Raw genomic sequence first — 110,203 nt, 5'->3', positions numbered from 1 at the left:
CCGCTGACTACAGCTATTGCTACGAAAGACATAAAAATTTGCTTATTTGAAAATCATCACCGAGAAGTAGACTAAGTTATTGATATGTAGCTGTAGCACTGTATTTTCCTAGTAGTCGGTTAAGACTTTAGAAAGTGATATTATACTATCGGCCATGTATACTGATGAATTTCTGTAATTATTTATTTGGAATGAAAACTCGAAACACAGCAACTGTTAGGGTGAAGCACAACAACCCTGATGGAGTAAGTGGTGCACATGATACAAAGTAACTGACTCGCAAACAAACAGAGAACCGTAAGCTCCAGTCATCAATTTGTTTGCGAACAACATTTCTTTTGTTATCAATGAGGTCTTGAGACCAATTCATTCATTAAAATGTGAAGAACTCACATAGTTTTCGAGCCGTACACACACCGCATATGCATTATTATATACAGACAACATTTTATCTATAAATCCATTCCGTTTCGTTTATTTTTACTGAAATGCCATCAAATTCAAACAATTGGTTTCAACTTTGCCATAAATAGACCAATTAATGGAATCAAAGTTAAATATTGTAAATATTACATATCCTATATACCAGCGGCCTCCCCTCAATTGATTTGCGTAAACAGGCCCCCCAAATAGAAAATTGATTCGTCCCGGCACACGCAGAGTTTGCTCGTAATAATACAACAAAACATGGTTTCCCTTGGCTCTATTGCTCCCCTTGCCCAAAACAAAAAAACAACAAAAACTTTGATGTCTTATTATATCGAGAAAGAAAGAAAGAAAAACAACAAACGAAAACAAACGCATACACATCTGATCGGCTATTTGTATCTGCTATAAGACAAGATGATTTTTCGTGAGGTAGGAATAGGTGTAATCGAATTTAATACAGTGATCAGTCAGCGTGTACATTACTATTACGTAATCTACTATTACCTGTCGAAGACGTAGGAGGAAGTGTTTCTCTCATCAACCAAACTAATGTCTAAGTTTGTATCAGCTGTTTCATCAGCTGGTGCACTTCTCCCAACACACTTCTTATATGGGTTTAATAGTCAGTACAATAACGTATAAGAATTTCGATTTTATGAGTGTTCTCAATGGTTTTTGCTCTTTCTATCTTATTCGGAATTTTCTCCAATTTACATGAACTCGTAAATTGGCTTTTAACTTACGCTGCATTTACGTGAGTTTGTTAAATTTTAAATTTGTCTGGATTTGTGTAAACAGTCTCCCAGTTTTTGACACAAAATCTATTACTTCAACATTTTTATCATAAATTTCGCTATAAAAATGAATACTAAGTCCGAGATCACCTCTTATTCTTGTCGTCGTTGTTAATAGCAGATGACTGGTCGTTTTTGAAAGGTAATGTGAATTTAAAACCAAAATAACCATGCGTCAAAAATCGTATTTTTTCACGTTTCAAGCCCTACTTTTGACGCCATCAGCATGTAAAAAATACGACATGACTCGAGATCAAATAAAAAGTAATATTTTCGTGCGAATTTCGTTGATCCGAGGCGAAGCCGATTTTTTATCGCTTGTTAAGAAAATTACTGTTATCTATTGTAATCACAAGAAACATCACTTTAAGGCCTTATAAACATCTTCTCGGACTACAGTCTCGTTTACATTTTATTTCCCGATACACACCGGGAAAATCTACATAGTTTTCAATGTAGTTTCCTTCTGTTGCTCAGAGTATTGTATAATATTGAATGAGAGTCAGAGAGAGAACCGAGTGAATGAGTTTGAATGGGTTTTTGAATTGACGACGTGTGCGCAAATGCATTCCATAATCGAATCGAACAGATGTGTATGTCGATTCTCGTGGATACACATTCAAAAATGGGAAAATGTGTTTTGAGATTGTGTAAGAGCCGAAGTGTATTTTGCGAGGTGTTCACTACTATAATAGTAATTCATGCTGGAGCATTTATTATTATGGTTTGAGAGAAAAGTTGGTGTATATACTATGATGACTGGAAGAGTATTCTATGTTATATACACAAACGTTGCCTAACTTTTGATTGTATATTTTCTCAACCATCAGATCTGTTTGGGCTGTCTGAGAGTGAAGTAATTCCACTTGCTTTTTTTATATTGATAGGGGGTTGAAACCGAATGGTATATAAATACACCAGTGAAATTCCTCTTTTGATGTCAAATATATTATACAAAAGAGTGGAAAATCGGTGCGCGCGGAAGTGGTTTTTTTCTTTCAAGTGAGTTGTCGTAGGTGGTGTGTTTTTCTTGTTGGTACAATCGGGGGAAAAAAAGAAAGAAAACGATCGCTGTATCAAGTCGAAATAAAAAGTGTTTTTTTCGATTCGGTTTACATTTGTTTTTCTGTTGACAATTAAACATTTCGCAATCTGCAATCATAAAAATGGCTACTCGAGTCTAGAGGTCAGAGTTGAGGAAGCAAAAATATTTATACTGAAAGTCGGTTTACATTTTTTGATAGAAATGACAGTGTATAGTGTTACATATAGTAACTGTATATAAATGTAACTGCACTATATATCCTCGTTCATATAGATACACTGAAAGTATACATATATGCTCGTACGCGTAGAGTATTTATATAAATAAAAAAAAATCTTTCGGTGAATTTTTGCTGTTTGAAGAAGGAAAAAAAACCTAGCAATTCAATAAACCAGCGACAAAGCAATTTTTAGACCCAGAGAAATCGTTATAAAAATTTACTTGTTCAAACAAGTAAAACAAGATAAATATTGTTTTTGCTGATACGATATATCGAGCGACACACAACAGCAGAGAAGGAAAGAAAGAAAAAAAAAATTAAGAGGAAAAACAACTTTATTTTTGAACCACAGCGTTTGTTATCGAAACAATATCAACGGAGAGGTGTTAGTAAGCAACAATATAAAAAAACAGCTGGTTCTTGGATCGGTCAAAATAATGTTGAAGTATTTAACTCATAAACTCCGCACACAATCAATCAATGAAGACAACGTACAGGAAAAGGTTCGTATACCGAAAAAAAAATGTTTTTTTTTATTACATTCGAATTCTATCCGCTCTTTCATTTCCTATATTCCCATTGCATATGATGGATTCGTAAATTGATATGAAGACGAAAAAAATTGAACTCTAAAACACTGTGACTGAATAGCTACGGTCACAGTGGTTTTTTCTACCAAAAAGCCGACAAGTAATTTATGCATTGAAATGAAAACCCAGGCAACAAAAAATTATTAACTTTGAAGGTCACAAAAGAAAATGGCTGCTCGTGAATTTGTGTAGTTTTTGTGTGCTACACATTTTGAATGTATTTTTTTTCGCTTGCCTGAAATTTTGTTCCAAAGAGTCAGACGCAAAGAGAACAAAGAAATATCATCTTTGTACGGCTATATAGAAAAGTACAGTGCATATATACATCATGTATATGTGAAAACGATGAGTGAATTGTGTGTAGGCTATACTACACACCAGAAATCATCATGACGTATCCAGATTAAAACATGTTTTTCAACTTGCATAATATTTTTGCTGGTTAAACCACACACTCCCATATTGTATATTTTGTCGGTGAATTTTTTTTTACTTCTTTTTTATCTCGTCTTTGAACTTTTTTTTTTCTTTGTTACGAAAATGGTGAGCCACAGATGAATAAGTGTATGGTTTTGTCGATACTCTAGCCAATTCTTTTGTGGGAAATAGCTACGATCAAAACTCAATCTTCATTTGTTCAGTGGGTGACTCGGGTGTGGGATCTCTAGTTTATCGTATATATTCTGAAATTCCTTTTTTTTCTAACAAAAAAAGTTCGATTCATGGATTCAATAGTGAATTATCTCTCTCTCTCTCTTTTTGCATATAGAAAATTCATGATAGTGTATGTGTTACGAGAAAATGTGCTCGGATTTTTCGTTTCGGCAGAGAGAAGAAGTTATATCATAGAATTTTATGACCATTTTACACACAGCCATACATACCTACCCGCACACACACCTTCACCCATTTTCACATGTTCGACTGACTTAACGAGTTTACTATAATATTTACGTTTTATGAAAGAAATTGATGTAACATCTTTTCCTCGGAACATTTGTATTTTGAACCAAATTTTTTTTTGTTCGTTGATTTTGTCGCTAGCGCAGAGAAGAAGAGGAACACACATTATCAACACTCTCTTTCCGCATTTTGGCACATATGGGGAGCAAGATATAGTGATCGCATTTTAAGCATTTTTATTTCCAACTGGTATATGGTGTGTGGTACATATTGTGTACGTACGTATAAATCGAGACCACTCTGCATAATAATAATATACATTTTCGGATTGTGTGAATTTTTCCTTGTGCAGATGGATAAAAATATTCGAAATTTACTATGAACGCGTGTGGAATGTTACGTTTATTCGTGGAAAGATGTGAAAAAGTTAGAAATATTTTTTTTCCTACTCAATTCGATTTATACTTAGGTGCTTCTTAGTATAATTTAAAGTTTTTTTTTAAATCCATAAAATGTGCAAGAATAGAAATGAATTGTTTATTAATAGAATAGAAAAAGTTACATTTTCTCAGGCACACCGTTTCATTATAATGATTATAAGTATATATACAATCGCTTTAAGAAAAAATGCTCGCCAACGTTAAAATGAAATTGAATTATAACTTGGGTATGGGTTTATTATAGAGTCATTTCTATAATATATAAACAGCCGAGTACACCATTCATTCAAGGTTATACCGATTCTATACTATACCTCTGTGTGTGCGATAGAAAATGTGTATTTATACAGCTAGGAAAAGAAATGTAATATTTTTCGTTAAGGTGGTTCGAATATGGCGAATATAATCGGATACGTGCTGATTGTTTATTTTTCTTATATTCAACCGTTTATTCAGCCTGATCGAACTCACACATGAACCCCGTGATCGGTTCTACCGTTCAATGGATGTCCGTTTCCAAAGCTTTTGTCCCTGAAAAAAAGCGGTGTCGGACCCTTTTTTTTGCTCCTCTCCTGAGTAAATATATATATATTTTATGACGTTTGCTTTTTGATGGGAAATTGAAAATGCATGGGTTATAGCGTGGGTGGATAATATCTGGGTATAGAGACTGCATTGTCGAGGTAACCCATTAACTACATCTGTATATATTATCTATGTAGTGTGGAAACAGTCGTCGATATGTATCTTGCGTGCGTACGATTTTATGGATGAAATATCCTTCGGAATTGGTTTTATGTTCCACCATCAATAACTTGAAAGTTTTTTTTTATATAATTTTTGAAGCGCTCGGGGATTTAATTATTTAGTAATGTGGTCATGTATGACCTTCGAGTGTTGTGTCGTGAATTTTGCTCGTTTACAGTAAAGTATTAGTAACAACTATTTAACTCCCGTAACGCCTACACATAACAGTTATATGCTAAGGACGAAGTAGGTAGTTGTTGGTGGCGTTGAGAAATCAGGGCTTGAATATTGCAGAAAATCATTGAGAAAAAGTCAGGTCACCAAAATTAATTGAATGAAATTGAATGCTTGACAAAATAATGTTAGTCGTATGCAAGTTTCTTCAAGCCGCTAACAATATCCACTTAAAGTACTAGATTTGTTAAATGTCGCGCACAAAATATTTTCCATTTAAATTCCAAATCAAGCACTTCAAAGACGATGAAACATAGGTAAATGTGGGGTGAGCTTGTGGAATTGGTAAAACTGTATAAACGTTCATAGTTTTCGCAGCTGTTTTCATTCTCATGCATTATTTGACGTCACACCGCGGTTATTAAGTACAATTTCAATGTATATCAGCGTTCTCTGTTTTTATTTTCACTGATGCTCCTTTTCTACAAATTCTTACATGCTATTAATTATCAAAATTTACACGTCGGAAAGCTGGGAATTGTTTTCAAATTAGACCATTAGTTAATATGGTGGCACATTTAAGACGAATCGACGTAACGCTAAATTTTAGCCCAAATTTGTGCGAAAAATGATATGTTTTCGATGCTAACTTTGTGACCGTGTCCTTTCTGGAAGAAGTGGGACCATCGTTTAGTATCAAAATGTGTTGCATCTCAATTCTTATCGAATCTATTCAAAGCGACAGATCGAAACAAAATCTATTACTTCAATAGTTTGAACAAATATTTCATTATAAAAGGGACATAACAACATTTTTAGAGAAGTATGGACGCCGCATTGACATCCTGAGAGAATTTATTTTATTTCTTCAGATTTCAAGTGATAGGAACATATAATATTGTGATCAGTAAAAGATTCTTCTTTTAAGCTAGATGCTAGTGGGATGCAAATACTTTAAAATACATTATCAAAACATCCAATTGTACCCATATTTTACCTCTAACATGACACCCAATTGTTGGGCAAATTAGTGCAAGGAACCTTCAAATTTCTGTCGAATTGTTAGGCCATTTTTCCCAGTAAGGTTACCGTTTGTTCTGACGAAACACTCAATTGTTAGGACAATTTGTACGAGAAGTTGTTGTTATATGGGTGCAAATAGTTGTTCATACACTGTTTGCACCCTGATGAATTGTAGACTATTTGCTTCCGGGTGCAAGTTATGTATTTTAGACTTTGCGCACTCGGAGCAAATAGTATATCTTGGACCATTTGCATCCGGGGAAAAATAGTCACTTCGCTAAAATTAGAAGATTTTGTCTTATAATTTATAAAGTTTGTGGGCAACAGTCTCGGGTTCAGGCTTCTTGAAATTATGGGCGTGTTATCCACAATGATATTTTGTTCGGATATAGTTTCACGAACGAGAAACACAAATATTTTTTCGAGCTGAACTTAAATGTATAAATCTAAATAACTGAAAATCATTTATCTGGAATTACGTCAGTACCTGTTCAATTGTTTTCCTAAGCGATAAAAACAAAATTTTCAGAGTGTAATTTTCGACTTACCAATCGTATTGCATGTGATATGTACGAAAGTAATGTGTGAATACCTACAAACGTAAAGTGTCTCATCATTTCAAATATCTATATTCCGATAAGACCGATCCGCTATGTATACACATCCCCATATAACAATATGTTATACTTGGTTCGGGACACGTTTTGTTTAAAATTGCAATCTGTATATTAACAGTAAACGACCAGACGACCATAATACCGTGATTGTCAGACGATTTAAACGGTTTGTTTTTTTCGAAAAATTGTAATAAAAACAAGAAAATCGATAACACTTCAAATTTAAAGTCTTCCGAAAATATATTTTATGGAAAATAAAGTGATAAAGTCATGTTCAATTATCGTAAAATGCGAGGTGTAAAGAAAGTGGCTTTTCGGTCACACATCTTATCGCCTCGCTTTTTTTATCACACAAAACCGTCATTGATGTTTTGTTCAGGTTTTTTTTTGTGAAGAGATCAGGCATTATAGATAATGTGTTGAAAAACAAGTTTCTGTTAGATCTTCACTCTGAGATTAAAAATATCCACTTGAGTGGGCAATGCTTATCATTGTCCGTAATTGTCTGATGTTTTTTTTGTGTGCTGCTTCTCTTCTGTTGATAAAATTTTATTTGAAATGTTGGAGGCGTGTCACTCCAATGAAAACGAAAGCATATGACGCAACATTTTTGCCTCAATTTAATCGATTTTTATCAAATTGAAAGAAAGAGTAAAACGAACCGAGAGACCTTAATAATAAAATAATCCCGTTGTGAGCCATAAAAATGAAGTTCCTGGAAGCCAGTCATCCGATAACTCAGCCAAATTTATCTTTGTTTTCGCCTTACGGACCTTTGAACTGATTTTCATATCAATGGGACTTTCGAATTATACACTTTGATAGGAACACAAAACGAAAAATGATTTACCATCGCGAATACGGATCTTGTATGTTGGATTGATGTTTCTTTTTCTACTTTTTGAATGGTAATATTGATAGTGTCTTATCGGACGAAAATGCCACTCATAATTATATTACATCCTTATCATAATTTGAATTGTTCTGTGAGTAATCCTGTCGTAATACTGAAGATTAATGAACAACCAACGGAGCATCATTTATGTGTAGGAAAATTCCATAACTTTTTTTCTATTGAAAATTTCACCAAAAAAAACTTTTTTCAAAGTATCGTCGAAATGAAGGCACTGGCTACCAAAGAACCCACTGTACAATTTATGCTAATAAAATCTATAAGGTCGAAAATTGAAACTTTATTACAAAAATTAGAAAAAGGCCAACCGGACAGGATGATGCCAGTAAGCCCAATCTGGCCATATCGGTCCTGAATGTAGGATATTGTTTGACACGAAAAAAAAGAGAAAATACCCAGCCACAGCCACACTTTTGGTTTTCGTCCTATTAGTGTTGTAACGAAGGTTGTTGCATTTACTTGAAAACGTTTTCCATGTTTTCCGAATTTAGTTTGTTGATTAAAATGGACAAGTTTGTGGTTGGAAAGGATTATCTTTTTGTCAATATTTCCTATCTACACAAAACCGACTGCCGACATGCAATATAAATTAGCATTTTGGGAATTGAAAATGTGTGCTAGTCAAGCACAATGTTAACGCTACAACTAGAAGTATACAAAAGTCGATGTGATCCATTTTCTTAACTAAATGGCACAGTTACTGAGTCTTCCTGCAAAATTCATATTAACTTCGTATGTAAAGTAACACCGTGCCATGGAAGATGGCAAATTTTAAATATCCAACAACAGCATAGTCACGTCAAAGCTAGCAGGCGGAATAATGTCATTTTCCGATAAGCGGGAGGAGGAGGAAGAAGAAACAACTATAGAGGAAATGGGGTATACAAGTCCACTTTCCATTTGATCAAAGAAGAGGAAATTATATCAAATTGAGAGTAAAATGCCAAAGTAATTGAAAATTTACTTTAGGTTGTTTGTAAATTTACATCGAGGGTAAATTGAAGGAAATGATGATGGAATGAAAAACGTATTGAGCACGATTCGGTGTAGTGTTGTTTGCATCTTGAGAATTTTATAATAACAAAAATGATAAATTAACTGACAACGTTCAATAACATGCAGGGCTGTCGTTTTCCTTTTTCATTAATTGAAAGTAATTAAAAGCAACTCTTGATGATACTTCCTTCTTGTACCATAATTTCAATCAAATTTCAGCCCTTGTAGTTTATATACAGTCTCCGAATTCCTAGGTTCTTCAACGTCTTAATTCAGTGATTGTTCATGTTTTCTACATTTTTAACCTGTCACCTGCAATTATCTGGTCTAGTACTTCTTTCGGTGAAAGAATTTTCAATCGATTGATTTGGAATCTTTTACTTCAATTCGGTGAACATGAATTTTGTTTATATAAGACCGTATCAGTCAAAGATTGTCGTTTATTTTTGTCGTCGTTATCTATAGCAGTTGAATAGCCATCAATTTGTCATGATGACTGTTGGATATTTTTGATCACGTCAATCTTAGTTTCACGGGTATTTTGCAGGTCTGATAAAATTTGAACCAAAAGTATACCACAGAAAAACCCGTTGTCACGATAAAAAATAATCTGCTGGACTTTCATGTTGCCACAACGATTTATACCAAAATTTAGTATCTTTTTCGCCAGGGAAACGTTTTCCGATTTCTACGATTGATACTAAATTTTAATTGTCTCGAATTGTACAGCCTCAATACAGGTGGAATGAAACAGTAAGCAAGAAGAATATGATGTGAAGGGCCGTTTCAAATCTGTTATTCATTTGTTTAGGCCATCGAAAGCCATTTGAAATAAAATCTTTTACTTCATACGTAGTTAACCAATTTGATTACCTATAAGAGAGGAAAAATAGCTCATCGCCTATTGTTATCGTCGTTGTCGATAGCAGATGACTAAATTCGTTGGTTGTGCACTATACAACCGATTTCCAAATGTCAGACTAAACAATTTAAAAATGGATGTGATGTTAATACACTCAAAAATGGGAGGTCCTTGAACAAAACGATTCATGAGTTAGTAGTTCTACCGATTCAATTGATCGGGCAAAACCGAACTTAAAGTTTTTAGTTAAGTGCAAACTTACCGAAGAACATTTTGTTTCATCTTATTATCCTGAGGATAATATCTTCGAAAGTACAAGATACACGTTAAATGATAGGTATTGATTCAGTGGGTTAGGCGCTTAATATACAATAAGACAGGGGTCCCAAAGTGGGTTTTCGCGCTGTAAATTACAGGACGTCTAATGACCTTTATCCGAACAGTGTCGAATGTTCGAATAGCCTTGATCTTGATTTACTGACTAACAATATTGTACCGAAATTAGAATGCAAATCTCTCGGAAAAATCAAAGACAAGCTAAATTTTCTCTTATCTCATTACAGATTGACGGACATGATTCTGGAACCGAAAGCGATGGTGACTTAAATCATAGAGATGACATGCAGGAAGATATGGAATTAAGTAAGTAAAAATGGGAAAAGTTTTTCCACTTTCTTGGCAAAGGAAAACGGTTTTCACCAGTCTGGCCTGTTTATTTAGTAATACCACAATAAATTATCGAAGAAATTTCCGCTCAGCTCTCTTCTCAATATAGAACAATAAATTTTCATTGAACAGTTTTACCTCCCCGATTATTATTATTGCTATTATAAAGTACAAAGAAAGCTATTTTCCTCTATCGAAACTGTACTGAAACTCGTTGCACACAGTTCCTTTCCTACGGGCAAAACTCTGCTAACTGCTAACATAACATTTTTTCTCGAAAAATGTGAAATATTCATTTTCTTTCCATAGAGTTTTCCGAACAATAAATAATATTTATCTCAATTTAATTACGAAAATATATTACAATTATCATGTGGCAGACACTGTGTCGCCTATTTTTTGAAAACCGCGGAGCTGAACAACTGAAAAACTTACTTAGTACAATGGAGATGTGGCCCATAACTTTATATTCGTTTTCCAATGCAATTTCGCTTCTATATATTGCGTTCCGTGAAATACGAAATAATTGCATCAGTTGTATGAGTAATGAGTAGATAAACCGTAAATCCAGCATTATGAGAGTGTTATCGAAAGAATGCAATGGAATTTTCGAAAAATAAAAATAAAATTAGACAACAAAATCGCAGTGTTAATGAGTTATAAGCAAGTGGGCTATAAATAATGCATCATAAAAATGGGAAGAATAGAATTGATTCAAAGCATAAAATAAACATGATGTCGCTGTTGGTGTGGTTATGATTTGGATTTAATGGATGATTTTTATGGTTAATAAAGATTTGTAATGGGCCATCAGACTCGAATTTCGAGTCAGATAAAACTGGTGACAAGAAATTTTCCGGTTGGCAAACTTTTTGGCAGTAAAATCACAAGAATTTCACAACTCATGCAGTAACATGCTCTCGCATTCAGATTTCTTTTTAGTTACATTGTTGTTATGTCTTAGAATTAAAGCGATAATGCAGCTTTGCGAGGCGTTATCTCGTTTCAACTGAATTCCAGTTATAAACTGATTTCAGTAAAACCAATGTATGAGAACATATGTACACATCATTCGAGAGGAAAAATGCTGAATCTGACGCTGAGGTCATTTCAAGATCTTTTTCGTGTTTGATCGAAACTACTGCTTCACCAAAATACGACTCGACAAAAGTGAGACCTCACTAACAGCCTTTTTACGGTCAATAGCAAGTATGTAGTCTAGACCACCGGCTTAGTGTGAGGTATAAGCCACGCATCAAAGTATGCAAATATTATTTGAGGAAATCTAGGTACTTAATTGATATCTCGCCTAAACACAAATTCATTGATCGTGTACTTCCAGATGGAATTGTCTGGTACGGGAATCGAACCCGGATCGTTTTGACCGAGGGCTAGTATGAGATTTTTGAGACCGTGACGATATTGCGGAAATAATATTTCATAGAAAGAAAAGTGACCCATTGCGTACAACAAAGCTTGGACTAGGTTGAATCGAGTGGGGTAAAAAAATTGTTTGCAAACCTGACCTGCTCCGAGCTGTAGACTTAATTAATAGGAGATGACGTTAAGGATTGTAAGTTATTTAGTGAATACAAGAAACACGACTGCCTTTCATAGTATTGTTGGTTGACATATGTTTTACTAAATCAAAGGGCCGAGAACCTAAACGCTTCCTTCACTCATCGGTTCACGATTCCATTTCCGATGTTAATGAATAGCTATCAAGACTGATAAGTCCAAACCCTAAAACTATTATTCTAAGTGAGGCGTTTAATTCACCACCAATGCGGCCCGCGTTAGGGTTCTTCTAGTGCTTAAATACAAAAAGACACAAAACAAACGTTTTTCACTTCGTGACAATATGACTGATACCAATCTATGGACAGATGAGGAACGGAAAGTTATACGAGCTTTTTTGTTGATACAAGCAGAGTGCTTTACACAGAACAACTATCCTGAAGCCCTACGTTTGTCGATAAGAATCTGGCAACTGTTTAACTTTTAAAACATGTCATTCCATTGCGTGTGGTTCATTAATCCACAAAACGAAAATGCAATTTGTCATGCAAAAAAATTGCTGTGGTTCGGATCTTAAAACCACTCGCCCATTCCCACCCATTCTATCGCGTGACGTCACCTCTCCATAAAACATATAGAAGTTACGGATTATATTTTGCTGAAATCCAATCGGCTTCCGTACTACTGGAACCGTATATTTTAGTCAAATTGGAAACGAAATTTGTTTCACGACGTACATTTTAACTGTGCAGTAATGTTATTTGAAAAATCAAAATGTTTCAGTCCTTCAATAATTCCGATGCTGTGTAGCTGATGAAAATTAATTCCGAAATGCTTCACGACTTTACCCATTTTCCCGGCAAAAGTATAACGGAATAAGAGAGTACAAGAGCCAAAAATTATGACAATTTCATTATTGCCATTACGCTGGCTGAAATTGAGTTTGAAATCCATTTCCAGAGAATATTTCATTACAATTTATTCCATTACATTGCACATTGTGTGCATGTAATTGCTATCTTCCTATTTCCTACCCAGCTCTTTCTTTACCCATAGACAGTTTTTTTTTGTCGTATATTTTATATTTTGTGCGAGGGACAACCATAGAAACCGAGCATAGTTTACATTTACAGCATTTCCTAGCTTAACAGAAAAAGTCAATGGAACGAAGTTAGTAAATTCGGAAAATATTTCCAAAATACATTTTCTTTTCAATGGAGGAAAGCGTACATAAAACGAAAATACCATGAGACATCCGAATAAAATATTATTTCGTAAAGTAACTGAAGCATTTCCATCTAAACCACATAAAAAAGTTTAGATTATAGAACTAGTTATAGAATCATTCTATCTATATTCCACTATATACTATACATACACACCAAGCTCCACGCTGTACAAGTAAACAAGTATCAACAAAAAAATTCGAAAAATAAATCTCATTTCAACTTCACCAGTAATATTAATACGTGCAAAGTGTAATAAAGGTTCTTGCAGTTTTGATGGAATATTTGTTGGAATGGAAATATTTTTCTCGGATTGTGCTTGAGCTTTCTTATCCGGAATTTTTCATATTTGATCATCGATATTATCAATTAGTAACTTGCTTCCATATGTACTTTTTATATATTCATGGACACATTTCCTGTGCTTTGACTTACTTAACGACTTGTGCCTAAAACAATCACTTCTCAGCGCTCAAAGAATAAGACTTTTATCAATGGTTAATTCCAGCAACGAACGCTAATATATCAGTGTCAAATAACGGTTTATTCTCTCAAAATAGTGTCAAATGAGTTGTCAATTTCACAAAGCTAACCTCAAACAATGACAGCTCCATATAAATTTTTGTAACATTGTTGTTAGCTTTGTGAAAATGACAGCTCATTTGACATTTCAAACGACATTGACAATGATCTATTCTGATTACAAATGAATATAGTGGTAGGACTCATGAGACACAATGAAGCCTGCTAAGGAGGGACTATTTTTGTTAGAACTTTTTACAATATTTTCCTAAATTTCTCGAAATTTTCCTAAAGTTTTCCATATTTTCGTAGTTTTTCCGACTTTTCTCGATTTTTCCAACAATTTTACCGAACTTTCCTACAATTTTACCGAACTTTTATAAATTTACTTACTATTTACATGAACTTTCCTACGATTTTGCCGGATTTTCTAAGAATTGTGATGAATTTTCCCAAAATTTTCTCGAAATTTCCAACAGTTTTCATGAATTTCCAGAATTTTCCAACAACTTCCCCGAATTTTCAAACTATTTTTCCGAACTATCCAAACATTTTCCTCAACTATCCTGCGATTTTCTTGAATTTTCCCGAATTTTCTTATAATTCATATGGAAAAATGTTTTTCAAAAGAATAGTTTCGGTAGCTAAGTAGACTGTTACAAGAAATATATCACCACCAGTCATGTAACCGTTTGAATAATTAGCTTTGGATGAGACTAAGTGAGAAATAAAAACTGGATAATGTCCTCCATGTTGGCACAACCAAAAACTCTGTTCGGGTATTACCCAGTTGGTGCTGTGATCCAACTAACCAACAAGTTTTTGAATTTTTTTTCCATAATCCATACGCCAGGAGTACGACATGTGACATGAACCGTTCCTTTATCTGAAAATTTGCAGTAATCCAATATATAGCGAACAAAATTTCACTCTTGGATGCTTTCTTTGCGATATGTGTGTACGTACACATACGTTTTATGTGGACAGTTTACACAAAGGAAGCATCAAGAGTTATTCCGATCAAACATTGTAAAATAAAAAGGAAAACCTTAGCGCCAGTAATGCAGTAGCTTTTTACATCTTTTTGCTGAGTTATAGAATAGAAAAATAGCACACACAAAAATCGACTGCACCATGCACCAGTCAAGTGTAGTATACGTTACTACGTCCATTGATAGATAACCGATTAAGTGTTCATACGATGAACATGAAATTGGAATGGAAAAATGAAAAAGGATTTTTCTTCTGTATATGTGTGTGTGTATGTGCTGCCAGCAACGATTACTTTTTCCGACACAAACTCAAATAAAGTAAAAATATTGAAGAAAAATAGATTGGATTTCACGCTCGGTAGCTTAATTTTGAGTCGTTGTTCTTACATTGCTTTTTATATTAACGTAAGGTGCTGGATCTTCACAATCAACTACCCCATTCCCCCACTATAATCTCCATTATTGATCAAATACCTACGGGCAATTTTCCGTACGCCATCTGAAGGATAACGTTAATTGTGTTGATTAGGTGTCCCTTGTGTAATGACTAATGTGGAAATTACTACACATTTGGTTGAATTGAGATACCTAGGGCGCTGACAACAGAAATAAACAAATGTTGGATGTTTCACGACTCAAGAAACAGGCATTTCATATCTTAGTGAATAATAATACAAAACTGCTGTGAAGCACATAGTCTGAGTGAGAAAATACGCTGTGTGAAGCACATCATCATATGTAACCATGAGACGGAAAATTTTAATTTTTTTCTCGTAATTTTGCTGAATAACACAAATTTACAACAGACGATACCTCACTTCGAATGCCATCAACTAAATATCCATCTTAGATTTCATCGATGAAATTGAGGTAAAATTTCAGTGAAGGACTACATGCCCTGCTTTTCCTTGAAGTACACGTCAGCTAACAAAAAAAAACTTGAATGAGAAAAATTCATAATTCATAACGACCAATATTACGCTTTGGTATACACAAGACGAACACAAAAAATCATCTTCATCGAATCCATCTGTCCGGGGTGGGCTTGAGGAGGTTACGGTTACAATTGAAAATACACTTCGACTTGTTACCACAGATAACCCGAAGGAGAGTTCAACGAGTTTTCTTCTCCCATCAACTTCAATTCAATAGTATTTTTCCGATTGCATAGCATTGGGTTAGCATAGGAGAAATGATAATCCCGCTAATAGAACACTTCTATTCAACCGAGTAAAAGTAAAAACTATTTCGATCACTACGGTATGGCTTTGTTATTTGCGAAATGGAGAAGATGGCTTTCGAAACGGTGGTGGTGGCGTATGTATACGATTTGTTAAAGAGTAGCAGTGTACGGATGGTTATAGGTTTGGCGTTTAACAATCAAGTATATCTGTAGACATAAAGTACATTGTAATGTAAGTGGGTAAGATGTTAAAAGTAATAAGTTGATTTCGGTTGATAAGCATTTAATTTCCTGTTTCTCTATACATTGTGTGTTCGGGATGATTTGGTAGCGGGGCGATGTTTACCAGTTACAATAGGAAGGTGGTGTGTAGAGATATATGTGTATAACCATTACGAAAATTGTAGAATGTGATCGCATCCACAATTTCTATCCTACACAAACGTATCCACTAAAGCCTATGATATAGCAGCGCTTTACGTTGGATAAATACAGAAGTGGATTTTGAAACGATGAATGATGAGCCGACGAAGAAACGGTTTTGCTGATTACATAGCAGCAGATTAGAAGCGAACCATAAAATGAAATCGATAGATAATGCGGTGTTTATTCAGTTTTCTCAGTCAATAGATGACAACCGACTCAAGTTCTCTGCTGTATACATAAGTATAGAATGGTGAATGGTTGGATGTGGAAGCATTTTGTTTCTGTAACGAAATTGAATTATAAATTATATCCGAAAATGTTCGCTGGGTGAAGTAATATTTCTCTTGGAATTACTTCATTAATTTGAAATGGCTTTTCAAGTAGTTTTAATGCCAAAAAGTACACAGCATGTGTATTATGGGTGGCGGTATATGTATATGGTAGGAGAATGTTGTTGTGCGGTTATACTAGGATGTTTAACCAAGAAAATAACGTAAAACGATACAAGCAATTTACTACGGATAGTCTAACCATGGGATAAATTTATTCTGCTATTGGATGGTTGGGAGGTGCCAAGTTGTCTTGCAAATTTTCGGATTAAATTACTTAAATAATGCATGTAGGTTATTCAAATTCCAAGTACTTTATCTAGTTGCCTCGTTTCGTTTTATTGTTTTAATCTTATGATCCAATGATAAATGGCATAAACAAATTATCAAGTGCATCTCTTCTGTAATGTTTAACGTTAAATACTTGTCAAGTTATCGCGCTCCATGATGATGATACACATGGAAAATAATAATGGAGCTTAGAGCAGTGTGTAGAAGATTGCAAACATTTTGTTGGGATAACTCTGTTTTGCTCTGGTTGATGACTGTATGTAAATTAAGCTTAAAAATTAAATTGGAACAATCCTGTCGGGTGTGTGTTGATGGGAGCCAAAAACCGACCCGATCTCGAAATTTACATTGTAAAAGGGACACATTAAGTGAGACATACAAACCACTTCATATATGCAGACACGTAACTCAATTATGTCATTCCGTTCCATTGGTTGTGTTAAAGTTGTGAAAGGAGGTAATAACATCGTCTTCAGACAGTTTCGGGCATCAATAAATTTTTGTCGTCAATTAATTTTAAAGTGAAACTTTGGAACTGAAAGACAGTTTAGTCTAGTGACGCTCGCCATATCGATACATTTCTGTGCTTAACCTTTTAATGACGGTAAGCGTATCACGATTAATCCATAAATCTGTTACTTCTTTTGTTCAATTTTGTTTGGCAGGTTTTTGATAGAGAATCTGTTACTTCATTAGGTTTAACATATTTTTAACTATGTCAGACAACATTCACTGAAAGTTATCGCTTCCTTCTTCCGGTAATGTCGATGACGGATGACTATAATGTATAATGTTTCGCAAAGGTCTTGATGTGACAACTGTGACAATCAAATAAAAAAGATTTTTTCGAGAAAAACAAATATCAAAAAAAGTTGAAAAAATTGAAAAAATTTCTCGATAAAACTTTGGAAATTCTAGATAAAATTACTCCATTACTACAAGATGATTTCTTGACTTCATCCAACTAATTTTATTTGTTTTACCATTTTAGGTTCTAGTTCTCGACACGATACATTATCTCCGACAGATACTGTTGGTTCATCAGAGTCACCAGCATTTCTAGGACCACCTCACCTACTCTACGACCAGCACAGTTCCGAAGAAGAGTTGGAAGTGATAAATGGTGTGTCAGTTGAATCTGAAGTCGATTCGCCCAAACGGTCTAATTCAACTTTAATTGTCGAGAATCGAAAAAGATCCCTAGCTCAAAGTTCTGATGATGAAGTAAGTGGCGGCTCGTTCAGTGTCTTTTTTTCGGTTTTCTAATTCTATTCTGTTTGTACCAAAACAGGTACGAAATCTACTGGAACATGGACAGGCTCCGGTCAATTTTCGTACATCACCGCCATTGGAGGCATTAAAACCGAATCGTGGCCATATTCAGCGCGCAACCACACCTTTAGTTCTAAAAACTGACCGTGGAATTGGAAGTATTAGAATTTCATGTGATAGTCCAGCCATTTCGATGGACGTTAGATCTATTAGTCCGCCGGCGAAATTTTTCCATTGTGCAGTTTCGCCGCGTCGACGACCACCTAGGCACACATCGCAACGATTGCAACGACCACATAGGCCATGCTTAGATTTTGATAAAATGCAGCAGGTACGAAACGCTTTCTACGAATCTATTTGGTTGGTTGTGTCGAAGTGATTCGGTAGTTTTGAATAGTTTACACGATGAGCTCCTTTCGCCCCTTAACATTGTTGTTTCTTACAAACCTCGTGATCAGAGATTACGCTAACCCTTTCCTTTTCAACAATCTTCATAAATGTACCGGATTACGTGACGTAATCGAGGAAAACTCAATTACAGAAATTCCTTACAGTACACCACAAGCAACCTTACAAGAAACCATGACGGTTCTGACAAATTTGAACCTTTTCGAGTGGGGCAGGGAATGGGGGTGTGGATTCAAAAATTCAATAAAATAGCATCAGTTGTGTACGGCCACATTGGGTAGTGTAGTACCTTGACCAAAAGCAAGGTTTTATATAATCAAGTTACCCAAATCAATCTTCAGGGCAGAAAAAACAGAAATGATAGTCCCAATGCTGCAACATTTATTGTTGCAGCAATACAGGACCGGCACAGCTTTCATGGTTTGTCCGGTAAGGCCATAAAGTTGACACGCTTTGCCGAAAATTAATTACGTCCAGTCATTGTTGTGGTTTTCTAATCGCGATATGTTTTATCTTACGCTGTTAATCACTTCCTTCTTATCTGCTAAATTTCCAATGACAAATTGCAATACAAAATCGGACATTTTCACAAAAACACACTTTTTATCCTCCATATTTCGATCCACATATCACCAGCCAACATGTTGTCATTAAAGAGGTACAATTTAAGACTTTAAACCACTCGGTACTAAACCGATTTTCACAAACTTTTTTTCTTCTGAACGTTCTCACTCCGTACTGTGAGATCTAAATTACAATAACCACTAAACAGTATGAGGAATCTCAAGCTAAAAATGTTCTTTGTGATTGGAAAGACGTATGACTCTTGGAATGAAACGCTGAGCAGGGCAAATGCATCACCATTTTATGTAAAATCTTCTACTTCATTTGTTTACGACGATCACTAATGGTTTCCATTCTTTTCACCCCATCCAGCTGAAGGCGCGTTCAGTAACAGCATGGCGACATAATAACGAACACGCTGGCGAACTATCCGTGTTTTGTTGGTGATGAACGGCGATCCGATCACGTTTGCAAATGCCATTTAAGGGATACCAATTGCGTGACGGTGAATTCCAAAAAGACTTCTCTAGAAAGATCAATTCAATATTTTATTGTGAAATTTATTACTCTTATTATTACAAGTATAATTGCTGTGTAGTGAAAAGGATGGAGAAAACGAAGGAGAGAGAAAACAAAAACGGAAAGAAAGAAGAGAGAGAGAGAAAAAACAACTTAGGAGAAAGAAAAGACAATGTTAAACCAATGTAAAAGAAATTCATTTTTATCAAACAGAAAAAACAGCAACAGCATTGTGGAAAAGACTTTTATTCAATTAATTGAAAATTGAGCAAAGAAAATAGAGAGAAAGAAGAGAGAAAAACTGACACAAAATTTAGTTTCAGTAAAGTGAATCAAACAAACTGATCAATATGGGCCATTCTAAGACTAATTAGGTAGAGATATCAGACAGCGATGGCAACATCACTTAGTCCAAAGCGCGTAACTACCATGTCTCTGGATCTACTCAACTTTTTTTCCCTGGCTGTTAGTTGTATTTGGTTAAATTTTGTTAATGGTTCTGAAGATATGGTCGAGAAACCAAACAATTTCTCAGAGCAAATTTAAAAGAAAAAATATCAAAATGTCGGACCTCTGTATGTCGGAAAGTGATGGAAAAAAATCTCTACTGGTTTGGACTGGGGAAATGTTTTGATTTGATTTGTTTAGAGACCACACTAACAGCCCCTTTTCAGTCATTAGCAAATGTAGCCGGAACCACTGGCTCAGCGTCACTTCCAAACCACGCCTCGAAGTATGCAAATGCTCACTGAGGAAAACTGATTGCTTAATTTATGTCTCGACTAAATGTAGACTAGACATATGCACATAAATTCGTCGAACGATTCATTCAATGTGTGAATCGTTGCAGAGACGCCAAGCACACCGCAGCTACAAAACAATGAATCTTGAGTGAACTTTAGGACGTTGTTATCGCTAGAAAAAGTCTGTGTGAAAATGTCTGACACTGGAATCGAGCCCGGATCATAGTGGTGAAAGGCTAGTACGTCTACAAAACCAAAGAAGCTGATTTTTATTTTCAAAAACCTTTTTTATGTCGTTTCACCCTCCAGAGCGTAGGTGGTTATCGTTACCATAGGATTTTTCGAGCGTATCTTTCGAACTAACAGTCGAACTGACTTGATACAGGGCTTGAAAATCAGAAATTATTTTGGCCTACAGGGAAAGCTATTTGATAAAAATCAGTTGTGTTGTTATGCAGATTTGGTAGTGACCTTTGGTAATCTTGACCACAATATGTAAAAATGAAATGAAAGAAAAGCCCGACTCGGATTCAATCGATTTATTTTATTTGAAAAGAATTTTCTCTTTCGGCTGTTCGCTTGAAAAATGAATTTTACAAATTTCTTTCAATGATAACAAAGAAATATATTTTACAAAATAAAAATGTAAGTGAAAAAAACAAACAAACAAACCATTTGAATCTTTGGTGTAAAATGATCTTTCTTAAAGCAAAGAAACTTGATTTACAATTTTTCGTATTTTCTCTGCCATGTACAATACTTTTAAAGTGTAAAAAACAAAAACAAATAAAAATGCTAACCAATAATGCATGGAAGCAGCAAAAAATAACAACAAGAAGGAATACAAAAACAAACCAGAAGATAATAAAAAAAATTGCACATTCAAAGCTAATTTAGTGATTTCTATCAATATTTTTATTTGAGTCAAACGTTATTAATAGGAGTCAAACTAAGCAAAACAAGAAAATGTAAAAAATAAAAAAAAAATTCAAAATTTCATTTCGATAATTTAACAGCAAATTATCGAATAGCTAGCCTGTTAAACTCTGATGAATGCCTAAGTAGACATCCAACTTTTACATGTTCCAAAATGAATAAACTATTTCCAGCATTTGTCTTTAGTGGTTCGGAGAGAGAGCGAGACAGACAAGTGTGACGATTAGAGCGATATAAATTGAAAGTGTTTTTACGAGTATAACATCGAACTAAACCGGGTTTTTGAGAAACTGCTCTACGAGGTTTACCCTAGTAGTCAGTTTCGAACCACAGTCTCACTTTTCCAATATATTCTATCTCACTCTTTCATCCATCGAAATTCGTATACAAGACAAGGATGCCACTATGGAATATTTTCGTGGAATCTCTGTCGAAGTATTTTATAGTCTAGTGTTGTACACTTGATGTTTAATGGGTGAAAGAATGATAGAAAATATTGCAAACGTTAGACTGTGGTTCGAAATTGTCCACTAGGACAATTAACTTAAATTTGACTGCGGCGAAAAGCGGAAAATTATCAGCGAATGAATACTACCTCCCCCAAAGATTCAGCAAAATACACTTCAACTTTAATAATTTTTCGAAAACAGCGAAACCTTCAAAGACCTTCATAAAGAAATGAAACGCCCAGCCATTCGTGTTGAAAACTGGAAAAATTTGTGATTTCCGTGAAGTCATTTTTTGCAAAATTAGTTCAGCATAAGCCTTGAGCAAGGATGTAGCCAAAAGGCAGCACTATTTTCCATGTGGATTGGGTTTTAATGAAACCATAATTTTCCAGATAATTTGATTCCAGAATTCTCCTAATGTTTACCACACGTAAATACTTCCACGTTCATGTTAAAGCTGTTGTTGCTGTTCTCCGTTTCACTGGTCTCTCATTTCTTATTTTATTTCAAATGGCAATTTTGAGAGGAATCAGAGAAATTGAGAAAGAGAAAGAACAGCTTAGTTACGAAAGTGGCAGTATTTACGTGTGCGTAGAGATTCTTCGGAAAAATTTATTTAACATCAACCTAGACATCGACTCAAAACACTTTCGATTTTATATACCTATGTGAGACTTTATACCAATTTTTTTTTTTGAACTTTCTTATGCATATAATGTGGAGATGATACATTATTGAAGGAGCTCTAATTGAACCACGTACTTTTTTTACTTTGTTATTGAATACTTTATAGTTTATTGTTAAATATTATTATTGAAAACAAGAAAGAATATTTTTATTATTGCTGGGCAATACATATATGATACGTTTGTATGACAACAGAAAAACAAAAAACAAATTAAGTGAAAATGAGAAGAAAATTTAATTCAAAATCAATTTTAAAAACAAATTATATAAAATGGAATCAGTAGAAATGTGAATTAATTCAACATAAAAAAGAAAGAAGAAAATTAATGTTCATCACACACAAAACACACAAAACCTGCACGATAAACAGACGGCAGTGTATTTTTTATGAGAAAAAAAAATTAAATAAAAAGATAATAGTTTCCTCCCTACCCCTATCCTACCCCCAAAAAACAATAAAACATTTAAAAATGATTTACTTAGATTATAATCCATTTTGTATTATCAATAAAGTGTCCAATAAATGAAATAAATTAAATAAAAAGTAAAAATGAAAATTAAGTCATAAAGTGATGAAAAAGTAAAAAAAAAAAAAAAGAAAAAAAAAAGAAAAACATTTTGTGTGCTGATACTAAATTGCGCGCATAATTTAGATGGATGCAAAATTTATACTGATGATAGGGAGATGAAAAAGTGAAAATAAAATAGAAATTACAAAAAAAACTACGAAAATTTGTTTTTTATCAGAACCTATTGAAAATCTCACATAACTAATCCTTCACAGATAAAAAATGGGATTAAAAATTTTAGGTCCCAATTCTATAATAATTTTAGCTTTAATTTCAGCTGGTATTGAAGTAATCTAATTTCTGTATGGATAAAATTGCAGACTAAACATAATGAAATGATATTATGGTTTCAACGATGTTGCAAAATTAAAAGTGAGCTTTAGACTTTCAGAGGGCACATATATTAAGCAAGAAGTCTTAAATGGTCAGTTTATGACATCGAGCACAAAGACTCTATATATGTAATTATGACATTTTGCTCTTTATGATGCTGGGTTGCATAACAGTTATCTATGTAACAAGAATCGTATGAAGGTATATTATCACTCTAAATGTCAGATTGCCAATTCGACGTGAAGCCGAGGTAGTGTGACGTCAGCAGCACGTGGCTTTTATCGCGCTAGTGCGATAAAGTCCTTTGCAAATCCTTTGTCGCACTAGTGCGATAAAATACATTCATAAAATATTATATACAGGCTGCGTAAGTTGCAAATATCATCACAGCATAAAAAATGTGAAATGAAAGTAATTCCAGAGGGAATCAAGTTTTAATTCCACAAATGTTCGTTCACTTACTGTAATCCCTAAAACACGAAGATCTAGGTCCACATTTCTACCTGTGCCTGTGCTGTCACAGTCGTCAAACATTTCATTTGTTTCCCACATTTCCTTCATTAGATACAGTCGTCCCTAAAAGGGTATTTAACATTGCGTGTATTTTTTTCAAAAACTGGAAATGTTGAATAGAATTTTTAATACTCTAATTTTATATTATCTGTCTCTTAAAATGGGTGATGTTAAGACATGTAGAAATTCAGAAAGACTGCATTTTCTTCTCCCAAGCATAAAACATTACCAAATACTTTTTGTAAACCTGACCTGGACCCAGCAAAATATTTGAAAACACGAAATTTGTCAACCAGGAAGATATTTTTCAGCTTTGTGATGTTTTTGGCTCTTTTTCTCCTTCGATAATCCCACTAATTTCTAAATTTATTATACTAAAAAAAACTGGAAAGTTTAGTGTTAAATGGAAATTCCATTGCGTTGTGATATGGGGAACGGCTAGGTATCTAGAAAGTACAGAAGCTGAAAAATAAGACCAAAAATTTTTGTTTATGAACGCAGGATCCCCGAAAATATTTTCGAAGTTAAGAAAGCCGTAGGACTGTTTTGTGTTTTACTTGTTTTTTGTGAATTTTGCAAGTTTTTTTTATATGAAGAAATCAGAAACTTAAGTAAAATACAGAAACAGAAAATGTGTCGGTTTTTCCGACTTAAAACTTTCAGTTCCTTTAAAAATGCTCTAAATCGAGATCGCACCCATTTCCAATCTTTACTTTGCTTAAAACCATCATAAATCAAATTCGCACCGAGTTACATAATTCTCGCCGAATTCCAACAAGACCAAAAATTCAAAAAATGTATGGGCGCGAGCCACTCTATTTCCATTCTATTTTTCATTATATAAACAAATGAATCCTAGCATTAGCATTCCTAGCAACCAACTGCAAATTTTAACGACCTGCCACATACGTCTATTCATCTGCTATCGATAACAATGACAAACATAATAACAAGCTCTGGGTAATATGGTCCTTTATATAGTAAAATGCATGTTAAAACAATTGAAGTAAAAGATTTGAAATCAACATATTAAAAACACTTTGATCTATGGAAGTAATAAACCCGATAAAAATTTTTATTCAAAATACTAAATAGGTACCTGTAAACCTGTAAGTGTTTCTACATATTAAGATGTCTCTCACAATGTTAACGAAATGTTTCAGCAGCAATATGATTCTTGCATTTACTTAGATTGAAATAGTATATTTCAACATACCCCAATACACACAAGATGTGTGTGCACGCGCGGGCGAAGCCCAAGCGAAAACACACATCGAGTGTGTATTGGGGTATTTTGAAAGATATTTTTCTGTAATAGTGAGAGTGTGTTGGTGCTTTCCTTCCCAACCGTTACTTTCCTTCTCGACCGTTTACTTTCCCTACCGACCGATTCATATCATAGCTCACCAATACACTCTCACGTATACAGAAAATGAAATTAATGACAACAACTCATAATCAAATTAAAGCTTCGAAAAACACTATCATGTTCTTGACCACAACAATATTCTACTTCATTATTGAATCATATGTTTCTTTCGAAATCATGGACAAACTCCCGAATTCTTTCCGAAAATTGTACAATGACAAAGCTTTATATTACGATTGTGTTACTCGGTAGATGTCATCACCCATAACTTTTACCCTCCACAATACAAACCAGTATGAGTGTATGATGTTTAAAGGAAAGAATGGTAAATTGGAACGATTATTATATGACTATAATAGTCATTGACTCATAACGAAATTTTATATAAGCTATTAGCTAAACTAGACATGATTTACGCCATCAACAGCAACTTTATGGAAATAAGCAATGATCTCTAGCTATTGTGGTTTTTATGGTGAAATCAATGTTTAAAAAATGAAGTAGAAGATTTTATTTCAATCTACCGAAAATATTTATAGAACAAATCAAGTAATAGATTCGATAACTAATGATTATGCATTTGGGAAAGCTGAGCAATGATTCCAATGAGCAAACAAACAAAAGCATTTTTTTAGTCTAACCGTCACCTTATTTGACTGAAGAAAAAAAACTCGAACAAAATATTCAGCATTAAGGTCGCTTAGCAGGAGGTGTGACGGTTCAATTTCTGGTTACATATTACCGTGTTGAATATACCATCATGATTGTTTGACTTTTTGTATGAATGAGGAGAATTGAGATGTTGAACAATTTTTTTCTTGCAATTCTTCTTCAGGTTTTTTTCTAAAATTAACTGGTGTTTGTAGAAGTTTTGTCGGTTTATCAGTAGCATGTGCCGACTCAAACCATACAATAGTTTCTGTATAATATCAGCGATGGTAATAATGGATGGAAGGTATTTTTCTTGAAATATATTCAATGTGCTACATACATTGCATTCACTCAAAGTAGAAACGTTTGTCTGCTATTTATCGATTTTCAATAGAACAATATATATGTCCAAGATACCGGTCAACATAATACAGGATCAAGATCTGTATGCTATTGTTGCACAACCGACCTATCTTCCTGTCATGAAGATCGTATTATTGGTTAACTTTAGTAGTTAAACATATCGGTAGTTCCTTTGAAAATATTGCAGACGGTGATATTATTGCGTTCAGAATGCCGTTGAGAATATTGCGAAACTAAATCTTCGAGCAAGGGAAAACTGTGGTAAAGAAGAAGATTTCCGTGAATGTTATGCTAATTCGACGATGTATAATCCGACGTTTTAATAGTAAATTAAGCTTTCACAAATGTCAAGGATATCATAGTGGCAAAATCTGTTATATCTTTCGATGAAAACAGAATACAGAAATTGGATTTAAATCTTTTACTTCTTAGATTTTTCTATATGTAACAGATATCTAGAAAGAAATCAGTGTTCATTGTTGTCGGTAACAGATGTCTGTGGTAGTCGTTAGTGGTTATGTGGATTCTTACTCAATATTCTACGGAAGGAAAGCGAATTGTTACGAATTTCGAAATCTGGGCTTTCTTCACGGTTTCTGGGGAGTATTACCTGACGCAATATCAACTATATTTATATCAATCGAAGGTTTCATCAATAATCGATAATCATCGATGATCAATAAATTATTATATCGATAATCGATCATTTTATCGATGATTATCCATCAATTCGATTATCGATAAAACATTCCATTGATATTATATCGATATTTTGGAATTTTATCATCGACTGATGATATTTCTAAGTGCCTAAATGTGGGAACAATTCCAGACCGCAACAAATCTAAAATCATAAAAAAATTCGGATTTTTCTTTTCCGTGAGTTTGATGAAACAAAATTTTATTGACAATTGCACATTCGTTGTTATAACTACTATTCTTCTCGGAAGATAGTGCCTAAGACCTAACAAGATACACCCAAAGAGACAAATTTCTAAGCAAACATTCCTAAGCAAACATTCCTAACGAGAGTCCTTATAAGTGATTACCGAAATCTACATAGATGTATTAAACACTAGCACAGCTAGTAAAACCAGAGGCAGGTACTCGGTTTTACTTTGTTGTGGCGCTAGGCTTACGTAACACAAATTAAGTAATAGATTCAATGATTTCGTTACTATACGTTTTTTTGATAATTTATAATTATCAATTACAAATGGGTTCTGAGCACGCCTATTTTAAGGGAATTGAACTCCATAAATTACCGAAAATTCGTTAAAATTTCCGAAAATTTCTAAACAATAATTGGCTAGGTTACCAAAGATCGAAAACAATTGAAAATCGACATTGAAAATCTAAATAGCTTTACAAGCGAATATGTAAGAAAAAGTCGAAGAATTTTAGGGCCCTTGGTCCTGGATACTAGATTGCTTTTTAGTATTATACTACTTTTAGCTATGTCATTTTGTAGTATTACGAATTCGGATCCCGGTTAAATATTCGAGGAAATAATGAAGAGAATTGCCGACTGACTAAATTTTGTTTTTTCGGAACAAAGTTCTCGTTTATCTACGAACTGCTGAAGTGAACGAATTGTGTACAAAAAGTGACTGGGGGTTCCTAATATTCAACGGTTTCGTTGCTATTATTAATTTCTGTTTTGTTTTCATACATTCATGTGTACAACACACAGACCACCTTTCGAATTTTGTTTTTAAAGAAATGAAAAAAAAACCCGCAGATTTGTACTTTATTAAACATAAGGGCACCCCAACTAATATCAATCAAACAAAACAAAACTCCTCTAATCAATGACCATATCAATATTGGGCATTACTATTTATTAAAAAAAAAACAATTTTCAACTTGAACTGAGGTTGTAAATGGGACTCGTTAAGGATGCAAAAACTAAAAAAATCAATCAATTGGAAAAACGGTTTTGTTTTCCTTTATTGTGTGTGCTCGATCAGCATCGTTTTTTTTTAAATATTTTTTAAGCGGAAAATAAAGCCGACCATCAATCGATATCCATTTACTACAAACGGAAAACAGTCGTGTGGAAATTTAATTTCAATTGTTTTGTGAGTCGGATATTATGTGAAATGGGTTGATTGTTTTTTGGGATAGATTTTATTTTCGCAATGCCAATAATCACTGAATTATTATAATGGACTGAATGATGCAGACTTTTCAATTTGATGGCTTCAATACCACAACTAAAAAAAATGAAGTATTTATATATGGCATGACGATCGAATGCACGACAATGTAGGAACGGTATCTGATAGAAAATCACAGTAAATTGAGACTCACGGATGGGAAGGCTTAGGCAACGGTTTGAAATACGATTTGAGAAGTCAATTCATCGAAGATTGGGAAAGAATTCATAAAGTTATCAACTTTCAATAGAAATGAGAGCAGAAGGTACGGTAAGACCACAAAATTATTGCGAAAACTAATGAAGTAATAGATTTTCTACATGTTTGTAAGTCGAAAAGCGTTCTTAAGACCTCGGCTTCGCTTTGTATCAATAAAATTCGCACGAAAACTCGATATTTCAACGTTTTATTAGTTGTTATGTAAATGAGTATTGTGTCAATTCTGTTAAAAATATGTCGATAAAATGAAGTAGTAAATTCGTTACTCACATTGGAGATGTGCTAACCGTCTTTGCCAGTTTAATGCATTGCTGGAACCAAAACGCGCTGATCACGACACCTAATGTTTTAATTAGATAGCAACATAGATTGTATGAATTATCATGAAAGTGTGGGTCATTTTCACACAAATGTTTTGCGTTCTGTTGTTTGTGCACCCATAAAAAACACTTAGCATGATATTATTACCGTTCGTGTGCGCCGGAAACAAATCATTCAATGCCTAAATCATGTTCAGGCAATCAAAACTCGATAGATCACGTCTCTTCTCTATGCTCGTTGTTACATTATGCATATAAACAATATACCTTGCTCGTACACAAAGTCTCCCCTTTGCAATATCAAATTGAATGGTCCTCCTGGCAAAATTCACATAATTTGATTGAGAACATCAGTGTTACATTGTTGATGTGTTTATCTATTAAGGTACTTGATTGTTTTACCATTTACAACGTTTAGATGAGAGATTGATATTCATATTCCCTTCCCATTATTGTAATATCGTCGCATCGAGATTATGGTCTATTTGGTTTAAATTTATACGTTCGCACGTACCATTTCTACGCGTATGAATAATATTATACATGGGGTGCAAAATGTTATCGGTATCTCGGAGAGGGTGCACGTGTCATCGGAAAAAAGTGAACTGTAAAAAGTTGGTATGTTTTTCCGAAACAATATAATAATCGTCAGCAATATTGTTTCAATACAACACTAGCGACTAGTTATTTTTAACGATGTGTCCAAAGCACGTGCACGTGTATGTTTTTTGTCGGTATTGTTCGATAATGCGCAAAAAACAGCTACAACACGAACACACCGTTACTATGGATTTAAATGAGAAAATCAGTTAAAACACTTTGACATCGACGGAATCACATTGTCGTTGAATTACGGGATATAAAAAAGGAGGTCATCAAAGAGGGTTTTTTGTTTTCATATTTTTTTTTCTTCTCTTGATGTTATAATATGTTGTCGGTATGGGTGGAACAGAACGGATAAGAGCACGTGTCGTGACGACGTTGTTTGTTTAATCAAGTTGTTAACTTGGTTTTAAGTTAAATATCTGTGTCTAATGTGCTTGTTTATTTGCAGTTTTATTGGTTTTCATGAGAAAAGCGATTGGATCTTCGATATAAAAAAATGTTTTTCTCAGATTGGAAAGTATAATCATCGTTAATGCGATGTCGAATCTGTTACTTCTTTTGATCTTTTGTATCAAATCTTTTACTTCATTAATTTTAACATAAATTTTACTATAACAGAAAACACTAGCTCAGAGCTTATCTCTTATTTTTATCATCGATGCCGTTAACATATGACAGACGTCAAGGATCATATTTGGCTGTTTTGCTGGATTAGATTATTACTGGCCAAGGTGTCCTCGACTCACCAGAATACCTAGTACTAGTTGACACCTCACTACAACGTTATACCATAAAATAAACCCAATCAATCAGGATATATAAGGAAAAGTCTGAAAGATAAGATTTTCGATATTAGGCAATCTCGGCAGGGTCACCTTATGGACCATCGGCATCTTTGGCAGCTACTAAATCATTTTCTCCAAAAATACTCTCAACTTTCCGAGAGATCACCATCAGAGACATAAAGTCAATTGGAGAAATTTCTTTTGCGACAACTCAATCACATGCCTTCGCTGATTTTTCGATTATATACATTTCTCGCAAACAGGCTATTGCGGACCTTACAAGTCTCAAAATCTGATACACCCGAGGATACACCCTGACCTTACCGTTTAATGTTTGTTAGTGAAGACCACTAAATTCTTTACTAAGACATCTCTTTCACGACTAAGATATTTTATAATCGAACCATCGAACGAATTACAAGGAAGCAATTCTTTAATAGTCCATAAAAACTGAAGAGATTATTTTCAACTACCCTTGTGGTGGTTTTGGACAAGTCCGTAATCATGAAATGTGTTGGCGCTCCCTTTTTTTACCTAAAACAAACGAGCCCGGTTCGAGCTGAATTTTTTTTTTCGTCAGCTCATATAGCTGCATGATTTTAACAATAAACTTTTCAAACCGAAAAGACAAATTTCCGTTTTTTTTTTGCTACTGTTTTCCAACAGAAAAACGTGACTTTAAACAAAAGAAGCCACTCTTGAGCCGCCATGTTGAAACACTTCACTGTTTCGATTTATAAAATATTTCAAACCCAGACGAAATAGGTCATCATCATTTTCCATTCATTGTATGTGCTTACAGCAACAACAAGAACAATAATAACAATAAATATAACATCCGAGTATGGCTGGGGTTTGTGTGTGTGTGGGTGGTATGGGGTGGTGGCTTTGAGATGATTTTGTTGTGTAGGGTGACTTGAATAAAATTGTTTTTCAACAAACAATTCTGCATAATATTTTTCCATTGCTCCTCGAGCGAAATATGTTCGAGTATATTATCATGATCACGATGCGATGGCACATATATGACATTATTGAGTGACTCTCTGTAATTGAATTTTTATTGAGATTTTCCGTGTAAGTTTTCAATTTGTCGGTAAATTGAGCTGAACGAAAAGAAGGAAATGAAATATACAAACAACGAGCACATTGTTTGTCAAGTGGTAGTTGCGGCAAGTTCAAAATAACTTGAGGGATTTTTTTCTGTTTTTTTTCTTGTTTTGAGAGGGAAATTTTAATCTTTTTGCTTTTTGCCAAGGAAAACGTTTCGCTCGTTTTTTTTGGGCGGGGTGGTACTTTGTCAGCGTTTTTACATGGACTGCTTCTTATATTGTCGCAATATGAAAATTATCTTTTTCCGGGCTGATATGAAATAGAGATAAATTCTTGACACCAATGTCCAAGTTTCTGGAATATTTTTTGGTCTCAATTCTCTCGGTTGGTTCTCGTCCTCCAATGACGTAACCAACAAATGACAAACTTTTTGTTTGTATGAAAAGAAACTGCAACACAAAGTATCCGTTCAGCCCAATTTTTCCACAATATCGTGGTATTAAAATGCACGTGTTTTACGCCAATTGAATCAATTAATATTGCACACCCTCCCGCATTTAATGTTGTTACATAATATAAATGTGAAATATGACGAACGTTCAAGCGAAATCCATGCTCATGGTGTATTACATAACCGAGGGGGTAAAAGTGATTTTGTTTTGGTATATAAATGGTGGTGAAGCGTACTGTTGTTAGAAAACGAATGGAACGCAGACAAAACATCATTAAAATGATGTTGTCCAGTCAGTGCTCTTAACGCGGGTGAGTGTTGTTGCAAATGTTAAGTTAATGACATTCGAGCTGCAGATGAAATTTAATTTTATTAATTCGAAATGAGGACATGGTTTTGGAAAAGGCTTTTGTCATTGTTGGGAATGGGCACACATTGTCTTTGTGTGGTAAATATAGGCTCTGTCGTTTCGAACTACCAACTAATTTTATGATGTTTTCCTGATTCTCTGATAGATCTTTTCTGATAGATGTGACTGAACTGTTTTAAAGGATTTAGATATTCTAAATAGCATCAAGTTTCCATTCTTTTACCCCTAATTAGAAGTATTAGAAAATTAGGAGTATTTATGATAGGAACAGGGCAGGCAAGCCTGAAACCTGATTTGACCTGCACTGAGAAAAAAGATTACGTCTGACACGTATAAAGTGTGGTAAGGAAGTTATACGCCAGACACGTATGCGTGCTAACGTACGACACGTATTGTTATACATATGTATTGTATAAAATACGAGTGGCATGTTTCTTACCTTAGTCATCGTATATTACACAATGACTCTGTATGGAAATACGTGTCGTGTGTAAGTACGCATACATGACTGGTGTACCTTACCACACTTTATACGTGTCAGACGTAATTTTTTTCCTCAGTGTGAACCTGATTTGACAAGTTTTGCCCTGATCTGAAATGACCTGAAACTTCAATTTTTTAACAGTTTTGTATGAAAATTTCAGAAAATTTCATGTCAACCTGAAACCTGACCTGGCAAGTTTCAAAAATTTAGGTTCAGACAGAGCCCATTTACAATAATTTAAATTCTCAAAATTTTCTCCGTTTTGTCCAAAAATTATCGAAATTTTCAAATTTAATTTTAATTTTTCAGGAATATCGGGAATTTTTTGATAATTTCGAAAATTCGAATAATCAGAAATAGGCCCTGATTTCACGTTAGGATTCCTCATAAAAAAATATCTGACCTGAAATTTCAGGTTATATAAGTCTTTCGACCGCCTATTCCGAGCCCTAATCTTGGTATGAATATTTCCAAGTGAGTCCATCTAACATTTCCGCCAAGCAAAAGTGATCATAGTTGACAGCTGCCACTATTTTGTATAAAATGGTTTTTTACAGTGTTTTACAGCTGTGTGACACACTGTCAAATTGTAGTAACCTATTTAGGGTACCACTCAGGCTTGGAGTGGACTTAGTGCGCTGCTTCCGCTAAGTTTACCATCTTTATAATGCAGTCGTATAAGCAATGTATTCGTTCAAACAATTGAAGTAGAAGATTTTATACCAGTCCCTCCAAAATGATTTTATCAAAATAAATTACAGACAATTATGCTATCTCTGATATGTTTGGTGTGTGTAAAAGAGTAACTACTGTGAGACCACACTGATTTTAAGCATTGAACATTCAGTACCGACAAGCAATTTATTACCACTCTCCGAAAGACACTTATCCATCGATTATATAAATCAACTGCTGTTGTAGCTGATGTGCATCCATACATCGAATACTGAATGCCCAAACACAAAATAGAAATGAAATTAATTACTGCACCGAAATAACGCTGTTCATAAAAAGCCAAAACAGAGAAAGACTTCGGTATAATCATCATATGAAGCTGTTATAAACAATAATAATTTGACAAGGCGGCATTTTTACATGTGTATCAGCTCACTCAACCTTTATATACATTAAATAGCAACATAATGAGCTCCATGCCGCGGTATTCTTCGTCGTAAAATGCCTAAATTTATTAGAAAAAACCGAAATCATAAGCCGTGAAAAATGGTACAACATAATTTTCAACTGTTTCCACCCCGAATCAATTAATTGTCGCAGTGTGAATTAACTCGGTTCGCCTTTGTTCAGCCATTTACCACACCTTTGCATTTTGAACCAAAAAATGAAGAAAAATTATTTATCAACACAACATCAATAGCAATAAATATTAAGAAATTCCAATAACAATGAAAAATAATAATAAAAAATGGGAAAAATGAATAAAAACTCGGTAGAATTGGGAGTAAAAGGTTTGAATATCTTTCCTTCAAAAATGGTTATGTATATGCAAAGCATGACGTATTAGTGGCTGTTATAACTGAAAGCATGTGTGCTTTCAACACAATAGCAAAAAAAAATTATTTTGAAAAGTCAGGCCATCAACATAAAAACATCACAGCCGAACGCAGATGTGTTTCCACAAAAAATTCATTGAAATTGTTGTTACTTGTTGTTACACCTGAGCTCTGAGAACAAGAGAGCGTTACATATATTTCAATTGATACAGCAAACAACATGCGAACCATTGTATTTCTCATGTCGATTTCCAAAAAAAAGAGAAGACGAAATATCCGTAGAATGAAAAGTCGCTAATTTTCAATGAAAGAAAAAAGAAAGAATCGAAGTAGAAGAATCGCTTTAACGACAATATATTCATAATATTCAAAGGTACATAACACATATAACTACCCCCCTGGGGATGTTTGAACTGATTGTGCTACATATTGTAGGTGCGAACACTGTGAATACAATGGAATATTCAATGTGACAATAACTAACCGAATTTATCGTTCATTGTTGGTTCTTTTAATAATATTTTCACAAAACCGAAAATATGTCTCATGAGATTTGAATTTACCCCCAGCTTGTGGTAATTGATGTTTGGTTGTGCCATAGCCCATTATAATAAGGACTGATCTCGTTATACCAAGATTATATCGTTGTGTCAAGACGACGACGAAAACGTTTCTTTTGCATCCATTGTTACATAGCGTAATCTATAATATCCATTTCGAACGTACACACAATCGTCTCGTTAGTTACTTTAACAGAAGAGATTGTCAATTTGTATCAAGGAAATATGAGGCACATGAGGTTACAAAATTGATTGTAAGGTGCGCTATACACAGCCGGTTAATATTTTCAAAGAAAGAAAAACGAACAATCGAGCGGTGATGGTTCAATCCTGCTGTAAAACTAAATCTATCTGTTGACTGAGAAAATAGTGACGCAGGGGTCTGGGGTCCTTAGGAATAACTTCTCTCATGTAGAAATTGTATTGAATTATTAAGTTTCCAGTTCTTAGTTTCGAATTTCACCCGCAACGCTATAATCAAGTCAAGCAGAATTCACCACAATGACAACATCCGATTGAATCGGTTCATTGTTTTGTGGCTGAGACAGTATCTACGAGTCGTTGACGGGGTGTGCTGTCTTAAAAAAAAATTGAAAACCTAACTTCTCAACACTACCTTTGGATGGTCCTTCATTCACGACAAGCAATCACTATTATAATTACCGACTCTAGTACTTCATTTGGTCTAAGTATTTTCAAGACACGTTACCTACTGATTTGAAGATGTTCATTTTGACGAGTTCAGCTGGAACCATTACGTAATTCATTTTACTTATGAAGCCTGCCAAAACGACCTTCACTGATAATGTCAACCATTATTGACGAGTTTTTGAAGGCGTTGTGAGTGAAATCTACTACTTCATCATTTTTACCATACATATTGCTTCACAAGATGATACCCTAAGTCAACGACCAAATTTTCTAGGTTTGCTATTCAATTTTTGATAGATCTATCGATAACGAGGCTAATAAGTTACGAGAAGAAAAATTGTTCTACTGTTGTACTGTAAGAAGAATTGTATTTCTTTCAAAAAAATTCAATTTTACAAACGCACCCCTTCTTCTTTCTCATATATCACGTTACATCCAGCCGAATAAACGGAAAAATTTGTTTTTATTTTCATTTAAAAAAAAGAACCAACAAGACAAACAAAACGATCGATTTCAAATGGAAAAAATACACCAAAAACTTGTATATTTAAGTTAACAAGCTGTCAAGTGTGTATTCATCATCATCATCATCAAACCAAAAATTGTATAACAAACAGAAAGCAAAAATCCTCATCTCCCAATGGTACAGATACAATAAATAAAAAGTACAAAAAAATCGTTTGTTTGAACATTTGGTATGAGAGATCGAGAAAATTGATAAAAACATACAACATTCAGAAAAGGGAAGTCGTTGGCACAGGAAAACGCAGTTTATAAAACAGCAAAACACATGCTGAAGAACAATATTTACTCTAATTTTTTGGGAAATTGATACTTTTCACATTTTACGTTTTGCATCTAATGTAAAACATTCGGTGTGGAAAAAAAAAGAAGTGCGATGTTCTCTCGCTATTAATGTGTCCGATAAGATTTCACTCGCGGCTAGTGATGATGAATTATACTCTCCGATTTAATTAAAACGAATTAAGTACTAAATCACATTGGCGAACAACAAACCAAAGAACATAGTCCCGCCATATAAGTTTTTTTTTTGCAACAAACACTCGAAGTGGCGCAAGTTCCATTTAATTTAATTGCCGTTAGTAATAGTATTTTACATGCTACATGTGTCGAAAACCGTACTTTTCATGTTTCAAGCACTACTTTCGACGCCCTCAGCATGTAAAATCCACTACATAACTCGGAATAAAAATGAAAAGTCTCGTTTTCGTGTGTTTATTGACCTCGGCTTTGCCTCGGATCAACAAAATTCACACGAAAACTATACTTTTCATCTTTTTATCCCTAGTCATGTAAAATACTATTACATGACTAGGGATAAACAGATGAAAAGTAGATTTTTCGTGTGAATTTTGTTGATCCGAGGCAAAGCCGAGGTCAATAAACACACGAAAACGAGACTTTTCATTTTTATTCCGAGTTATGTAATGCATTTTACATGCTGAGGGCTTCGAAAGTAGTTCTTGAAACATGAAAAGTATGTAAAACACCTTTGTATGTTATTTATGTATTCAATTATTCTTGTGGTACGGGCGATGGACAGACAATCGAGTGCAAAAGGATTTTCTAAAAGTAAATCCTCACAGGATTTTCCATTTAGTATTTTAAATGATTTTGTTTGATTTCTTTTGTCAATTTTAAAGGATTTTTAAAGTTTTTGATTGTCAAATATTTTCTTTGATTTTTGAGGATTTTCTTAAGACGTAAAGGAACCTTTGGAGATTTTAAAAGAAAATTGAGGATTTTCTTAACAGAAGATTTTCATTTGAGTACAAACAAATTGTGTATACTTATTTGACCCTCGGGTGCAGTAATGGTGATCGGTGGTTTTCATTCTGTATGAAACGTTCATGGATGGTGAGTTGTAGCAATATGAAACGTCACTCCACAACTCATCATTTTTAGCGTGGGTCATGCTATGAATTTTTTACAGCAACCGTTCCAGGGGAATGGATGCAAAAACACAAGGCAAAATGTAACTTTGTAAGCAATTACTCAAGTTATTTTATTCAAAACATTTGAATTTCACACAAAAAGTACCATTTCCATCGTTTGCCCCATCGGTAAGTAATGTATTAACTTTGATGAAATCTATCGTTTATTGCTGAAAAATACGGTAACTTTTGCGAAAACTTCGATTAATTGAAGTCCAATTAAACCGAGGATTAACCGAGCTACCGTATTTTTTGGATACGTTGGATTTTCCTGACTCAGTTAAAGGAAGCTATTGTCTTCAAACTCTTACATACTAGCAAACCATTTGTTTTACCTCGCCTTCTACTTCTAAATAGTTGATGAGATTTTACCAAGGATTGCGCATTTTTGTAATGTGAGTCACGTAAATTTATTGAATAAATTGAAGATTACACGAAATTCATTTTGTCATTGATTTCTATGTAAGCGCGTTACTATATTCCTTATCGTAATATAATTTAGAGCTCTGATAAGCGATTACACTTGTTGTACATTTTGGGTTGAACTCATTCCCACAGTCTTCTGTCGCCACCATTAGAGTCGATAACACAAATTGTGTCAGTTCAAAAAACTGTGCTCGCAAGCTTCTAATAACTTCTGAAAAAATGTTCAAATTTGTGTTGCCAATTTTCCTGATTTTCCTTTGCGAACAAGGACTAGCTCAGGAACGATTTATAGCTGTTGTGACGGAATATGTGCGTGGCAATTTTAGTGGCGCAGTTGCGAGATGTCCAGGAACCATCATAACAGACAGACATGTTCTCACAACTGCGGCTTGTGCCACTCCCACAAATGATTCCTTTTTACTGGGTATTAGAATTAACTTCGATTTTGGAGGTGGTGCGTACGGTTCTACTGAAACTCCAGCTGAACGAGCCTTTATTCATCCTGACTACAATGGAGACATCTTCACGAATAATGTGGCAGTTGTTCTGGTGAGAACTTGTTCTTTAAGTTTCCTTTCATTTTAGTAACCCAACGAAAATTGTACAGATTGACGGGAAATTTAATGCTACGACACTCCCACCCAGAAGACTCGGCTCAATACCATTTACTTCCACAACATGTACCCTGTTCGGCTTCGGTGGAGCAGCATTATATCCAGATACAGTAGAAGTAGTAGCATACACCCCGGAAAATTGTTATTCGAACCACACACAAGCCTACTGCTCGGAACATGTGCCACTCACACGAGCTTGTTCGGCTTCAGTTGGTTCGCCACTTGTATGTAATCCTCAGTCGGTTGATGGAATTTTACTTCAAACTGGTTGCCAAGAAGAAAGCCCAGGACGGTATTTGCAGCCATATCACTCTGTTGACGAATTTAGAGAGTGGATCGAATCGGTTTCGGGTGCAGTGCTAGTAAATCAAATTTCGACAGTTCTGTTATTATCAGCACTTGTTATCGGTTTGTGGAATTTGGTGTGAACATTGGTCAACGATTGTTGATAAGGTTGTTGTCGGGCACAGAATTTCTATGGAAAAGTTTTTGTTTTGTGTAGAAGAGTTGCTTTTGTCTGGAATATACCGGGGTGGAGAGAAGTCGTGCGGCCGAATGCGCAGCAATTATTTGAAATATATATAATTTTGGTGGAGAACATACCGAAGGTTTTGTTTCGAATTACTTTTGTCCATGAGTCTGAAATGTACAACGGATAACCTTACCGCCAGTCGAACTGATGGTAAAATGGAAAGCTTTTGCTACGGAAGATAGGCTGGTACAAAATGATCTATGGGCTACATGACAGGCGATCACTCTAAAGCGAGAGTTAAAATATTTTGGCCGAAAAAGAGCGAACACCTGATCGCCCACTATGGCCTGACAGATATCAGGTTAAATTTGCGCTCAAAATGTCGTTCAAATCCATTTCATTCATAAAACCATATTTCTTTACGAGCACTCTAACCCAATCAACTGAAAACAAATGTCGTACATTATATCAACGTACACACGCTCACATCTTGCATAAGCCATCTCTGAAAACAATTTGTTCATTTCTACATAGAAAATGATTAAATTTTTTTCTTCTTCTTTTCTACCGACCCAGAGTGTAAGGAGTCATAATATTTAACCTTATCCAGTTAAAAGATCGTTATTTTAACAAACAGGCATAAATTTGATTGTTTTTGCCCTTTTCGTAACCCCTTTCAATTTAATTTAATCGTAACGGACATGGAGCATTGTTTGAAATCAATTTTGATTGTCATCTTTTCTGTGTGATATACATTTATATGCTAACGTTCAAATTGCTGTTGATGATAATTGTGCTACTTGAGAATATATTTTAGTCATCATTTAAAGCGAATCTTTTGAGAATCACCATGCCAAAGTCGGTTTGACCATAAACTATACCAAGGCCCAAGGCAGTATACTTTGGGGAGGTCAGGTCACGCAGATGTATGGAAAAGGCGTGTTCCCGCGTATCTAATGAAATGGCGATCTGCGTGACCTGACCTCCCCAAAGTATACTGCCTTGGGCCTTGGTATAGTTTATGGTCAAACCGACTTTGGCATGGTGATTCTCAAAAGATTCGCTTTAAATGATGACTAAAATATATTCTCAAGTAGCACAATTATCATCAACAGCAATTTGAACGTTAGCATATAAATGTATATCACACAGAAAAGATGACAATCAAAATTGATTTCAAACGGCTCTAGGACAAAATAACTCCGGACAAAATAACTCCGGACAAAATAACCCGGACAAAATAACTCCCGGACAAAATATCCCCCCCAAAGTTTATGACGACTTCCAAGGGGGGATTCTCCCCCCTTGACCCCCCTCAGCGGGGGCTGCCGCCCCTCGACCCCGCTTTTTTATTTTTCCTTATTCTTCACGGCCTGCGGCGCTGACACTACTGTGAAAATCGTGATCTTATTCGCATTTGCGATTTTCAAATCTTGTGTATCGTCTGAATTCCAGTATGATCTAGTCACAATTACAGCCGATCTGAATTCGCTCGATATTCTCGAATATTGTCGATATTCTCGAATATTGTCGATATTCTCGAATATTGTCGATATTCTCGAATATTGTCGACGATATTCTCGAATATTGTCGATGTTATCGAGCATAGTAGATGTTCTCGAACTTAGTCGATGTCATCGATAATTGTCGAAGTACTCGAATATCGTCGATGTCCTAAAATATTGCCGATAACCTCGAATATAGTAGACGTTAACGAATATTGTCGCTGTCATCGAATATTGTCGATATCCTCAAATATGGTCGATGTTCTCGAATATTGTCGATGTTCTCGAGCATAGTCGATGTTCTCAAAATTAGTCGATGTCCTCGATAATTTATTGTCGATGTTCTCGAACTTAGTCGATGTCCTCGATAATTGTCGATGTTCTCGAACTTAGTCGATGTCATCGATAACTGTCGATGTCCTCGATAATTGTCGATGTCCTAGAATATAGTCGATATTCTCGAATATTGTCTATATTCTCTAATATTGTCGATATTCTTGAATATTGTCGATATTCTCGAATATTGTCGATGTTCTCGAATATTGTCGATGTTCTCGAGCATAGTCGATGTTCTCAAAATTAGTCGATGTCCTCGATAATTTATTGTCGATGTTCTCGAACTTAGTCGATGTCCTCGATAATTGTCGATGTTCTCGAACTTAGTCGATGTCATCGATAACTGTCGATGTCCTCGATAATTGTCGATGTCCTAGAATATAGTCGATATTCTCGAATATTGTCTATATTCTCTAATATTGTCGATATTCTCGAATATTGTCGATATTCTCGAATATTGTCGATGTTCTCGAATATTGTCGATGTTCTCGAGCATAGTCGATGTCATCGATAATTGTCGAAGTACTCGAATATCGTCGATGTCCTAGAATATTGCCGATAACCTCGAATATAGTAGACGTTAACAAATATTGTCGATGTCATCGAATATTGTCGATATCCTCAAATATAGTCGATGGACTCGAATATAGTCGATATATACTCGAAAATATACTCGAATATAGTCGAGATACATAATAGATCTGTGAAAGAGTTATATACACCAGCGGTCGGAGTAAATAACATAAAGAAATAAAATTTTTGTTTTCTCATAATAGTCGACTACTCATGCATATCCGGAGATTGGTACACTGACCCTACGCAATATATTCTGCTAGCGAGTGTTATTCACAATTTGTTTTTAAAATATGTGTTTCGTAGTTATTTTGTCCGGGGTTATTTTGTCCAGAGTTATTTTGTCCGGGGTTATTTTGTCCGAAAGTTATTTTGTCCGAACACCCCATACACAGCCTTCCCAAGGCCGACTTCAGATTTCTTCCAAAAGGCTCAACGGGTCGGAGAACAAATGTCTAATGTCAGTTTTACGCCATCCCATCAGTCAGATAGTCTGAAGTTATGCTTATGGTAGTTTTAGATTTATGTTTATCCAGGCAGCCAGTCCGTAAGAGACACATTCAGCTCGGCTTCTTGTCGTTTAATGGATTCCCTCTTGAAAAACAAACATTTTTCCGTCATAGCTGAAGGAAAACTGCATCCAAATGCACTGAAATATATGGACGTTGAATATATGAACGGAATCTTATCTTTTGTAATGAAATTCATTATCTACGAAGAACATAGGCTACGTGGAGCCGACAAAGCATCGATTCGCCATGAGGGATTCTTATGAAAAACAGAAGTTCGAAATCGGACGCATTTTCTATTGGAATTTTTTATATGTGCCCAGTAAGGTATTCGACGCCAGAAGACAAAACCACTTTCAAAAAAATTCTTCGAAGCTTGTGTGGCTAGTGTGAGGTGATCAAAAACCGAAAACATTCACTTTTCTTACAAAAAATTCTCCAGTTACACGAGCCGTACAGGGTCGTGTGGGGTGTCATCGGAAAGGTAATTGCATATACTTTCAGGGAAAGTAGAGCTTACGGCAGTTTGGCAGCATCTACGATTCAATATAAGCACTTAAACATTTCAACTTCTCATAATTCGTCGTAGATGCTTCCAAACCCCAATAAGACCCTATTTGCCCTGAAAATGCATGTAATTACCTTCTTAGTGACACCCCACACGACCATGTACGTTTCGTGTATCTCGAGACATGTCTGTAAAAAAGTTCATGTTTTCGGCTTTTGATCAGCTCACACTAGCCACACAAGCTTCGAAGAATTTTTTTGAAAGTGGTTTTGGCTTCTGGGGTCGAAAACCTATCAATACCTATCTAATAAAGCTAAAACAGACGAAATATGTTCAAATGTGGCCGACCTACAAGCAAAAACTGCTTGCCGCCCTGTGCCTGTTTCACACTAAGGGGTCTGACTCACGAGTCGGTCATCCGATTTCCATAAACTTTTTGTCGATCGGTATTGTAAATACCTTTTATTTGACGTATTTGACAAGTGTAGTGCTTAAATGTCTGGAGATATCGTCGAAAAACACTTATGCACTTATTGGGCCCCAGCTCCGGAGAGGTCGATCCAAAATCACCCATCTTCGAACTTAGCCTGTATTTTCACATTACCAAACGAGGAAAAGAAGAATTTTTAAAATCGGATGCGTTTTACTCAAGTTAGAGAACCCACAGACGGACAGACGGACAATTTTTATTTCGCTGATTTGGCATCTATGGACAACCACAATAGGTTTCCCCTTACTCAGGGAGTCCAATCGACGTGTTACAAACGTATGCGTAAACCTATAAGACCACAGTACTTCGTACGGGTCTAAAAATTCCAATAGAAAATGCGACCTTGTTAAAGTAGTCGCCAAAAGTAGTCGCCAAAAAATTATCGATGGACAACCCTGCAACCCTGCATCTTCGAACTTAGCCTGTATTTTCACATTACCAAACGAGGAAAAGAAGAATTTTTAAAATCGGATGCGTTTTACTCAAGTTAGAGAACCCACAGACGGACAGACGGACAATTTTTATTTCGCTGATTTGGCATCTATGGACAACCACAATAGGTTTCCCCTTACTCAGGGAGTCCAATCGACGTGTTACAAACGTATGCGTAAACCTATAAGACCACAGTACTTCGTACGGGTCTAAAAATTCCAATAGAAAATGCGACCTTGTTAAAGTAGTCGCCAAAAGTAGTCGCCAAAAAATTATCGATGGACAACCCTGCAATTACTTAAGGTTACAGTCAAAAACACGGAAAATTACAGCCAAAATGGTTTTTGGCGGTAACTTTTGGCTTTTTGGCGGTAAAGTTACAGCCAAAAACAGTTTTTAGAAAATATCTTCCCTATATAGAGACGATAAAATTGGTTTTTGGCAGTAACTCTTGGTTTTTGGCAGTAACTTTGCTGTTTTGGCGGTAAAGTTACAGCCAAAAAATAGTTTTTGTAAAATATCTTCTCTATATAGGAACGATGAAATTGGTTTTTGGCGGTAACTTTTTGTTTTTGGCGGTAACTTTTAGTTTTTGGCGGTAACTTTACTTTTTTGGGGGTAACTTTGGCTTTTTGGCGGTAAGTTTGGCTTTTTGGCGATAACTTTGGCTTTTTGGCGGTAAAGTTACAGCCAAAAACAGTTTTTAGAAATCGATAATAATATTTCTGTGGATAAAACTTATAAAAAACCATCTCCTTTTCTAAATTCTTTATCTCAGTTTTTATTTATTTTTATCGTCATTTGAGGTCTCCGATTTTAAATTTTCAATATCTGATGTGATCTTCTTTTCTGAAATTATTATCTCAAATTTTTAATTTGTTTTATCTCCATTCCATACACTTATTATTTCCTTATCTAGTTACATTACTTACATGCAAAACTCATTTTATTATCTTCAATTTTCTATGGAACTTATCTCCATTTTAGAGTTTGATATCTCCATATCACATTTTTGTATCTCCTTTTTTATAAATTTTATCCACAGAAATATTATTATCGATTTCTAAAAACTGTTTTTGGCTGTAACTTTACCGCCAAAAAGCCAAAGTTACCGCCAAAAAAGTAAAGTTACCGCCAAAAACTAAAAGTTACCGCCAAAAACTAAAAGTTACCGCCAAAAACTAAATATTACAGCCAAAAACCAATTTCATCGTTCCTATATAGAGATGATATTTTACAAAAACTATTTTTGGCTGTAACTTTACCGCCAAAAAGCCAAAGTTACCGCCAAAAAAGTAAAGTTACCGTCAAAAACTAAAAGTTACCGCCAAAAACTAAAAGTTACCGCCAAAAACTAAATATTACAGCCAAAAACCAATTTCATCGTTCCTATATAGAGAAGATATTTTACAAAAACTATTTTTGGCTGTAACTTTACTGCCAAAAACCAAGAGTTACTGCCAAAAACCAATTTTATCGTCTCTATATAGGTAAGATATTTTCTAAAAACTGTTTTTGGCTGTAACTTTACCGCCAAAAAGCCAAAAGTTACCGCCAAAAACCATTTTGGCTGTAATTTTCCGTGTTTTTGACTGTAACCTTAAGTAATTGCAGGGTTGTCCATCGATAATATTTTGGCGACTACTTTTGGCGACTACTTTAACAAAGTAAAATGCGTCCGATTTCGGTCTTCTGTTTTTCAGAGGAATACCTCCATACCATTTTCGAAACATAAACAAAGTGACAGTTGAATGAGAAAAGTTCTATTTTATGCCCACAGGAAATAAAGTGCTGCACTTTTCTCTCTAGAAATGTCTTTTGACCAGTCGTCACGCTTCATAGTGGACAAAATAAGGATTTTCGAATCGGTGGCATGAAAATAAGTATTATTACATATCTTTAACAACAATAATTTTATTCATTGAAACATTGAAGTGCGTGATTAACAAATACTGTGATGCTACTTAATCTGCCGACCTTCCTTCATTACTAAAAACTTTTCAAAATGTTGAACATGCTGTAAGCCGAATTCAAAATCTGAAACAGAAGCTACCACTCAAAATTATACAGACCAATAAAATGTATCTCAAACGAACCCTTGTAAATGTCTCCAAAGTTAGCGGATACAATTTGCCAATCATCATCGCTTGGGGTTGTTTCAAATATTCACCGAAAATGATAACACATTTTTTGGTTGAGTGAGGCTGGTTGTACCAGTTCGATTCAAATAAGCTGTACGAGAGACGATTGCTTGACAGCATAATCTCGTTGCCAAAGTACGTGATCATAATCAGCTCGGCAACGTGGTAAAAAAACACAAATAGATATAGGATACTTGTCAGTAGACTGCCGCCCACATTCTACAAAGAAATGAACGAATAATAACGAGCGTGAATCAACGCGCTTCAAGCAAAAGTGCTTCGAGTGACAGCTGCCAAATAGAGTACTATTTTGTATGAAAAATGTTTCGATTTTTTTACAGTGCCACTCATGCTTGAAGTGCGTTGCGTGAATTCAATTCAATAAGAGCGCCTCAGAACTTACAAATGCCAGGCAATAAACCGACCCGCAAATACATAGACCACTAGTTGCAAACTGAAGGAGAAACAGGTCTGCCAAGAAGGACTCGACTTCTTTAGTTAATCTGAGAAATAAAATCCAAACTTAAACGCCTCGCAACGGATTACAGTGCAGCACAGGCACACACTCTCTTAGATGTAGGTGAGCGTCAATCGATGTCTTAAGGTCTTCGAAAAAGTTATTGTGCATTTGCCTTTCCGTAACCTTTGCGTCTCGTTTTTCGCTAGTTCGTCCCATATCCTTCAATTCACTTCCGAGCACTTCATATCTCAGGGAACAATTGAAAAGCAAATACCAAATCATTATGGAGAAGAAGAGAGCGATTAATGACAGAAAAACTTCAGTGAAGAGAAAAACTGTTGCCATACAGAAGGCAATATCACTGTTTTTATAATCCAAAGGGAATCCAATCTCCAGAAATAAGGTTTTATCACTTCCAATTACCGATAAACCTACAGACACTAAGGAACCAGCAACCATCGTAATAATTGCGAATACAAACACAAATTTCATGAATCCTGTAAGTCTGTAGTTGAAGCGGTTGTAGTCGTCATCGTATCGAATCGAAAAAACGCAAACTCGGTTCAGCAAAGTGAGAATTTCGTTTTGTTTCCAAACTAACATCCAAAATTTCACGACCACAACTACAGCTCCGATTGCTATATCAGCTAAGAATATCCGCTGGTCGGGGTTTTCACTTTTAATTACTCCAACGGAAACTGATATTACGAAAAAAGAGTAGTAAATGGAGAAGAATACTTTTTTCCTCAAATCCTTGACTGTAGGTTTATCTCCACGATACCAAATGCCAAGGCGACAAAGGACAAAAGTTGTCCGTGAAATAATTTCATGAATTTGAATGGAATGCATTCTTAAACCGTAATCCTGAATCTGTAATCCTTGGAAGTAGAATCAACACTGAACTAACGTGGCGACAATGCACTGCATCTGACGTGGCTGAAATTCAGTTCATGGAAAAAAAAGTATTGTGATATGACAAAATGCGGTGTAATACATCCACTATTCTTTCGTCCTTTGATATTCAAATAAAATTTGAATTACAAGACTCGTGTGTCAACTGTCAAAGCACTTACTGTATGAAGCTTTTGATCAATAATTCTTTTATTAAATTTCCACTATAACTGGAAAACCGTTATTCGAAATTATTTCAATTTTATGTCTTACGTCAGGTCAGGGTCAAGGTAAATTTAGTAGCTAATGTCATATATAACCAGATAATCAGATGTGCGGTGGTAAGAAAGTTCGATACAGACGCCATCTCCTTCCTTCGCTAAAAACAAAAAAATGGACTAGAAACTCGCTTTATCTGTTTTGAGATATCGAAAATATTTTGTGAGACACAAGTTAAAAAGGTGTTATTAGCATCGAGCTTATGTGCTAGGCCGCGTCTGAATGGCATTACCTTCACACTATATCTATACCTTGGTCGGGGTCATCGATGGTTTTAGACCCATATACGAAGCACTGGGGTCTTATGAGTTTCCGCCTCCGTTTGCAGCAAGTCGAATTCGACTCCCTGAGTAAGGGGAAACCTTTTTTTGGTATAGTCCATAGATGACAAATTGACAAGAAAAAGGAAAATTCTATTTTAAGGTCTGGTCAAGGTTCTTTGGACACTATGCCACCAATAACAGGGTTGAAAGTGTTATTTACTGAGAACGAAAAAACTGTCAAAATCCGATCACGGGATCGAAAGTTAGGGTTCACGGACTCTAAAATTAAGTTCTCAATGGTACAAAGTCGAACGCAGTAAGACCTTGTACTTCGTACCAATGTAACAAATGAACTAAGTAAGGAAGTAAGGGATCAGATCGCATGATTTCTCATAACTTATCATTTCAATAAATTTAGCAGGGAACATATTATCACACTCTCTCCGACGTATAAATCGAAACTCTCGTGAAACATAAAAAAGCTAATCGTAAACATGTCAAACATATGTCTGCATGTTGGTTTGTGTTGAGTGTAAAACAGGCGATTAATTTCGGTGTAATGTAGCGTGTATAGAGACGGGGAAAAATAGAAGGAGGAGATGCATAATATACAAAATCGACGTCTTTCACGAATGAAATGCCTTTTCGTTTAAATGCCTTTTATCGGTATAACATGTTCCCATTCTCCTAATGATCTAATTAATCTGGATGGTTTTTTTGGGTGTTTATTACAATTTAATTGGTGATAATTAGACAGATGACTTGATGGTTTTTTCATTTTGCTTATTGTTTTGAACTCACACGCGACACATTAAAATTTTGACGGAATTAATCATCAATCTAATTAAAGTGGTGTTCTTGTTTGCTAGCAGCGCTAATTGCATTGATCTATTTAAAGCGGACCGAATAACATTAAATACAGAATGCTGTATTGTGCGCTATGCTCTGTGTTTGTATAACAATTATGCTTTTTGTCATGTTTGATATGCAGTTCAAAAATACCATTTCTCATCAGGTCATGGTGACAGAGGTACTCAATACAGTGCTCTATCGAAAACTATACCGATTTGCTCACGAAAAAGTCTAGCGAATCATAGTTGAAATGTAATTTCAACTCAACACCAAACTTCCTCACTCGTGGCCAGTTCTATGGTAAAGCTACCACAAAGCGAACATAGCAAAGCGGGCTTTGCACATACGTATATGTAGACAAATGAAAGTTTTGATTCTTCTACAGATACGGAGTGCAATGTATCTGCTTGAAAGATATCCTAACAACTAGCAACTTAGCATCAAGCGTCAAGCCGCGTGCTTGGGTTCACGAACTGAGATAACACCCTTGTGTGTCATGGTTATTTATGACATCATCAAGTCCACATCTAGAGCCTAATAAAGTACTTCACACTCGATTCCATAAAATGATTTTACACGAACGGAATTTTTAAAACAATAAAATTGGCGCCTGCCAATAGCATCTTTAATAATAATTTGGCTATTGGCACCTGCGAATAGTCACTACGTTTTTAAAAACTACGAAAATTTCAATTAATATCCCGACGATATTAAAATCCGTCTGCCCTGAGCCCGGTAATATGTCACAGGCTCAACGCACTTCAAACAAAAGAGCTATTAATGACAGCTGCCAAATAGAGTACTATTTTGTATAAAATTTTATCCCCACTCTTTTTACAGTGTAAAATTTTGTATGAAGCACTGTCAAGTTTCAGTACCCTATTTAGAGTACCACTTTTGCTTGAAGTGCGTTGAACGGATTGATTTTATCACAGACATACTATTAAGTACCGTAACTTCAGCTGTTATCGACAGAAACGGAAAAAAGAAGCAAGAGCTCTGGATGACCCCTAAATCCAAACAAAATGTATTGTTAAAAACTATTGCAGTAAAAGATTATTTATCACTGCCGAAAATGCTTTGATTCAACGAAGTAACAGATTCGACAGTTATACTGGTGATATATACTTTCCGTGACCACCTGTGAAGTGTTAAACTTAGCTCACAAAGATGAAGAAATGACTCGAAACAATAACCACAAAATTTTGTCACCCGTAATGACGTTAACATTTCATGAGAAACACATAGTGAAGTGGGTATGTATAACAATGAAAGAAAAGAAAAATTGTTACACTAAATTAAAAAGCAATTTCATTGGCCGCATACCCGTATGTCCATTAACAAACGCACATATTTTTCTATTCAAAGTGTCGTCAAAGTGCTCCGAGTCCGATAGAGTTTATTAATAACTTGGTGTGGTTGTTGGCTGCATTTTTTTTTCTCTCGCTCCGTAACAAAAACACTTAAATTATTTTGGGCATTATACATTTTCTAAGGGATCATTAATTTTAAAGTAAAGAATCATTTTTGGTTTGTTTGTGTTACAACACAGCACAATGTCCATTTATTAATTTACGAAATAATATCAACAGAGTGATGCACATAACTTTCTTTGTTGTTGTTTCCTTCAACTGGTAAAACATGTGAAATGTTCAAAATCATTCTTGGGGTATGTGTCTACTCATACATGCGGTATGGACCACGATAGTTTTATAATATAGCAGGGCCCATATCGACAAACATCCAAAAACATAGAAATCATATATTTTAATGGACCCGCATGTCAATAATGGTGTTTTCCAAACAAGACACTCATGATGAATAATATCCCTTGGTCAGAATTTATGTACTCTAATCTAATCAATACATATTCATTGAAGTTCAACAAGGATGCTTGCACTACAATTAAAAACAAATTTTATCGGACGAGGATGAGGGAGTGTAAATTCGATGTAACATTTGGACTTTTTCTCTTTGATTGTAACAATTTCGAATTAGGATGAATGCAAGTCTCGAACTCAATATATTAAATTTAAAAAAATCAACAACCGACCCCTTTCTGGATTGGACACAACGGGTATCGTGTCGTAGGTTAGATTAAATTTTTATTTTCGTTGATTGTTGCGACTAACAATCATTTTTATGATGAGTATGTGGTAAATTATTTACATGAAATGAGTTTCAATTAATTCATTTATTATGCGGTATGTTTCAGTGATAAAACAAAAATTGTGTCCCGTATTGCCCTATACGAATTCATTGACTTTCATTTGTGTAGTTTTAATTTTCAAGCGATACAAAGTAATGGTCTCAGACTTACCGAACCATCTCGGTCAGGCTTCCTAACACGTTTCTAAATGGTTAATCCGTCTGTTTTCTTTTGTCATCACTTAACGTGAATCCTGGGGGTAAGGGAAGATCCTAATGATCTGTTTGTTGTGCGTTGATTTAGTTTCTTTGAGGTGCGGCAGACGATGCGTCTCGGGGATGGGACATTCGGTATTTGTGTCTTGTTAATGAGGGTGAAGCCAGGGGAATTGAGTGAGCAATCAAGCGGTCATCATACAAACGACTTATTGCAGTTGTATAATGAAGTTGATGAAAGCTACAAAATTCTGAATTCCACGAAATTAGGTTATGTACGCAGTTATACGATCAGTTATACGATCAGTTATGATGAGCGAGCCGGTGCCATCTGTACATTGTTGCTGGCAGTAACACGTATGTTTTGTTAGGAATTGCATTAATTTCGTCAAATTGATATCCGCACAGTAAAATGAGATCAGACTCCGAACAAAAAGCTTCTTCCATAACACATCCATAAGTGGTTGTTTTATGCGCACGAAAAGTTAGCTAACTTGCCTCCGGCTCGTACTGACAATTTCCGATTTTTTTCTTGAATTGTCATCAATGTGGAGGGATATCGTTGATATTAGTTTAAATTCTAACACTTATATATAGATCATCTTCAAGATACTGTACTTTCAGACATAACATCACTTAAGTTTCGTTAATTCAATCATTTGTATGAGATTTTTTTAAACATGGATGGCATTTCTTAAAGTGGATGGCATTTCAAACGGCCTTGAAGATGATCTATAAGACTACATTTGGTATATTTCACTGGACTGCCAACAGCTGGTTTTTCATCACTGATTAGATTGTGAAATTCACAGAATTCCATAGCTCGTTGAGTCCGATGGACAATGTGTTTCGTGGAGATCCTCAACACTGCAGCGCATAAGTTCTCATAATCCGATATAACTTTGTCCGGAGCCAGGTGGTTATTGCGTTCCGATGTTTCGATGAAGCGTCTAGCCTTGTTTAATTATTAGAATTATTTTGTTAAGCATTTCTGTAAATCTTTAACAAATGAATTTATATTCATACTTGGGTAGTTAACCACTTTCGTGGTACTTCCACACCAAAAAGTGAAGTCCTCATAGTACGTGCAGCCATCCATCAACCGATGCAGCAGATAATGATTTGCCGTCGCAGGTCTATTCTTCTTCCTTTTTGCTATGATGGACAATTCGTAGTCGAATGAAAAGAGCAAAGCCTCATATGGCATATCGGGATGTTGGGAAAATCAATATCGATAGGTCTGCAGTATCTGATGAAAATGTGGATCCAATCCTGTCGAACCGTATGAAATGGTGCGGCCTGTTTCGTTTAAATTTTCCAACAAAATGTCGATAAATTCAATCATCGATCTGGCATTCGCTTCCAGAGCATCCATATCGATAACACCATTACGTGCATGCATCAGATTGATTAAATCCATTACGGTCTGTGTGATTTTGCCACTTGCATTGTATTGCACCATTGCACCAGTGATTCTGTAGTACATATTCCGTAATCTGTCAATCATGACTTGGCTTATGGCGAAATCTTTGAGATGATCGACGTCACGACGAACATTGGCCACAGCACGTTCAATGTTCCTCAATTTGTCAGCCAGAATCGGTACTGAACTTATGAGCTCTGGCAACATGAAATTGTAGAATACGGCAACTCCATCCATATCCGTTATGACCGTTCGTTTGAGGAATACAAATGATTCATTAACGAAATGAACCAGCGGCAGGACTGTGGTCGGACCCTTGTGCTCACCATCCTGCAAAGTCCAAACGATCCGTAAATTCCATTGATTGAGGATTTCCTCCGTCTGAACCATGAAAATGTCTATATCGACGGATTTGGAATGGCAGAAGTTGACGAACAAGACTTGCACCACATCGCTCACGTTGAAGAGCGTATATTTCAAATATGCCGAATTGCCGGTGCCATGTCCGTTTATTGCCCCAAACCATTTGCCACTCGATATTTTCCGTATTTCGGCCAGATCTGTCTGCTGCAACTGAGGATTGTCCAAGGCGAATCTATAGGTCGCAGCCATGACTCGATATAGGTTCACTTACGATGTTGCACAATTAGAAATTAGAAACTATTTGCAAAACAGTACAGTGTAGAGGGTTTTTTCAAGTTTGTTGCAATGCTGTTGAAGTTTATCGAAACTTACAAAGTCGAAAAAGTCGATCATATGGTTAGTAGTTTATGGGAGTTAATCTCGACCATATAGAATGTCTACAGTCAACTAATACAAGATCTATAAATGAAACTCCATAGATGTGTATCCGGCCAAGGCCGTGGATATACTGATTTTATTCATGAGCAAACATTGTATATAAAGTAAAGTCTCAGGCGACTTAGATTTGGAATGATTGAATGAGTTACTATGATGATGGGTCACCACAAGTTCGACTAAGAGAAGCAGTGTCATAGAGAAAGTTCAACAGTTAAACTCAATTTATCCTGCAACATTGCAACTATTCGACTTGCAGAAATTATTAACATCAATTTAGTAGACCTCTCGTATGATGTCAATGGCAGGATTCCATCGATCGATTCACTTGTGTACATCTATGCTTGTGACGTAGACATTAGAATGAGAACTAGCTGTTTACCTATTGTACGGGAAACGTCAATAAAATTTAGGTTAGAATGATCACTCATGCAACGAATACTTGTAAAGACGTATAAACATTTTTGTTTTTATGTATGGACAAAGGGCCGTCTCAATAGAACAAACCGACAAATTAAAATGAAAAATCATATGTTTAAATGATATAAATATCTGCAAGAATAGTTGCAAAAACATTTTTAAATTCGCTATATTTCAACATCAAATTGTAATTTTAAAGAGGCTGACTTTCATTTTATTGTTATGAAACTTGATGTGCTGCCTTGTCAGCTTCGTACCCAGCGATAACCGTTTTTCACTTTGTAGACGTTCAAGCATTTCTATTATATTCCCATATAATTTCCCGGTCATTTTCATCATAAAATATTCCTTTTGATGCCCAATTGTTTCGAAGTAGCTCAACCATATGGCATGCATCAAGGAATACGTGTATTCGTTGGTTTGTATATGGATTCTCAAAATAGGGTTTGAAATTTGAGGGATCAAAATTTGCACCGAGAAGTTTAACCATACCAATGTTACTACCAGTACCATCAAACGTTAGCGAGGAAACTTCAGCACCGGTGTCACCAATTACTCGCAGCAAATTTTTTAAAAGTTCAGATTTTTCATCGCCTGTGCATTTGTTTGTTAGGTCGAAACAGCGTCTTTGCTTCACTATTTTTCACTTCACGTGATCAAGTTGGGTAAGGGAAGAGCTGTTTGCTCTGTTTGTTTGTTTTTTTGACTCGGTTTAGTATTAATAGCCTCGCTCTGCAGGTGAGTTGCAGTGTTGCATTCGGTTAAAAACATTAAAGAACAAGCACGGCCCCTTCTAATCATACACGTGTTATGAACGAATAATAAATGACAACATGAATGAATGTATATATAAATGGAACAAGACAATTATTGTAATAAAAAAAGGAAGAAGCAAAGTTGACGTTTTTGGATGTAGTGGTGTGTGCGATATGATTTTTCAATGAATTTCGGGTCACAATTCCTCTAGGTAGTCTACCTCTATGGTGTAGGTTTCTTCCATCGTACGGTAAATACGAATTTTGGCAGGCCGAAAACAACCGACCGTCATCCACAGCAAACATAACCGCAACCTAAACAAATTCGTTTGTTAAAACTTCAAAGTGAGGTTGTGTTGGCTTCTATGTGGATGACGATTGACATTTTGAATGGCCTTGGAAGAAACCAAAGCACCAGCATAGCAGGGTAATAGAGAATTTTACACGTCAAATAGAGTAGTTTTTTGATACCAATAATACCATTAGCAGCCCTAATGGTAATTTTGCAATGACATTATGAAAACGAGCCATCAGAACAGTCGGAGCGTTTGCTGCGACTGAGCCCCGTACAAACCCTTATATCTATTGCGTACGTGACCCTAGTGCGTCTGTCACCCTACTTTGACCGTAAGCCTATGCGCCGGTTAAAGTAGTTAAAGTAAAATTATTATGTAATGTGTACATCTTAGAAATTGCGCATAGCGCAATTACGAAGCCCCGTACGACGTTCCTTTCAAATAAAACAAAAATTTCAAATAGCCCTAAAATTTTAATTTATTGAGTATAAATACACATAGGGCCTAGTATCGGCCTCAGTCCGAGGATCCAATTTTTTGTATTTTTTTTTTCAACTACATTCTATTCGGCCTTTGATTACCTTCCAAATGAAACAAAAAATACGGAAAACGGATGAAATTTGCTCGAGTTATATGTAAAATACACATAGGGCCCTAGTAGCGGCCTTAGTCCGAGGACCCAAATTTAATTTTTTTTCAACAACATTCTATTCGGCCTTTGATTACCTTCCAAATGAAACAAAAAATACGGAAAACGGATGAAATTTGCTCGAGTTATATGTAAAATACACATAGGGCCCTAGTAGCGGCCTTAGTCCAAGGACCCAAATTTAATTTTTTTTTCAACAACATTCTATTCGGCCTTTGATTACCTTCCAAATGAAACAAAAATTACGAAAAACGGATGAAATTTGCTCGAGTTATATGTAAAATACACATAGTGCCCTAGTAGCGGCCTTAGTCCAAGGACCCAAATTTATTTTTTTTTCAACAACATCCTATTCGGTGTTCGATTATCTTTCAAATGAAACAAAAATTACGAAAAACGGATGAAATTTACTCGAGTTGTATGTAAAATACGCATAGGGCCCTAGTAGCGGCCTTAGTCCGAGGACCCAATTTTTTTTTTTCAACAACATTCTATTCGGCTTTTGATTACCTTCCAAATGACACAAAAATTACGAAAAACGAATGAAATTTACTTGAGTTCTATGTAAAATACACATAGTGCCCTAGTAGCTTTTCACTTCTAAGGCCCTAACTCACGGTCCACTCACCCGATTTTAAAAAACTTTATTTTCATGGATTGGTATTGACAATACCTACAATTTCCCTTGTCATTTACATTTCCATCGTTTATTTTGCCATAAATATCACCAAAAGACCTTAAATCACTTAGGTGGCCCTAACTCACGAAGGGTTGACCCGAATATGCCCATCTTCGAACTTAGCCTCACTAATTTGACTATCTTTCAGGGAAAAAAAAATTTGAAATCGGATTTGATTTACTCAAGATATCGACGTGACGGACAGACGGACAGACGGACAGACAGCCCAAATTTTTATTGCGGATTCGTCATCTATGAACATAGGCAAACACTTTGCCCTTACCGTCTGCTTCGAATTCCATCAATTACACACGGCATCGTAATCCTATAAGCCCCTTCGTACTTCGTACGGGGCTAAAAAGGTATGGAAATAGTCGCATACTTCGATTAAAGTACTACTTTATTTTTTTCTATTACCCTGCTAGGTGCTTTGCAGAAAGCTATGGATCAGCTGCAGGGGCTATTTAGTTGAATTTTCAGCGAATTTTGGCGAATTTGGAGAATTTGACGAATTTTGGCGAATTTTGACGAATTTTGGCGAATTTTGACGAATTTTCTCGATTTTTTGTGAATTTATACATGATTTTAAGAAATTTCAAAGAATCGTAGAACTTAGTTACATATTTTTGGCCAAGACATTCTAGAAATCTATTTTTAACCGGGAAGCCATGATGGCTTTTTTTTTTGGAAAAACGATGAAAAATGTCCTAATTTTGTGAATTTTACATATATTTGTGAATTTGGTAGATTCTTGCATATTTTTGTTATGCTATATCACAAAACTAGCAAAATATTTCAAAAAACATAAATTTGGAAGAAAATTTTCAAAATTTGAATTTTTTAATTTGGGAGAATTTCGGCGAATTTCGACGAATTTTGGCGAATTTCTGCAAATTAATTCAACTAAATAGCCCCTGATCAGCTGAAAAACAGCAGATGCAAATTCATATCTAAATTTCATTGACGTCGATCGACTGTTTTAGAGGGCCTGTTTTTGAAAATCCACTTTTGTGGAAATTTGGAAAATGAGGGAAAATAAGAAAAAATATCGGAAAATGTTTTCCCAAAAATAGTCCGGTTTTCTGACCACTAATACTCAAAATAATCCCATAAAAACATTTTCGCTAATAATTTAGGATGGCTAGAAACCAAGTGTCCCTCCACTAATAGGCTTTTATACATAAACGTATATTTTGTGCAAGTTGCCGAACATCGTTTCAATAGTTAGGGAATAAGACAGATGACACAGTTGTTTAGTTGCTAAAGTGAAAACACTTGGTTTCCAGACACAAATATTAATCTTAATATACAATTTACTTGCAATCATTTCCATGAACGCTACACGAATTTTCTTTATTTCAAAAGGTCTATAAATAATCTTTTGTACTGGACTGTGTAGCACGACGAGAAAATGTTTCCATCCCAAGTCAATTTTTGTTTTAGAAACTCTTAAATATTCATTATCGTTCACAGCAATGTGCTTGCATTCGTGCAACAGCAACAACAAAAAAGTTAAAAACTCTGAATAAATCAGATTGGTGCATCATGTGATACATCCCATTGAGGAATTTCTGGGCAAAAACAGCTACCTATTGTTTTCATCCATTTGTTTAAACAAAATCGCCGTAAATAATTCGTCAATATGTCACATATAACAATTTTGTCCATTGTCCTAGTGAACAAGAATTTATGACATGTTTACACGCATTTTATACGTTTCTAAAGCATAATATGTTGCCATTACAACTGCAGTATAACTTTTTATCGTTTTATTGCCTCAACCTATTCCATATATGCAATCGTAAATCACATTCACGACTGAACTGAACATACATGGATTTTCGTCATTTTTTCTTCCTTCTTCGTTTGCTTAAAACATTTTTTTATTATCCTCAACACATCGTCCTGAATCACCAAAAAAAATTGCTTAACTCTGTTGAACATGTTGAACAACAAAAAAAAATTCTTGCTGTGTCTTCTTCACATTTTCAGACGAACTCCATACATCTGACATACCCCATATTGGTGATATCGTCACTTTATATATGGATTGGTGATGGAAAATCTTTTCAAATAGAAACACCCCGTGATTCCAGACCATTTTCATTTCTATCAATGGTTCGATTGTTCAGACAAGAAGAGAGAAACAGAAATTTTTAATGGGCAAATTGGAATACTTTTGAGCAATGCCAGTTTTTACTGTTAATGGTCATATTGTCCTTCTTTTTTCTGGGGTTTTGTTTAGGTTTTATAGACTACTGTTATTACTAATTTAAAGATGTTCTCCATACTATGTATAGCGTGACGATTCTTTTCAATTATTTTTCCTTTTTCTTGTAGTTTGTGATTTATAGGCTCAATAAAAACATGATCGTGAATGACTTCATCCAACAAAACATTATACGAAATTGAAAGCATTTGGATATGGGAAGCTCGTAAAATTTTTGATGTTATCTGGATGTGTGTACAATAGCCATCATAGCAATGAAAACTGTATGCATAAATACCTTGAATACCAAATCAAACATCATCATTTTCCCTAAATCATCATTTTGCTGTTTACAAGGAACGACGACATTTATATCTTCTTTCTGCTTTTTTTATAGTGTTGATAACAAAACGTTTTATTTGTACGCGCGTTTCAGATCAACAGATTTTTTTTCTTGTTGCTAAAATAAAAAAATATTTTTTTTATGAAGCACCTTAAAAACGTGAGGCCAATAAAACCATCTAATGGACCCAAATAAATGTATTATCATTTTATTGCCACCAATAAATGTTTGTTGATCTTCCATCAGCCATATATATAACCCATACTGTAATTCAGTGTATTCACGGTCTTTCTTCTGATTTTTGTAAATTTATAAATATGTTGGAACACCTATCTATGAATGTGAATTGCATGGTACTACGTTTTATAGTCAGTTAAGCTATAAAAAGGAAATCAAAGTAATAGTTTAGTCATATACTAGTAGAGCAGAGTGAAGAGCCGAAGGATTACGCAGTAAGGCTCGGAACAGGTCAGGTTTGACCTGACCTGAACATGAAGTGAGGAAGTCTGATTTAATTCAGGTCAGGTTCAGGTCAAACCTGAAATGCAAAAATCCAATTCAGGTCAAGATCAGGTTCAGGTCAACCTGAAATATAACAGGTACAACCTGACCTCTTCCGAGCCTTATTACGCAGACGGCAATCACCGAAATAATGGTCGAGTCTGTTACTTCTTTGATGTAAGTTACACCTTCAAATCTGTTACTTCATCAGAATTATTACACATTTTGCCATTTAATATATATTATGCACCTGTTGCCAAGATTGGTATTTTGACGTGTAGGACATTATTGCCCTAGCCGAAGGCGTGGGTCATAATGCCTACACGTCAAAATAACAGTCTGGCAATAGGTGCATATCATATTTTATCTGTCGAGAATAGATATATCGAGATAAACAAAAACTCCCTAGAGGGATAAGCTCGAGATTATCGTTCTAGACAGATAAACCAAATTAATCAGAGGTCAGTGTTTCTTTTCGTCAAAGATGTTGAAAACAGATGACCATGACATGACATAATCGTTATTATCTACTCGCGACTTTTAAAATAATTTGGTTCACTGAGAACACCTCTTGTTTTCACGTACGAGTTACATCGAGTTCAGAACTTTATTGTAAACTGTAATTGACCTAGATGCAGTCTGTAGGTCCTTACCTATTAGTATAAATGTTTCCTGCACTCTTCCAGTATGAATGCAGGTTTTCTAAAAGGGTTGAGTGTATCTGAAAACTGAATCTTTATTTTGACAGTACTCTTAGCCTACGAAACGGCCAATGCGACGTCCATCGGAAGGACATACCGTAGACAAACAGAAAAAATAAACTGGGAGAAGTGTTGATCGACGTGGAAGCACTTCAGTCAGCAGTGGATATAATTCATTGTCTTTATGAATTCCATTTGGACATTTCTAAAAATTTGAACGTTTTTGTCACAAGGCACTAAACACGACCTTAATGTTTAGAAAGAAGTAAGGGAAGAGAATAATTTTAAATCTCTCAAAATTGAGTGGATACAAGACTAGACTTCACAATCGCTTGAAATGGTATCGGTGAGAACGCCAACGCTAAAGTAACCTCATTCAAATACAAAAAAAACATAGTCACTATTAGTCAGCCCGACTAAGGCAGGCCAATGTGTGACTAAAGTTTGTACAAATCACATCAAAAATCCAGTATTCATATTCATTTAATCTCTGAAGCAACAACGCCTCTGATTGAGAATTTAATTATGTAATAACGACAAGCTTAGCTTAACGAAATATTTAAAATAAAAATAAAGAAAAAGTCCGGGACTTCATTACTTTGTTTTCTCAAACACATTCCATATGTTTGCCCACATTAAATAATAATAACGAAACAAAGACTGGTGTTAGAGCAGATATAAATGAGTTTTTCTATCAAAATTTATAGCAAAATAAAACCTAATCCCAGTTCATAAATTTTCAACGCCTTTTTTTCACTCGAAAAAATGCTTTCCAGGCAACGAAAGTCGACTTCATCATTATTATTATTATTCTTTCCTTTTCGGTTCAAGATAAGTTTTTTCCCTCCGTCGTCGTAGTGTCATTGAATCGATGACAGGTTACATATGTTCTGGAGGATTACGGATGAACAGATACCATATTGCACATTAATATTTACTACCTTCCGAGAGGAATGGGAGAATATATTGTATCAAAAATTGTGTACGGGATTTATTTTTAGTTTATCGTATTATATGGATGAAGCCACTTAGAAATTAACAGGATGTTAGTGGTTCTCGAAATTGGTGGTTAAGTGTAGGATTTCGTAAATGTAAAAATATTTAATGATTTTTTGTTGCAACATTATGACACACAAATCATTTTGGAAGCGTTCCAAAACGGTGTACGACACTGTTCTATGATCATAAGATGAAATTTAAATACTCCAGTTGTTACGTTTTACCCTTTTCATCGATTTGACATTCATTTTTTACACATTAATTTTTACACCGATAATACTTTCGCGACCGCCCTACAAAATTCACACGAAAAGAAATCTTTTCAACTTTTCACCTTACTTATGGAAAAGAGAGTGAGAATGAAATGGCCCAGTGGATCTACATACTTAACTCAGAGAGATGCTAATATGACGACTGGGTCGTTTCGACAGATAGAGGGAATATGTCGAATGATTTTGAAATTGGTTGAGAGAAAATGTATTGAATTCTTTCTGAAAAACCCAACTGTCAATCGACATATTCCCTGTCCCTCTATCCGTCGAAACGACCCAGTCGTCATATTAGCATCTCTCTGACTTAACTGAATGTTAACACAAAATTTTATGTAAGAGAGTTTACATAAATCCCTTAAAATTGATTACATCAAAAGAAGTACTAGATTGGACGAATTTTACGACAATTTAATATGCTTGTCGTCAGTGAGAGGTCAAAACTCTTTGAGTGTCTGCTTCTCCATCAACTTGGTTTATGTTGATAAAAAGAACAAAGAGATGGTAGAAACGGATAACAATTGAACTTTTTAAAGACAGTCAACGAGCTTTTCGTCTAACTGACTGAATGACAATGCAAATAATGCACAAAACATAGAACACTTAGTACAAAGGATAGAACGAGTGATATCGCTCCTAACACTGAACCGATTCAATCAGATTATGTTATTGTGGACAAATCTGATTAACAGAATCATAGTCTTGCGGTTGAACCTACGAACCAACAACTCAATAATTCAATGCGAGTCCTCGGTCAGCACGTGCTATTATCTTAACAAAAACAATTTTTGTATTCACGCCGTGAGTGCGCTGCAGAATTTGCATTTTGCGTGAATCAGTGGATGAACAAATGAATCGAAAAATAAATTTCTATTCACTCTGATCATCAGAGTTTGATGTGAGAATATCGTGAAAACGACAGCGATGCGTTTGATTTAAGCTTCAAACGTTTATGTTATGAAATTGCAAAAGCACATCGGGCGATACCCGGGTGCCCAAGTATGGCCAGTTGGGTCTGATCTTATAGATACTAGATACTCTAACCACAAATTTAATTTAATTGGCCTGTTCACATTGTCTTATCTTTCCCCAACGAATGTACCTGCTTCAATCTAAAAATCATCTCAAGCTCTTACGACCATTTTCAGTGTATCGAATTCTCAAATAAAGATCTGTAACCAAATTCTAAAATTTAATCGAATCCGGTAAAGAAGCAGGTAGTCTAATTATCTGAAAACGTGGGTGGTATGCACTCATTTTATATTTGCTCTGTGCGCAGAGATTAGTCATATATACGAGTCTCGTCGGCTGTTTTAAGTTCATAATTCTACCTTTCTCCTTTGCAAGTATTAAATACTCTCCAGAGTCCAATCGCTTAAATGTGTTCCAAATTAAAATATTTCCATTTTTTTCTTTCGTTAAATGCTTTGTCAAAAGGACATGTCTATTGTGGCAGTCGCAAATCGCAAATTGTTTCTTTAACAAAAAAAAGGGAATGTGAATCAGATTTCTGTGTTGTTGTTCTGTCTGTGTGTGTACATTTTGTCAGTGATTTTGTAAAGATTTCAACAGCTAAACAGTTTGGGTGATAATTGAAATTGTCGAAAATGCATTGAAAGATTCAACTTTTAATAGGATTTAGGGATAAACAAAAAAAAGACGAAGGAAAAAAATGTTTCTTTCATCTTTGGCATCTCGATTTTTTCTTGCTTGACTCGTGTTTTATCAAAAATATTAGAAAGCGAACAACAATAATATTTTCAAACAAATATTTTCTATAATGCCGAAAAAGAAAAACAAAATTTTTAATTGAATAAACATTGCAAATTGCAACTCCATAGCAAAGGTTCTGAAATTATTGTTGATGTTGCAGAAATGTTATGAAAACATTTATTGAATTTAGCATAAATTTATTTGAGTAAATTTGGTTGTTTTGTTGGGTTTTCCCAGCTGGTTGTACTATATTTCTTATACATTCGCAAATTAAAAGTAAATATTTTTCCTTTAGCCTTACATATTCAAATGGTGCATGGGAAAGCAATCATTGTTCTCTTGCCAACAGATTTACTTATTCATCCAAATTGTCCGTACCAAGGACGTGTTTTTCATATAAAAGATTCAATTAAATGTAAAGAGGGATTCTTTGGAAAGTGGACCAGGCTTTTTTTGGCGACAGTTTCTTTATATGTTCATACAACCGTCGGCCCCAATAGTCTAAAACCGCAGTCGTAGAATTTTAATATTTGTTTATTGGCTAGTGATTTACTGCGTGATTTACAGCGTGATTTACTGCCGTCTATAGACAGGAACTACATGTTCATTGGATAGTATTGGATGGGTACTTACTATCCAGGAGATCCGGGACAAGAACAATATCTTTCTGTTATTTTCAAGCAACAGTTCAGGACATGTAAGATATTTGTGCTTGACCCGTATCTCCTGGACAGTATCTATCCAATGGGCCCATGTAATTCCTTAGCGGCAGTAAATCACGGACAAAAAACAACCTCTGTCGATTTTCAGTGAATCTATTAGCAGAATTGATCTATAACAATGCTTGATACAAAAGTCAATTTCAACCAACTACAGCAACTACGAGCAACAACACACATGGAATTTTGAAAACCAACCGAAACCAACACATTTTCTGTTTCTGTGTTTTACTTTAGTTTCTGATTTTTCCATAAATTCACAAAAAACCAGTAAAAACGAGTAACCATGAAACAGAAAATGTGTCGGTTCTCAAAATTCTGCAAGTGCAGATTTAAGTAGAGCAAATTGCTCTTTTCATCGAATTTAATGAACTTTCGACGGATTTAACTTGTAACATCCATTGTAAAACTTTGTTATGTAAATGACTATTGCTCACAATTTGACGACACTTATCAAAACTATTACTTCATTTGATTTAAATATTTTCAAGAATTTGATGCAGAGTCCCTTACTTCATTTTTTAGACCCGTACGAAGTACTGGGGTCTTATAGGTTTACGCATACGTTTGTAACACGTCGAATTGGACTCCCTGAGTAAGGGGAAACCTATTGTGGTTGTCTAGAGATGCCAAATCCGCGAAAAAAAAATGTCCGTCTGTCCATCTGTCCGTCTGTCTGTCTGCACGATAACTTGAGTAAAACGCATCCGATTTTGAAAATTCTTTTTTTTCCCGTTTGGTAATGTCAAAAGACAGGCTAAGTTCGAAGATGAGTGATTTTGGATCGACCCCTCCCGAGCTGTGGCCCAATAAGTGCTTTACGGTTTTTCGAAGATATCTCCGGACATTTAAACGTAAAACTTGAAAGTGATACGTCAAATAAAAGGTATTTACAATACCGATCGACAAAAAAAAAAGTTTATGGAAATCGGATGACCGACTCGTGAGTTAGACCCCTTGGTGTGGAACAGGCACAGGGCGGCAAGCAGTTTTTGCTTGTAGGTCGGCCACATTTGAACATATTTCGTCTGTTAGGGGTATTGATATATAGGTATTGACCGTACCAATCAGGGAATGAAATTATGTTCTCCGGAGCGTGAGCTAGGTCTCTTGGAGTGAGCTCTTATCTGGCTACTCGAAAGTACAGTGAACGTGGTGTACTTTGACAATATCTCGAGTAAATTTTGACCGAATTTCATGAATTTTTTTTTGTTTGAAAGGTATTAACGAATGTAAAGCGTCGGTACTATTTCCGGTCTCCTAACAAAATGGCTGCCGGCGGCCATATTGGATTTTAGTAAAATAGAAATATCTTGGGAAAAATGATACTTAGAGAGTTTCTGTTAACATGGAAATAATTTGTTATGTGTGTGGGGTTTCAGGGATTCCATACACGGACATCTATATATACCTATATACAGCTATATTGAGCTATATACAGGCATATAGAGCTATATAATAGCATATATTTATCTGTGAAATGTTTATTTATAGTGAAATATAGTTAAATATAGCGGTATATAGCTGTTTAAATAGGAATTTATGAAATTTGTCTTCGTACGGGGCTGTCTATATTGCCTCCGGCAATTTAATTGTATATGATAACAAGGCAAAGAGTGGATAATGTAAGTGATTTTAAAGGGAGAATAGTTTTTCAGCAGAGAAGAAAATGAAGTAACAGAAATGAAGAGTTTCACATTAAAGGCTTTTGATACGAATAGGTGTTTCGTACGGGTCGGCGTTAGCTATGTTTTTGTATTCCATTTCACTATATAAGGGAGAATTATCCTGAACTACTCGTTTATTTTGTAGCTGATGTCATTAACAGATGACTTGACGTATTTATTTATTTATTTTTTTCTTAGTTTTTATGTCTACTTAACAAAGCCGACCAATCACAGTTTAACATTAATTTTACATTCAGTCCATCAATTCAGTTCCGTTTCCTTGTCGTACACATCACATCAACAGTTAATTCTGACTTCACGTCTGGTCAATATAGTTCAATTTAGTTCAATTCAAAGTCTTAAATTTACCTCAGTCCTCAACTTCGTTTCGTCAATCAATCAGAAAAGTTCTCCATTTCCCTTTTCACTCCTCACTTCTACAATCCAAGACAAAGTCCTATCATCAATTCTTTTAAAATATTTACACAACATAATATCACAGTTTCGTATCACATTTCTATCAAATCACCAAAGACTTGGTCTGGCAGTTGCATTACCTCCTGTTTAAAGCGTGGAAATAGTAATGTGGGATCGACACATCGACAGCCAGTGCAGCCCGGTTGAATGCTCGACAAGCATTGTTGAATGCTGAATTCCATCCATATAGTGTAGTGAGCAATAGTCATTTACATAACAAAGTTTTACAATGAATGTTACATGTTAGGATGAAAAAAACAATTTGCTCTACTGAAATCTTCTTATTCTTCTTCTCACTGAAATCTGGTCGCTTGAATTTCTTGGAAATGACTTTTGTATCGAACTTTATCGAACAATAGCTTACCAAGTAACGAAGAAAATTGGATTTTTGGTCATCTTTGTATTTTTCGCCAAAAAACCGTAAGAATCAAACCTCTTGCTCCATCGAATCTATTTCAATCTATTTCGTAATTTCCTGATGAGAAGTCTAACCTTGTTCTTAAGGTGCAAAAAGACCCCAAACCGCTTTTTCAATTTCAAAATAGTTTATTTCTTGGATTAAAGTAATTTTTTGGCTAATTTTTATCTGTTCGTCGTTTACATTTCCACTAATATTTGCGCTTAAGATAAACGTACGGAACGTACTCACCATCGAAAGGCGGATCCATAATTGTAGCATAAATACTTTCCTTTCGGCCGTTCTTGTTGTTGCATGGTGGCAATGGTGGTGGTGGTCCTATGTCATACGGAAGTTTATCGATATAATTCGTCATGCTGTAGTCAACGATATTTCGAATTTCCGAGTTCCTGCTTCTGCGTTGCATCACGTCAAAAACCGGTGATGGGGTCAAGTAAGTCTTCTGGCTATCCAAACTATTTTCCGAAACACTTCGCCTAATGGAATAGACTCGTTAATTATAAACGGTTTCTTTTGGAACAGACTAGGACTACCTCAATTTGTTGCTAGTATATTCGGGATGCATGAAAAACTTTCTGTGCTGATAGGCTGACCAGGCGTTAAATTCATCGATGACCTTTCGACCTTTCGAATATCTGGAATCTTGTCGTGAGACTGCTCTTGACACACGTCGATAGCGGCATATGAATAAACAGCCAATTATTACACCAATGACAATGGCCAAAGCAAATGAGCATACCAGAGTGACCAAGATACGATCACGACCCCAAACAAATTTCGTTTCGAAATGAAATGGCAGACAATTGCGGGGTGATGTGGCAGTCGATGATTTTTTCATCAAACAGAATAAATAGCCGGCCTTTGGATTCATGGAATCGAATTCCATTATTCGCTTCAGATTGTACTGGCATTTAGCATGATAGTCATGATCGTTTACGTACACGAGAGCCAAACTTGAATCCGGATAATTCGTTTCGACTACAATTTTGTCGTCTCCTTCCTGTTTAATTTTAAAGAATTGAAACTCCGTTTCAACGGCAATGCTTGGTTGATTTGGTCCGCTTTGATCGGAGCAACTTAAATAATTCAGATTTTTATCGGGTGCCAACGAATCCGTTGTCGGTTCATATGGATATGGAGTGCTGTAACATTCAATCGAAACATTTTCCATGCAGTTCCCGTTTTCTGACAAAGGCGTTTCACAAATGAGCGGAGAATCAACTATCAAGTAGGGGCGATTGATTGCATACTCTTGCAATTCCTTAGCAACGCACGAGCAATCCCATAAATTTCTGGACAAATACAGCTTAACGTTTGGTCGGATCATATTTCCTAGCAGACCGTTTGGTAGATGTTTAAGTTGATTGTTGCTGAGATCAAGAATTTCAATCGTATGTTCCATTGGTTCAAAGGCATTTGCTCCAATTACTTCAATTTCCGAATTTGATAGAATCAAGTTTCTTACCCTTGCACATCCCTCAAATATTGGCGCTAGTATTGTTAAGCCAAAACTGTTTTTACTCAAGTTCAACGACTGTAGATATTTCCATTCGATGGTCTCGGTAATATTGGTGAGATCGGAAAGCAATTTCTGTTCTTCCATTGTGAATTCCTCCAGCTGGTACAATCCCAACAGAGCGTTCTCTTCAATTCCCATCATTTCATTGTTCGCATACAATGATAGGGATTTCAGATTATTTAGTCCAGCTAGTGCTCCTTTCTTAAGATATATGATTGCAGTTCCTCTTAGTTCCAAACTCCACACGTACCTAAATGTGCAGTCCTCAAATGCGCCTGGTTCAATGTCAGTGATAGAGCCAACATCTCGAATTGTTATTCTTGTTATGAGGGCATTGTGGACAAACCATCCTGGACGTAGAGTTGTCACATTTGAGAAGACGAAAGTCATGTGGTATCCGCTTGTAGCGCACCTAGTATCCTAAAATAAAGGAATTTTAAGAGTTTACTGCCTTGTTGTTGAATTTTGGTTTGAGAAAAGAATTGATAGACCCAGAGCTTTTGTGCATATCATACCTAAGACCGGACATTGAAACCTTTGCAGGGACTGTTTTTGTAGAAACATTATTCCGTATTTTCATCGATTTTCAAATATTTTCGTTAATTTTTCCAAAAAAATATTTCTGGGAAAACTCGGGAAAATGTGGAAAAACTTAGAAAAATGTTTTCCCAAAAAATGTCTCTGAACCCATGCCATGTATTATATTATCCGATAAGACGATCATTTGTGATTTGTACTAGAACTTTCTTTTTTGAGCGCCATGATATGCACACAGGATCTTGATTTATGATCGTAAATTTTCTGAATGATTTTCAGAAAAACTGTCTTACATTTAGTGTGTTTCCATCTACGGCTGAAGATTTGTTTTGTTGAAAACAGTATGCTTCACACATACTTTTCAATTGACATCGAATAGTTTCTACGTCTTGTTCATCGTCACTCAAGCTTTCACTGAAATTCAAAATAAACATCACAAACAGCTGGTTGAAGGAAAACTGTGATACAATGTCTGTGATAAGGAACAATATTAGTGATAAGCAATGAACGAACATATCGCACAGTAAAAATATAAAGCTTCGACCGATAAAAGCTCTGATTTTTGCTGATTTACAGTAGGAGCAAGCAGTGTGAACGGTAATAAAAATTAATCATTTTTAGATTGTATGACAATTGTAATATGATAAAACTCGTAATCCACGGCGTAGGTGCGCTTCTGAATTTAAATTTTGGGTGAATCAATGGATGAAAAAATTAATTGAAAAACAAATTTCAACGCGCTCTAATAAAAATAATTCGTGAACGAGACAAATTTAAATCTCCTTTTGTTCAGTCCTTGTGAATTTTCATTTTGAATTTTCCCAATTTTCCTAGATTTCCCTAACTTTTCACAATTTTTTTTAAGCATTTCCACATTTTCACATTTTTCAAATTCAATCCAAACCACCAATCATTCTTCACAAACAAGAAAAACCAAAATGTTATCGTACCCATAGGTATACTTTCTACTCATTTCTAGATTAGTTTTACCAGATGTAATGTGCAAAATTACGACGATAGCTAACAACCACTTGACGGTAAGGATTCTCGAGCGGATAGACATGCCTTCTTCCAATATTGATTTTATGAACGAGAAAACTTTGAAGTTAAAACAAAAGGAAAATTCTTTTAATTGAGCACTTAATCACATTTTCCGATTTTTTTTTTTGCTGGTATAAATGCAGACAGCCGCTTCCGACTGCATAGGTTTATTATGACTGATGGGGATTTTCAAGCTAATGGTGCAAATTACCATATCATTTTCGTAGATGAAATATAATCGAATTGTCGATGGGCATTATTATTGATAAGGTATTAATCTGTTGATAAAATCAAGTTGATACGACACTTTGAATGGCTTACAATGAAAGGTTTAGCTAACAATTTTAGGCTTCTTTTTGCTGATGCATCCATCTTTCGTAATATTGATTAATTTAATGGAAATTAATTTAATCGTCACGTCATTAAGACGCATTAAGAGCACTTCCTGATACTTATGAAGTGAGGGTTCATTAATCTTTATCAACATTTACTCAACAATTCATCGGTTTAAAGGCCTCCACAATTTAAACGCTACTGCATACAGGTTATCTAGTTGATTTGACTTGATTAGCTCGATTACGCTAGTAATGGTTAACTCAATTTCCGATATTTGATATAAACAATTGGGTGAATAATGATTGATTACAATCAAACCCATCAGACAAGCTGTCGTCATGATGCTAATTCTTTATTGGTGGAGTTATAAAAAGTTTACTATAAGAATCTCATTTGTTATTGACTGCAACGGCAAAAGTTAGCATTTCACAATAAGTTCGTTGTAGTTCGTTTTAACAAAATCGCAAGCTCAACCGAATGAAGTAAAAGATTCTGTGGTCAATTTCTTAAAACAAGTACTTTGATCAACAGAAGTAGAGACCCGTTTATGATCTTCGAATGTTTTGCCAACGACAGATCAGTAACACATCTTTAAGTGATTGCATAAGTGATCCAGTGTTAAATATAATCATTGAGAATAATAGATTACATTGAATGCTGCGAGAGTAATTTCTAAAATGAGGGAACAATTTTGTGATAAGATCAAATGTTTTTTGAGTGACAAGCTTCGGAAACTGTACAGTTCGCATATTGAAGCCAAAGATGAGGTATACAACACACTTGTTGAGAAAAAGTTACCGAAACAAGTTCCGCAAAGACACCTGAGTGTGACAAAGTTGTTGTTGTTTGCCCCATGGGAAAAATGATTATCACAGAGGCATTCAAGTAAAAGTAACCACAATTATTCTTCATGTAATGGATCATTTTCGCAGGTGACAAACTGCTATTTAATGGTCAACTTTCTCATGAGTCAGGCAATAATAGTAATTTACAGCAGAGACCATAAAAATGGCGAGCTATTTATATAGTCGTTTCTGTTTGTGATTTAACGTGAGCCAACCGGTCAGTGAACACAACAACAATACATTTTTTGTCACATATGACATATGATATTGCAAAACAACACATCGACATAATGTTGATAACTCATCTGTTAACGGCAGTGGGCAGTGACTTCAAAAAGCAAACAGTTCTGAGTAATGGAATCTTATTATATCAAAATGTATGTTAAAACAAATGTCGTAAAAGATTTGGTTTTCAATTTGGTAAAAATGTTATGGTCAAAAGAAGATATAGATTCGATGGATTATCATTGTATACTGTCGAACGTTACCAGTGGTTTTACAAATGTAAACATAAAGCCAGTTAATTTTACTAAATTTCAAATGTGCCACACTAGCGAATTATAAGAAAAATGAAGTTTCATTTATGTGGCTCCGCTTCAAATAAGATGACGATGTCAATAAGGTTTTTTTGATAGTTTAAAACAAAAAAGACATCGCCAGCCTATTAGAAACAAATTTCATTTTTCTTATAATTCGCTAGTGTGACATGTTCACCTTCTGCATTTAATTGATAATATCGCAAACTATGCCCAAATTAAGGAATAAATAAAATCAAATTGATTTTTAATTAATCATCTTAACCTGTAACCCCCAATCGCTGTATAAATTGAGACATTAAATCTTTTTTAGGTATGCAAGAATGCATGTCGGCTGAACCGAATTGAAATGTTTTTATTAAAAGTTGCTCCTATTATTTGTTGACCAACAAATAAAGTTGTAAACGTATTTCATTTTGGTATTATAGTTTATATCCATTCTCTCTGTGTATTTATGTTGTTAGATTATTTCAGTTCTTTTGTCAGCTTCATCCTCTTTTGCCTTTTCGGTATTTTTCTTTTTAAAATATAATACCATAAGTTGAAGATCTTATTTGACACGCTCAAAATTAATAATCTGTTTAACTGCACCGCTGATTGAAATACAAAGAGGCATTAACACAGAGAAGAAGACGATAAACTATATGTATGGTAGGTTGGTAGATCTACCTACATTTAATATTTATAAAAAAAAAATCCGGAGAAGAAAAAACAATTTTTCTTAAATGGTTGCAATGTGTGCATACAAAAGCTTTTGGTTACACAAAATAAAATATTTTAAGCAAAATAAATGCGAAATGCAAGGTGTCTCAGGATCAGTCAATTTCGCTCTTTTAACTGTGTTTAAGGAATTAATTTCTTTTTTTGTTGTTGTATTGTTGTTGCTGCTTAATTCTTTGCCGTTTCGTTATATATATCATCATCTTGTTGTATTGCTTCGTTTTAAGCGATTTATAATCCCCCATTCAAGGGAACTTCCACTCACTTTTTTAACTGTAACTTCGCAGGCTTCAAGTCATCATCAGCGACACTAACATCCATGCATTCGCACATTAAAACCCCATGTATTCATAAATTCGAGTTTGTTCGTAAGGTTTTTCTTTAATGAAGCATCGAATATAAGAATTTCAAAGTGATCCGGATTATGTTCTGACCCATCGTTATGCATATTTGAGCCAGCGGTCTAGATGTACTTCTCAATTCATGATTCATGTCTTGATGATCGAGTTCATAGCGCTACGTTCGATTTGATAAACTATTGTGATTTGGTGCCAAGATGCCAGTTAGCTCATCTTTCGTTAGCCCACCAATTATAAATGATGTGGTAGCAGTCTATCATTTCAGACATTGCGAAATCCACAGCGAAATAGTTGATGACAAAATATGGAAAAATCGCTGGAAAATTGGTTCGTTAGGGAGTGCTAATTGGAATGGTCATCAACACGTACCCGCTGAAAGTAGCATCACAGGGTAACTGATACCACTTCTGCCTGATGAGGCCTTAATCGTTGAATTTAAATACGTAATGTTCATCTGAAATTAAGCAACGATTCTAGATCTCAAGTCGAGTATAGCATCCGAATCATATACTTCTCCCAACACAATGTTTGCGTATGCTATCAACGCTGTGGCTGATATGTTCGATATCTTACAAAAGAGAATGCCGGCATATTGATATTGGAAGAAGCTTCGTAAGACCGTCACGAAATGTCTGAGAGAAATTAAATTGCAGATTGTTAGTACCTGGTCTGCGACAATTGATAAGGTCTAACCGTTTCTTCATGTAGACCTCTTTGCAAATTTCACATCGTCTACTCTTGCGCACTCGCTCCCATTCTTTTAAACAAGCCGCATGAGCGTTTCCCTGAAATAATGGAATCCAGACATCAAAACCTAATGAACCTAAGGTGACGCAAAACTATTATCTGACCACAGTTCCCTGGCATTTACAGGGTAGAGGTATTAGTTCGTCAATCGATCCATCCAACCAGCAGATTCTGCAAAGAGGCACATCGGTATACTCCACTATATCCTCTACTGGGTCCACTGGATCCACCACATTTAAATCCTGATGGCATTGATGACATAAAGTTTACAAAGGCCAAGGTGTTGACATACATAAAAAAACATATTTGAAAGGTTACCGAACGACTCGTTGCTGCTTGTTCAATAGATGTGAAAGAACCTTCACTAGAACTGGATCGACTGGATCGACTGGATCTTATAGATGCCGAAGACATTCGAAATATATTTAATTTAACAAAAAATTTTGAATTTTGACGAATAAATTTGGAAAATAGACTCACGAAAATATGAAATGAACTTTGACAGAATGCCAGTCTTAGCGACCTACTTAATTTTTCGGAAGAAAATTATTTGCCAGGACTTGGTATCAGCTTCAAAGCAAAAGTTTTTTCCCTGTACCAATTACCAGTGCATGATGCCTGGTGCTATATAGTTGCCCAAACGGTACAAAATATGATTATAATATGCTAGTCAACACTTGATACAGTGTCGCACTGGCCATACTGGGAAGTCGATAGACACCCGCGGAACATATGACACAATTGAATCAGTTGGTTTTGTTTCAAATTTTATAGGCCTTAAACGAAATTTCCCGAAGCGTAAGGTGGCAGTAACTGCAGTCCTGATTTAAAATTGTCTCATACGACAAAAAATTGAAATAGACGCGAAGAAAATTGGAATTCTAGAGAATTTTTGTGTAAGTACACTTCAATTAAAATTGAAGCTCAACGAAAGTCGTGTTGCGGTAGGTTCATGGTGTCATGGATAGTAGATGTCATTACCTACCCAACGACACCCATATCTTCGAAGTCTATCGTTGTTACTTTTTGAAAACAATGTTACTTCGTTCCCCAAAATAACCAGCCGAATGATCGTAAAAATATGTTGGTTTGTAGTGCAATTCTTTATATGGATTTTGATATAAAAGGCGATGCCAGCTAGACCTCGTCGCTTATCGTTGGCGATAACAGGTTAGATAAAGGTTCGTAACCAACAACGTGTGTTGTTCCTTTGTAATAATTTATTGGTCTTTGGAGTCATTTTACTCCCTGCGTTTTACTACACTATAAATATTGTAAATGCTGAGAAAACCATACCTTTTACTATACAAAGTACGTCTTTTTGCATGGAATCATGGTCGATTTTATGTATTAATCATCTTAGGAAAGTGGCCATCTGCCGATTTATATCTTCGATATTTAATTATCGAAAAAAGGAAACAACAGAACCACGCATCTTTGAAGATTAAATTTTTTTTAGCCAAAACACATCAACAAATCTACAGAAAAATGTCAAAATATAAATCAAAATAACCAGAAAAATAATAAATTTGTTTTCCTTTAATTTATTGGGAACGTAACAAACACAGCTTTAATATGAAACATAATGTAGGTATGGTAGAGATACATATCGAATGGTTCCACTTAAATTAAGACATTCGAGAAACTAGCAGGTCATCGTCGGAACGCGTTTTAGGTCATAACAAAAATACTAAGAATTACCACACATAATTTTTGGAGAACATAGTTTCAAGTGATCGGTGTCGGCACATTTGAAATGAAAATCTTTGTACGAAAAAAAAAGTTATTATTGAAACACTCTCGAAAAAAAAGGGCACGTTATGCTTCGATGAATGTTCTTCGTCTTCAGTATGTGTATTCTAAGGGTTGGAGGTTGTCATCAATTTGTTGCACGCGATTAATTTACAGTGTTTTTCCTCGTAAATTATCGGTTTGAATAGACATATGCAGTGACTGGTGTTGTGTACACACATGTACGAATCCAGAAATTTTTTACAAAGAAATTACCAAGAACCGTAAGATAGTCACTGGCTGTACCTTACCAATTCGTAGATAATGTACTACGCATGAGTACAGCACTTTTCGGAATTGACAGGATCGCAGGATCAGACGCAGGGTCTATTTTCGTGAAATTGATTCAATTCTCTAAATTCCTCAATATTATAGAAATTCATCAAAATTCTCGAATTAGAAATTTCGAAAATATTCAAGAATTTGATGAAATTGTTGATAACTCTTGAAAATTCCCGAAGTTCTGGAATATTATCGAAATTTACGAAAAAATTCTTGAAAATACGCACTGGTTCAGAGCACTTGCCAGTCACATTTTATTAAAATTGAACTCAGAAATGTGACTGCTTTACATGAATGACTTTGTTGTATAAACTCGACCAGGGTGTCGATTTTCTACTTTTTCAACAGAACCTAAATTTATCGAGCATGCGTTTTTCCCTGGCTCTCATTTGATGAAAACTGATACAATTCACAAGTCGCAAATTGTGCACGACCTGTTCTTCTGACAAATGTAAGCAATGGTCTATATCTAACGTCGTTGAATATACAGCAAAATGTTAGTTTAAACAAATGAAGTGAAAGATTTTACGTGTTCTTTTTTGAGTGTCACTCGTCCAAACTTTAATTTTTTTCTTATCATCGATATAAAGATAATACACACACAAAATTTTGGAATGAATCCTAGAATATTACTCCAGTATATTCCATTAACGAGCTTAACCCAAAAATGTCTTTCTTAGTGGGATAATTGTCTTTTGTGGACCATTAAGAATTACTCAACTAATAACACGATAATATCACGGGACGATACAAAAATTCTTTTAGGAATATCTCTGAGATCCCCCGACCGTCATAGCCCAACTTTGAACTTATCATCGGGAATGGAATTCCCCGTCGAATAAAAAAAGTTTTTGAAATCCGTTGAGGATTACGTCAAGCTATCGTGTTATCTCGGAACGAGACAAAAATTCTTTTGGGAATATCTCTAAGATCACCAGCCCGTTACGACCCATCTTCGAACGTAGCCTTCGTAATTTTATTCCCTGTCGATTAAAAAAAAAAATTTTGGAAATCCGTTGAGGATTACGTCAAGTTATCGTGTTATTAAGGAACGAGACAAAAATTGTTTTGGGAATATCTCTAAGATCACCAGCCCGTTACGACCCATCTTCAAACTTAACCTCAGCAATTTAATTCCCCGTCGATTAAAAAAAAGTTTTTGGAAATTCGTCGAAAACTACTCGAGTTATCGTGGAATCAAGCGACCAGACAAAAATTCTCCTGAGAATATCTCTAAGATCACCCGTCCGTTATAACCCATCTTCGAACTTAACCTGAGGAATTTAATTCCCCGTCAAATAAAAAAAAGTTTTTGGCAATCCGTCGAAAACTACTCGAGTTATCGTGGAATCAAGCGACCAGACAAAAATTCTCTTGAGAATATCTCTACGATCACCCGTCTGTTATAGTCCATCTTCGAACTTAACCTGAGGAATTTAATTCCCCGTCGATTAAAAAAAAGTTTTTGAAAATCCGTTGAAAATTACTCAAGTTATCGTGTTATCAACCTTAGAGTAATTATACCTAGAGAGGTATTTCGTTCGATAAAATGTGGTCCCGACATCAGTTTGTATAAGATTCACATTTCGTACAATTTTACGTAGAGCTTTTACTAACACATGTAGGCGTTGACAATTTTGATAGTTGTCAGTTTTGTATTTTCTAAATCGCGTACCTCTATTTTGAAATTTTGTTTGAAATCATTCGCAATAATAATAATTAAATATGGTGCAAATGTGATTCATTACGGGATGCCAAAGTAAAGGAGTCAAGGGCAATGCCTGTTCATTTTTCCGGTGATTTTATGCGCTTAATAAAAAATTGCGCGAGTTGCATCTGTTTGTTGATTTGTAGTTTTCCTTCAAGAGACCGATTGCCCAACTATAATTTGCTGCATAAAACAACACGGGTCAATTCCTATTATTTTCGTTGTGTTAAACCTGTTAAACACAATGTGTTTGCTGATATCAGTTCATATCAGTGGTACGTAAAAGATTCACATTTTAAAAAGAATCCTTCTCGCAGGCACATTTAAATTTTTTGCGCTAATTTGCCCACCAATTTAGTAGGGAAAAACCCACACTATCAAATATTACGTATTTCGTGTCGGGACCACAAATTTTACGTAATTCTGTTCGTAATTTCCTCTCTAGGTATAATTACTCTAAGTTATCAACGAATCATCAAAGTGTGACAAACATTTTCTGTATTTAAGGTTTTTGGTCATACATTCATGCATTTTCAACCATAGTAGTGATCATTGTGTGACAAACATTTTAGGGTGTTTATCATCCGTAAGACCCATGACTTTCAGTCAAGGGAATTAAATAAGTGGCAAACGTTATTTGACATGCCAAACGGTGTTTCTCTATTTTTTATGTAACATTGAATCCTTTCATAAAATCCGAGTACTTAGTTGTTCAGTACAACTCTATCGACCAGATCATCGAGTCCATTAAAAATGTTTTTTTTTATCTAATTTATGTACTTCGTAAACATTCGAATAAAACCCCATCATTATTACGTTCAACAAAAACAAATTCTTTTTGATCTTTTATAGGAAATTGTAGTTTTTATCACAGCATGGGCTTTAAACAGGCATTACTTCATTTTACAGTTGTGATACACTGAAAGCAGCGGTTATAGGTTTATTTAATTCATTTTTTTTCGTCTATTCTGGTGTGTGCGTTATTAAGCTTCCCTCTACGTTTATATCACAAAATATAAATCTGAAAATTATAACATAGAGCTAGAGGCACAACACGAGTTAGTTATAATAGCATTTCGGTTCATAGTACAACAATAATATTACACCGCGCGGACACGGTGTATAATGTGTCTTTTAAAATCGTATGGCGATGGTGTGTTCACCGAATATAATATTTATATCCCACAGCCAACAACGCCACGATTTAAATTGTATATCATTTTTGAAAATGTTGTGTGTTACATTTTCTTTAATGTTTTTCGTGTTTATTTATCATTATTGATATTTAGTTACAAATAAATCAAGCTGTGAAGCGCTTTTTGTTGGTAGTTGATTGGGTGATGGAGTAATTTAAATAATTATTTTTATCGATTTCATTTCGAATGTGGAATGAAATTTGAATTTGTAAAGTCTCTATTAATTGCGCGTTTTTTCTGTTGGTGTTCCGATGAAGAGAAGAAGAAAAAATGGAGCAACCGTGAAATTGATATTAGAGACAAATTATTTAAATGCGGCAGCTTTGTGCGCATGCCGCGATTGATGGAATGGATTAACACTTGAAAGTAGGTTTTGTAATTAAATGGATAATACGTTTTTCGTAGTGTGTTCTGGATTCCTCATAAATTGCTGCCTAACAAGCGTAGTTTCCGATCGAACAACAAACCATTTAAAGATTTTGTCATCTGTCTTTACCAACAGCCTACGACAAAGATATTGTGGTCTCAACCGCAATTAGTACTTTTCATATTACAAAAATTAAACGAAGATTTGGTCGTAAAACCAACCGCTATTGTCTCTGAACGTTTCTTTGATTTCTTCATATTTTCCTTCAAGGTCTAAGGCTAATTAGTCCCAGACTGGAATTTCGTACATGAAAATGCAGTCGCGACATCTACCAGTTTCGTAGGCAGACTCCAAAATCAGGAATGGGAAAATTAAAAAAATTGGTTATTACAGGAGAAACCAAAGTGTTTATAGATTATGGATTTGAGCACTATTTCACAGGACAAATGATTTTGATTTTTGAATTTCGTATCTCAAAAGACCGTCTCGAAGGCAGTGCCATCGCTGATTTTTGCGGTAGTGACAATTTCCACAATCTATTGCCTGACCGGTCCGAAAGTTGACAATTACATAGCAGTTTACCAGAGTTTACCACAAACGAAATTGAGCCATTACATGGATAATATTGTTGTTTTATTTAATGCGAATTCAAAAACAGGCAAAACCAGAAATTGCTACGTAATTCATTAATTCGGAAACAACCAAACAACCTTGTGGCACTTGTGAGTTCTTGAGCCACTTTCTTCGATAACCATTTCTCGACAACTGTTACCTCATAAATAATGAATTACTTTCGCTATATCCAATGTAATCGTAATCTACTATTACCCTTTCACAAACATCATGCAATTATCGAATCTGTTACTTCGTTTGATAAGCACTTTCATTTAAATATTGCAAAGTCTTTTCCTGCATTACTTTTAACATTAGCTTTGCAGCGTAAGACCAAATGAGAGTTTGTATACATCGCTTTTATTTATTTTGCTGTAACTGTCGATAATGCTTGATTTCCACTTACCAAATAAGTACTTCGTGTGATAGACAAAATTGAATTTGTTCAATTTTTGCTTTGTTTACTTGACAGTTCGCTCTCTCACGGCTCTCACACGGAGCACTTTTTGTTGAAAGTAAACCAAACTTAATATAATACAAGCTCTGTAGACTCACTACTTAAAGAATTCACTTGCCCGCATAGCTTTAATATCATTTTGGATTTAAATTTAATATGTGAGCCATGGACGCATTAAATTTTATTGTTTTATTTTTAGTTGCACATTGAATTCACTATTCACTTCAGAATTAATTTTTTTTTTGTTTCGAAACCAAAAGTCCTAAAAATATACCTAAAATACCCATCAATTAGATGGATATCATGGACCGTATAACGTTAACAAATTGAATTCTTGTTTATGTTTTCGGTTATTTAATGAAACATTTTATTTTGATTCAACATTATGATTAATGGCGCTAAGGTGAGAATTACAAATTTCAACATCAATAAAATAAATTGAAAGTTTTATCCATTTTACCATTTCGGGTTTTCGATTTTATTTTGATTTTATAATTGCATCCATTCTCGTTTCGAGACTGAGAATAAGGTGTTTTGTTTCATTGTTTTAAGCATTTGATATTCCACTGATATTCTAAAAATATTATATTAAGGAGACAGCATCTCATATAAATTTTGTTGCATAAGTGTTGTTATAACATGTCGAGTCCAGGTTGTTTAAGATTAAGGTTGAATTAGTTTAAGTTGAATAAAACAGTAGTTTTAATGGAATTGTTCGAATCAGGTCAATTTCGAACTGATTTTCACCTTTTTGAGCCTATATTTTAACATCTATTATTGGTTAGAGGAAAAATATCTTCAGTTCTTAGATAATAATAGATTTTGTAGTTATCTGCTCCAAAATACTTACCTCAAAAGAAGTAATAGTGGCTTTGTCGATTCGACGGCAACCAAGCACAAGTGATGTGACAGAAAAACCGCCCGAATCGCATCCATAGACAAAGTCCTCTTCGAAGTTCAAAATTTTTAGAACAGAAATTTCCTTCAACTCTTTTAACTCTTGTACTGCGAACAAACTTACGTTATGCACAAGTAACCCTGCATTTTGGCCAAACACCCAGTTTCCCGCTGTATCTTCAACGCCTGCTCCGGAAACGCAATGCCATTACTGTCGGTCGTATGTTTCATTGGCTAGTAGATATCCGTTAGTTCAGCTTCCGTCAGGACTCAGGACAAGCTTATCCATTATCGCTTATCCGTTATCGCTTGTACAAAACCAAACGAATCCCGAGACCGCTCCGATAGTTTGACCCCAAACAAATTGTCTTTTTACCAACGGAATTTGCATAATTTAATTTTGGGGGTTAAATCAAGCAGGGTAACTTGGTACCAATACTGTACATTAAAAAGTAGAAGTTGAAGTTGATATAATAGAACCATTTAACATCCGTCACTGACAACCAAAACGGATACTAACAATCACATCTAGTTTAACCTGTTACAGACAGCTGGCATATATGACTAGTATTATTGGGTCTATTACTTTGATTTCAAATCTTGTACTTCAATTGTTTTAACATGTATTTTACTGTATAAAGGACAATATTAGCCAGGGCTTGTAATTATTTTTGACCTTGTTATCGATAACAGATGAATAATGCGTTTTGAATTTGAGACAGGATTTGAATTTTCGCATTGTCCGTGTGTTCAGGCTACGATACTTTCAGACCTCAGATAACATACTATTATATTTAAGGTCTTGACAGTGTATTATACATGGGAGCGACTTTATATCCAATAAGACAAAAATCATTGTCGTTTTTTATTTCAAATTACATACCCACGAGGATTACACTCGACATCTCATATGTATCTACCTATGTACATACGACGAAAAAAATAAGCTCAGTATAATGGTAAAGAGTCAACATCGTCAGTCATTAAAATTTCGGGACATTTCTCTTTTTAAATTCAAAAATTTGTTAGAAAATTGGACAACTTGTATGTCATTGCGTCAGAAATAAATATTGATTTAACAACGTCTTCTATAGCAAAATGTTTGTGCTAAAACTAGTGAAGTAAAAGATTGTATTTCAGTTTGTCGATAAATTTATATCAGAATCAAGTAATAAACAGTCATCAATCTATTTTAACGAAAAAGTCAATTTCGCTGTCAAAAATATTGATTGAAGTCCAAAACCTGGCTATAGAAGAACAACAAAAATCGATGGATCATATAATCAGCACTACATACGTCTATAGCACTGTGTGGGACCACTACTTATAAACTCGGTCTTCTTTTGGGCACCCACACATCCAATTAACCAAAAATTGTGAACTCTGGCTTGCATCGTCTTTGTTGAATTTAGGAATTCATATTTCAATGTTGTTCATATGGACATATCGGTCTAGTCATATTGTTGTACATAGTCGTAATCATATGTGACAATAAATGTTCTTCTTGTTTGTACCTCCACCGGGTAAAGATCGTCTTTTATTTCGCTGTGCAGAATCATCAAATCTTAACAGGTTATGGAGCCCAGGAACGCGAAAATAAAAGTCGAGAAGTGAAGAACAGAAGCCGCAGATCGACAACAAATTGTTTTTCGAAATCGTTTACCGGCATGGATAGTGTGCGATTGCAAAGAAAATTTTTCGATTTTATCGGATAAAATTTTGGTGCGAACAAGGACAACTGTAAAAATTTTCGATGACTGCGGATTGTTGTGAGCAAATTCATCGGATCGGATTGTGCGAGAAATCGTCAAAGCAACAAAAGGGAATGGCTCGAGCAACAAACGCAAAGCACGAAATTCGGAAAATTTGTGGTTTTGGTTCGCGAGGAACTCATGCACATTCATTGAAAATCATCGAATCAAAATGGATTAGAACAATTTGAAGGCTGGTGGATCTGCGAAAATGGTGCGAACTGTATTGGACTGCGAGGAAACGCTGAAAAGAAAACGACAGAAGGGCTTAACACAAAAATCATGGATGGATGGTGCTGTGTGAGAAGGACTCGGACGACGAAAAAGGTAAAATCCGGCGTGATTTTACAAGGTTTTTTTTTCGATCACACCGAGTGAATCAAAGGCAATCATCAAGGCGAAATTTTGTGTGAAAGCAAGGTCAAATTGGATCGCTCGATTGTTCAAATGGATGGTGGCGTGCCGTGTGAGAAGGATTCGGACGACGAAAAAGGTAAAATCTGGCGTGATTTTGGAAGGTTTTTCGGTCACACCGAATGAATCAACGGCGATAAGCATCATCAGGAGAAAATTGATGTAAAAGCGATAAAATTGGGTCGTTCAGCTGGCTGTTCAAATGGTTTTGGTCGTACAAATGGTGGCGTCGTATCGATGGACAGTGTACATGAAATTGAACAAGACAATCCGGAGAAATTGTGGTTCCGGCGAAATGAGGTTATGTTTCGGAAACCGCATGTTCAATTGGAATCTGGTCAATTAGAATCTCGTCATAAGAAGGATATAGGCGACGAAGAGGTTTAATTCGGCGATGGAAGGTTGTCACGTTTCATCAGCTGTGTAAATCGATTAAATTTCGTCGCGCGTATGAGGACAAAATATCAATATCGGCGGTTACATCGTTTGCCAAGAAGTCAGAAACATTGGAGTTATCCGAGACGATTCATTGTGTGTCTGCGTTTGGAGGCGAATCATGTGGTCAAAGAAGGGAAGTATTCGGTCGTATGAATCACCGGAGAAATGGCGTCTTTGATTGTAACGATGATTAGATCAAACTGGCAACATTGGGCGTGGCGATTATGCAAATTTGGAATACGATGTTCGGTACAATGACGACGAGCAATTGGGGTCTGAGATGAGAGATTCATTATCGGTAAAAGTGTCTGATCGAAGGATACGCTCAACGCTATTATTGTGTGAAGATTTTGTGTTTTTTTTATGTTTTGCAACATTATTTCACAAAGAATTTATTTTTTACCTTAAATTGTGATGAGAAAGAATTTTTCCAATTCAGGGAGAGTTTTTCGTTAGTTTATTGACAAGAATTGAAATATTCATTCAGGGAGAGTGTTGAATTTAGGAATTCATATTTCAATGTTGTTCATATGGACATATCGGTCTAGTCATATTGTTGTACATAGTCGTAATCATATGTGACAATAAATGTTCTTCTTGTTTGTACCTCCACCGGGTAAAGATCGTCTTTTATTTCGCTGTGCAGAATCATCAAATCTTAACAGTCTTTTATAGCAAAATATGTGTTAAACAAAATGAAGTAAAAGATTTCAGTCTGTCGAAAAATATTGTTAGATCAATCAAGTTCTATGTCTAATGAGCTTGTCATTTGTGTAAGATTAATAAAAATTCAAGAAGAGTTTGGGTCCAGCACAAAAACATTTAGGTACTTTTTCGGACACAACACATCGAATCTAAATTAACACCAACGACGAACAACCACCAGTTCAAGCAAAATAAGTAAAAAATCGATTAGAACAGAAGATTAAGTCAATATAAAATTTTTACCGTTTAAAATTTCTCTCAATTCACAATAAGTAAACTAAATACGTTGGAATCCAGAGAAAATTGTTTCCGGCCTTTGTTACATGCATCGACAGACTCAGAATCAATAAAATTCTATTGACTATGTCACCTCCCGATTGGACAAATATATATATATATATATTCCATACATATCGAGCTCATGACCTAATTGATTGTGTAATTGAAAAAAAGAAAACGTTTACCTACATCGTTGACAAAAATATTCCCTCATCCGTCCATTTTGTGTTATCAATATGACCATTCTTTTGGGCCATTCTTCTTCCCAAAATGCCACTGCACCGCGCAAAAACATCAAAATAAAACCAAAACTCAACATTTATTGACATATTTATGTGTATTAAGATGGTACGATGGGACAAATAGATCAAATAAATGCCGAACTCCGCCTACACGCATAAACATCAAAATGATCAATAGTTATCGATGATACTCTAACTATATACTCTCTGCGTTAACCAACGAATTATTGTTTTTCTTTGTTTTGTTGTTTCTTCTCTTCGTTTTCATTTTTTTTTTCCTGACTCTGTAACCATTGATCACAAACGATGCCGACATTATCTTAACTCGATGTTAAATAAATGATACTGTAACACAAAAAATTGTTAACATTGGCTTCCAAAAATCAAATATCGTCATCTTCAGAATTGAGACATTTACTCCATTCTGTTGTCGTGCACATAAAACTAAAAAAAAAAAACTTTTTTTTATAAAAATAACAAAATCAATAACAAAAGTCCGAAGAAAAAGTCATTTAGCAAGTCCCAGAGCAATGATTTTTCAATATTTTTTTCGGGCCCTCTTCTCTCTACAGTTTTGAATGTTATTCGGCATTCTGCACAAAGTGACAAGTCCGCAAAGTTAAAGACTCGAAAACAAAATTTATGTGCGTTTTTTATGGGCGCTTCTTTATTCTCTCTGCATATTGATGTGTTGTTTAATGTGTAGCCATCATCGTGTTTAGATGAGAAGTGAATGTTTTAAGAATTTATTGCATTTTTAGTGAAAATATTTTCGACATTTACGTGACTGCGCTATGTTAATTTGGCTTTGAACAGAGTTGCAAGTAGGTGGTTGGTAGTAGGTAAGTGATGGAAATGTTAAATGGTTCCGTCTTTGCGAACGGCCAATGAAGCTGTGACTAGTCCAAATACGCGTCGTATTGTTATGTGAAACAAGTTTTTCTGAATTACACCATCGACTTACAGCGAGAAAAATTGATTTTGAGCTTGCAGTCGGTTTTCAGCATTATGTTTCTCTTACATAGCTAGTCCTATTGATTGCCTATGGATTTACTCTTTGAGGAGTGAAATTGAGCTTCCATGACTTAGAAGCGACTGGTCATCTGTTATCAACAACAAGGACAAAATTAAACGATGAGCTCAGGTTAGTGTTCTCTTACATAGTGGAATGATAGGTAAATTAAAGAAGTACATGATTCGGGGTATCAAATACTGTAACGACATGACTTTTGATGTCCCAGTCTTCCCAAAACTCTAAGCGATGCAAAAGAAGTAGGAGATTTAAACGCTGTATGGTGGGTGATACGCTTCCCTTTATATAAAGTCGGCCACATTACATAAATAGACCGTTGAGTGATTTTCATTTTGTTTGCTATTTTGCATTGATTTTGCATCACAGAAATTGATCTCTTACATCGCAGCGATCAATGGAAATAGACACGCTGAGATCTTGAGAGATAATTTTTAATGGAATTAGTTTGTGATCGTAATGACACTCAATACTAATGAGTCATGTGGGTCAAGTGGGTCATGTCATCTGTTATTGACAGCGACAATAAAAATAATCGATGAACTCTGGCCAATCTATCGTTTTTAGGAAAATGCATGTTAAACCAACGAAGTAAAAGATTTTTTTGAAGTTAGCTTGAAAGAAGTAAAAGATTTCTTGTTTTAACATTTTACTAATTAATTTGGTTGACAAGGATTTGACAGTTTTCAATTGAAATTCAAAGAAGTAATGCAGCTTCAATTTTAAAAACAGATGAACCGATTAAAATTTCCAGTATTTTGGTTTCATTTTATTTAGTTTTTTACAAAACGTTTTTTTTTACAAGAAATAAAGCGTTTACAAAATATAAAATATCTCGTTCATATTTTCCGACGTATCGAATGTAGCCATTACACTCGCAGCATTGTTTCTTTGAATGGCTAAACTTATCCAGTATTTTTGACTTATTGTTAATATTATAAACTACTAAAAAAAAAATTGGTGGACATACGGGTTGGAATAAAAGATTTAGATAGTTATTAAAGGGATATGATTGCTATCTGTTGAAAGTTAATTGCTCTCAAAAGGAGATGAAAACATTGTTTCACGGTCGTTCGGAACCAAAGTTTGTTCAGAAAACAAAATAAATAAGAAGTTGGCCACAGATTCAGTATTAGAAGGAGGCTTTGCAAAGTCGATCTATATCACTGATACAATACAAAAAATATGTGAAATATCATGCACTTTGGAAATACATTTTTCATCATTTTCTTGAATTTTCTGAGGAATTTTCTCTAATTTTCCTAGATTTTCCCATATTTTTCTTGAAAAAATCAATGAAAGTACAGAACAGGTATGGCCGATCAGCAAATTCACCTTAAACGCATTAATAAATTATGTCAAAATAATATAAAAATGAGTGCGTTTGAGTGCGTAAATCAAATTTTTATGTCCTCCGGGCGAACGATCGACCATACCTGTTTTACACTTTCATTGAAAAAAATAGAGAAAATAATCCTGGAAAACGTCTGAAAATTTGGGAAATATGTGAAAATTCTAAAGCCACTCTGAAAAACTCTGTAAAAAAATACTGTTTACTGAATGTTGCAATACCCAGTCCAAAATTGTGAAGCTTTCCGAAAAGCTTTCAAAATCGTTTTCAAAGAAATATCCGCGGAATCTTTCTGAAGTCGTTTTCCATTGAAAACAATTCTCGCACCATTTCAATTTGTTTTCCATTACGTAAATATTTGAGGCTAAAAAATGTCTAAGTTAAGTGGAACTTGCCTCTACAAATTTAACTCAAAGGCACCATCATATTTTGTTTAACATTTCAATTTCCAAGAACCGATCTCCAAATTTTTACAATTTATGATTGAATAGCTTATTCACACATCAACAATAAACAAACAAACTACTCAAGTATCTCCGGTATAATTACACTCCTAATTACATCCTAACCGCACACATGTGCTTCACTGTTTATTACGTTCAATAAATCAAAAAAAAAGAAGAAAATTGTAAAGTGTGTTGTTGTGTTGAGTATTGAATGGGAACGATATCATCGGTGCTATTTAGTATCAAACGAGAAAATATTTATTTATTTTCAAAGGAAAAATTACATAAATGTTGAGCCGTTGAGCGTGATACAAAGATTTTTTTTTCGTCTTTATTTCTCATCAGAAAGTTTTGTGTTAATCTTTTTTTCACAAACTTTTTTTTTGATGTACCGAAAGTCAAACAAAACCAAGACATCATACGCGTAAAATATAATTGATGCTCAAACGTTTATTTAAACGTGCGTATATAATATGCCATATAGACAAAAACCACTTCAAATACCATCATGCGCTCGCTCTCCATTATATTGTTGTTTATTTAGAATTTTTTTTTTGCTTTATCTGTAACACAACTTAAACGCCATCGTAAACCATATTTTCCGATTGACTAACAATAATATTTAGAAAATAGTTTCTTTATTCGTCATTAACACTATGAAATATCAAAGTATCGCTTGATCCAGCCATAAATCATCTGGTTTTCGAATATAAAGTTATTTGTTTTCGTTGAATTCTTTTCAAAAAAAAAAATGGAAATTATAGTTGGATGGAATGGTGCGTGTTGAAATGATTCTAAAGAGTAAATTCAATAACAACACATTTAGATGTTGAGGAACTGGAGAAAATTCATTGAGATCATTTTCTGAGATACACCTAGATACAAAATGTTCATTGAATAGTAAGTTCATTCCATACGTTATGCTAAATTAATTGTTGTCCATTAAGTGACGAAATTACTGCAGCCAAGAAATAATAATTAAGTATTTTGTTGAAGTGGCTACTAGTGGGTCGTCTCCAAACATTACGTGAGCGGATAAGTTGGTTCAAAAGGGAATGAAAATCTTTTACGTTGATAAGTTTAGTTAATCCCAAAAATTTTCCACTTTATAATTTTCCAATGCGACTTATATTAGAGGGGGCCGTGCTTGGTTTTTTTACGTTGCGATTTGGCAACGGACTAAATGTAACACTGGAACTCACACACAGCGCGAGGCTATTAATACTAAGCCGAGTCAAAAACAAACCATCAAATTAAACAGTTCTTCCCTTACCCAACTTGATCACGTGAAGTGAAAAATAGCGAAGCAAAGACGCTGTATTGACCTCGGGATTCAGTGGTGGTCACCAGAGTTAGAATGCAAACGTGAGCCCTGGGAAAGGGAAAAGTGTTGGCTTTATTTGTGAACTTATCTTCAGTTTTAGTCTAACAACCTTGCGCTGTGGGTGAAGTCTAGTGTTGCATTTGGTCCGTTGCCAAATCGCAACGTTAAAAAACTTGGCAATAAATGCCCTTTCAAATAATTCTAATTCTGGCGACCATTTCAGTATGTGTGACCATCAGATCAACATTCATTGCATTGAAAACAATATGACTCAACATAATTTGAAATGAAAAGTGTGCCGGGTAGCTCAAGTGGTAAGAGCATTGCCTCGGAAAGGTGAAGATTGTGGGTTCGTCTCCTACCCTGACACCAATTTTTCATTTCAAATTACAACTTCAAAATCACTCTACATTCCAAATTTACATCTTAACACTCAGAATTTCACACATTTGAAGACTTTCCTCATATCTACTGTAATAGCCCTTTGCTAAAGCGTAAAAATACCGAGAATTCTAATTTAAATTCTAACAAACTTTGTTCAGGTCATATAGTTCGTTTGCCTGTTAAGTCAAGGGTCTTATGTCAGAAAATACATATCTTACGTTCATTATTTCGTCCGCTATGATCGATTTTGTGAAATGAATGAAATGTTAACATAAAACTTAAAATACAGAAATGTAAGTATGTTACGCCAGATGGCACGAGTAATTCTGAACCGATTTTCAAAAATTGGGTCTCATTTGACTAGGAATAAAATTGATGAGGACAAGTTATTCCCACATTTTTTTGTTCTTATGGCACGGAATAATAAAATTATTGGGGTTCAAGTTCTTAGCTATTTTCTAGATGTAACAATAACTAGGGTAGTGCAGAACTGAATTTAAAAATTTATGTTTTCTTCATTGTATTTGATTCAGGAGGTCTGGTTCATGAATCAACAAAATCAATTTATTTCTAAGAGTGTCTGGAACCAAAAAATAACAGTGGAAACTACGAACTACGGTCGTTCTCATCTGTTATCGATAACGGCCACAAAAATAAATGACAACTTCTGCTTAATGTCAGCTTATATAGCAAATACACATGTTAATAGAAATGAAGTAGAAGATTTGTTGGAAAATTGTAAATCAAAAGAAGTAGTAGATCCAATAATTCTGCCTGCCTGTATGTGAAAGGTTTATTAAATAGCGGTAAATAAATAACAAATTGTCCTGCCCATTTATTTGTTTGATGAATACAGTTGAATTGTGATTTTTTTAACGCTGCGGACGAGAAGAGTTTATTCAAAGTAAAGTTCGGGATATCTAGAGAGATAGTGAAAACATTCACCTGTAAATAATTGATGAACTAAGTTTCTAGGTTCATCTTTCACAGACGCAAATCGAATCTTTTACTTCTTTTGATCTAAGCAATTTCATCAGATTGTTTGGAAATCTAGTGGAATTTTCTTTTTGAAGGACAGTCTCTCAATATGAGATAGAAATTTATTTCAAATCATTCTACGTCGTAGTCTAGTGGATCATATAGCCCAGCCCTGTAAATGCCTGTAAAAGTTATCTTGTGAGTCTAACAAACCGCTAGATTTTATAAATTTGTGCAGAACTTCCACGATTCTAACGTTTAGCTGGTTCCCATTGTTGGCAAGTGACTACAATTTGCGCTTGCCTTCAATTTTATTACCAACGACCACGACTTTTGGCAGGTAGTAGACCAGTGCCACCCCGAAATTCTACAAATCATCACAATCGTTTTATGAACTGGCCTTTTCCCGGAACAACTCATAAAACAGAACATATATACACAGCAAAAGTAAGGGGCCATGCAGAACTCGATACGCTGGTGCAGTGAAAACAATGCCATTATATTATGTTTACTCAAAAAACCAAAATTACATTCAAAAATAAACCATAATGTGCATACCGGGCAACCTTGACTTTTAATATGTTTGTTCAATCTCGAATATTTTTTTTTACACCATATATCACCACCATCAGCAGGATGAGTAGAACATATCGAGAGAAGAAAATACAAACAACCGAAAATGGAATCGTACATGGAGAAGTTTCTAACCAACTTTCTTAAAGTTTTTTTATTTTTGCTTGTAGAGTCGATGGTTTTTAATGAACTGAATGCGTATAGCCTTGGATCATGTGGCATACGAAACATGGTGTTAAATGACTTTATTGCAAGAGAATTAGAAATTTTCGTTGAGTCGATCTCTTATCTTATAAACTCATTGACTCGGGTATAAAAAAGAAGGAAGCACTTTTCACCCCACAAGCTTGTATTCCCTTCCCACGACCTCGTTGATGTCGATCAAATGAAGTAATTGCAGCAATTAAAAATGAAAACAAAATTAACTGAAATTTAGAAATAGAAAGGACGATAGGCAGCAATAAAAACATTATTATCAAAGATCGAGTCCATAAAATCCGAGATAACATCTCGAAAATTATTAAAACGTTTGCAGCACTACACCGAAATACATTCCAATTTTCCATATTTTTTTTGTCATCTCCTAAAAATCCACATCATATGGGTCATTATATTGGCTCTTCACACATTTTTACTACTTCTTTTACGATACCATATTGAATTTCAAACATTTCGTTTTTTTTCGTTCTTATTTGGCCCTCTAATTTGTGACACACACTGAAAGCAAATACATTACCATGCCCTTTTTATTAACTACAATACTTCATATTTCCTTCAGCAAAGTGCGACTGGATGATAAAATATTTGTTTTTACAATCCCAAAGCGACCAATATAAGCAAATCAAATTGCACTGCAATATTAACCGAAAATAACTCAAATTTCAACCCTTAACATTATAAACTGTGTATTGATGATGCTGAATGAACGAGAGAAAAAAAAAACAACAAGAAATGGGCGAGGGTTGTAAGTTGATGATTTTTTTTACTGGGTACCATCACATCATTACTTTATGTTAAATGAGTATGTAGTATAGATTCTGTGTTAGTGCGATATCAAATTGACCCGGTCTATCTGCGGTTTCGAGTTCTTGTTAGTACAATCATAGAAAAACTCGAATTGAATCTTTTACATTTGGGTTTTCTTTGTCGCGTTGTGGTCAAATCAAATTGACATTATGGACCAAGTGTACATATGAAATGCATATTATTTGATTTGATGATTTGTTTAGAAACCTCACTTACAGCCTTTTACGGCCAATAACGAATGTAGTCTGGATCCCCAGCTTAAAACGTTAATTTTCGAACGACGCCTCGAAGTATGCAAATACTCTCGGAAGAAAGTCAGCAGCCTAATTGATACCTCGCCTGAATCTAGACTAGATATGTACACAAATTCATCGTTTTTGGGTTGCTTCGTACGAGGCATTCAGTATGTGATAAAATTGTCGGAAAATTTTCATGTTGAATTGTCTGCCACAGGCATCGAACCCCGATCATTTTGGTGGAACTAGAAATCCTGACATAGATATTAGTCGTTTACAGCTTTACTAACTATAATCTGATGTCATACTTCATCACATAAGTATTGTAATCACATGAAATACAAGATTTACAAAACTAAGGGACGCATCAGGTTATGGGCCCAAATACTTAACACACTCCGTCTCCAAAATGCTGTACGTTACATGTCTCTTAGAGGATGAAATCACGGCAGATTAAAGTAAACCAGGCAGGAGCGCTTGATTTGACTAGGGACCAGAATAATCTAGTAGCGCTATTCTTTTGCGAGTAAAATTTTTCAATTTATGTCACTGTTCATTTTCGTTCGTTTTCATACGGTGTATGACGTTTCAAAAATGAGCCACTACTGCATGGTTTTTTCACTCTGCTATGATGAAATGATGTACAATTAAAAATGAGAACAAAGTGGTAGGGTAGCTTGATTTTCGGGCTTGTGACCCGAATTTTCTATTCTGGATACCATCATTTAGCCCTAAAAACGATTTTCCGTTGAGAAATCCAATGTTTACGAACTTCACAAAATAAAGTTTTTCAACACACATTTTTTCCATATTTTCTAAAAATTTTCCACATTTCCCCGAATTTTCCTATTTTATTTTTTAAATTTTTCCAAAAATGTTTTTTGCAAAATTAAGAAAAACATTGAAAGTTTAGGAATATACAAGAAAATAAGGGGAAACGTGTTCCTGAAAGTAGTCCCTGGATTACTGACCTGAATTAAAACCTGTTACAGACGGCAAGCATATGACCAGAATTATTATCGGGTCTATAACTTCCATCGATCAAAGTATTTTCAATCGTTTGATTTCAAATCTTGTACTTCAATTTTTTTTACATGCATTTTACTATATTAAGGACCATATCGCCCAGAGCTTGTCATTATTTTTGTTGCCGTTATCGATAACAGATGAATAGCCGTGTGTGTTAGGTTAACCTGAAACATGAAGAGAAGAAGAGAATCATCAGATATCAGGTATACCTCAAAAACTGTTCGAAAATTTCGGGTTGAATAAAACAGGTTACGGTCAGGTCAGGTTAGTCTTTATGAAATTATGTGACATGATCTGAATTTTCAGGTCAAGTCATTTTCGACAATAGGTTGTGATATCATTGGCTGAATTCATCAGTTTGGTTCATTTATCCTTTTAAATGTAGTCATATCACCTCACGCAGTCGCGATAACTTGTTCGGGTTGACTTTGCAATAGATTTTAAATAAAATTTTCTACGATAACTGATTTGCAAGATTTTATGTTTTCTACCAAATTTCACGGTGGTTAGTTGTAATAGAAAACGGTATTAGCCACAGTACACACAGTGTGTAAATCTGCATTTCGTGTAACTGCTGTCCAATACGTTGAATCGAAAATCTTTTTTTCTTCGAATCTTATCAGTAGAGAAATATTTATTGAAATAAACCTCAGAATGAAAACATAAAATAAATCACTGTAACCGCATAGCCAATTCATGAAAGCGACCGTTTAAGCTGAGCAATAATTTTTTGGGACATTCGTAAAGAGATAAAACTGCGACATCTTGTTTCGCATGCACTGAGATATAATATGGCGCTCACAGCGTGGAAGTGCTGTGTAGGTATTAGGATACAAAGAAAATATGAAAATGACAAGAAGGGGCAAAATCAAAGTTGGACGGAATGTTTATAAATATTTTACTTAAAAATTCTCATGTTGATTGTTTTATTTGGTTTACCGGTTGTAAACAGAAATTACTTAATTTTATTTATGATGGTATTTACATGATGCAAAGAATTTTTACCCACACCGTCCAGTAGTGACCATTTTTTCACTCTTCGTAATGGAACAATGGGATTTACATAAAAACAATTTTTTTTTATTTCATAGGATTATACACCCCTTTTCGTTTAAAAAAAAATAATCCTTTCGGATTAATTTTTTAACGTTTATGACGATAACCAGAGAAAAGGACATTGCCTTTCGGTTTTCTATGAATGATAACGATAACGAATCATACATTCGGATGGTAGTTAGTGAGGCAGTGAGTGTGTATTCGAAAAATTCAATTTTATTTAAGGCATTTTACAGTTCGTTGGGTTTGGTACATGATACGTGGTATACGGTTACGGTGTAAGGCATAAACTGGCGTCCTGGCTGTTCTGAAGAAGTAGTTTCCCATAAGCGCCTCCACGAACTTTGTGGATTATTTTCATTGATAATAGTAAATTATTGGCATTTGAGGAGAACTTCTCCAGTCCTATTTAGAACTATGTTCGTGGAGGCACTTCTCGCTTACGCAATAAAGTATGGTGACATTTAATAAGGGGAAATCTCGTCAAGCCTCGATGTTTTCCTCAAATGCCAATAATATACAATTATTACAGAAAATTCTCCACTAAGTTCGTGGGACAACGACGGGAGTTATTAATCTACCATCAATATATCTTCTATTTTTCTCTCCATCTTCTCTATGTCTGAGCAGTGCAGTTTGCCATATGTCACACTCAATTAATTGGTATCAAGTAATATGAATCCGATTCGATAACAAGCCTTCCACATATGACAAACGTACGTAGGGTATTGTGATCTGTTAATTGATTTAATCTACCTGATTTTGACCCAGGCTGAAATACAATCTTTTACTTCATTTGTTTTTTTGCTATAGAGGCCAAATAACTGGCGTTTACTATTAATTCCCGATTACGGATGATATAGATGTCGTTGAAAGAACTCTACTTTTTTAAATACTGGCATTATACCTACCACGATTGTATGAAACTAGCGAAAAGAATTGTTTTCGAACGTAAGCTTTCAAAGGAAATCCACAAATCCTTGGGTGGAATGTTTAAAGATCTCGATTATTGGTTTTCGTTTTTATTGTTCAATTGTTCATCCGTATATGCATTTCACTGTAAAACCGATTCTATTGTGCGTGTACTAGATGTCAACTTATTATTTTGAAAGTTATTCATTCCTCCTAATAACATCATCCACATATCGATAACAAACCAACAAAGGTAAAATAAATCCAATATTTAAAGACTCGAAACCGTAAATAGAAGAATTACTTTCTAAATTGCAAAACCCCCCGGATTATTTACGAGAAAAAATAAATTCTAATTCGATACCAGCAAATACATGACAAAACATTTTCAATCGAAAATACTCTTAAGACGTTTGGGTACTAGCTGCATTCTGTTACATAAAACCTCAACCGACCACACTCCTTAGAAAATAATTTTTTTCCTCAAACAAATTTTTAATTCCTTTACTTAAGTCTGTCAGCTTCGTATAATCGTGTTAGGGATTTCTCTTCCAAAAAAAAAAAAAAATTAAATTTTATTACGACAGAGATTTTGTGATCTAATGTGGTTCTAAAGTGTTGTGGAAGATCATTTCGAGATTAATCAGATGGAAATTATGGACAATGGTCGTATTTTGGTTAGATAAAAGATTTACTTTCATTGGATGGTTCCACACAAATTGTGTAACTTAACTTTCTCATGTTAGACGAAGCATGCAATGGAATTTTGAGATCGTTGCTAGGAAGAAGGTGAAGTTGAAGTATTGTTGATTCTTAGATGCAATTTTGTTTCGTACGCATCAATTCTTTCATTTTTCCTACTAAAAAACCTCCTAAAAAAACGAACAAATATTCATATCTGATCTTTTACATCTGTTATTGAAACCGACTAACAAAATCGCGGCAGGCTCGGTACTCCTTGGTCTTGTGTAGCAAAAAGTATGATTCAACTTATGAAGTAAAAGATTGCTGAAATATTTACATCGAAGAAGTAATAGATTCGCGGTAATTATACTGATGATGTGCTTGTCGTCTGTGAAATAATAAGGCCACCCAGCTCACATGCCGGAAAAGATAATTTTATTTATTTATTTATAGCCTAGCATAACAGAGCATGTGATGTGCAATAAATGTAAAGTACCAGATATGGTCAAATGTCAATGCGTTGTAATGAAAGTGTAAAACAGGTATGGTCTATTGTCCGCCCGGAGGACATAAAAATTTGACTTTCGTACTTAAACGCACTTATTTTCATATTATTTTGACATAAATCGTGAGTGCGTTTAAGACGAATTCGGCGATCGACCATACCTGTTCTCTACTTTCATTGAATGCGGTGGACATAACGATTTTGAAAACGGATGCAAACGCACTCATTTGCCTATTATTTTGACATAAATAATAAATGCGTTCAAGATAAATTCGTTTGATGTGAATTGAACAAACCAAATTAAAATCCAAGTTTCTGAAAGAACAGGTAAGGCGTCCATGAAGGCACACAAATTTTGACAAAAAGGCAAATTTTGTTAAAGTCTCACAACTTTTTTTTTCAAGTTGACAGTTCATCTGAATTTTGTTTAACAAAATTTGCAATCAACTTAGAAGTGCCTTAACCTGTTTTTTCAGAACCTCGGATATACCGACCGATTTTGAAGAATCGACAGCTTTACGACAGTATAACGACAAAATTGAGCTGATTCAACCAAAGACAAATTATCAGACCTAGTCATCTGTTATTGGCAACTCTTCAACAATAAATGTAGATCTCCAGGCAGACCTCCTTTATTTATACAAAGCAAAACATTTATTAAAATGAAAGAAGTACAAGATTTGGTATCGAGTATGTGTACTTAATACGATACTTAAAACAAAAAAAGTAACAGATTGAATCTTTATGTACGAATATACGAATGTAAGAGTTCACAATAGAACTTGGTAGACAGTGTTGTACAAGCAAATTTATTTAGCGAATGTCCTGATATACGTTTTCTTTTGAGGTAATTGAGTTTAGAACAATGGTAAGAACATAGGTGCAAATTATAGTATTTAACAACATCTTAACGTTAGAAGAGAGGCATAAAGCGAATGACAATATCAATCTTAGATAAACTCATCAAATTTTTTATCTCACCTATAGCGAACACTGGACCTCCTAGGTCGGATATTTTATGGACCTTCTAATGCGATAATTATTACAAAAATAGAAATGGTTCAGTCACGGCTATAGTATCAAACTGATATATATTTTGTATTGGGACATATCTCTGTGCGTCAAGTTCATTTCGTGTATATATAGTGTGTGCATATAAGAAGGATTGACAAAGCGAACGTAACTAACAACAGGAGAAAAAAAAATCAAGACGAAGAAGAAAATGCTAAAGGTCTGTGACGAATTTATTCAATGAGAGATTTTTTTCCCTTTTTCATGCTTTAATTGCGTATGCGTATAAGTTAGATTTTGGAAAAAAAGGAGCAAAAACAATAAATTTGTGTCGCCTTTTTTCGTAACCTACATGGAAGCTAAATGAAAACCATGTTGAATCAATTGAAGAATACGAGAAAAGAGAAGAGGGAAAAAATGGTTTTTTAGGTAGTTGTTTTCAATCATCTGGGCTAATGTGTACCAACAGCGCAACTAAATATTTTCCTCTCAGTAGAAACTTCTTTTGACAAAAAGTTTTTTTTGAAAAATTTCGTACATCGATTAAAAATAATAGAAATGCATAAATGACTGAGCACGACGACATATATGTGCAGTGGATGTGCAACAACAGGGAAAAAAAAACGATTCCTTGAATTTAGCATTCAAAATTTGTCACCGTAGTAATGTAATCATGTTCGTCGTTGTTCGGTTCATTATGGATTTCTTTAACCTTTTTTACAGTGAGCAGTAAATTCTCCATTTCCTATCGCCATTACAATGTTCATTTACGAACTATGAAATTACGATCATAGTCTGCAAAATGAATTCGAATCATTATAATTGCAGAAGCTTGACTTCGGTCAGCATACGGAATAAAGTGTGAAATCGAGAAAGAAGAACTTTAAGACTATAGCATATCTTAAGTGAAGTGTAACGAATTTTGTTCAATTTGTGCGATACTAATCCGCGGCGAATTTAGTTCGAATACTAAGACCCCCTTTGAATTTCCCATTCAAACGCAACTTAAAGATTGAAAGGTTGTCTCTTTATACTCAATTAGAGAGATCAATGTATAGCTGTGTACCCCGTTCCAACACTTAGTGTGGAAAAAAGTAACGAATCTTCCATTTATATACATCGGACCGTTTCATTTAGTTTGATGCTTCAAATGAACTCGAACTATCGCTCAAAAAGTCCTTGTGACATCTTTTTACACACAAAAGAATATTCTTTCCTCAGAAAGTCCTCAATTCAGAACAAAATCCTCCAAAAATCCTTTAAATCATAACTAGTCATATGTCTTTTGCAACTAGCGATTTCATCTGTTCATCAGATCTAATTGTGAACCGTTCTTTCAAATACTACGTCACAGCTCATATCGTGTGCTTTACACACTAACTCACAAATAACTGTCTCTTTCCCGTGAAAATTTGTTGATTCACGGAAGTGAAGTACGAAGAGAAATCAGAGGCGCATTTTTTTTTTTAATAAGCTAGGGTTAGTTCTATATGGTTCAACAACACTTTAAACAAAGGAAGACGCAGATTTTATGATTGTGTCGTGACGTGACATGCTTGCCTTTAAGTGAAGGTCAAGGTTGTGGGAAATGTACAAATTTCATTTTATTATTCATCGCTAATTGGTTGTGCAAATTTTTCGGCGTGGGGTAATTTGGCACACGGTGCTAAAACAACCCATTTTTTAACTACGTAAAAGGTGAACTCGCATGTGCCAGATTCCCCGATACCAATTTTTCGTATTATTATTCGACGAGCTCAAACACTGCAAATAAAAAAAATCTTTCAAGTCTGAAACTGTACACTACACTACGATTATACCTGAACACCAGAGTATTTTGCTTCTGAGACCTTAAATGGAATTACTTCCTTAGTGAAAAGATAAACTCAATTTGAAAGAACAAATCAAAGATCGAGTGGGTAAATCTTCGGTTTAAGTCAGCAGTTTAAGTCGAAAAGTCCGTTAAGTTTAAGCAACTGCTTTCAAGTAGTCGTCGCTCACGACGACGAATTGACTGCTGTTTAAAGGGAAAGAAGAGTCTTTTCGGTGGTTAAATCAATAAACTACTCAAGCCAATAAATCAACGATAGGCTAAAAAAGTCTCACTGTCAAAATATTCCACTGCATAAATGGACGCCGACACCCAATAAAGTTTTATTGTGCGGGATGGGGATAATAAAATCTAATTATATTATCATTTTCAAACACCTGACGTTTTAACATTTGCAAATATTGTGAGACACTTAATATTACTTTCTCCTCCATAAACACAATTTTATTACCTACCCTTATTGCCGTCAACTCTGACTCTCTGAGTCCGGTCATTTTTTTAGCTTATAGTTTTCGTACTTGTTATAAACAGTTATAGCTAGTTAACATTTATAAAAATAAACAAACAAGAGAACACGGTAGGGAAAGAGCTTATTAAGACAAGTCACTAATAAAAATTAAAAAGATTAAAGGTGTTCGTAAAAGTAGGTATGATATGGATGGACTCTGTATACCACATAGAAATACAAACATTGAATCACAAATGCGGCACGTCATTCATGAAATTCAAACATTTTTCGGAACTCAAAGGTTTTAAATGGTATCTGGTGTTTTGTTTTCGTCATTATTTAGGTATGTAGCAATGCTACTTAACTCCTTCGGTTTAAAAATTTAAAAATTGTATGAATTATACTTATATTGCCTCGAGACACAATGTCTGGAAACTACAACAGTTAGAAAATATTATTTTTCGTACCAAGCCAGGAAATGACGATTTTTTCAGCACCAGTCCTAAGTTTTCCTTACGAAGCGAAGCGAGTAAGGAAAATTAGGACGTCTGCTGAAAAAATCCATTTCCTGTCGAGGTACGAACAACATTTTGTGCATCGAACAACTGAAATAGACAAAACACATCAATTTACTTGAAAACATACACACTTCACATTCACCATATTAAATTTAATCAATCGTATAGTCATAGAAAAATTCATGTAATTCTTTTCCCGCACTATAAATCGTAAAGAAATGAAGTTTTCTTCCTGAAGTACCAAAACCGTCACATTCACTCACCAAATTTAGTACCGAAAGAGCAACATTCTCCGACACTTTTTTCTCTCAATTTTCATTCCCGCTTATGTCATTTTCGATCCTATCTTTATTCTTTCCCAGATGTGTCATGTACTATAACAAATGAAAATGCTACACATGTGATATTAAATGCGATCTCGCATCAGATTTTGTGATATCACATGCGATCTCGCATTATATTTTGTTATATCGAATGCCATCTCGCATGTGACATTGTGATATCGCATGAGATTTTGTGATATCGCATACGATCTCGCATGTGGTATAGAGATCGCAGCTGAATATGGTGTGCAAATCTGTTGTTATGTTTTGTTCGGAATGTGACTTTGGTACTCCAGGAAGAAAAATAGTATACATACCACGGATCGAAAAGGTGTGTTTTAGACCACGGTGGTGAAAACGTCCTTGGTCTCCGCTCCGCTTCGCGTCGCTCCATCCCTGGACGTTTTCACCACCTGGGTCTAAAACACACCTTTTCGATCCTTGGTATGTAACATACTATTTTTCCCGCACGATATATAGTTCGGGAAAAACTGACATTTCATAATGAAAAATCATGGCAAAACAGGCCATATTTCAGTTGTCGGATGCACACAAAAAATTGACCAATAAAATGTGCCAAAGAAACAGATGCAAATTCGTTAGAGAACTGTTTATATACTTGCGGGTCGAAAATCGTTCTTTTCATCGAAATTCATGAACTTTCGAACATCCATTACATAACTCGGTATAAAAATGGAAAGTCTTGTTTTCGTGTGTTTATTGAGCTCCGCTGCGCCTCGGTTTCACACGAAATACCTGTTTGGTATCTTTTTTGATACAGTGACTTGTTCACCTAGCGAAAAATCAAATTTTAAATTTCATTTCGAGGGTGTTGTAGCATAGGGACTGCCACAAGTAACCAGAGAAAATGAAACTTCCTCCTTTTTTTCCGATGTTAAAACAATTTTTTCACTACAAAAGCTATCAAAGTTTCAGCTGAGGTGAGAAAATGACTATGGTATAATGGATTTTCATATATTTTGCATGCTTGCACTGTAAATTGAACTTACCGTCACTATTTTAGACAGTGAAATAGTACATTACGTCCTTGTGTGAAGATTTTTATTTTGCCGATAGGGAGGTTTGTAGCCAGAGTCGAAGGCGACAAACCTCCCTCTCGGCAAAATAAAAATCTCCGAACAAGGACGTAAGGTATTTTAATGTGTAGGCATCCTGTACGTTGTATTTACATTGTCTGCGATGAGAATGTAAATGAAATTTACATGTGTGATTTTTCGATGACTTACATGCTATGCGCGATCATTTACATGCGCTGGTCGGTCATTTTTCGATGATTTTGTTTATGTTTTCACTTCACACAAAACACGATATAAATTAGAATTTACACAGGCGGAACTATTTTTTGATGCACATGCCATCGATACAATTAAGAAAACACTAAAATCACAACTGAATTTATAATTTGAAACAACAAAATCAAATATTTTCGTTGAAACTGAGACTTACAACAAACAAAAAGTCAAAAAATATGACCGAAATGGCGTACACATCCGATGCCTACTAAATGAAAATGAAATTTTAGTTCAAAATGGTTAGAAGTGGAAAGGTTCCGAAATGCTGTTTTATGCAAAATTGTTTCGTAGTTTTCATCTTAGACAATGTAAATACAACGCACAGGATGCCTACACATTAAAGAACAGTACAGAAGAGCCTATGTGAATGAGTAATACATGTGTGCGAAATTAGGCGGTTCGCCTTCGGCTCACACGCCGCAAACATCGCACACATGTATTACTCATTTACATAGGCTCTGCTGTAATCTACTATTACTTGCGAAACACTGCGAAAATGAAAATTATCGCAAGTGTCAACGGTGTGCCTCTTGCGAAAATTTCATACTCAAGCATGTATAATCACGTCCGTGGGCTAATAGTACATTACTTACCAATGGGGCAAACGATGAAAATGGTACCTCTTCTGTGAAATTTACCAATCGAGGCGTAGCCGAGGTCGGTAAACACACAAGAAATACAATTTCCATCATTTGCCCCATTGTCAAGTAAGATATTTTTTACGATTGATAAGACCACTCTTTCTTTAAGAGGGCAGACTAGGTGTGAAGTAGGCTATATATTGAAAAATTGGTTTTGAAATTAATGTAGACCATTTAATGAAAATCTGTTCCAGCAATTAGATGAGCAATATATTTATCTATCTCTAAAAAATGAAAAACGATTTACAATAAGCATCAGTTGGAAGAAAACCGATTTCCAAAAAAATATTGCATAGCCTAACTTTAAGCGACGTTCATATTTTGGAAATCGGTTTTCTTCCAACTGATGCTTATTGTAAATCGTTTTTCATTTTTTAGAGATAGATAAACATATTGCTCATCTAATTGCTGGAACAGATTTTCATTAAATGGTCTACATTAATTTTAAAACCAATTTTTCAATATATAGCCTACTTCACACCTAGTCTACCCTCTTAACGTAGCCGAACGCAATCAACCTGCCATTAATAAATTTTCTGAATCAATGAGGGAACAAGTTAGTAAATGAAACAGAGAAAAATTTATATTATTGTCATCGTCATCATCGGAGAATAGCGAAACCAAAAATATTAATAATAAAAAAACGTGAACACAAAGCCGAAAATAACATCTGCCCATCTTCATAGCACCACATTCAGCGCAGCATTACCATTACCATTAAGGCACATTTTTATTTATAACAAAAAAAAAATATAAAAATGAAATCAACGAAATATATCACCTAATCCACAAATTTATTATAATGAAAACCTTGTGTATATGGTGTGTCCCCCTTAAAAACTGCAATAATATGTGCAACATCATCGCGCACAATCCTTGTTTCCCCAAGTAAAAACATCGAAAACAAACATAAATACTACGCTCCATACACACTACACTCGTCCCATATGCCAAATACATACAACTTATTAATATACATTGTACACACCAATCCATGCAGCTATGAAACCCGGCCCATAATGTAAAATATTAAACAAAAAACCAGAGGTAAACTCTATGTATAAACATAAATACCCCGAATGTATTGCAACAACAGCTATTTGTTTGTTCAAATTATGTAAACAAATTGTAGAATTGAGCCTCGAAAGTTGTGTAAACTCGACGATTTTATTTGGCCAACAAACCATGCACAGGCGGAGCCAATACCATTTTTACCATGTTGCCATTACACCGTCAATGGATTGGTAAATTCTATATGGAATGCTGTAGCTGGATGGTGATTGGTTGCGTATGGGATGGATTGTGATTGGACGATGGTTTTCCCGATCGTTGTCGGCAGAATGACGATTTATAAAGTTGGAACTGGCATTTAAGAGAGTCAGTTTAGTTTGAGGCTTAGCACTGTGAACAACATGTTATAAACGCAAGTTGAATTTTTTTTAAAGAGAAGAAAGTTTGTGTTTGTGGAATTCATATGTACTGAACGGAAGGTACAGTGAGAATATAAATTTTGACGAAGAAATTTTGTTGTGAGAAGAAAAAATAATTTTTGACAAGAAAAGGAAAAGACATTCGAAGTGAGAAAAAAAAGGAAAAGAAATCCGAATAAACGGAACATTTTGTGCATTTTAAGTGTTGTAACCGTACAATGGTTAACGTTGAATATCCAATGAACAGCCCAACATTTTTTACCATGGCTCGAACACCATTAAAATCGAATTTTTCAATTAACTCCATTCTGCCCGAAACATTGCAAACATCACCGGCCCCATCACCATCGCTATCCCATTCGCCAGCCGAATCTGAAATATCGGATATCGAATCAGATTTGGATGTTACTGGAACGCCACCACCAATGGATTGTAGTAGCCGTAAAACGGATGAAAATTCGGAGGAAGGATCGGTCAAAGGCGATAAAAAGAACGAAAAGCCGTCGTTCAGTTACAATGCCTTAATTATGATGGCCATCAGAGATAGTCCGGAAAAGAGATTAACACTCAACGGTATCTACGAATACATCATGAAACATCATCCGTACTATCGGGACAACAAACAGGGCTGGCAGAATTCGATTCGCCACAATTTGTCGTTGAACAAGTGTTTCGTGAAAGTTCCCCGACACTACGACGATCCGGGCAAAGGAAATTACTGGATGCTAGACGCATCATCCGAAGACGTTTTCATTGGTGGCTCAACTGGTAAATTACGTCGACGATCAACCGCTGCATCTCGATCACGATTGGCTGCGTTCAAACGATCTCTAGCCGGTCCCATGTTCCCCGGACTAGCCTATTCACAATTCGGAAATTTCGTGTATCCATCACATGCGGCCGCACCAGCACTACTAGCATCGATGTACAGCCGTTACGGACCGTACGCCCCAAATCTGGCACCAAAGCCCAGTCTACCGCTGTCGCTGCCATTCCCGAATATGACCGGTTTCGGTATGGATCGTTTGTTGGGTGTTTCGCAAATGTCCCAAGGTGCACCGCCGGTCCCATCATCAGCCGAAATTTACCAAAGACTCCAATATCAACATTTACTGCAGCAACAAGCGGCTATGACACTTAGTACGAATGAAATGCATCAGCCGACGTCGCAACCACAACAGCCAATATTAAAACCGGTAACCGTTGTATCACGGCATAGTTAGTGTTGATTTTGTTGTTTTAAAAAAAAGGGTAATTAGTGCGGTCTTATTCCATGGTCGTTCCGGACGCAATCGGTTTAGAAATTATTGATTGAGATTTCGGTATGAGCGGATGAAATGTGTCGAAAAATTGTTCCTCAACATTTTCAAACGAAATTTGTTTTGATATCTTGATGTGAATAAAATTTGATGAGTTTTGTCTTTTCAACGAGTAAAAATCAGGTCGAATTTTCAATTAATTAAAAAAAAATATTTTTGGCTCACAAGGCAATTTTTAATAATTTTTGTTGTAACTGTCTTGTCGCCTTAGAGTTAAATTTTCTCAACCGAAGTCCGGCGATATTTTATTTCAATAAAAATCAAAAATTTCGTAAATTTTTTCGCATTATACTGCGTGACCTATAGCGTCCGATAAATCATGGAATTAAACCCGGGCAGAGTATTTGTGATATAAAATTTAAAAGAAAAACTTTAAAAAATTATAATTAAAATTAGAAATAAATTTTGAAATTTTAATTTATTAAATTCGGTGCATTTTCATTAGTCAACCAATTTATTGCGATAAATAATAAAATTGTATGTAGTCGATGGAAGCAGAGCCTGTTTTTTGAAAGTTTTTTTTTTATAGAAAAATTTACCAACAAAAATGTTGGTTCATTTTTTTAAAACAAAAATTATCAAAAATAGACCCTGAATGAGAGAAGGAGACGATATAAACGGCAAACTATAACCAGTGATGATTAAGATAAAAAATGCCAGAGAAACTTTGTTTTGTTGATTAAAATTCAGTTCTTGGTAAATCTAGACATTAACCGTAAAGAATCAGGTGACACTGTGAAGAGATATTTGGAATCAAATATTGATTAGAACAATGCATTTTATCATAAATATAATATTAATAAAACTAGAAGTCACTTATGTTACCTGCGCTTTCTCGCTTTCACCGTATAATTATACTGATAGAAGAAAAAAACGTTCTAATTAAATATATCAAATGTAAATATAGTGTCGCCCCCCCAACGGAATTAATTATTTTAAACCAATTGTATAGTGTACAAAAAAAAGAAACAAAGATAGATTGTAAATAAAATGAAATTGTTAATAAGTTTAGTAATGACCATCAATAGAAACAAATAAAAATTATATTCAATGAATTTAAACTAAAAAAACACTTTTTTTAATTCAACGATCATCAACTCTCCTGATATTCAATCAAAAATCTCGTCAAAAAATCGTTTTCTCAACAAATTTTATGATTCTACGAAAAATCTGCGGGCGCTGCGGGCGTACAAGGAACGAGGTATACCTTTTTCTTTACAAAATCGTACCAACGATATACATATAGTCATGACTGTTCAAACATCAAAAACAACCATCATGTATCAGCAGGTAATTTGAAAACAAACTTTTGTTCGAAAAAAGATTTTTCGTCACAAAAAAAAATCTCCTTTTTTTGGGTTCCCGATAAGTGAACTTGTAACGAACCAGCGAGTAACCACCGATTTTACTTCCAGTTAATTTAACGTAAGAAAAAAAAGCATAATTTTGTTTTGGTTTCTTTTTTTTCGGATTTTAAACCAAGCATTTTGTTTGTTTTGTTACTTTTTGGTTCCACTTGTTCAAGGAGATTTCTTCGTTTTCTTTGTAAAGGTTTTGAAAACGTTTTTCTTCGGCCATAAATTCTTTGGATTGCACAATGAAATATGTGTGTGTCATTTTATGGTTTTATTGGCCACTATAAATATCAATAATAAAATGACATTAAATTGTATGTAAACATGTCCTTAAGGGACGACAATTTTAGAAGTTTGTTTTCGAGAATTGAAAGCGTGTGTGTTATATGGTTGTTGATATATTTCTAAATGGCTGTAATAACACACTTGATTCGCTTCACAATGTTGGGTTCCAATTGGGTATCCTATACGAGCGATTTAACGATACACGATTGATATATAACTCAGTTCCAGTGATTCAAATAAAAGATGAGGAATTTAACTTATTCTGACAAATATATTGCGAAATTTCCATAAAAGCCTTTCATAGTCCATAATCACTTAAGTTATTTTCGAATCTATTACCTATTTTGGTCATTTGTCATTGAAATAAATGAAATCTGCTACTTCATTAGTTTAAACATACATGTTGTCATATAGGATTGAATCAGCCAGCGTTAATAGTTTATTTTCATCTCTATCGATAGCAGATGTGAAGAATGGCGAAATTAAGTCCGATAAGGTGGAATTTCCTGATTCTGATCAAAAATGTAACTTAATTACTGAAAGATAAAGTCATTTTAACCTAAGCTACAGCGTATGACCAGTATTATTATCGGGTCTATGACTTCCATCGATCAAAGTATTTTAAATCGGTGGATTTCAAATCTTTTACTTCAATTTTTTTAACATGCATTTTACTATGCATATAAAGGACCATATTACGCTGAGCTCGTCCCTATTTTTGCCGTCGTTATCCATAACAGATAAATATCCGTATGTGACAGGTTACTGGTATCCCCCGAGTCACGAGATGGTCGTTTTTATGTACAACTAGACGGTACAATAAAAACGTGTTGATGACTTAAAATTAAAGATGTGTGAGTACCAAGTAATAAATGACAGATCGTAGTGTAACGATGTAATAGGTTTGTTCCAAATAACTGTAAACCCGAACTTTGACGACACGAACGCCGACGATTTCATCCACAGAGATGAACATAACCTAAACGTCAACAAATTTCTTTGTAAATTTTTCGTTAAAATTTTCGTCAACCTGAAAGTTGAGGTTAAGTTGCCTTCTGTGGATGAAATTTGACATTTCAAAATGACCTTAGAACAAACCTATAGAGACCTGTTACCTGACTATTTCATAGTTATTTATCTACCATGGTAGGTATAAATTAGGTTCTCCATCGATAAAAAATAAAAAAAAATTGTTTGTAACTCAATTGGTTTATGAGCTCACAGCCATTACAAAACTCGGTATAAAAATGAAAAGTCAAGTTATCGTGTGTGTATTAACCTCGGCTTCGCCTCGAACTGGACTTTTCAACTTTTTATCCCTAGCTATAAAAATGACTATTAGGGCACAAAGCGATATACATTGGTCCATATCAGTTGACTAACATAACCATTTCTGAAAGGTTAATTATTTGCGCGCTCTGATTGCGTCCTTGGTTGTCGAAATCATTTTATGAATTTTAATTGTCAATGAAAGGCGGAATTTCTGAAAATTTATTGCTGATGACTTGTGATAACACCTCTTAACGTTCATAGTCATTTACAATTTATTGTGTGACATATACACAAATTTCCATTATCGTATGTCACCTATGTGTCCAATCAGTAGGCATACAAATCTTACCCAACATTCACCATAATGTGCTTCTTGCTTATAATGTCCCCCTGAAAACATTAAAGGAAGAAGTGAATTAATACAAAGAAATTAATAAAATGAAGAGAATTTGTGTAACAACAGAATTACAAAATGTCTCAAGTAATTCAGCAATTCGTTTGTCTCGAACTTTATGCATGTCAACCACACAGTTTAGCCGTATTTAGTCGCATATATATACACTTATGTGATGGAGGAAGACAGTACAGTATTATAATGGTTTACTCTCTATTATGGTTTTCAATATACACAAAATAACCGTAGGCTCAAGTAACTTAATAATATCAACTTGAATCAACATCATAATGAATGATAATACATTTAAATGACTTCGTTTGGTCATCACATCTTCCAGATGATGATAGATAATTTTTAATGTCGAGAAAAATGCGTCTCCGACAACAAAGAGTCATCCATTCAGACTTTTTTTAGATATAAAAACGGCTATGATAATACACACCATGATGCTTCGGTATAAACTGTATATATACATATAGGCACGTATACGACACAGTAGCTTCTCGTAACAGAAATTTCAATTGAAACCCACGTACTCAGGCTGATTGAGTTAAGGGTCAAGTGGTAAATATTTTGACCTCAGACTGATTACTGGCAGTGCAAGTTGTACATAAAATATATTTAATTTTTGTAATGGTTAGCACAATGGACCACTATAATTGTATGTAGCGAATGAACACACATTCGATACACATTTATCTGGATGGCATCTTGAGAAAATGAATTAAGACAAATAAAAAATTATCATTTGACTCTGGTCTACTCGGTATGCATAATATATGGATTTCGGGTGATAAACATAGAGTTTTGAATTGATGGTAGGCTTTAATTGAATTTAGTTAATAAATTGAATTGAAGTTTCTGATTTCATCGATTAAATCAATTGAAATTCATTAAAATTTTGTCATTGGTCATTTGCGCGTAACCAATGGGTGTAAATAATTGATAGTGTCATGCATCATAACAACGAAATGAGTTAACAGTCAATGGGAGTACTGGACAAATTTTAAAGATTTTGTTTCTTATTAGAGTGATGTTTGCAACATCAGGTTCATGCTCCAAAATTTTAAGAAAATATTACTGTCAGAACGGTGTAATCAGTAGACATAGCACAAAGCTAGTGTAAATGACTCGATATTAAATAAAAGTGAAATTTCGTAAGCATCGTAAGCATTTTTGAATCGTAGCTACTTTAACTATACTTTCGTTTTTCCTATAATTCGCTAATGTGACGCATCCCCTTTCTAAATTTAATTATTTTTGTATAGAGTGGTCTTTAAATGATGACGTAAAAAATAAATAAACTCTGACGAATGTGGCCTTACGTACCAACATGTTTGTTACAACTAATGATGTAATAGATTTTAGATATTCGTTCTTGTAATAAATTCACGTACCTCCAGTACGATAGTATTGGAATTACGACTTTTTGTTACAAGATGGTTCGTCAATATTTGCTGGACTTTTAGTGATGGGAAGTGAAATTCACTTAATAATCTACATAAATTTTAATCTAGAACAACATTCGAGTTAGGATATCGCTGCTAAATGCAAAGACAGTAATACTAACGCTAAATGTATGGACTGTCATCTAAGAAATGATTACATTTTACCTTGATCAAGTTTGATAAAAAATATTTATCAGGACTCCTGTGAAGTAATTAGGCTTTCGACTTTCGATCAGATTCACATCGGCTGTTTGGTAAGACTTTGAAAATTTATATAATTTTCTATGTGATTACGTCATGATTTCCATAAACAGTGCTGCAACAATCATATGATTCCACTATCACACCTAGTATTCCAATGCCTTTTCGTGGGTGATATGTTGCACGCTTCTATATTGCAGTTAGCGATTTAATTATCTAACTATTGTATAACAAGCGAAGTTGAAGAATCTGTTGTCGAAATTAACGATAAAAATAAATTATGATGTCTAACAGAAGTCATTTTATTTATACCAAATTGTACGTTAAAACAAATGAAGTAGAAGATTTCTTTCAGTATGTACATGTACATACAAAATGCTTAGATGAAACGAAGTAATAGATTTGATAGCAATACTAATAAAATGCTTGTCTCAACTTTTCTGTGAAATGTTGTAAATGGTAAGTATAATATTTGATTGATACAAACTACTTGCATGATAGACCATCTAGGCCGTTTTCCTCGATAGATTTGCCACATCGACAAGTGTTCTTTTCGTATATTTTCCCACCGAGCAGTTTGAGCTGTATTGTTGTTCAATAAAAGCCTCATTCAGAAAAGGGTTTCACTATATCAGCCGGACCATATTTTTGTCGATACTATGACGAACCAAGACACAGCCACGACGAATGACAGAATGACATGTGTGTACTACAAAGTTAGAGCAATTCGTAAATATCAATCTGTTACAACTGGCCAAGGGTGCTCTTCGGGCCTGATTATAGGTTACGTCGTCCTAGATCCTACGTTGATGTACTTATCAGCTACCTTGTCTTCATTGAATTCTTTTGTGAGCGCAGGAGCAGTACCTATGTGAACAATATTCTTGTCTAATTATTTTCCACCCAATATAATATACCGATAACCCAAACATCAGTAAAATGGCATGGCCGGAAGTTGTGCAAACTTTTGTCGAAAATATATTATTTTTCACAATTGAAACACACGGGGTGTAATTAGATATTTACCAAAAGGCTTAACCATAAACAATATTAAAACGATCTATTAAAAAACGAACAAACAAACAAACAGACTTCCCTTCGACTTTGTTCACCGCAGTTCATGATTTAGCCTGTCAAAATTTTATAAGACGCTCTGTTCAACAATCATGATTTCTTAAACAGAAATTATTTTCTCGTTTCTTGTCGATGTTTTAATGTTTACCTCTCCGCTCATTATGTGTATCTTGAATTAGCATAAAACAAAATGCCGCTGCTGATTTTCATTTTCGTTTTTTTTTTACTTCCAAAAAATATAACACACAAATCGCCTCAAACACAGTCCTTTGCTCCTCACAACAACAAAGTGGTATACCATGTCTTTTTGTTGTTATGATGACGGAAGATGAAGGAATAAATATGAAAAAAATCGACGAACCAAGCACTGTACGCACTGAAGGTTTTTTTTTTAATTACCAAAAAAAAACTTACAAGCAACAAAGCCCTTTGAAACGGTGAAATATGTTCGGATCTTTGATGAAATG

General features: G+C 34.9%; 6 protein-coding genes and 4 long non-coding RNA genes across 11 annotated transcripts; 5 read left to right on the top strand and 5 right to left on the bottom strand.

Annotated features, from left to right (window-relative positions):
* The first annotated feature begins 2,043 nt into the window (after positions 1 to 2,043).
* On the top strand, positions 2,044 to 21,388 carry LOC119078773. Of its 2 annotated transcripts, none has more exons than XM_037186483.1 (5): positions 2,044 to 2,991; positions 10,317 to 10,395; positions 17,898 to 18,130; positions 18,198 to 18,509; positions 19,523 to 21,388. In XM_037186483.1, exons 1-5 carry the CDS (start codon positions 2,926 to 2,928, stop codon positions 19,595 to 19,597), a joined length of 765 nt encoding a protein of 254 aa, XP_037042378.1. In that variant the 5' UTR covers positions 2,044 to 2,925; the 3' UTR covers positions 19,598 to 21,388. The 2 variants fall into 2 exon arrangements, with proteins under 2 accessions (XP_037042378.1, XP_037042379.1); XM_037186484.1 differs by lacking the exon at positions 2,044 to 2,991 and adding an exon at positions 4,205 to 4,407.
* Positions 21,389 to 37,951: 16,563 nt separating this feature from the next.
* Positions 37,952 to 39,048, top strand: LOC119078774 (snake venom serine protease-like). The gene is made up of 2 exons (XM_037186485.1): positions 37,952 to 38,381; positions 38,440 to 39,048. Exons 1-2 carry the CDS (start codon positions 38,052 to 38,054, stop codon positions 38,872 to 38,874), a joined length of 765 nt encoding a protein of 254 aa, XP_037042380.1. The 5' UTR covers positions 37,952 to 38,051; the 3' UTR covers positions 38,875 to 39,048.
* A 5,931-nt stretch (positions 39,049 to 44,979) lies between these two features.
* On the top strand, positions 44,980 to 68,178 carry LOC119078801. Its single transcript, XR_005088059.1, has 4 exons — positions 44,980 to 45,096; positions 58,656 to 58,666; positions 61,775 to 61,783; positions 68,167 to 68,178. It is a non-coding gene; the product is annotated as an uncharacterized LOC119078801 (long non-coding RNA).
* On the bottom strand, positions 45,254 to 46,762 carry LOC119078754 (odorant receptor 94b-like). Its single transcript, XM_037186459.1, has 4 exons — positions 45,979 to 46,762; positions 45,816 to 45,915; positions 45,368 to 45,631; positions 45,254 to 45,308 (listed from the first exon to the last, which is right to left on the bottom strand). The coding sequence occupies exons 1-4, from the start codon at positions 46,719 to 46,721 to the stop codon at positions 45,261 to 45,263; spliced, it is 1,155 nt and encodes a 384-aa protein (XP_037042354.1). The 5' UTR covers positions 46,722 to 46,762; the 3' UTR covers positions 45,254 to 45,260.
* LOC119078802 lies at positions 60,683 to 63,294 on the bottom strand. Its single transcript, XR_005088060.1, has 3 exons — positions 63,281 to 63,294; positions 61,125 to 61,127; positions 60,683 to 60,874 (listed from the first exon to the last, which is right to left on the bottom strand). It is a non-coding gene; the product is annotated as an uncharacterized LOC119078802 (long non-coding RNA).
* On the bottom strand, positions 65,670 to 68,835 carry LOC119078734. The gene is made up of 4 exons (XM_037186416.1): positions 68,564 to 68,835; positions 67,907 to 68,027; positions 66,091 to 67,496; positions 65,670 to 66,033 (listed from the first exon to the last, which is right to left on the bottom strand). The coding sequence occupies exons 1-4, from the start codon at positions 68,674 to 68,676 to the stop codon at positions 65,748 to 65,750; spliced, it is 1,926 nt and encodes a 641-aa protein (XP_037042311.1). The 5' UTR covers positions 68,677 to 68,835; the 3' UTR covers positions 65,670 to 65,747.
* A 2,625-nt stretch (positions 68,836 to 71,460) lies between these two features.
* LOC119078781 lies at positions 71,461 to 72,715 on the bottom strand. The gene is made up of 6 exons (XM_037186493.1): positions 72,516 to 72,715; positions 72,302 to 72,439; positions 72,144 to 72,235; positions 71,962 to 72,082; positions 71,820 to 71,904; positions 71,461 to 71,766 (listed from the first exon to the last, which is right to left on the bottom strand). Exons 1-6 carry the CDS (start codon positions 72,609 to 72,611, stop codon positions 71,660 to 71,662), a joined length of 639 nt encoding a protein of 212 aa, XP_037042388.1. The 5' UTR covers positions 72,612 to 72,715; the 3' UTR covers positions 71,461 to 71,659.
* Positions 72,716 to 75,962: 3,247 nt separating this feature from the next.
* LOC119078803 lies at positions 75,963 to 88,006 on the top strand. The gene is made up of 3 exons (XR_005088061.1): positions 75,963 to 76,112; positions 82,825 to 82,827; positions 87,996 to 88,006. It is a non-coding gene; the product is annotated as an uncharacterized LOC119078803 (long non-coding RNA).
* A 5,918-nt stretch (positions 88,007 to 93,924) lies between these two features.
* Positions 93,925 to 102,040, bottom strand: LOC119078804. The gene is made up of 3 exons (XR_005088062.1): positions 102,030 to 102,040; positions 98,190 to 98,192; positions 93,925 to 93,959 (listed from the first exon to the last, which is right to left on the bottom strand). It is a non-coding gene; the product is annotated as an uncharacterized LOC119078804 (long non-coding RNA).
* A 281-nt stretch (positions 102,041 to 102,321) lies between these two features.
* LOC119078762 (fork head domain transcription factor slp2-like) lies at positions 102,322 to 104,578 on the top strand. The gene has a single exon (XM_037186470.1). It carries the CDS (start codon positions 102,604 to 102,606, stop codon positions 103,606 to 103,608), a length of 1,005 nt encoding a protein of 334 aa, XP_037042365.1. The 5' UTR covers positions 102,322 to 102,603; the 3' UTR covers positions 103,609 to 104,578.
* The last annotated feature ends 5,625 nt before the right edge of the window (positions 104,579 to 110,203 follow it).

This window comes from Bradysia coprophila, unplaced genomic scaffold (genome assembly GCF_014529535.1).
Source record: "Bradysia coprophila strain Holo2 unplaced genomic scaffold, BU_Bcop_v1 contig_297, whole genome shotgun sequence".
NCBI lineage: Eukaryota > Metazoa > Arthropoda > Insecta > Diptera > Sciaridae > Bradysia > Bradysia coprophila.
Note: the sequence above shows the minus strand (reverse complement) of the source record. Positions and strands in the feature narration are given on the sequence as shown.

Coding starts and splice junctions, on each gene's coding strand:
- LOC119078734 (XM_037186416.1), bottom strand. CDS start 68,676: ATGTCTATCCGCTCGAGAATCCTTACCGTCAAGTGGTTGTTAGCTATC. Junction 67,497..67,906: donor TAGATGGAAACACACTAAAT/GTAAGACAGTTT, acceptor CCTTTATTTTAG/GATACTAGGTGCGCTACAAG. Junction 66,034..66,090: donor TATACTAGCAACAAATTGAG/GTAGTCCTAGTC, acceptor CTATTCCATTAG/GCGAAGTGTTTCGGAAAATA.
- LOC119078774 (XM_037186485.1), top strand. CDS start 38,052: ATGTTCAAATTTGTGTTGCCAATTTTCCTGATTTTCCTTTGCGAACAA. Junction 38,382..38,439: donor ATAATGTGGCAGTTGTTCTG/GTGAGAACTTGT, acceptor AAAATTGTACAG/ATTGACGGGAAATTTAATGC.
- LOC119078781 (XM_037186493.1), bottom strand. CDS start 72,611: ATGTCTTCGGCATCTATAAGATCCAGTCGATCCAGTCGATCCAGTTCT. Junction 72,440..72,515: donor AAGCAGCAACGAGTCGTTCG/GTAACCTTTCAA, acceptor CAATGCCATCAG/GATTTAAATGTGGTGGATCC. Junction 72,083..72,143: donor GAGGTCTACATGAAGAAACG/GTTAGACCTTAT, acceptor AATTTCTCTCAG/ACATTTCGTGACGGTCTTAC.
- LOC119078754 (XM_037186459.1), bottom strand. CDS start 46,721: ATGCATTCCATTCAAATTCATGAAATTATTTCACGGACAACTTTTGTC. Junction 45,632..45,815: donor CGGTTTATTGCCTGGCATTT/GTAAGTTCTGAG, acceptor ATTTCTTTGTAG/AATGTGGGCGGCAGTCTACT. Junction 45,309..45,367: donor CTTTGGAGACATTTACAAGG/GTTCGTTTGAGA, acceptor CTTCTGTTTCAG/ATTTTGAATTCGGCTTACAG.
- LOC119078773 (XM_037186483.1), top strand. CDS start 2,926: ATGTTGAAGTATTTAACTCATAAACTCCGCACACAATCAATCAATGAA. Junction 2,992..10,316: donor AAGACAACGTACAGGAAAAG/GTTCGTATACCG, acceptor ATCTCATTACAG/ATTGACGGACATGATTCTGG. Junction 18,131..18,197: donor CTCAAAGTTCTGATGATGAA/GTAAGTGGCGGC, acceptor GTACCAAAACAG/GTACGAAATCTACTGGAACA.
- LOC119078762 (XM_037186470.1), top strand. CDS start 102,604: ATGGTTAACGTTGAATATCCAATGAACAGCCCAACATTTTTTACCATG.